The following is a 144179-nucleotide window of genomic DNA, read 5'->3' as shown; positions in this document are numbered from 1 at the left end:
GGCCAATGTTATGTATGTTTTCAAAGACAGTGACCTCTTGCATTCCAACAGCTTTTTCAAGGAACTTCTCCAGATTAACGGAGGTATTAGCATATGCACCTTACAGTCTGAATCTAAATTTAAATTACATTTTTTTAAAGATTTCGTATTGTATGTCTTGCACCAAAAACACCAAATACTGTAAATGAAAGTCTGATTCTCTCCAATTCTTTATTTGTTATTTTCTTTTGCAGTGATAGCTTCGACAACGGCGAGCACTTTGACAAGCACAACTACTTCAAAACCGTAAGTCCAATGAGTCAAATTAAGCCAGTTGTTTTCATTTTCTATGTTTACATTTCTAATTATTTATCATCTCTTTTTTTTTTTAAGTATTAATCGCGTGCTTATTAAGATCAGCCTTGTGTTTGTCACAATTGGCCCAAGACCAAGTGAAAGTAGCGTTCTGGCGGTAGTTAAATCTCTGCTGGCATCAAATCTCACAACTAAACAAACCACCAGAGCAGCAGTAATCCGAAGTGACCCTGTGACCATAGCGGATGTCACCTATTCAAGTGAGTTTTTCGAGTGAGAATATAGCTTTTGAATGTACATGATGTAGATGGGTAGTAAGCTTGTATGGCTTCCTTTGAAGGAAAATAATCAATAATTATGGATAATGATGAATGAGAGTGGATAATGAAATACATGAAATGTTGTTTATGTCTTTAAGGTATTAATGCAACTGCCTACGCTCTCAACTTTCTATTTGAAATCAAAGAATTATCTGTGAATGTGGCACAAAGGGATCAAGCCTATATAGAAATAAAAAACAAGATAGAATTTTTGGTGAGTTGGAGAGGCATGGATATTGTGGTCTTTCACAAAACCCCTGAAATTAAAATTGCCCTATTTTAATCACATTAACTGCTATTCTCTATATGTATCATTGCACTCTTCAGGTGAAGCAGATCCTAAAGACAGACTCACTTGTTCTTCCACTGATTAACAGCACTTTCACGTGAGTCCTGATACTATGTTTAATTTGTTGAGCAGAAATGTCTAAACGATTTTAAAAAATCTTCTTTTGCCAGTGGGATGTTTTTGATGCATGGATGACAAGATAATGTTTAATTATTTCCTTTTCTTTCTAATTTTATGTTTTAATCTTCCCACAGTGAATCTGAGAATTCCTCCGTGATTGAGGCCAATTTTAGCTATGCTTTCTCAGAACGTAACGGTGATTTTGCAGCTTTTGGTCGCTTGGTCGAAGTACTCTTCAACACTTTTACCACACCAGCTCCAACCATTAGCACTACAATCTCTACAACCAATGGTACAAGTGCAGCATGGGTTGTGGCTATCATTGTCCCTGTGGCTATTGTCCTCATGCTTATACCTTGCTGGATTCTCCTTTGCGTAAGTATTATGACTGAATGTCAAATATGTGCATTGGTAGTGATTCATGATAGCAGTTATCCTTTTAGTACAAATGGACAAGATCTGCCTTTTCTATACAAACGATTAAAAGTTCAATCCTTCCAGGATGTTAACTCTTACTTTGTCTATTTTGTGTCTTTAGTGTTTGCTCTGTGGATGCTGTGCAGCAATCAGAAGACGTTGGCACAGAAGACAGTCGTACAACGTACAGTACACCACTCGAAACAGTCTCTTCTAGAGATATCCAAGAACAAGATATTGATGATTAAAATATATGCTATTTTTCCTGTATTGCTGGGCATACAGGACCTCTGCAATTTTAAATCTGTTATTTAAGAAATGATTTTATTTATTTGAAAATTCTGTAATATAAAGCAATGATGATCTTGTTTCCCAAATAAACAATTTGTTTGGTACTTTAGTAAAACATTTTTGGTAATTTAGTTACATTTATTTATTATACATTTAATGTTAAGGGACAAATATAGAATGTGTTGATCACGTTTTTATTTACACTTCATGTACTTTATCTTCAACTAATATAATATATTACACCCTACTGAAAAGTTTCCTCAAATCCACTGTGAATGTTTTAAATTGTCTAGTTAAAAAAATTAAAATAAAAACAATTGTTCAATATAAAAATGTTATTGTATGATTATACAATGCAAAGCTTCACATGGAATGTTAAAAAATTCTGTTGAACCACCATTCATTGCTGCCTGATGAACACTCCAAAGACAGACAGGTTATGATGATTAATAAAGCATTTTCATCACTGACACTAATCACACTTCATTTCCTAAATTAATTATAATAACAATACTTATGGCACTCAGACAGGAATGTTCTATGCAACTGAGGTGACGAGCTACATAAAATGCATTTGGTTTTCGACCACTGAACTTTACCAGTTTACTCATGGAGCCGCATTAAAGGGTTAGTTCACCCAAAAACAAAAAAATAGCTGATGATTTACTAAGGCCCTGTCCACACGAACACGGGTATTTTCAAAACCGCAGCTGTTTCTACGCGGTTTGACTGTTCGTCCACACGCAAACGCAGTATCCGGTTACTGAAACCGGACTTTTTTGAAAACTCCGGCCAGGGTGAAGTTTTTTAGAAACTCCGGTTACAGCGTTGTCGTGTAGACGGTGAAACCGGAGATTTTGGCTTGTTAAGTCGAAATGTGCGCCGTTATCGCTTTTGTTTATACATGAGTGGAGTCTATGCAATGGCGGACGTAACTTTTAATAACTCTGCTAACAGTGCTTATTACATATATACAGATACATGCGCAGTTATCTCATTGTATTGCAGAACAGAGGCGCCAGAATACAATAATACAACATAGTAAGGCAAGTGTGTGAAGCTTCAGTCCACTTGAGCCCTGCCCCTGTGTATATACAGTTACCTGTCACTGAGTCCAAAGTAAACTTGTAGAAGGGTTTCACTGAGCCCATGGCATCCCTCAGTGCATCGGTGCCGTGGATGGGACCCATGTGGAAATCAAACAGCCAATCATAGCGCGGTTTTGCGTTTTCATGTGGACAGAGATTTTTTTAAAACCGTGCTTGTGTGGACGCGATTGTTTTTTAAAACGGAGGAGGAAAAACTCTGGTTATAAAAATACCCGTGTACGTGTGGACTAGGCTTAAGTCTTCCCAGGTGTGACATTCTTCTTCCAGACGAATAAAATCAGAGTTCGCTTAAGGCCTACATTGCAGGGTTACTCTTTTGATGTAAGTCGACTTGCATACGGCTGTCCGCCGGCAGCTAATTATTTTAGTTCATAAAGTTTTAAATATGGATATTTTTCTTACACAAACGCATCACTTTGCTTTAGAAGGCCCTCAGTATTGACATACTGACAAAAACAGCCATTCACTGCTATTATAAAACTTGGAAGAGCCAGGACATTTTTTTTAATAAAACTGACTGTATTCATCTGAAAGAAGGATGTCATATACACCTAGGATGTCTTGAGGGTGAGTAAATCACGGGCTAATTTTCATTTTTGGATGAACTATCCCTTTAAGATCTCCATGTCTCTGGGACTGAACCATTGAGGGCCTTAAAAATGGAGATATCAAAAGAAAAGTTTAAGAATCAGAATCTAAAAGGATATTAAGATATCTTTAATAATCCTTGAGTTACAGCCATTCAAACTTGAAACACAATAACTGCTTTTTCCCCATTTTTGAACGGTTACCATTGGCATATGATGAAACAAAGGCATAGTGGCATATAATGCAAGAATGCAATACAAATGATCTTTCTAAAGTCATTTTTACCCCCCTGTAATTTGGCTCAAAATATCAGGTGGAAATTGTCATTTTTACCTTCCTCTACAAAATAGTGGATTACTCTGTAAATATACATCTGTGACATTTCATATTTTGGTTTTCATCACTATTTATGTGTGTTTTTCTACAGAAAAAAAAAAATATGAGCAGGGGATCTCTGGTTAAGTTGACACGAAATGACCCTGTTGTAATTGCCATTCGTATATTTGTTGTGGTTTCCACTATTGAAGTTTATCCAACTACAACTTCCTCTTCTGAAAACCCTGGAAACGTAATTATGCCAAGCATCCCAGGGATGTTGATTGATTGATTTTTTTTTTGGAGGCTCGGGCAGTTCAGGGAGCCATGGCATTTTGGGATGCCAGGGCGGTGCACACCATTCAGGAGGCCAGGGTTGCGCACACTGTTCAGTAGGTGGCGGAACCTCAGGAGACCATGGAGGCGCCAGAAGCTTAGAAGACAATGGAGGTGCTGACAGTTTAGGTATGGCCTCCGTCGACTTGTAGACCTACCCTCCTGGACTCAGGTCACGGGCTGGAGCTCTCTCTGGACACGGGTCATGGGCTGGAGCCTTCTCTGGACATGGGTCACGGGCTGGAGCCTTCTCTGGACATGGGTCACGGGCTGGATCCCTCTCTGGACTCAGGTCACGGGCTGGAGCCCTCTCTGGACTCAGGTCACGGGCTGGAGCTCTCTCTGGACACGGGTCACGGGCTGGAGCCCGCTCTGGACACGGGTCACGGGCTGGAGCCCGCTCTGGACACGGGTCACGGGCTGGAGCCCTCTCTGGACACGGCTCATGGGCTGGAGCCTTCTCTGGACATGGGTCACGGGCTGGAGCCCGCTCTGGATATGGGTCACGGGCTGGAGCCCTCTCTGGACACGGCTCATGGGCTGGAGCCCTCTCTGGACTCAGGTCACGGGCTGGAGCCCTCTCTGGACATGGGTAATGGGCTGGAGCCCTTTCTGGACTCAGGTCACGGGCTGGAGCCCTCTCTGGACTCAGGTCACGGGCTGGAGCTCTCTCTGGACATGGGTCACGGGCTGGATCCCTCTCTGGACTCAGGTCACGGGCTGGAGCCCTCTCTGGACTCAGGTCATGGGCTGGAGCTCTCTCTGGACACGGGTCACGGGCTGGAGCCCGCTCTGGACACGGGTCATGGGCTGGAGCCCTCTCTGGACACGGGTCACGGGCTGGAGCCCTCTCTGGACACGGGTCATGGGCTGGAGCCTTCTCTGGACATGGGTCACGGGCTGGAGCCCGCTCTGGACACGGCTCATGGGCTGGAGCCCTCTCTGGACTCAGGTCACGGGCTGGAGCCCTCTCTGGACACAGGTCATGGGCTGGAGCCCTCTCTGGACATGGGTAATGGGCTGGAGCCCTCTCTGGACTCAGGTCACAGGCTGGAGCTCTCTCTGGACACGGGTCACGGGCTGGAGCCCTCTCTGGACACGGGTCATGGGCTGGAGCCCTCTCTGGACACGGGTCACGGGCTGGAGCCCTCTCTGGACACGGGTCACGGGCTGGAGCCCTCTCTGGACATGGGTCATATCCCTCTCTGGACTCGGGTCACCGGCTGGAGCCCTCTCTGGACACGGGTCACGGGCTGGAGCCCTCTCTGGACATGGGTAATGGGCTGGAGCCCTCTCTGGACATGGGTAATGGGCTGGAGCCCTCTCTGGACACGGGTCATGGGCTGGAGCCCTCTCTGGACACAGGTCATGGGCTGGAGCCCTCTCTGGACATGGGTCATGGGCTGGAGCCCTCTCTGGATGGGAACAGGAGACGTCACTGGAGATGTCATGGGACTCTGGATGGGCTCGGATTGTTCTCTGTATCAGGGAATGAAGCTCTCCAGACATCTACTGATGGCCTCTCTCCAGTCCAGTCCTGAGATGTCTGGGAGCTCCCTAGGATGAACAACATTTACCCCGATACGGTACAACGACTTGATTATCTCGTCGTTCAAGGAGCAAGTGACGACGAGACGACAGAATCTTGCCTTGAATTCAAATAGATCTGGGCTCTCTTGAGCCACCGCCACGATCCGTCCCGCGAGTTCCCAACTCATTTTCTTTTTTGTGGTCCGGTCATCTGTCACGGGTGTGTGCAGGCAGGAACAAATGGAGGAATGAGAAGATTCAAAATCAAACAAACTTTAATCTTCACTTCACAGGAACATGCAGACAGGCAACAGAAACACACACATAGGCTGCGTCCCAATTCGCCTACTTATACTACGTCCTAAAAGTATGGACTCTTTTTGTGAAGAAAAAGTACATACTTTTGAGTGTGTAGCAGAAGAGTATGCAAGCTTTGGGACATACTACTTCGTCATCTTTAACGGACTCTGTTAGGTGCGTCCCGTCACCCTTTAAACTGTCAATCATCGTCACAGTTAAAATCCCCCACTTTAAATTTAATTTCCTACCGTATCGGAGAGAAATGTAGTCGCTCGTTGATCTGCCTCTCGTGGGTCTTTAATGCAGAGACTCCTCTCATGTGTTTGCAAAGTTAATGGCCAAACGTATCATTACAAAAGTTCTCAATGCTGCTGCAGGTGAAATATAATGTGAATAATATTGAATAAATATCTTTTCGTCAGGTTAAATACTGAGAATTGTTCACTCAAACCACTTTATCTAATCCTCTCCACTTAACCGTCAGACTCGCGTAACCGTCATGTTTGTAGTTTTTTAACACTTTTTATCTGCGTTTGTAGTTCTAATCGAATCCTCGTCCATCTCGCAATGGGTTGTGGGCAATATCAGCCGTTAGAGTGCGCATCGATCTGCACTTCAGATTCTGACCGGAAATAGTAGACCATCCGGGAATCTTTGGAATACTCTTTTCAACATACTACGATTTGGGACATACTAATTCTTTTTTCGAATACTATTTAGTACGGATAGTATGCGAATTGGGACGCAGCAATAGAATAACAGTGACCGGACAAAGACTGAGTGAACAAGAGGAACTTAAATAGCAGACAGAAACGAGATAATTAACTAAACACAGCTGAACAGAACTTTACTAACGAGGGCAACCAAGGAAACAGACAAGTGGCGGGAACATGACAGACAAAGGAAGACAAAGGAACATGTGACAGAATCAAAACACAACAGAAAGACCAAACAGACATGTGACACACTGTTAATGTATGTATAAGTGTTTATGTGTCATGTTCAGGTTTGCTATTAATAAATAACTAAGAATTAAAAATAATTAATTATATTACACTCCTTGTACAAGTCATCTTCCCATGTACTTGATATGATTGATTATATGATATATGATATGATATGATATGATATGATATGATATGATATGATATGATATGATATGATATGATATGATATGATATGATATGATTGATATGATATGATATGATATGATATGATATGATATGATATGATATAATATATAATATAATATAATATAATTAATATAATATAAATTATATGATATAATTTATATAATTTATAAGGGACAGATCACCAAAAACAAGTATTGTCACTTGAAAATGGGAGTGGATGTTCAGCTTATTTGCAACATTTTGTTTTGTACCTTGTATCAGTGTAGTCAAGCAATTATTTATCTAGCACTTATACAATACAGATTGTTTCAAAGCAGCTTTACAGTGATAAACAGGAAAATTATGCATTTTGGCTGTGGTTCAGCTGAAGTTCAGTGTTGATTGAGTTCCGTTGTAAAGATCATCAAGTATTAAATTAGTTCATTTGATCTATAAAGCAGTTCTGTAAAAAATGGTCATTGTCCAGCTCAATTCAGTTCTCATTCAACAGCACAATATGGTAGTAAAGGAGGAGTAAGGAGGTATATGAGTAAGGAGGTACAGCCACTAGAAGATAGTTCTCTTTCGATTGACTCATTTGACCTCTCACAATGCAAACGCCTTTCCTACTTAACCTGTTGCACAGGATCAGGCTGTGATTCTAACAAAGTGAGATCTCGCAATTGCTCATCTGTGAGCAGAGAGATTTCCTAACAGGAGCAGGAATGCTTATTTAGAACAGCCAGAAAGTGATTTAAAGGGATAGTTCACCCAAAAAAGAAAATTCTGTCATCATTTACTCACCGTCATCGTTCATCTTCAGAACACAAATTAAGATATTTTTTTAATTCAATCTGAGAGCCTTCTGTCCCTCCATTGACAGTTTACACAACTACCACTTTGATGCTTCAAAAAATTCATAAAGAGATCGTAAAACAAATCCATATGAATTGAGCGGTTTAGGCTTTTATTTACATGTGGCTTCAGTGACGTGTTCAGAGGGGGGGCAGCAGGGGCCCCTTTTGCTGCTGAACTAAAGTCCTTTTGAAACAAAGTCTTTATCGTGAATAAAGGTAGGCTTGACTACAGTAAACAACAGCTGAGAGTTTCAATATATGAGCCAAAGAGCCTGAATATGTAACAAAATCACTTTGTTCCTCTGAAACAGAGCAGAACTCTGCACTTTGACCTTTCACCTAGGTATCATGTTTACTGTATTCTAGTGGTGTTATCAGTACACTAAAAAAAAAATCATATGTTTGATTTACTTAACTTTTTTCTGTCAACAGGTTCCACGTTGAATTGAATTAACATTGTTTATTTCAGTAAACTTAAGTTTTTTTTTACATAAGGTTAATTCAATGCCATTTAGTTGAATCAGGTTAACATTCTTAATTTTGTCCAAAACGATTAAGTTCAATTATTCTAACATTAATATCAAACGAAAAACTAAAACAAGTAATCCATTTTAATTGATTATTTTTATTTATTGAAATACAATTTTACAACATTTAGAAATGTTATCTAATAAGAAAACCTTTTACAAAATCGTATTGGCTAGCCAGAAGATGGTTTTGTTACATTCATGGCATGCCCAAAGTATGTAGCATGTTTTTTTTTTAAATAAAACAATGTTAATTGTTATTAGCAGGTCCTCACCCCAAGCACATTGCTCTACACTTCAACACAATGGTAACCTCCAAAAACACTAGCATACCAGAATCTCTTTTAAATATAAAAATAAAAGAACATGAAACATTAACATTAAGTCTCCCAATTTTTTTCATCTTGGTGAAAAAAATGCATACAATAACATTTTATTTCAACATTTATTCTCCGTATCCAGTCCTGTGCAAAGCATGATGGGAAGGGGAAATCCTGTCCCTGGATTCATTTATGTAACTCAAATGGATTAAGTAAAGTGTTTGAAAAGAATTGTGTTGGATTAACTTAATTCACTTAAGCAAATTGAACAATCATAAAAAATTATTTTCGGCTTACTTAACTGAAACGTTCTTTCTAAATGAAAATATTGAGTTGAGCTAAACTGTTTCAAGTCAGTTTATCACAATGCAATTTTGTTTGAATGAGCAACCTAACAATGGTGTTAAATGAAAGTTATTTTTTTTAATAAACTGAACTGTTTCGAAAAAAAACATTTTTTGAGTGTAAGATTAATTATATTTTAACTGTTGAAACAGGGGCAATCAATCTGACTGAATTATCTGAATTACAATTACAGGTTGTGAATTTTTCTTTATTTAAAACAACACAAAAGCTTGGCTTGTTTTTATTTGTAAAAAAATAAAAAATAAATCTCCTGGCAAGCCAAAAATGAATGTTATTGATAGCTGTTTTTTTTCTCACACAATGACTCACATGTAAGGCATTTGAAGTAGGTTGGGCCAACAAGCCATACTGGTTCTGCAGTCTGTGAAGGTACAGCAACAGATCTGTGCAACTACAAAACAGACAACAGATCAAAATTTGACTGTTTATCGATAAACTGATTTTCATCATATTTATCCATCACAAAACTTGTAAATACCACATTTCATCCTGTGCAATATGTGACAGCTTGTTCACATCCTACAAATAATTTCTATCATATTTATCACTAATATTAGGGATATTGACTATATGAATTACTATGTTTTGGATACATGCATAACACTAAAGATAGTGAAAGAGTCTGCCAGTAAAGGAGCTATCTCCTTTTATCTCTTTGTCTCTGTGATCCCTCTCACAGACCATATGGACCATTACGTGTATTCATTTTATAATAATCTCCTTTGTCCTAATTGATCTGTTACACGCATACCTGTTACTGCAGCTGGGTATTGTTTGGATCATGGTGAAAGAGATAAAGGGAAAGAAATGGGATACGGACAGTGTGGTTGCTATTGAAAGAGGTAGAGAAGATGTCGCAAGAGGTGTGTGTAGAAAAAAAACAGGCAGAAGAGTGGAAGAGAACCATGAGATGAGATCCACTTCAACGGAACATGTTTTTTTATATATAAATATACACATATATACTGATAAATTATAACTTTCATGACAACGCAATTCTGCAACATCGCGTGAATGTAACCATATTACAGACGAATCGACAATAAAGCAAAATGAAAGAAAATGAGCTCTGACAAAATTCAACATTTGAATGCTAATGCAGGAGCAGTCTGAAAATCCTGTTTTTTTCTTTCTTTCTACTGCAATCACATATTTTGAATAGAGTTGTGTAGTTGTTGTTTTTTTTCCCGCAAACTGTATTTGTTTTTTTTAAATAAAGAACTCTTGCAGAGAAGATTAAGATTCTTAAAATTCCTTAGATACAAAGCTTGAGAAAGCATTTTTTTTGTGAGAGGGAATTCTCAGGCCAGACAGAAAAAGCTTTGATGAAAAGAGCTTTAATGAATAAATTCAGTGCTTACAATACAATCATTTTGTGGTCTTTTTAAAGTCTCCCAGTAGTGAACAATCAAAAATCCAATAGTAACTTAGTATCTTAACAACAACCAAGACAACCTCTATAGACATACCTCTATAGTTGTCATATATGATTAAAATGGGTCAATGAATCAGCTAAATATAACTCAGTTGTACATATATCAAATTGCTTTATTTTATATATAATTATACAGTATAATAAGGCTTTTTTGGAGGTCAAATTCATTTTTTAAGACTGATGAAAGCAGCCCCACCTGGAATTATAATAGTACGTTATGTTGCATCATTTTCAAATAACTCTGTGCTCTGTCTTCATAAAAGGAATCTTGGTCCACCTCATTCTTTACACATTAAGCTGTTATTTAAATTCTATATTTGTAAAGCCAACACCCTCTTGGCATCCCGCCCATTAAACAGATCTTGTTTCTTTATTTCAGATTAATCTCCCACGTAACACATTTAGGTGAAAAAAAAAGATAATTGTGTTCCTAATTAAGTTGGCTTGAAAGAGCCAACTTACTGATATTGTACTTAAACTTATTTTCTTCTTAGACTAAAAAACTAATTGCTACTCCTCCTAGACTGTTCAAGCTACATCTACCAAACTCAAGACCTTCAAACTGTTCTGACTCGGGTTACCTTATCTTTTCAGACTGATCCGATTTACGGTTTTCCTAAAAATGCTGATTAAAACTCGGAAAAATCCCATAGACTTTCATTGACGGAATGTTCAGATGAGCCAAGACAAAATTCAAATTTTGACAGTTGGAGAGGCTCATTAGTAACTCATAGTAACCACCCAGAACACTGTGGCAACCGCCCAGAATACCCTAGCAACTGCGTAGTAACCACCCAGAACACCATAGCTACCACCAAAGTGTCCTAGCAACCACCCTAGCAACCACCTGAGTACCCTAGTAACCACGTGGCAATACCTTAGTTACCACCCCGAGTACCCTAGCAACCACATAGAAAGACCCTAGCAACCACACGGAGTACCCTAGCAACCGCATAGCAACCACCCCAAGTACCTTAGCAACCACCCTAGCACCCTAGCAACCACATAGCAAGACCTTAGCAACCACCCGAGTACCCTAGCAACCGCATAGCAACCACTCTAGCAACCACCTGAGTACCCTAGCAACCACCCTAGCAACCACATAGCAACCACCTGAGTACCCTAGAAACAGGATAGCAACACCCTAGCGAGTATCTCTATCATCTGACTATTTCTATCTATCTATCTATCTATCTATCTATCTATCTATCTATCTATCTATCTATCTATCTATCTATCTATCTATCTATCTATCTATCTATCTATCTATCTATCTATCTATCTATCTATCCATCTATCTATCATCTGACTATTTCTATCCATCTCATAGCAACCACCCAAAACACCGTGGCAACCGCCCAGAATACCCTAGCAACCACAGAACATCCTAGCAACTGCGTAGCAACCACCCAGAACACCATAGCTACCACCCAAGTGTCCTAGCAACCACATTGCAACCACCCGAGCAACCACCTGAGTACCCTAGCAACCACATAACAAGACCCTAGCAACCACACAGAGTACCCTAGCAACCGCATAGCAACCACCCTAGCAACCACCCCAAGTACCTTAGCAACCACATAGCAACCACCTGAGTACCCTAGCAACCACATAGCAAGACCTTAGCAACCACCCTGAGTACCCTAGCAACCGCATAGCAACCACTCTAGCAACCAGCTAAGTACCCTAGCAACACCCTAGCAACCACACCAAGTACCTTAGCAACCACCCCAAGTACCTTAGCAACGCATAGCAACCACCCTAGCAACCACCTGAGTACCCTAGCAACCACATAGCAAGACCTTAGCAACCACCCCGAGTACCCTAGCAACCGCATAGCAACCACTCTAGGCACCACCTGAGTACCCTAGCAACTCCCTAGCAACCACACCAAGTACCCTAGCAATTGCATAGCAACCACTCTAGCAACCACCTGAGTACCCTAGCAACCGCATAGCAGTTCTAAACTCAACTAAACTAAAACTCAAACTATTTCAAACTTTAAACTTTTCAAACTATTTCAAACTTTAAACTTCAAACTATTTCAAACTTTTCAAATTATTTCAAACTTTCTGGCTATACTTTTTCAAGCCAACTTAAAGTTTGTCTCAACAAACTTTTTAATTTAGTTTTTTATTGTAATTGGAAATTTTTTTTTTTTTTTTTTTTTTTTTTTAATTTTTTTTTTTCCATTTAGTGCATATCTGAATGCATTGTTCATTTGGCATGTAGTGCTTAAGTGGTGTCCCCAAAGCTTATAGTAAAAATAAAATAAAAAAAGGTAGAAAAAGATGCATGAAGGAGACAACCCGCATTGTCCATCAACAAAAGAGTAACAATCTAAGAAGACATTATAGAGTTACGTTGCTAAATGTACTCTGATATAGCACTGTCTGGTTCATCTGTGCCTCCTGAAAAATATATGGCAGAGGGATTGTGATGAGATGATCAGTATGGAGGTAATAAAATAGACACTAGAAATCTTATGTAAAGGGACTAATGTTAAAATAATGTATTCAGCTAAACTAGAAAGTTAGCAATATTATAGGCTTGGCCACGGACCACATGGACATCCCTGTGCCCTTCTCCGGACCGAGAGAGACGGACTTGATAATGGAAGAGAGCAGGTAAAATCATCACAGACTCCACTCCCCCTGGACACCATCTGTTTGAACTGTTACCGTCAGGACGGCAACTCAGATCACTGGCCACTAGAACATCTAGACATAGGAACTGTTTCTTCCCACAGGCCATTTCCCTCTTGAACAGTTCCCCCAAGGCATATGCCTGTAAGTGCAATATCTTCTTAACTCAGGAGATTATTTATATTTATTCATACTACTCAAATACTGTAAATATGTTCATAATCTGTAAATGTTTATTTTGACTAAACGTAATTGTGACCTTATATTTTTTATACTATTTTTCATATTATTATTCTTAGAATTTGTATTACTATGTTCTTGTTGTATTTGTATTGTATATGTGCACTGGAAGCTTCAGCAGCAAGAAAACTTCCTTGAGTGTGCAAGCACACTTGGCAATAAAGCTCTTTCTGATTTCTGACATAGACCCACATCCGCATACATGCAATGACTGACAGTGATAAATATTTATGTATATAGCCATTGGAATCAGGCTCATAAAAATGTCAGGAAAACACAATTCCTGGCTGCATGTCAATATCCATGGATCACCGGGTCTTTGGTAGGCTAAGTTGTAAAGAACATTATCGAGTCCAACCAGTCTAAACTGATAACCGTTTGTTTTACTCGTGCTTTTCCAGTCATGCAGCAGCTCCGGCTGAGGTGGCGTGTTCCGACAGGAAAGTGGTGTCGATGCATCCCCTTTATGGTCTGCAGAACGCAGATTTCGGTGACACTCAAATCCAAACATGCTTTTGTGCACTGGCTGGCGCAGAGCCAAAGACAGATGAGCTCAGCACTTGTCACAAATCACAACTAGGCTATTCAGTGTTTTCAACCACATACTGTTTATTTTAGATTTCAGACATAAGTAATAATAATAATAATAATAATAAATTTTATTTGTACTGCACTTTACATTTGGAACAAATCTCAAAGTGCTACAGTTAAGATCATTTAAGAAGGATAAAATACTAATAGATTGAATGGTTAAAAGTCATAAGTTCTCCTAAAAAGAAATGTTTTAGTCCTTTTTTAAAAGTCTCAGTAGTTTGAGGTGCCCTCAGATGGTCGGGGAGGGCATTCCAAATCCGAGGAGCGGCAGAACAGAGAGCCCGATCACCCATAGTGCTGAGCTTTGTCTTGGGGAGGAGGCGGTTTGAGTTTGTTGATCGAGTTGTAGTTGAAGGTGTGAGTAGTTCTTTCAGATAGGGGGGGGGGGCATTTCCATAGATGCACTGGTGGGTTAGAAGGGAGACCTTATAGTCAATCCTGGCGGTAATAGGAAGCCAGTGAAGTGAATGGAGAATGGGTGTGATGTGATCGTATTTTCGAACTCTCATCAGGATCCTAGCAGCACTATTCTGAACGTACTGCAGTCTCTGCAAGCTTTTGTTAGGGATCCCGATGAGAAGTGCGTTACAGTAATCCAGTCTGGAGGAGACAAAGGCGTGGACCAGTTTTTCAGCATCTGCTAAGGATAGCATTGGACGGAGTTTTGCAATGTTTTTGAGATGGTAGAAAGATGTTTTGCAGAGGTTTTTGATATGGGCTTCAAAGCTGAGTTGTGGATCAAATTTTACACCAAGATTGGTGACAGTTGTGGAGAGGGGAACGTCATGACCAGAGAGTGTTATACCAGTTATGGAGGAAGACTGGGTTTGATGTGGAGTGCCAACAAGAATTGCCTCAGTTTTAGAGCTGTTTAACTGGAGGAAGTTGTGCTTCATCCACATCCTTATCTCCTCCAGACAGACGGTGAGTGTTGAAGACGGAGATGATGTTGTTGAAATGGAGTTGTGTGTTTCTGATTTCATGTACAGTTGTGTGTCATCAGCATAGCAGTGAAATGAGACTCCATAGCGGCTAATGACATGGCCGAGGGGGATGATGTAAATGATGAAGAGAATGGGGCCAAGGACTGACCCCTGAGGAACCCCGCAGGTAACTGTGTGTTGCCAGGACCTTGCACTTCCAAGTGAAATGTACTCTGTTCTGCTAGTGAGGTATGATTTAAACCAGTTAAGAGCAGTGCCAGTGAGTCCAGTGGTTTGATGCAACCGGTTAAGGAGTATACCATGATCCACTGTATCGAATGCAGCAGACAGATCGAGGAGAATGAGGAGGGATGGTGAACCTGCATCAGCTGTCATCCGTAGGTCATTTGTGACTCTAACCAGGGCCGTTTCCGTACTGTGTGCAGAGCGGAAGCCAGACTGAAATTTTTCGAAAAGATTGTTGTATTTGAGATGATCCTGGAGGTGGGAAGCTACAACTTTTTCCAGTACTTTGGAGAGGAATGGGAGATTGGAAATGGGCCTATAATTTGCAAGCACATCTGGGTCAAGGGTGGGTTTTTTGAGAAGTGGCTTATGGATTATGGCAGTTTTTAGGGCAGATGGAACATTGCCAGACTGGAGGGAGTTGTTTATTATTGTGGTAATCAGAGGACTTAGGGCAGAGGTGTTTACTTTCACTAGAGCTGAAGGAAAAGGGTCGAGGGCACAGGTGGTAGGTTTCATCTTTTTAATTATCGTCTCAACCTCTTGCTGTGAGATTTCTGGAAAGCGATGTAGGGGCTCCGAAATTACAGGCTGTGAGTGCATAGTCAGGGTGGATAGTGGTGAGGATCAAGGAAAGGTAGAGTGAATTGAGTCTATTTTTGTTTTGAAAAAGTCCAGGAAATTATTACAGTGCTCTTCTGTAGTTTCTGTAAGTGAGGGGGTTTGTGGTTTGAGTAGATGGTTTATGGTGGAGAACAGCTGTTTGAATATTATTCTATTTCTGATGACGTTTGAGTAGTAAGTTGACCGTGCCTCCATAAGTGACTTTGAATAGTCCTTTCGGTGTTCCCGAAAAGCAAGCTTGTGCACAGTGAGACCTGTGGTTTTGAATCTCCTCTCAATGGCACGCCCAGCTGTCTTCATTTTTCGTAGTTCACCGGTAAACCAGGGTGCTGATCGGGTGAAAGTGACTGTTCTGGTTTTTACCGGGGCATGAAGATCCAGAATGCTTCTGAGGGTGTTATTGTAATAGTCCACTGAATCCATGGGTGGTAGACAGTTTACAGAAAGGAGATGCTGGAGATCGGATGCCATAGTCTCTAGGTTGATGTTTTTCAGATTTCTGAAGCAGATTTGGCATTTGGGCTTGATGAGGCTGGATAGTGAAGACATCTTCATGGAGATGGCCTTATGATCAGAAACTCCCAGATCATACACCAGAAGATTGCTGAGAGAAACAGAGTTTGTAATGACTAGATCGAGAGTGTGACCCCTGGTATGAGTGGGGGCATCGACAAGTCAGATTAAAACAGTCGAGTAATTGGAGAAATTCTGCTGCAAAACGGCAGGTTGAAGAGTTGACGTGAATATTCATATCTCCAAGTATGATGATATTAGCAGACATTATACAGAAAGTTGAAAGAAGATTGGACATCTCTGGGATGAATGATGGGTTTGGTTTTGGTGGCCGGTAAATAAGAAGTATCGTAGTGGAAAGAGGGTGCTTACATTTAAATGCAAGGCATTCAAACGAAGACAGCTCAGGCAGGGTTATAGGGGACCAGATCACTTCGGTGGATGACAGCCAGACCACCACCACGCCCTGTGCTGCGGGCTTTCTGTAAATAGCAGTAACCAGGGGGACAGGTCTCATTTAAAACAGAATAAACATCTGGTTGATGCCAGGTTTCTGTAAGGCACATCATATCTAAACACTTTTCTAGAATATGATCATGTATGAGGCAAGATTTGTTTGTGATGGATTGTGCATTAAAAAGTTCAATCTTGATATTCGTTGCAACAGTGTGTCTCTGTATTAGCCGAAGTAAACTGAGATCCACTCCATGTTTTCTCCGGTTTCCATCCAAGTCAGTGCGTAGCGTTGTCACGGAAACTCCAGCGCTACTAGTCCTAGGAGTGACGGCGCCCTGATGACGTGTTCGAGAAGCGACGGTGCGCACGCCGGACCAGATGGATGAGATGTTGTGATCAGACCGGGAGAAAACAAACTTTCGACGGCAACTTCTGTGAATGTAACGGGGCCGGCGAAGGAGTCCAAGTTGTTTAATGACTGATGTACACGATGGAGTGGTATAGTTGTTGAATTTCTGAAGTTGAATGGCTGAGTAGTTCAGCATTATGCCAGTCGTGGAGAGTGGTCTGCTAGCCGCAAGCCACGCCCGTGATGCACATAGGAAAGCCAACAGACACAGCAAGCAAACAACCGTGACCATGGGTGAACACCTCACGATCATCGGCAGCGACCCTAGGCGAAAGCCCCACGGCAACGGGTAAAATACATATAGACGGATGTCTATGGAAGCGAAAATAACAAATCTTTTCAATTATGCCACTGCTCTACAGAGTTTAGTTCCAATCCTAATCAAACACGCCTGAACCAGCTAATCAATGCCTTCCGGATCATAATATGGGTAGCAATTAATTATGGACATGTAAATGAAGAATTATTTACAATTAAGGAAAATATATACAATTAATTATATACAATTAAAAAAAATAACATTTAAATAATCGTTTCGCTACAGTTTTTAGCTTGAACTGTTAAACACATCTAATCATTTCTGTAATACATTTTAATTTAAATTTTGCAACTTATAAATCATTCAAATATATGTTTGAATTATTTGTTAAAGCTACACTATGTAACTTTTCCGTCCACTAGAGGTCACCTGTTCAAAACAAAGGCGTAGTTTGATGACGCCACGTTTGAGTGCAGAATCTTGGGACATGTGGTCTTCACCTCACAGCCGGTGGGAAACAGTCAGGATAGGACTCGGGCAGAAATCATGTTCATGGATGCGATTATTAACATTACTGTAGTCTGAAGCAGAGCAGGGCCGAGTGTTGTGGAGCGGAGCAAGGCCGCAGGAGCGATTGAAGAGCGGGACTGTTATTATGGCATAGTCGCCGGCGGGACTTTTATTATGACACGGTTGCCGGCGCCACTTCCTCTTTTCCAGTCATGAGTATGATGTAACGCAACTCTGTTTATCGTATTAGATATATCTGAGTGTGTTGAAAAGGAAGTTATGACGTTTGCTCGGCGGCTGCTATGACACTTGTTCACACTGCAGTGAGAGTAAAGTGTTTCACTGAATAAAACCGGAGACCGAGGGTGACGCAGATATGACGCAATCGACAGGCGACTCCCTCACACGCATAGCTCACACGTCCCGGTTCCTTGGTTAAAATAGCAATTTCTCACGATTTACAAATAGTTGGAAACATTTGGGATATTCTAAGTATTCAACTGAACAAAATATATAACACTGGCCTAGTGGTTTTTGGATATTTTACTGCAAAAATCCTACATAGTTCACCTTTAAAACTAGTGTAGGACATAGTAAATGTAAACTATATTATTCACTTTGAATTATCATTTTTCTCCAAATGTTGCACACATGGTATGGAAAATGTACATGTAAATTTGAAATGCATTGCCATTTTACATATTCCATTGCCATTTTGCATATTGCATTGCAAATTGAGTATTTCTATCCATATGCTTCCATACTAGAAAGCCACAGGCAGGTGAGTTTTATCAAGGTTGGAGCTAAACTCTGCAGGGCAGGGCAGGGCAGTGGCCCTCCAGGACAGAGTTTGCCCATCCCTGCCCTAAAGGGACGTGGTGGAGGAAAAGATTTAGGGTGGGAGGAAAAACACTTTTTCAAATCTTTTGTGGAACGCAAATAATGTCCCGCTGGCAGTGTTTCAAACAGCTAATAGGCCTACGTTAACAATGGGGTGGTTCATTGAGTTTTATTTTGAACTTGGACTGAAATACAGTCATTGCTTAGTTCAATGAGTAAAGTTAAGTTCATTAAAGTTGTCAATATATTCACAGATTCACACTTCCCGGATTTAATAACTCGTGAGCTAAACGTTGTTAAAACACAAATGACATATCTTTAACGTAGAAAACGAGCTACAGCCTAGTTTCCTCAAAACTTTTTTTTTCTTCCTTATAATATGCATAGATCTCTGTAAGCAGGCGGCTGAGAGACATGTGTGATGTGTGAACTGAATTTGGTGACAGTACAGTGCATTTCAGTGAAGTTAGCTCAATATTTTTCATAAAAAAATTCATAACAATTATGCAAAAGCTAATTTTATCAAATTAAGTGTTGTAGTATGACGCATCCAGGCTTCCACCCACGCCTTTTTCTCCCATGTAGACCGGCCCCAAAAAAAATGACTGTCGCCGTGCACCTGACAGACTTCGCCCTAATGGCAACCAAGCGCTCCACAAATAGCCGCGCTATAGGCTTTATGGTAGTCCTCCACAGGCACTTTTGGCTAACCCTAGCTGACTTGAAGAAGACCGTAAGACCCTCCTCAACGCTCCTATTACTCCCTCCACCCTCTTTGGTGACGCGGTGGAGTTGGTGGTCTAGCGTTTCGCTGAGGCGCAAAAGCGTGCAAAAGCCATGAGCCACGTCATGCCCCGTCGCCCATTCCAGACCCAGCCTGGATCTCGCTCTTCAAAATGTGTTAACTGTTTGTGTGGGTTCCACTATAAAAATGCATTCCCTTCACAAGAGTTTTCCTCCTCATCCTCGTTACACTGCATCCCTCGTCCTGCCTCAAAGCAGTGCGAGCCACGGCATATATTGACGAGAGCCTCCCATCATCACGGGGGAGCCTGCGACATCATTCACGACCAGCGCGCCCGTGACGTCATTCACGACCAGCTGGAACGGCCAGTGCGCCCTCCACGAGCCGTGTCCCGTCCAGCGCTATCAGTCTCGTCGGGGTTAGACCTAGCGTTCGCTACACCGCCGCCGCCGGCAGCAACTGTCAAGGACAGAATACAGAGAAAAAAAGCCAAAAAAACGTCTCTTTTCTCGACCCGTGGAGAGACATTTTGGGCATATCATGCTGGATTCTAAATATAGTCCAACATGGATATTATCTTCAGTTCAGACGGTTCAACGGTGTGGTGCCATCACTAACGTTACCCCCCCCCCCCCCCCCCCAAAAAAAAAACAAAAAAAACACCCTGATTCTAAGACAGGAAGAGCACAGCCTGCTCGTTAAAGGATCAATAGAACACGTCCCTCTGAGTGAGCGGGAAAGCAGATTTTACTGCCGCTATTTTGTTGTGCCGTAGAAAGACAGAGGCCTCCGTCCGATTCTCAATCGATACAGACCTATAAACCGAGCCCTTCACAAGCGCTTATTTAGGATTACAACGTTGAAGCAGACCCTGGCGCAAATCCGCCCCGGGGACTGGTTTGCATCAGTGGTCTTAAAGGACGCTTACTTCACATTTAGATAGCATCGCGTCACGGGCGCTTCCTGGGGTTCGCAATCGAAGGAGAAGCGTACCTTACACAGTTCTCCCATTCGGCTTTGCTTTGGCCTCCGCACGTTCTACAAAGTGTGTGGATGCAGCGTTATCCCCTCTCAGAGAGAGCGGTATACGTATCTTAAACTATCTTGATGACTGGTCGATTTCAGCCCATTCACGGGATGTGCTGATTGGTCATACAAACACGTTGATGCATCATCTGGAAGCCTGGGTCAACCTGTGAATATGCAGAAAAGTACGCTCACCCCATGTCAGTCGATAACGATCTGGGAGTTTGCTTCGACTCGATAACTATGAGGGCCAGTCTTTCTCATCAATGTATGGAGACCATTATTTCTGCCCTGCGGAGTGTCTAACCAGGCAGGTCTGTGCCACTGAAGGAATTCCAGAGGCTTCTGGGGTTGATGGCGTCCGCCTCTTCACAAGAGCTTTCCTTCTCATCCTCGTTACACTGCGTCCCTCGCCCTACCTCAGAGCAGTGCAGAGCCGCAGCATATATTGACAAGAGCCTCCCATCATCACGGGGGTGCCCGTATGCACGCCACGTCATTCACGACCAGCTGGCAGCCAGCGTGCATGCAACGTCATTTACAACCAGCTGGCGGCCAGCGCACCCTCCACGAGCTGTGTTCCGTCCAGCACTCTCAGTCTCGCAGGGGTTAGACCTAGCTTCGCTACGCCGCAGCCAGCAGCAACTGTCAAGGACAGTATACAGCCAAATAAACTCTTTTTCTCGACACATGGAGAGCCATTTGGGGCATATCGCGCTGGATTCTAAATATGGTCCTATACGGATATTCTCTTCAGTTCAGACGCAGACCACCTCGTTTCAATGGTGTGGGCCCGTCACTAACATTAACCAAGAACACCCTGATCTTAGACTGGAAGTTCACAACCTGCTCGCTAAAGGAGGGAAAGAACACGTCCCTCTGAGTGAGTTTGGAACTGTGCCCGGTCTCTCTAGCCCTGGAAGCTTTCCTGCCTCAGCTGGAGCAGTAGCATGTTCTGATTCACATGGACAACATGTCTGTGGTTTTGTACATAAATCGCCAGGGCGGCATATGATCCAGAACCCTTTTGAAGCAGGCTGCACACCTCCTTTTGTGGGTGGACTGACACTTTCTCTCCATCAGGGCGGATTACATCCCCGGCCGTCTAAACCGCAGAGTGGATTTGCTTTTGAGGAACGAGATTCCTCAGGGAGAGTGGAGACTTCACCCCGGAGTGGTGAGGGAAATATGGGCCCGATTTGGGAGGGTGGAAGTGGATCTATTTGTGACGAACGAGAACGCACATTGCCCGCTGTTTTTTTTTCTTCTCGCTGTCCCTCTGTCTGAGGATGCTCTACATCGAGCTGGCTGAGAGCCAAACTTTATGCGTTCCCTCCGGTGAAGATTTTGCCTCTGATGCTATGCAAAATCAGGGAGGAGAGAGCATCTGTGATTCTCGTCGCTCCCAACTGGCCCAACCAGACATGGTTTCCGGATCTCAATGAAATGCTGACAGCCTTTTCATGACAAATTCCTCTCAGAAGGGACCTGCTATCGCAAGCGAACGGCATGATATGGCACCCCAGCCTGGAGCTGTGGAAGCTTCACGTGTGAATGCTTCAGGGGCGTTAGAGGGTTTAAGCGCTTTGCTTTCGGATGTCCCCACCACGCTCACAGAGTCCCGCGTGCCAGCCACCAGGTGCCTTATGCTCTAAAATGGGGAGTGTTTGAGACATGGTGCTGTGATCATCGACCCGTTTAGCTGCCCCATTTCAGACGTTCTACGTTTTCTACAACATAGACTGGATAATGGCAGTCTGCCCTCCAAAATAAAGTTTATGTAGCTGCTATTGCCTCGTTCCCCCCCCCCCGGTATCCAGGCAGTCGATCGGCAAGCATGATTTGGTGGTCAGATTCCTCAAGGCGGGTGGACACCTAGGAGGTGACATCCTCCACGGCCGCCTTCTGTGCCACTGTGGGACCTTGTTTTTTATTCTGAAAGCCCTCTCTCTACCTCCGTTCGAGCCGTTGGGATCTATTGAAGTAAAAGAGCTTTCTCTTAAAACCACTCTCCTCCTGGCCCTCGCTTCTGCGAACGCATTGGGGATTTACACGCATTCTCTGTAAATGGTGATTGTATGTGTTTCGGTCCTGGCGACTGTAACGTCACTCTCTGGCCGAGACCAAAATCGCTGTCCACGCCCTTTAAAGTGCAGGTCGTTTCTCTGTTTGAACCGGCAACCTCGCGGGACACTGAGGCTCTGCCTCCGAGTGCTGTTTGCCCAGTTAGAGCGTTCTGAGTATCCTGAGAGTACAGAGGAACACGCCGAACAACGCATGCAGGGCAGAATTAGGCCAATACCCTCTACTAATACACACTGAGAAACGAGCCATCAAATTTTGGAAACATCTAAAAATGAGTGACCCCAACTCTTATCATTTTAAAGCCCTTAAAAACCATGAAGTGAACTCTGATAAGAGTCCCCTGATCTAGCTGATCCTGAGGCTGCAAACACACACTAACACCACTAACACCAGCCAGCCTCAGGACACACACACACTCATCCACACAATTCGGCCCAATCAAATTATTAAAGCACAAAGAGAAAATTACTTGACCTATTGGACTGAAACAACACAAAAACAAAGTAAACTGGAATGTTATTTGGCCCTAAACAGAAGCTACACAACAGCAGAATACCTGAGCACAGTGAAAAACTGTGAGTTCAGAAGAAGAATGACGAGGTACAGACTGAGCAACCACACACTGACCGTAGAGACGGGCAGATACAGACAGAGCTGGCTGCCCAGAGAGAGCCGCATCTGCCCGTACTGCACCACTGGAGAAGTGGAGACAGAGACACACTTCCTCACCAGCTGCCCAAACAATCAACAAATCAGAAACACTTTTTATCCAGAATTCGAAATACTTTGCCCCGACTTCGTAAAATTAAACTATAAAATAAAACTTCAATATTTATTAAGAGAAAAAAGAGATTGTATCCCACTAGCAGCAAGATATATTAATGCCTGCCACAAAAAGAGGGAGGAGTCGACCAATCAGTGATGCGCTCACACACACACTCACACACACTCGCACCAACACACACACACACACACCGAATTCTAAACTGTTCCTAGAATTCTAAATGTTTGATTGTTTTTACTTTAAAAAAAAAAAATAATAATCTATGTATGTGTATATGTTTATATATATGTATATATGTATATGTATATATATATTATATATCTATATATGTTTATTATTATTATTTATTATTATATTTATCTAATGTATGTACATATGTTGATTCTCTGTAAGAATTAGAAATGCTTTGGCAATACATTGCAACAATTGTCATGCCAATAAAGCACAATTGAATTGAATTGAATTGCGTTCAAGGTAAACGTTAATAGAACGACCGACAGTCAGACCAGCTCTTTGTGTGCTATGGGGGCTGTTCTAAAGCACTGGCTGGATTGTGGATGCTATTGCATTTGTGTATGCTAGGCTGGGCCAGGACTGCCCCTTCCACATCAGGACACATTCTAAGAGAGCCATTGCATCTTCACGGGCTTGGTCTAAAGTATGTCCATTCAAGAAATATGCTTGGCTGCCTGCTGGTCTTCTCCGAACACCTTCGCCAGATTTTACAAGGTGGACGTGCCATCTGTAGCTGCACAAGTGCTCTTAGTCAGTTAAGTCACTATTCAAGTGTTTTACGCCACACAGTTATTACCGTTTTGATGTTGATGCTGTGTACGCTCGTTGTTGTCACTTATACTGCCCTTATCAGAGCAGCTTTCACTTCTTGTTTTTTTCACTATTACAAGAATTTGTTTTGCATCACAGTTTGTTACCACTGTTGACGCTGTGTTCGTTCGTACCTTCCAGTTATTTCATGTTATTGTGTTAGTTCTGCCCTTATCAGTGCAGTCTGCGCTTTCTCTGTCTCATATGTAAATTTGGATAGGCTTTAGCTCATCTCTCATTGGCCTGACTTCGCCTATCATAAGAGCGTCTGGCAGCACCGCCCCTCGGCGGCTTGTTTCTGCGATTGGTGCAACTTATTGGGTTCTACCTTGCAGCTCTCACGACGGGATTGTATTTGGTTCCCGCAGCATTTAAACGCAGTGCTGAAGTCCCCTCGAAAGGGAATGTCTCCGGCTACTATCATAACCTCGGTTCCCTGAGAGGCGGGAATGAGACACAGAGTTAGTTGCCCTGCTCGCGGCTCACTCAGTTTCGCGTTCAGTCGTGATTCTGAGGTAATTGCCCGCTCCCCACCTTTTTTACTGCCAGGGTACCCCTAAAGTATTAGCATGCGATTTGCATATCGCGTGGCAATTGGCCAGTATTTCTAACTGCTGTTAGCCTATAAGATTTCAGGAATTATAAGAAAAGATATTTCCGGCAGCGTTTTAAAGCAGTGTCTCGTTCCCGCCTCTCAGGGAACCTAGGTTATGATAGTAACTGGAGACGTTTTGGCCTACCTCAGGAAACCTGTTGTTTATGGTTTTGAGGTTGCTTTTCTTTTGTACAGGATGGTGAGTTTTGTTTGTTTAGTTATATTAGATTAGAGGGAAAGCATAGGTAAGTAAGCTGACCCGGAAGATTATTTTGTGCATATTCTTTTGTGTTTCTGAGGAGTTAGGAAAGCATTAACTCTTAGTTGGAGTTTAATTTAATAAATTTTGTTTAATAAATGTAATATTAGTATTGCCCTGGCCTTTGCGATTTTTGTTTTGCTACCTTCCTGAATGGCTATTTATGTTACGACCCAAAATAGGGACCAACATAAAGAGCCATTCAGGAAGGAAGCAAAAAAAAATAAAATTTAAATAAAAAAAAAACAAAAATCACAAAGGCCAGGGCCATAAAAATATCAATTTATTGGCAACAGAAAGTAACAAACAAAGATTCACCGTTGGAAAAATTAATGTGTATTTAAATTGGGTCATTTATGTAGTAGAAATGTGAAATTATTTTAGAAGTTGGTGCCTTCTAGACTGAGAAAAGCCAGAAAATTTATTTTTGGCTCATATGGATGAAAGGCAACAACTCCCAGAATGCACTTGCTTCGCTGCCCTACGAGGCCACTCCCAAGCCACGCCTACCGGTTACATCTCTTGCTCACCACGGCACCACTCCACCGTCGTTTAGATTTTTATAGTAATAAAATAATTTAGTTCAGTCAGTGTCTGCTCAATACTGCACGAGCTGATTGAGTGTCACAGCACAAACACAGCAGGACAGGAGTCAAATTTCATTAATCAGAGGGTGAGGAGCTGACAGACCAGATGATCGCGGAAGATTTGGTTTCAAAGCAAAACTATTTAAGTAAGTTTGTCATTGTATCGTTTTGTTGTTGTGTTTTCATGAACCCACAATTCAAGCAACCTGCCCCCGATTTGGCGCTAATTCAAAACCGAGACTAAAATGAGCACGGCCGCCCGGCATTCATTCATTCTTACATTATGTGAGTGAGATCCCACCCCTGTGGGTGGGTTGAAAACATGCAGATAGCTCCTAAATATAATTGCACTGATATAATTTAAGATACAGTGTGTCAGTGCAAGTTTCTTTCAGTTAAAACCGCTCAAACATGCATTTTATTCTGGAACTAGCTTATACCTTGTTTGTGAAACCAGTGCTGCGTTCCAGTTAAATTTTTATTATTCCCTTCACTCGTTAACTTCCCTCCATCTTGTTCACTCGGATGTGCGTCATTGCTTACGTTGCATGAGTGCCCACTACTGGAGGAACATTTGCAATGGACTGAACTGGAACATCCTAAGCCCTTGATCACTTCGAATCCACTATGGAGTTGATTTTTTTTTTTTTTTTACAAAATTGTTTAATGCAGCATTCTATATGTATATAGGTGTATTTGGGTTGTTTTAAATGTTTTTAAAATTTTAAATAAAAATATCATAGAGTTGTTTGTGGTGGGGTAAATTAAACGCGAAATGCGGTGATTTTCTATTATTTGATAATGTTTCCTGAGGTGTACTTATATTGTTAGTATGATATTTACATCAAAAAATGTAGAAATAAAAGTTTTTGTTCTATACTGTTATTACCCCTCTGGCTGAATGCCTTGTTTCAAGGGGCGTGTCTGCTGTGAGACTTCAGTGAAAACGCCCACTGTTGTGATTGGCTGACATCTTTGCATTTGAAATGAGTGTTAGATAATAGGTGTGTTCGACATCGGCTGCGGCTGGATGCAACTGATCGGTGAGAGTAGCCGCGTGCAGGCGGGGAGGAGCTGCAAACACAGACGTGAAGTCGGACACTTTCTGCTTCCCGCAGTGACGCTCGCGCTGTGTTTGCATACTTTATCAGCTGAAGTGAAATAAATGCAATATTTGGCAATACACAGATGTTTCAGAGACATTATTGTCATGTTATACTTTATGCACTGCTTAACCCTCAGAGCCCGACGGCATCGCCCACGACGTCACACGGCACCTCCGATAAATATCTATATTATTTCATGAAACTTTTATCGATTTTCTTACCGTTTTTTCCAGCAGAAAGCTAACGAGCTAGCCATCACGGGGGTGTCTTTGGTGTCTTTGTAGCCTTTACAGAAGGTTTTCTATCCAGCCTGGAACATGTGCATCTTTTTGGAGTTGTTCAGCAATAAATCAAAACGCTTACATCCAAGATATATCCACTTGATGTCCATAATTTATAAATTTTCCGTCATTTTTGCCGCTAGCGCGATGCTAGCTGCCATTTTGGATGAGGGTTTGACCAATGACAGGCTGATCCGTCATCCACGTTGGTGTGCGTCATTACGCATTACCACAGCTCTGTTATTGTGGAGAGAGAGAGGCGCATGGCTAGTGTTGAGGAGAGAGAGAGAGAGAGGCGCTGCAGTTTTGTGGAGAAAGTTTGAGGAAAAAGTTTGAGGAGAAAGTTTGAGGAGAAGTTCCTGATAGGAACTGTTTTGAGGCTTGGCACCAGTAAATATCCAAAATCCAAAGAGGCCAAAAGCGCCTGGACTTTTTTTGGAAAAATGTAAATAGTTTTGGTTCTGTATAAGTTATCATGTTTATTCCTGAGTTCCAGGACTCCAAAGACTTGAACAAACTGTTTTCCAGAGGAAATATGCTTAGCTTTTATTTATTTGTGTGTGTTTTCAATAAATATTTGAGTGATTCAATTTCCGTTTTATGTTTTCATTTGTCTTTATGGTCCCATAACTTATTTTACATTCAGGTGACATCAATGCAACACAAAAATACTGACAGTGCAGCTTGTCTTGAAAAAAAAGAGGTGTGTCAATTGTCTGTGCACAACAGGGTTGATGTTTTACAAGCTTTTTTAGTAAATAACACCAGGCGGAAAATTAATTGTAAAAATACCCTTAGGTCTTAAAGGGTTAATACAGCGTGTGTTTGTACAAGAATAAAGTTCAACATATAAGCCTACACTATCAATGAAGTGGGGTCTGTTTTTAATCAGTTATATTTTGATAAACATGACAATATAACATCGCGACTACATGAAAGGAGGTTTTATTGTTATAAAAAACAGATTTGTGCGCATTAGTGGAGCTGAAGGTTTTAGAATAAACACGAAACACACGTGATCGCTGTCATGCAGTGAATCTGGCCAATCGTGGAACGGCTGTGTCGTCATCAGAGCCCCTGCAGCCTCGAGCAGCTGCTTTGGAGAAACTGCACCGGCTGTATTCGCCGGCTGCTCTCGAATCGCTCTCGCGGCACTTTGTTGACATACATCACTGTCACGGGGCATCGGCGCTGCCTCAAGTCGGACAAAATTTCTAACCGGCATGCAATGCTTCAAGTCAGCCGCCGATCGGTCTGGGTGAAGTCGAACAAGCCTTATGTTACGGAGGGGGCGTGGTTTAGCGAGGCACTGCACGCACTGCATGCATGAGAGAGAGAGACTGACTGGGCACTCGTGAACCACGGAGAGCTGGAGGAAGTTTTATTGTACTGAGTTGTTGAGAGCGCTGTGCTGTTAGCGCGAGCTTATTTGTAGTTGAGAGTTCTGAATAAACTTTGTAACACATGTAATGTACCATAACAGCCGTCGAGAAAGTGTGGATTATAGCATTATTTTATGATCTATTCCTATCACATTAAAGGCTGCAGTGATGAGCATTGAGTAGACAGACAGTCTGTTGATCGCGTGAATGCAGTGTTCTTGTCATCACAACGCGTTTTCTCTCACAAAATGCTTTCACCACAACAGCAAAACAACAGCACAACAGCAAACAACAGCATTTGCTTTCACCAAATGTCTCAAACAGACATCGACAGGAATACAGTAAGAACTTTGTGCAGCATAACAGCATCATTCATTATAACGGCAGTTTGGGCAAGTGTGCAGATACACTCGCAACGTGTGATTGACAGCTCCGGACATTATAAAGAGTGTTCTTTGATCGCTCTCTGTAGTTTAATCACTTAAATAACTGTTTTGTTTCATGCTACTAACAGAAACGATCATTTTAGTCACTGGCTTGATTCACTGATGCATTACGCTTAGGGCATCAAGACGGTGATCATTAAACGATCTAGAAAGAAAGTCTGAGTGAACTGGAATGATTAGCTACACATCAGAAATCACTGATCACAGATCAGGCATTAATGAACACTGTTACTCACTGTTTGTCGTGGTGCTGTCGAATCCATATCGTAAAGTTTGTTTGCAAAGCCTGTGCTGACATTGCGACTGATAAACGGAATCCATTTTCTCCACATTCTCTGGGCGGGCAAAGCAGACGAAGGGGACCTTCCTGGTATGACGTCATAACAGGAAAATTCAAGATCAGCTTGTCTGAACTGTCATTTTCTCAAAGGCAGAGAAAGACAGCCAGAATTCAGTTTACACCCATCAACATTTCTTGCCACTTGGGGACCATATACAGGCTAGGGGAAATCATATTAATGTTAAAAAACACTACCACAGTTCCCTGTTCGGGACTTGAAGCTTTCCAAGGATTGAAGCTACTCTTCTGATGCCAAAAGGATGTCCTTACTGATTAAATGTTTACTCTGATGAACTCAGGGGTTTCCACCACAAGCAATGCCCCAAAGCAGTTAAGGGGCATAATGGAGCCATTTTTGCAGTAACAGCTAATACAAACTTTGAGGCCTCCTTTTTCACAGCCATCACTTGTTGTAAGGCATCTAAAGAATACAAAAACAAACAGGAAGTTCAAACAAACATCCGCACTTTCATGACGTAACACCACTTTGACTGTCGGGAAGAAGTCCACTGCGGAACCCGCACCAGTGCGGGCTTGGCAGAAGTGCGCATTGAGGGCGCATATCGACAGCAAAGGGGGCGCTCACGAGCACCCTTCTGAGACCTGAAATGACAAATGGGACACCCATACGGTCTCGTGGACTTAACGGACACGCGCACATGCATGCAACAGCCATTGTAAGTCCACAAGGCCGAAAGTGAATATGAAGTGTGCCATTTGGGACAGGGCCAGAGTGACTTCAGATGGGCCTAACTTCAACATCTGTAGGCATTTTAGTTAATGAATCTGGGGCGCTGTCCTACGTAATTACAAGAAAGACAGGTAGGGGGCGCTACATATAGTTATAGTAATACAGTTTTTTACAATTGTTATGACCATTTTTTCAATACCTTTAGCAAATTTTCTAAACTCTTAACGCAGTTAGCACAACATCTGTCTGTGTAGACTACAATTAACACATTTATTGTTGCTTTTACACAAAATGCATATAGTTAACACAAATTTAAAATGCTTGAACTTATTTTACACACAAGCTCAACCAAGACCAAAACAATGGATTTTTACAGCCAAATTTACCAAAGCTTTAACACTGTTTGTCAGAACAGATAACACCTTGTTCTAAACCTAACCTTATAGGCTAAAGTCAAGGTAAACAGCTGTTTATATTATGCATTGAAACACAAATATATTCCCTGCATTTTATTCCATTGTTACAACAGCTGATTGAAGTTATGAAGTTATGCAAATATATAAATCACAGCTGATTCCCATCTAGGAATTGTTCAGGTGTTGATGTTCTTTCAATCATATGGCCATATGGTATACAGTAAAAGAGGACATCTTTGGGCTTATCTTGTGTGAAAAAGGAACAATATAGAGCAACACAAAGAAAATGCGTGCACAAGGGAGAGGAAGATGAGTACCAGGACAAGGGAAAGGATTGGGACAAGGGCAAGGGCAAGGGCAAGGGAGAGATTGAGGAGTTAGAATGCATGGTGGCGCTCAAAGAAGGACCAGAGTTAATTGATGATATAAGAGCTACTATCATTGACCATGTCATAAACCACAGGCTATCATACAGAGAGGCTGGTGAACAAGTACAGCCAAATCTCAGCCGGGACACAGTGGCATCCATTATCCAGATTTTTCAAGAAACCAACAGGTAGGATATTGTATAAGGGCTTCTCCTACTGCAAAGTGTAAATAATTTTACCATGTATTACAGTGACTGTATGCCTCTGGTCCCTAACTGTATTTTGTCTATCTAAGGATTCAACGTCTACCTCTCTCAGGGGGCAGAGGAAAGCTCCTAAATGAAGAACAGAAACTTGCTATTGTCAACATGATTGCTGATAATGAAATAAAACTGAAGGGCATTCTACAAAGCTACTCTGAGATGGGTCATTCATTTTTTGTATTGAATTTCTGCAGCAAAAGAAACAAAATGCATGCATTTACTATACCTAACAAAACAAAAATGTGGAGAGGCTTCAAAAGACACACAATCTATGATCAATAAAATATACTGTATTGTCTATTGAATAAAGGCAGACCTGACACACAAAATAATGCAGTTTCTGTAATTCCATCTAGTGTTAGTGTTTTTATGACATTGTGCTATGATGGAATAAATGTTCCTGTTGGAAGAGTGTTAGGGTTTTGGTAGACAGTGTATTGTGTTAGTGAATTATTGTATTTTGAAAATTAGTTTTGGAGTTTAGTTTATAATGTGTGATTTTTAGCATGACATTAACCGTTTTGGCAATTGTGTGATGTAGGTGTGTTGGTGTGTTAAGAGTTTAGGAAATTTGTTAAAAGTATTGAAAAAATTGTCATAGCGATTGTAAAAAACTGTAATATATACTATAGTATAGTTAGTTAGTTTTTTACTGTGTAGCTAGAGGGTTGGAGACGTTTTCCATGAATAATATACTACTACTAATGTGAATAAAGTGTCGAATGAGGGGACAGATGCATATTGACATGTGGAGAAAATAAAGCTGACCAAAAATCAGCTGCGTCTCATTTCGAAGGCTGCGTCCTCCAGAGATTACATTTGAAGGCTGCATACATAATCAAGGATGTCTTATTAAGAAAAGTAACCGTAATAAAACTGACTGTTATTCCTTGTGAGGTGTAAAATACTGTAATTTTTTTCTTATTTTGCAATCTAATGGTTACTTTTCTTAAATGAGACCACCTCGATGACGTATGCGACCTCCTGAGGACGCAGCCTTCGAAATGAGACGCAGCTACTGATTCAATGTTAGTCTTTTTCAACTCTGAAAAGCATTGAAATATCAACATTGATCCACTATTATTATGAATTTTCAACCTCAACCAAAATGATGATTCTGATGGAATTTCAACATTGAATCAATGTCACCGTGCTATCTGCTACCAATGGAGGTACAGCACCCATCGCCATTAAAGGTTTTAAATCACAAAACACATTCACTTACACATCTTTGATATTCATGACATAGTTAACAAGTTTGTGAATATTTTCAATAAAAAGGAAAAACTAAACAAAAGCGACGGGCTACATCTATCATACAGCACTATTGTGGCTGGGGTCACATAAGCATGACGCGTTGCCATGGAATGAAAGAATTAGTTCACTTCAAAATGAAAATTTTCTGATAATTTACTCACCCCCATCTCATCCAAGATGTTCATGTCTTTCTTTCTTCAGTCGAAAATAAATTGCGTTTTTAGAGGAAAACATTCCAGGATTTTTCTCCACACAATGGACTTCAATGGCAACCAACGGTTGAAAGTCCAAATCAAAGCAGTTTCAAATGCCTGCGAATGGCTTCAGAGGGCTCTGCACGATCCCAGCTGAGGAATAGGGTCTTCCCTAGTGAAACCATAGTGAAACCAGCCATCTTTTTGGTAATTTTCCCAAAAAATTTAAATGTATATACATTTTAGCCACAAATGTGCGACTTCTGTGTTCTGCTTCTTAACGACTTCATCACGTTGGAAAGGTCACGCCTGTGACGTAGGTGGAAGTACCGACCCGGTGCCAACAAACTCCATCTCATGTTCTCCTCTGACTTTAAATTAGTTTGACATAGTTTTTTTACCTTTATTTTTGTAAAGGACATTTGATTTAATCTTTGCACATTCGTTTTAACACTGGGACGTACCACGTACGTCCCAAGCGTGACCTTTCCGACGTGATGACGTCATATGTCATGCAAAAGCAGATGGTTTCACTAGATAAGACCCTATTCCTGTGAAATAAATTCTATAGAAATATGGTCATATTTCCTCAAAATAATTGCTGAAACTTGAAGCTGGTTTGTAGCATACCAAGAATACAACCACGTTGTTGTTATTAGTACTCTAACTCTTATTTAGAGTTAAATGATTGTAGTTGGGTTAGGTGGCTTAGGTTTTATTGTGCATTTGTTATGTTAATGTGTTGTGTTTTGTATTTATTTATATTTAAATATTTAAGTATAACTTAATAAATTGTTCAATTTAAATATACATTTTTTATTATTCAATTATTCAATAAAAACCCATTCTTTATTGTCATCAACCTGTAACAGTATTCCACTGACAGCAAGTTGAAGAACCCAAGTGCAATTTTATTCCAAAATATAAACATAAATCTTAACATAAATCAAACCATAAAACAAGGACTTGGCATTAACTATAACGAAACTCACCAACAGCGGGTTACAACATTCAATAACAGACAAGGACACACGGCAAACATGAGGGCTTAAATACACTGAGACTAATGACAAGACAAGTGACACCTGTGAATCGTGATTAAACAATGAACCAATGACAGAACACAACAAGATCACATGAGGGCATGGGAATCACGTGACAAAACCAGGAAGCAAGACAGTGAACATGATCAACTTAAAACATGAACAAGGAACAATGAACATGAACCAACACCAAAACACCCTGTGACACGACCATTGTTTTGTAGCTCTTTTTATTTTATTTTAATTTTTTTAAGTATTGGTTCAGGCACCATTTAGGCACCGGTCCCATTAAAAGTATTGAGAAGCATTGTAAAAAAAAAAAAAAAAACATACCCAAACCTAAATAACAGCTGTATTTTGTCTCTTTATAGTATCAGTTAATCTATTCCACACTGTAAGGCCGCATAAATTACTCAGCAAGTGCAGAGCACTGATGAGATTAAAATTGACTGACTTGAGATTCTAAAAAACAAAACAAAGGGAACACCAGGTTTGATGTCTCAGTCATTAAAAATGTCATTAGCCAAACTGTGAATGTAAAGGGTGGAGCTTTAGTAGACATCCAAATAAAAAGCTTAAAGACGAGGTATCATCAAAACAGCCAGTTAAATAGATGTTGGTTGACAGTCTAATTATTGGCTGTCATAATGATTAATTTAGTTTCAGTGATTCTGAGTCACTTTGGACCTACTAGCTTTCTACCAGAAGTTTCATGTATAAATCATACAAGTTTTTATTAATGGCTGACAGATCGAATCTTAACCTTTGTGTGGTGTTCATATTTTTGTTATTCAGCCAGTGTTCGTGGGTCTGGTGGACCAGCTGCATTTTTAGGTTTTTAATTCAACACAATCAAATATTTTATGTTAAAATACTCAACAGATGTTTACTTCATCCCAATTACAAGCAATATAAACAGCATATATGGTTAATATTTTCTCTTTACCTTTGTTAGATCACATTTAAGAATTGCAACCTCGTGTGGGAACGGCAGGGGTAGAAACAAAACTCACTCTTGCACTCTCTCACACTTACACACAATCTCTCTCTCACACGCACACACACACATGTTTGTTTTTGTGACATGTGAGGACATTCCATAGGCGTAATGGTTTTAAAACCGTACAAACCGTATTTTCTATCCCCTTACACTGCCCCTGCCCCTAAACCTACCCATCACAGGAGACTGTGCAGTTTACTTTCTGTGAAAAAAACCTTGTTCTGTATGATTTATAAGCATTTTGAAAAGTGAGGACATGGGGAACGTGCTCATATTTGACCCTCTTTTTGTAATACCTATGCCATACCCTTGTCATTATACACATTTGTGTCCTGATATTTCACAAAACATGCCCCCCCACAGAAAATGAGCCAAGGCCAAAGAGTCTCAGTTTGAAAAAATAATTAATCGTATAATTTTTCTTTTGATAAAAAATGAAAACGGGTCCAACAGACCCGAACACCATACAAGGGTTAAGTCAATGTTTGTCATCTTGCACCAATAAATAACACAATTAAGGACATCTTACTTTCTCTAAGGCACATGAAATTGGCGAGGTATAATATATTGTAGATTTTTAATTCTATTATAATATTATTTTTTCTTGCTTTGCTGACATTCAAAATGCATGTCAGATATATGCTATCAAGTTCACTTTAGTTTAGCTTGTATTTACAAAACAGATTACATCTGTTTTGACATGGTAAAGTATCAGGGTTTATGTATTTTTAGGTTCATGAGGAAATGATCCAAATAAAATACATCTGTCGGGATGTACCTGTGTATTGTTTGATAGATAATGATGAAGGTGTGTCTGTATGTACGTCTATTAATGCGACAGAGATGTTGTTGTGATAAGAAATTGTGCGTGTTTGTGCATGTTTGTAAAATTCCACACCCCAAGAGGAAAACAATTCAATACAATATGATTGTGAAAGAGGGACTGTTTGTGCACTTGATGTCCTGTTTATTTGTGTGCGTAAGCACAAGTTCTGAATGTGCTCACACCCTAAAACAAACTGAAAGAATGAGAGAGAAAAGAAAATACTTTTTAATCCAAAATAAGAATCTGCACAACAATTTGCACTTTTAAAGAAACACTCTCATGATTGTATGATTGGTAACATTATTTGTGTCAAACATTTCCTGCCTTTAGGCCACCAGGAATTAAATTTTACAAATTTTACATGAACACATCAAATATTATGTGTCATCTGTGTTATACCTTAATTGTAGCCAACTTTTTCCTTATTACAAATATATAAGTTTAGGTGTGCCAACTGTGACGTGACTTGAGAATGTGCCATTAAGAATGACTATTTGTCACTTTGAATTTCCTCCTTAATTTCAAAAGGGTTACGGGAACTACAGTGACCATGGTAAATGCTAACATAACATGAACTGTTAATGAAACATATGGACACTTATCCTGATGTATAGAATGAACATCATACCTGTATGCAAATCCCAGCTAACAAAACTAGTACTAGTTTTGTAGTATTGTAGTACAAAGTTACATAATTTATTGGTAATTTCATGACTTTATTATGGAAATGATAGCCGTGCTGTTATCTATAAGCTAGTGTGCTTCAAAACAATGACAAAATTCACATTTAGAAGAAGTTTGACGATAAAGTTTGGTTACACGTTAGCGTCATGCAAACAGCCACAGGCCGGTTCGAAGACATGATAGCACAGAGCAGATCATATGCGCCGGTCAGAGCATACCAGAAAACATATCGGACCCATTTGAACTCTACACAGAATGCTATATTGTAAAGCAGTATGGAGGAGATTAGGAGGAAACTGCGGCTTTACTGAGCTCAACTGCTGGACTAGCTGTGAAGTAAACAATATGCTACTGGCTATTTAAAAAAAGGGGAGCAGGTGTTCGATATGTCCCACCTAAGCCTGTAGCACTCCTCTCAGAAACGGAAGCCTCCGCGCCTCGATCGCCCCCAGGTGGTTGTTCCCAGTATAGCTCATAACCCCCGCCCCTATGTGTTTTCTAATGGACAGGAGACAAACTAAACAATTAAATTACACTTCAAATAATTTTTTCCCAAAGTTGGTTTCTGTCATTGTAGGCAGATTTTATCACGATGATTTCATTTCAAGCGTTCGTTTTTTTTTGTTTGTTAGATATTTGATGCTATAAAAATGACGTCATGATTGACAGCTGTGATTTACGGCTTCTCTGAATGAAGTTGTCACTGAGGCACTATTTTACGGGATTTTTGGGAGGAGATTGGAGCTTTAGCTTTAATTGCTACATTTCCATAACTCCCTATATATAACCTCCGGAGGCTTCAATTACTTCAGCGGAAGCCAATGAAGTCGCCTTGTCCATATTTTTTTACAGTCTATAGTCCCACCCTGTCTTCCTGTTTCAGTAGAAAATGGCGTCAACACATTAAATAATGCTAAATAATTTAAGGAACTTCATTGGGACTTTAATAATTGACAACATCATAAATTATTTTGCTCTTTATGAAATTAAGTGATATACAGCGCATGCCTCCACATTTACACGTGCAATTGAAGTGTCCGCGCTACGAGCAGAGAAAACTAGACCGTCTTTATTTACAGTTGTGGTCAGAATTATTGGCACCCCTGGTAAATATGATCAAAGATGGCTGTAAAAATAAATCTGCATCGTTTATCCTTTTTATGTTTTATTCCAAAAATTCACAAAAATCCAACCTTTATTGAAGTAAAATCATTGAAAGTGGGGGTAAATCAAAACACATTGGCCATAGTTATTGGCACCCTTTTATTAAATACTTTTTGCAACCTCCTTTTGCCAAGATAACAGGTCTGAGTCTTCTCCTATAATGCCTGATGAGTTTGGAGAACACCTGACAAGAGATCAGAGACCCTTCCTCCATACAGAATCTCTCCAGATACTTCATATTCCCAGCTCTTCTCTTCAGTTCAGCCACTCATTTTCTATAGGGTTCAGGTCAGGGAACTGGGACGGTCATCCCAGCTAGCAGGGAACGTTCTCAGAACTTTGGCTAACATTCCCTACAAGTTTGGTTAATGTTCTGAAGAAAACATTTGAATGTAATGTTTAACGAATATTTTAAGAATGTTTTCTCATTTAAAAAAATGTTCCTATAGCGTTAAATGTAAACCAAGATATAATATTTTAACTGCAACATTCAAAGGATGTTTTAGGAATGTTTCTGAGGTAACAAGTTGTACAATGATCTCAATAAAACATTGTCCCAATGTTTCATAATAACAAAGGAAGAACATTCTCTCTGCCACATTAGGAAACTGTTTTGAGGATATCATTGAGAGATGAGATGTTGAATGTTCTTTATAAAACGTTCTTCTAATGTGACGAGTTAACAAAATTAGAACATTTTACTTGCAACATTTTGAGTATATTTTTAGAATGTTTTCAAAAGAATGTTATCCTAACTTTTAAAAGAACATTCTGGGAACAAAAATAAAACTACCCGCTGAAAACATTTATAGAACAATGCATGGTAATGTTCTCAGAACATTCTTATAACAAAAAAATTCCAGCTGCATGGGTAAACATTGCAGCTTTATTTTTACAGCCATCTTTGATCATATTTACCAGGGGTGCCAATAATTCTGACCACAACTGTATAATCTAATAGGAGAACTCATGAAAGAATGCAAACAACATAAATCATATAAGAGAACCGACAAGGGACCCAACATAACAGGGAGTTTAAGTACAAGACGAACACAATGGTCTCAATCAGCTCCCTATAGTTTAGTAGTCAGGGCACTGATCAGGACATAAGTCTGACTCCCAAAGGAAGTCAGATAAGTCAGATAAGAAGTCAGATAAGTCCATAAGTCTGACTCCCCCTTATGTCCTGACTAAGATCAGGACATAAGGCTGACTCCCTATATCAGTGCCCTGACTACTGAACTATAGGGAGCTGATTGAGACGCGCCCAATGACAGACAGGTGGAAATCAAAGAAACAAACGAGGAGCTAATCAGTATCCAAGGAAACTGGAACTAAACAGAGCAGGACAACCTGAAATAAGGGAACAGAACAGAATATCAAAATACAAGACCATAATCGTCACACCATGATACATGTGGTTGCATAAAGTGTAAGTATATTAAATGAATATTTTCTATTTTTGAGTGGCTTGTTTACTTTGGGTCTGTCTCTTTTCTTTCTTTCTACATTACAAACAAGGTTTGAGGTACCAAGATCAAAGAGCCACGAACACGAAGAACAATAACGATAACTATATAAGCATGTTGGAAAGTCATTCCAACATTATAATTTCTCTGTGCCGTTATCGCTATAGTTGTGCTGTGGCTCTTTTATATATATATATATTTTTTTTTTATAGCTATACCATTATCTCCTCTGAAAATTGATTTGTCTTCTAAGACCTACATTTTCCCACAGTTGTAATGCATAATTTTCAGCAGATTCTCTTATCTTCTTGTTGCCGAAAAAAGGGAGACATTGCCATATATACTGCTCCAAATGGAGGAGAGGAAGGGGAAAAGAGATGGGGCTTCTTTACATTTACATTTATGCATTTAGCAGATGCTTTTATCCAACAGCTTCTCCTTCAACATGGTCTTCATCTTATTGTAGCTCTCAAAAAGTACTGCACACATTTGATTTCTGTTAAGATCTGTAAATTTGATTACGTTGTCCCAGCTCAGGAAGTCTTGATTTTTGTTGGACTTTGCAAGCCCTTTGAGAGCCTATAGGACAAAAGTTGAATGTTTGTTTTGTAATAGAAACACAATAATCAACTGTGCCAAAGGCTTTAGTGTGGTCTAAAATATGACTTAAACAGCTCCACCTCTGTCTAGTGCACTTTAAGTATTTTTTTTGTCTAAAGCCAAATTGCTTGGGGTGTTATCTAAAAGGGTGCTAAGTTGTTCTGTCACATGCCTTTTAATGACCTGTGGCATAACTGGTTGTATACTTTTGGGCCTGCAATTGTGAACCTCTAAAAAATATCATGCTTTAAAAATAGGTGTTATCATTGCTGTATTCCATGCCTTTGGGAAATCACTAAATTGATAGACTTTTTAATGAAATATTAAATTGGACCAGACAAACACACTAAATATTTTTGGAATTAAAGGAATTAAAAAAAATAAAGGATTAAAATAATTAAAATCCCTTAAAGATTTAAGGGAATAATGGTAAAAGAAGTTCTAGGTCTAAAGTTATAAAGTAATCAATTTAAACAGTTTGTAAATCACATTTTATTTTAATATGTGCACTAATTCAATTAGGCTATTCGTATGTTAATATGTCAAAAATGTTTCTTGTCTTGTCGTCATATTCGTTTGTATATTACATGAATACTTCTTTCCACAAATTATCCCTGAGTTGTGACAGTAAGACCCGCGTTCTTTGATTTGATTGGCCATCTCGGTCATTTTGACATGTTGACAAGCGCTGTAAGACCACTGTGGCGCAGAGCAGCCTAAAAATGTAAACAGCTTTTAAAACTTTTTTTTCCATCCCAACAACAAACAGCTTTACTCATTGTATACTAAAATGATAAGATAAGACAAAAAAAGAAAGAGAGAAAGAAAATATGTTATATTATTATTATTATTATTAATATTATATATTTTTATTCTTTTTACATGTATTTGCTCAGAAAAACTAATTGAATCCCCCACCCCAAACTCTGCCTATTTGTATATAGTTGTAGCATTAGATTGAAATAATAATAGTGAAAAAAAAGATATATAGGCCTATATATAAAATAAATTAATAACCGAATTATAGTTTGAAGAAAGTATTTTAGTTTTGTCCCTTTATTTATTTATTTGTGAAGTGATTGGCTATACCTATTGAAATTCCATACAAATCCACGAGACACATTTGTGTAATTTGAACTTTGTAGTTCACAACTTAAAACGTTCACAAAATGTAACTTAATCCAGTCTACCTGTTCTTTCATTAAATGGCCTTAAATCAGCCTTCTTGATCTAATTTGTTTCCACCTTTGTCAATTGCAAAATTTAATGGTAGGCTATCTAAAATAGTCTGGGTCGCGACGTAAAGAATTGTGCGTAAAGAATTGCCAGTTGTGCTTGCTACACCCTTTATTGTGGAAACAGAAATGTGATGCTATTACGCACTGCCGAGATTCATCACCTATAATTGTTAGCCTACCACACCTTAGACGTCAACACACCTGCCTCAAATACTCTGCCTCAAATTTTTTCTAGTCAGTCTTTAAACTTTGAACTGAAACGCATCGCATAGAGCACCGCAAAGGACTATCGAAAGGAATATTGTTCATTTTTTATGGTTATGACTTTGAAGAACGGGAGAAGGTAGGGCACTGATTGAATGAATAATTCATTTAAAAAATACTGATAAATGAACATTTCAATAAATGTATTTTATCTGCGTTCCATTAAGGGTTTTTTGTATGGCATTTAAACTCATCCCTGTTCGCAGACTGATTTGTCACTTTATTAATTAGCCTACATTTAATGGTATAATATACGTTTTATGTGCTTTAATTTATATTCGTTAGAGAGAAAGAAAAAATACAACTTTTTACAGGCTATATATATATATATATATATATATATATATATATATATATATATATATATATATATATATATATATATATATATATATATATATATATATATATATATATATATAACCTTTTTATCATTAGTTTATTTTCATTAATATTAGTATATTAGTATGTTTATTTTATTAATATCAGTATTATTAATATTATTTTTTTATATACTATTACTATTGTTTTTACCTCTCTATCTGCATGGTCTTATAATATCTTGTGGTCTCTATTTGGGTTTTACATAAAACCCAGCATGTTAATTAGGTTAAAGTCAATTAGGTACTTTTTTTTTGACATGACAAATTGACAATGACAGTGCTCTGACAACAGTTCTTAACTATATACACAAACAACAACTTAAATATCTTCACATTCCTTTATGATGTCTTTATGACCATCTTCATGTGTATTTTGTGTTTTGTGTGCATTATGTGAGTGACAGTTTATCTCTGTAGCTGATGAGATCTTTTTTAGAGTGTACCCAATATGGTAAAAAACTGGCAGCTGCGGTTACTGGAAATGTACCGTAAAAAATATGGTTGCAACATTTTAGGTTTTACAGATTTAAGTTAAATGTACTGTAAAAAAAGAAAAAAAAACCTTTTTAATTTACTGAAATAATGTTAAATTACCAACCTATTGAAAAACTAATATCTGATATGTACGTTTGATACTGACAACCATCAAACACAGTAGTGATTAGAGTCAAAGGATGAATCAAAGCTCATCACAAACAGCTTTTAGGAGGACAATGCAAAAATAAAATTAAAAAAATGCAATAAACATTAATTTAACAACATTAGATGTAACATAAAACCCTAATGTACATAACTGATTAGAATAAGAAAAAAATACGAAGAAACATAGTTATTTCAACGAAAATTCATCCAATGTGAAGTGTCACACAGGGAATTCTGGGAATGCCAATTAACAGTTTTTCACTTTGAATTACACAATGACTTGTTCTTTTTCACTTCCAAAAACTGTAAATTTAACGGTTATTTACTGTAAAAGTACAGGTTAGATCTAATACAGTTATTCACCACATAGTATGGAAACTTTCCGTTAACAAATTTATTGTTTTTTTCTTACCGTAGCATTTTTACAGTCTTTTACTGTTAAAATCACAATAATTTTTTACAGTGTACTAATATCTGAATTAGCTGTCCCCATTTTGCGTGGCGGTGTGTTATTGTAAAGTTACCGCAAAGGTGACTGATAAGCAGTGTTGGGGGTAACGCATTACATGTAACTTGAGTTAAATAATCAGATTACTTTTTCAAGTAACTAGTAAAGTAACAAAATATCTGAGTTACTTTTTCAAATAACTAACGCAAGTTATTTTATTTTCCCATTTATTGACTGACCGCTCTCTTGTCCCAATGTTGAGAAAAATCGTAAGTACAGAGGCATTGTGTTTTAACATGATGTTATTGTAGTTTTAGAATAAATGTGAGCAAGCATTTACTCATCTCACTTGCAACAAAAAGATTCATTATTCCTCAAAAAGATCAGATCAGAATACTATGCAAAACTAAATATAAAATTTTGTTATATAAAAAAACAAAAAAAACAAGCCCAGCCCACTTGAGAAAAAGCAATGCAAAAATAACGTAACATGTTACTTTCCTTAAAAAGTAACTAAGTAACGCAATTAGTTACTTTTTAAGGAAGTAACGCAATATTGTAAGGCATAACTTTTAAAAGTAACTTTCCCCAACACTGCTGATAAGATTGCTAATTCGCATTTTGTTATAAGGTCTCCTTAAAGCATGCCTCAAGTTAATTACACTGGACATCACTTAAGGAGAGTCACAGTTATATTAATACAGGATACATGAAAAGTATATTATTGATAAAATTTACAAAGCACAAATTTACATTTGACCACACAGTAGTTTTTGAATTAGCACATTATAGCATAATATACACAAATATTTTAATATTCAAATATTTACAATTTTCCACTGTGTAGCCTACTTACCAAAATTGTTATGGTCAATGTATGCTGTTCAAATCTCCTCCAGTCTATAGTTAGTCACAAATAGCTATTGCACAGTGCTCAGACTGAAAAGTGGTAGGGGTGTGTCGAGGGGATGCAATAAGGGTCAGATGGGGGCCTAGCGATTTATAATATGTCTTTGTGCTTAATGTGATTATATTTTAATAGTGGATGGAACCAAATATGTTATGTAGCCTGCTTTAGAATATTGGCACTTTTGATTTTTGATTGAAAACAAGAGAAAACTAAATTAAAATCACTGTCCTTGGCTCACATGCTTTAACTGCATGCTCTTTTCTGTCCTGATCAGAAAGAATACTCATTTGTAGATAGTCCAGTTTGTAATGTGGAGTAAGGTTTTTCTTGGTAGAATAATTAAAATAACCGATTATCTTTTTTTCTTTTAGCATTTTTTTTCTTTCCAAGCAGGATGGCACTAGGAACTTTTTATTCACCCTATGTAAGTATTTAAAATGTTATATCTGTATAATTTATGCTGTGTGTTCTACAGATTGTTCTGGAATTGTTCTGTTTCTGGCTAGATATACAGAAAAATAAAGAAAAATGATACAGCACTGTGTTTCTCTTTACAGTGTGTTTGTGGTGTGCTATTCATTCTACAAATGCTCAGTAAGTAGAATTATAATTAATTGTTTGTATTCTCAATCATGTATAATTTTTTTTTATCTAATACAAAAATGTTTTATACAAGGTAATTCAACTACTGTATATTATATATGAAATATGTAAGGAATAATTGACAACGGGCCTTTGAATTATTAGAAAAATAATGCACACCTGAAATGGCCGCTCCGCAAATATTTTTCAATTATTCAATGGCCTGGAGTCAATTATTCTGCTTATACTACAGTTACCGCAGCTCAAAACATTGTTCATATAATGTATTTCAAGACATATGCCAGGTTTTTGTCCTTAAAACGCTCTTGTAGGACTAATTTCTCATGCATCTAATCCCAAGCCTCCGTTGCTAATTCCAAAACGGCATTTTAGAGCTAGTAACAGAGGCTTGAGCCATTGATTTATTTTTTCAGTTATTTATATATTCAGTTATTATTGCAGTTATTAGAGAGAGAGAGAGAGAGAGAGAGAGAGAGAGAGAGAGAGAGAGAGAGAGAGAGAGAGAGAGGCCACTTTGATAGCCACTTTAATTACTAAAAATTTAAACCATCATTCATGAATTTGCATGAACAGAAATAATAATAAATAATTAAAAAACAGATCTAAATTAGAGTTTAAAAAGCTTATTTTAATCTTGAATTTATTAAACCCTTTAAAATTAGCACAGCATCAATTTACCCCACACCACAGAGTTTTCTTTTTCGTGACAACCATATCGCCATTTTGGCTTGCCCAAAAAAAAAAATATTAAAACATGAACTTGTTTTCTATTCCAACTATATTTAGGTCCATAAATAAAGACATTTCAGAAAATACTTCCCCCATAGTCTGACACCATTCCTCCATTTGAACAAACAATGGTTGTAGTCTCATACATTGACAGAATAAATGAAAAACTGTTTCAGTTTCTCCACGAAAAGGACAGAGAGAGAGAGAGAGAGAGAGAGAGAGAGAGAGATGAGATTTTCAAAACCCCTTTTATTACAATTTACATAACATGAATAAATAGCGCAAACTCCTAAAACCCATCATTAAAGGTCCCATGGCATGAAATTTTCATTTTATGAGGTTTTTCAACATTAATATGAGTTCCCCTAGCCTGAATATTGTCCCCAAGTGGATAGAAATGTTGATCGGTGTAAAACCGAGTTCTGGCTGTCTTTCTCTGCCTTTGAGAAAATGACAGCCCAGACGAGCCAATCCTGAAGTCTCCTGGTTTGACGTCCAAGCAGGAACGGTTACCTCCCTTTCCTCCGCCCAGAGAATCTGGCACGCCCAGTGAACCAGTGAATGCTGGCAGTTTCTCAGTGTTTGGATGTACAAATGAAAACAGAAGTCTTTTTTCAGTTCCTTCTGATCTGTGATCAGTGATTTCTGATGTGTAGCTAATTATTTATTATTCGTGCACACGCTGCGGCTTCTCTCTCTCCAGACAAAACGGTGTTTTCTATCTTGTGAGTCAGTGTTTTTGTACGTCCTCGTCGCGTCTATCGGTTCTAAAATGTGCATACAGTCATGAGTTTCTGCTTAAAATCGGCAGAATCAGATCTTTAGAGATAAACCTAACACACGCCGAAGCTCTGGCTGCACTGGCCGGTGGCCTTCAACATCCCCGACCCCCAGTGCTGCATCTGGCCCACAGCGGAGGCACCAAACGCGGCGCGAGATTAAGCAGAAGGGGGTAAGCGTGAGCATATCCGGGCTAGCCAGCCTAGCCCCACAATAAACTGGATTACATTCGATTACTGCTGTTGTGTCTTTGTTTGCGCTGTGTACTCAAGGCGCGTCACTGACATTTTTATTTTATTTTAAAAATAATGCTATTATCAACACTTACTTTTAACTCGTTCATCTCGACAGCTGTAATGGTACTTTGCATGTGTTACAAAGTTGGTAATAATGATGAAGACGGACTCGGTGTGACTGGGACTCGTGTTTATTCAGAACTCTCAGATACAAACACAATAAACTCGCGCTGACTGACAGCGCTCTCATAACTCAGTAGTTACTATAAATAATTTTGTTAGCAATCGCTCCGTCTCTGGTACATTAGTGATGTCCGGTTCGCGAACGATCTATCTTTTGAACCAGTTCTTTTTAGTGAACCGAATCAGTTCACCAAATCGGACTGAATCGTTCTAAACGGTTCGCGTCTCCAGTCAGCGCTGATCCATAATTTACTAAAGTTACTAACTTTCTGACATGAGTGAAAGCCCCAACGACTAGAAATAGACTAATAACCTGAAGTATATGCTGTAACTACAACAGTTCAGACATGCTGAGAACTGATGTGAAGTGAACTCAGGTCCATCCGTCTCTCTGGCAGCAGCTCGTGCCTGCTCATGCCTCGTAGACCTCGTTAAACCACGCCCCCTCCGCTCATATCAAATGCAAAGATGTCAGCCAATCACAACAGTGGGCGTTTTTACTGAAGTCTCACAGCAGACACGCCTCTTGAAACAGGGCAGTCAGCCACAGGGCAAACAGCAGTATAGACAAAATGCCTTTTATTTCTAAATTATGACATTTTATGATGTAAAAGTCATACTAACAATATAAGTACACCTCAGGAAAAATTATAAAATAATAGAAAAATGCCATGCTATGGGACCTTTAATATAAAAACGATAAAAATATTTTTTTTTCTAAAAAAAAAAAAAAAACAGCTCTTCTTCAACAATATCACAAAGAATCACATTTAAACACCAAATTACCTTAAATTATGAAAGGTCATGAATGAATCTATAATAATGATAATCAATCACAATCCTAGATTTGACTAAATAATAATAAAAAAGCTTTCAAACTGTTGCAAACATTTTGCAAATTTTTTCTTCTTTTCTTGTGGTATAAATCACCAGTTTTGCTTGGCCCGACAAGAAATTCAACAATTGGGACTTATTGCAATGTTTTTTCACATATTTAAACCCACAAATAAACACTTTCATTGAAAAAAACACATCAAAGGAGGCAAAAAACTTCAAAACTCAAATAAAGGTTTTAACCTCTCACAGTATATAAATGCATGAAAAATATTCTCTTTTTGTAAACAAAAAGGACACCCTTCAGTAACATCAGAATTGATTAAAGAGACAAACGCATTAACTGAAATAGCACCATGTAACACCACTGTAAATCTGCATTTTTTTTATGACTAATGGTGACTTATACAATGCTCTCCATTCTGGTTTTTCATTAACTTCAAGATTAAGCACATTTCTCCATGGTGTATCACACTTATTATTCAACAATTTCTTATTAGAAGCTTTTACAGCGAGAGAGAGATGCTAAAACCCTCATGTTGTGTTCAGGGATTTCTTGTACCCTAAAATGTTAGTTAATGTCATTGCATTGGATTGAAATTTACTGACTTTACGCAACCAGAGCCTAACAACTTCCCAAAAAATGTTTTCCACATTGTCACACTTGTGGTGTTACTGGTCAAAAATCACAGGCCTGGAAAAAATTGCTAATAAATCTCTCATTATGCTACATCATCACCAAATATTGGATTCAATCTTTTGTCAAATTGTTTTCTTTCAATTAGTACAGGTTTTATATTCCTTTTTAGAATTGATCGATCATAGGCCTTATTTATCTGAGCTTATGTACCTCAGTTTTTGAGTGAAAAAAGCGTTATTTGTAATTTTGTCAATTTTACATAAAATATGGAAATTATTTGCACTATTTATCACACTAGTGTGCTTTAATGTTTAACCATGAAATTAGTTTTTAAATGGTTTTATTTTGTACAAATTTGCATCATGTCATACTTGTGGTGTTCCCGTTCAAAAATGACTGGCCTACAAAAAAATATTTTATAAATCACTGTAAAAATATGCTATTTTATTACCAAATATTGGATTCAATCTTTTTGTCAACTTGTTTTTTTAAATTAGGTTTTAATAAAAAAGGTTTTTTTAAACTGATTGATCGTAGGTCTCGTTGATCTGAGCTTATTCTGGTCAAAATTTACGTCCCATTGAAAATGAATGGTGGAGTCGAAAATCAGAGAAACAATTCATGTTCAGGAGCATGTTCATCATGTTCATGTTCACATATGTTCTTGTGTGCTTGCTAAAATTAAGGCCTCGGACCTGTGCATGTGTGGATACATGCATACTCCTGCATCCGTGCGCATACACACACATTCATGTACACAAACAAACAATTTTGAGTATTACAGGCTTTCTTTTACACAGAGATTAACTGTATCCTCAAATCAGTGAGGCTCAGATCAATGAGGCCTACAATCAATCGGTTTAAAAAATAAATACAAATCCTGTCTTAACTGAGAGAAAACCAGTTGACAAAAAGTTTGAATCCAATATTTGGTGTTAAAATAACATAAGTGATTTAAAAGTTTTAATTTGTCAATTTTGTAAAAAATTTTGTTTTGCAAAATTTTTTGCCTGGAACTACTTTAGTTGTACGTTTTCCTGAAAAACATTGTTAACCTTAGAACGTTCAGATTCAGGCATTCAACAACCCCGTAGTATAAATATATATAATTATGTATGTATATATTTTTTTAATCAGGGCTTCAACAACTGAGCCTACAACTCACTATACAGCTGCAGAGACCACGACTACAAATTCAACAACCACAACGTCCTTGCCCACTACTACACCATCAGCTCCAACTTCTTCAGAAACAACAACAATTGCTTTGACAACAATGCCTACAACTTCAGAAACAACAACTGCAACTGAAACAACAAATACAGCATCCACGACCCCAACTGTTGTTTCAACCATTCCAGAAACTTCAACTGCACCTCCGACAACCACGACTACAGCTGAACCCACAACACTTCCCCTCACAACAAATCAAGCTCCCACAATCACAGTTGTGACAGAAACAACCTCTCTTACTACAACAGTGGTGCCTACAACTCCAGAAAGTACAACAGCAGAAACTACAGCGACAGCTTCAACAACAGCAAACACAGTTATAGCTTCAGAAGCTACAACACTTGCCTCATCAACAATTTCTACCACTCCAGAAACTTCAACTGCACCTCCAACAACCACGGCTACAGCTGAACCCACAACATCACTTGACGTCCCAACAACTCAAGCTCCCACAACCACAGTTGTGAGTACAGAAACAACCCTTCTTACTTCAACATCGCTGCCTACAACTTCAGGAAGTACAGCACCAGAAACCACAGCTACAGCTTCAACAACTGCAACAACAGTTATAACTTCAGAAACTACAACACTTGCCTCAACAACAATGCCTACAACTTCAGAAACAACAACCGCAACTGAAACAACAAATACAGCATCCACAACCCCAACTGTTGTTTCAACAACAATTTCTACCACTCCAGAAACTTCAACTGCACCTCCAACAACCACGACTACAGCTGAACCCACAACCGCAGTTGTGAGTACAGAAACAACCCCTCTTACTACAACAGTGGTGCCAACAACTTCAGGGAGTACAACAGCAGAAACTACAACGACAGCTTCAACAACAGCAAACACAGTTATAACTTCAGAAGCTACAACACTTGCCTCAACAACAATTTCTACCACTCCAGAAACTTCAACTGCACCTCCAACAACCACGGCTACAGCTGAACCCACAACATCACTTGACGTCCCAACAACTCAAACTCCCACAACCACAGTTGTGAGTACAGAACAAACAACCCTTCTTACTTCAACATCGCTGCCTACAACTTCAGGAAGTACAGCACCAGAAACCACAGCTACAGCTTCAACAACTGCGACAACAGTTATAACTTCAGAAACTACAACACTTGCACCAACAACAATGCCTACAACTTCAGAAACAACAACTGCAACTGAAACAACAAATACAGAATCAACAACCCCAACTATTGTTTCATCAACAATTTCTACCACTCCAGAAACTTCAACTGCACCTCCAACAACCACGACTACAGCTGAACCCACAACCACAGTTGTGAGTACAGAAACAACCCCTCTTACTACTACAGTGGTGCCTACAACTCCAGAAAGTACAACAGCAGAAACTACAGCGACAGCTTCAACAACAGCAAACACAGTTATAACTTCAGAAGCTACAACACTTGCCTCAACAACAATTTCTACCACTCCAGAAACTTCAACTGCACCTCCAACAACCACGGCTACAGCTAAACCCACAACATCACTTGACGTCCCAACAACTCAAACTCCCACAACCACAGTTGTGAGTACAGAAACAACCCTTCTTACTTCAACATCGCTGCCTACAACTTCAGGAAGTACAACACCAGAAACCACAGCTACAGCTTCAACAACTGCAACAACAGTTATAACTTCAGAAACTACAACACTTGCCTCAACAACAATGCCTACAACTTCAGAAACAACAACCGCAACTGAAACAACAAATACAGCATCCACAACCCCAACTGTTGTTTCAACAACAATTTCTACCACTCCAGAAACTTCAACTGCACCTCCAACAACCACGACTACAGCTGAACCCACAACCACAGTTGTGAGTACAGAAACAACCCTTCTTACTACAACAGTGGTGCCAACAACTTCAGGGAGTACAACAGCAGAAACTACAGCGACAGCTTCAACAACAGCAAACACAGTTATAACTTCAGAAGCTACAACACTTGCCTCAACAACAATTTCTACCACTCCAGAAACTTCAACTGCACCTCCAACAACCACGGCTACAGCTGAACCCACAACATCACTTGACGTCCCAACAACTCAAACTCCCACAACCACAGTTGTGAGTACAGAACAAACAACCCTTCTTACTTCAACATCGCTGCCTACAACTTCAGGAAGTACAGCACCAGAAACCACAGCTACAGCTTCAACAACTGCAACAACAGTTATAACTTCAGAAACTACAACACTTGCATTGACAACAATGCCTACAACTTCAGAAACAACAACTGCAACTGAAACAACAAATACAGAATCAACAACCCCAACTATTGTTTCATCAACAATTTCTACCACTCCAGAAACTTCAACTGCACCTCCAACAACCACGACTACAGCTGAACCCACAACCACAGTTGTGAGTACAGAAACAACCCCTCTTACTACAACAGTGGTGCCTACAACTCCAGAAAGTACAACAGCAGAAACTACAGCGACAGCTTCAACAACAGCAAACACAGTTATAACTTCAGAAGCTACAACACTTGCCTCAACAACAATTTCTACCACTCCAGAAACTTCAACTGCACCTCCAACAACCACGGCTACAGCTGAACCCACAACATCACTTGACGTCCCAACAACTCAAACTCCCACAACCACAGTTGTGAGTACAGAAACAACCCTTCTTACTTCAACATCGCTGCCTACAACTTCAGGAAGTACAACACCAGAAACCACAGCTACAGCTTCAACAACTGCAACAACAGTTATAGCTTCAGAAACTACAACACTTGCCTCAACAACAATGCCTACAACTTCAGAAACAACAACCGCAACTGAAACAACAAATACAGCATCCACAACCCCAACTGTTGTTTCAACAACAATTTCTACCACTCCAGAAACTTCAACTGCACCTCCAACAACCACGACTACAGCTGAACCCACAACCACAGTTGTGAGTACAGAAACAACCCTTCTTACTACAACAGTGGTGCCAACAACTTCAGGGAGTACAACAGCAGAAACTACAGCGACAGCTTCAACAACAGCAAACACAGTTATAACTTCAGAAGCTACAACACTTGCCTCAACAACAATTTCTACCACTCCAGAAACTTCAACTGCACCTCCAACAACCACGGCTACAGCTGAACCCACAACATCACTTGACGTCCCAACAACTCAAACTCCCACAACCACAGTTGTGAGTACAGAACAAACAACCCTTCTTACTTCAACATCGCTGCCTACAACTTCAGGAAGTACAGCACCAGAAACCACAGCTACAGCTTCAACAACTGCAACAACAGTTATAACTTCAGAAACTACAACACTTGCACCAACAACAATGCCTACAACTTCAGAAACTTCAACTGCAACTGAAACAACAAATACAGAATCAACAACCCCAACTATTGTTTCATCAACAATTTCTACCACTCCAGAAACTTCAACTGCACCTCCAACAACCACGACTACAGCTGAACCCACAACCACAGTTGTGAGTACAGAAACAACCCCTCTTACTACAACAGTGGTGCCTACAACTCCAGAAAGTACAACAGCAGAAACTACAGCGACAGCTTCAACAACAGCAAACACAGTTATAACTTCAGAAGCTACAACACTTGCCTCAACAACAATTTCTACCACTCCAGAAACTTCAACTGCACCTCCAACAACCACGGCTACAGCTGAACCCACAACATCACTTGACGTCCCAACAACTCAAACTCCCACAACCACAGTTGTGAGTACAGAAACAACCCTTCTTACTTCAACATCGCTGCCTACAACTTCAGGAAGTACAACACCAGAAACCACAGCTACAGCTTCAACAACTGCAACAACAGTTATAACTTCAGAAACTACAACACTTGCCTCAACAACAATGCCTACAACTTCAGAAACAACAACCGCAACTGAAACAACAAATACAGCATCCACAACCCCAACTGTTGTTTCAACAACAATTTCTACCACTCCAGAAACTTCAACTGCACCTCCAACAACCACGACTACAGCTGAACCCACAACCACAGTTGTGAGTACAGAAACAACCCTTCTTACTACAACAGTGGTGCCAACAACTTCAGGGAGTACAACAGCAGAAACTACAGCGACAGCTTCAACAACAGCAAACACAGTTATAACTTCAGAAGCTACAACACTTGCCTCAACAACAATTTCTACCACTCCAGAAACTTCAACTGCACCTCCAACAACCACGGCTACAGCTGAACCCACAACATCACTTGACGTCCCAACAACTCAAACTCCCACAACCACAGTTGTGAGTACAGAACAAACAACCCTTCTTACTTCAACATCACTGCCTACAACTTCAGGAAGTACAGCACCAGAAACCACAGCTACAGCTTCAACAACTGCGACAACAGTTATAACTTCAGAAACTACAACACTTGCATTGACAACAATGCCTACAACTTCAGAAACTTCAACTGCAACTGAAACAACAAATACAGCATCCACAACCCCACCTGTTGATTCAACAACAATTTCTACCACTCCAGAAACTTCAAATGCACAACCAACAACCCCAACTACAGCTGAACCCACAATACTTACCCCCACAACAAATCAAGCTCCCACAACCACAGTTGTGAGTACAGAAACAACCCTTCTTACCTCAACATCGCTTTCTACAACTTCAGGAAGTACAACACCAGAAACCACAGCTACAGCTTCAACAACTGCAACAACAGTTATAACTTCAGAAACTACAACACTTGCCTCAACAACAATGCCTACAACTTCAGAAACAACAACCGCAACTGAAACAACAAATACAGCATCCACAACCCCAACTGTTGTTTCAACAACAATTTCTACCACTCCAGAAACTTCAACTGCACCTCCAACAACCACGACTACAGCTGAACCCACAACAACAGTTGTGAGTACAGAAACAACCCCTCTTACTACAACAGTGGTGCCAACAACTTCAGGGAGTACAACAGCAGAAACTACAGCGACAGCTTCAACAACAGCAAACACAGTTATAACTTCAGAAGCTACAATACTTGCCTCAACAACAATTTCTACCACTCCAGAAACTTCAACTGCACCTCCAACAACCACGGCTACAGCTGAACCCACAACATCACTTGACGTCCCAACAACTCAAACTCCCACAACCACAGTTGTGAGTACAGAACAAACAACCCTTCTTACTTCAACATCGCTGCCTACAACTTCAGGAAGTACAGCACCAGAAACCACAGCTACAGCTTCAACAACTGCGACAACAGTTATAACTTCAGAAACTACAACACTTGCATTGACAACAATGCCTACAACTTCAGAAACTTCAACTGCAACTGAAACAACAAATACAGCATCCACAACCCCAACTATTGTTTCATCAACAATTTCTACCACTCCAGAAACTTCAACTGCACCTCCAACAACCACGACTACAGCTGAACCCACAACCACAGTTGTGAGTACAGAAACAACCCCTCTTACTACAACAGTGGTGCCAACAACTTCAGGGAGTACAACAGCAGAAACTACAGCGACAGCTTCAACAACAGCAAACACAGTTATAACTTCAGAAGCTACAACACTTGCCTCAACAACAATTTCTACCACTCCAGAAACTTCAACTGCACCTCCAACAACCACGGCTACAGCTGAACCCACAATACTTACCCCCACAACAAATCAAGCTCCCGCAACCACAGTTGTGAGTACAGAAACAACCCTTCTTACCTCAACATCGCTTTCTACAACTTCAGGAAGTACAACACCAGAAACCACAGCTACAGCTTCAACAACTGCAACAACAGTTATAACTTCAGAAACTACAACACTTGCCTCAACAACAATGCCTACAACTTCAGAAACAACAACCGCAACTGAAACAACAAATACAGCATCCACAACCCCAACTGTTGTTTCAACAACAATTTCTACCACTCCAGAAACTTCAACTGCACCTCCAACAACCACGACTACAGCTGAACCCACAACCACAGTTGTGAGTACAGAAACAACCCCTCTTACTACAACAGTGGTGCCAACAACTTCAGGGAGTACAACAGCAGAAACTACAGCGACAGCTTCAACAACAGCAAACACAGTTATAACTTCAGAAGCTACAACACTTGCCTCAACAACAATTTCTACCACTCCAGAAACTTCAACTGCACCTCCAACAACCACGGCTACAGCTGAACCCACAACATCACTTGACGTCCCAACAACTCAAACTCCCACAACCACAGTTGTGAGTACAGAACAAACAACCCTTCTTACTTCAACATCGCTGCCTACAACTTCAGGAAGTACAGCACCAGAAACCACAGCTACAGCTTCAACAACTGCGACAACAGTTATAACTTCAGAAACTACAACACTTGCATTGACAACAATGCCTACAACTTCAGAAACTTCAACTGCAACTGAAACAACAAATACAGCATCCACAACCCCAACTATTGTTTCATCAACAATTTCTACCACTCCAGAAACTTCAACTGCACCTCCAACAACCACGACTACAGCTGAACCCACAACCACAGTTGTGAGTACAGAAACAACCCCTCTTACTACAACAGTGGTGCCAACAACTTCAGGGAGTACAACAGCAGAAACTACAGCGACAGCTTCAACAACAGCAAACACAGTTATAACTTCAGAAGCTACAACACTTGCCTCAACAACAATTTCTACCACTCCAGAAACTTCAACTGCACCTCCAACAACCACGGCTACAGCTGAACCCACAACATCACTTGACGTCCCAACAACTCAAACTACCACAACCACAGTTGTGAGTACAGAACAAACAACCCTTCTTACTTCAACATCGCTGCCTACAACTTCAGGAAGTACAGCACCAGAAACCACAGCTACAGCTTCAACAACTGCAACAACAGTTAAAACTTCAGAAACTACAACACTTGCATTGACAACAATGCCTACAACTTCAGAAACTTCAACTGCAACTGAAACAACAAATACAGCATCCACAACCCCAACTATTGTTTCATCAACAATTTCTACCACTCCAGAAACTTCAACTGCACCTCCAACAACCACGGCTACAGCTGAACCCACAACCACAGTTGTGAGTACAGAAACAACCCCTCTTACTACAACAGTGGTGCCTACAACTCCAGAAAGTACAACAGCAGAAACCACAGCTACAGCTTCAACAACTGCAACAACAGTTATAACTTCAGAAACTACAACACTTGCCTCAACAACAATGCCTACAACTTCAGAAACAACAACCGCAACTGAAACAACAAATACAGCATCCACAACCCCAACTGTTGTTTCAACAACAATTTCTACCACTCCAGAAACTTCAACTGCACCTCCAACAACCACGACTACAGCTGAACCCACAACCACAGTTGTGAGTACAGAAACAACCCTTCTTACTACAACAGTGGTGCCAACAACTTCAGGGAGTACAACAGCAGAAACTACAGCGACAGCTTCAACAACAGCAAACACAGTTATAACTTCAGAAGCTACAACACTTGCCTCAACAACAATTTCTACCACTCCAGAAACTTCAACTGCACCTCCAACAACCACGGCTACAGCTGAACCCACAACATCACTTGACGTCCCAACAACTCAAACTCCCACAACCACAGTTGTGAGTACAGAACAAACAACCCTTCTTACTTCAACATCGCTGCCTACAACTTCAGGAAGTACAGCACCAGAAACCACAGCTACAGCTTCAACAACTGCGACAACAGTTATAACTTCAGAAACTACAACACTTGCATTGACAACAATGCCTACAACTTCAGAAACAACAACCGCAACTGAAACAACAAATACAGCATCCACAACCCCAACTGTTGTTTCAACAACAATTTCTACCACTCCAGAAACTTCAACTGCACCTCCAACAACCACGACTACAGCTGAACCCACAACCACAGTTGTGAGTACAGAAACAAGCCCTCTTACTACAACAGTGGTGCCAACAACTTCAGGGAGTACAACAGCAGAAACTACAGCGACAGCTTCAACAACAGCAAACACAGTTATAACTTCAGAAGCTACAATACTTGCCTCAACAACAATTTCTACCACTCCAGAAACTTCAACTGCACCTCCAACAACCACGGCTACAGCTGAACCCACAACATCACTTGACGTCCCAACAACTCAAACTCCCACAACCACAGTTGTGAGTACAGAACAAACAACCCTTCTTACTTCAACATCACTGCCTACAACTTCAGGAAGTACAGCACCAGAAACCACAGCTACAGCTTCAACAACTGCGACAACAGTTATAACTTCAGAAACTACAACACTTGCATTGACAACAATGCCTACAACTTCAGAAACTTCAACTGCAACTGAAACAACAAATACAGCATCCACAACCCCACCTGTTGATTCAACAACAATTTCTACCACTCCAGAAACTTCAAATGCACAACCAACAACCCCAACTACAGCTGAACCCACAATACTTACCCCCACAACAAATCAAGCTCCCACAACCACAGTTGTGAGTACAGAAACAACCCTTCTTACCTCAACATCGCTTTCTACAACTTCAGGAAGTACAACACCAGAAACCACAGCTACAGCTTCAACAACTGCAACAACAGTTATAACTTCAGAAACTACAACACTTGCCTCAACAACAATGCCTACAACTTCAGAAACAACAACCGCAACTGAAACAACAAATACAGCATCCACAACCCCAACTGTTGTTTCAACAACAATTTCTACCACTCCAGAAACTTCAACTGCACCTCCAACAACCACGACTACAGCTGAACCCACAACCGCAGTTGTGAGTACAGAAACAACCCCTCTTACTACAACAGTGGTGCCAACAACTTCAGGGAGTACAACAGCAGAAACTACAGCGACAGCTTCAACAACAGCAAACACAGTTATAACTTCAGAAGCTACAACACTTGCCTCAACAACAATTTCTACCACTCCAGAAACTTCAACTGCACCTCCAACAACCACGGCTACAGCTGAACCCACAACATCACTTGACGTCCCAACAACTCAAACTCCCACAACCACAGTTGTGAGTACAGAACAAACAACCCTTCTTACTTCAACATCGCTGCCTACAACTTCAGGAAGTACAGCACCAGAAACCACAGCTACAGCTTCAACAACTGCGACAACAGTTATAACTTCAGAAACTACAACACTTGCATTGACAACAATGCCTACAACTTCAGAAACTTCAACTGCAACTGAAACAACAAATACAGCATCCACAACCCCACCTGTTGATTCAACAACAATTTCTACCTCTCCAGAAACTTCAAATGCACAACCAACAACCCCAACTACAGCTGAACCCACAACACTTACCCCCACAACAAATCAAGCTCCCACAACCACAGTTGTGAGTACAGAAACAACCCTTCTTACCTCAACATCGCTGCCTACAACTTCAGGAAGTACAACACCAGAAACCACAGCTACAGCTTCAACAACTGCAACAACAGTTATAACTTCAGAAACTACAACACTTGCCTCAACAACAATGCCTACAACTTCAGAAACAAAAACCGCAACTGAAACAACAAATACAGCATCCACAACCCCAACTGTTGTTTCAACAACAATTTCTACCCCTCCAGAAACTTCAACTGCACCTCCAACAACCACGGCTACAGCTGAACCCACAACTTCACTTGACCTCACAACAACTCAAGCTCCCACAACCACATTTGTGACAGAAAAGACCCCTCTTACTTCAATGTCGCTGCCAACAACTTCAGAAAGTACAACTGCAGCAACCACAGCTACAGCTTCAACAACTGCAACAACAGTTATAACTCCAGAATCTACAACACTTTCCTTGACAACAATACCTACAACTTCAAAAACAACAACTACAACTGAAACAACAAATACAGCATCTGCAACCACGCCTGAACCTTCCACTTCTACATTAGCTCCAATATCCTCTGAAGCTCAAAGGACAACCACAGCACAAACCACAATGCCACTTGTAACCACATTAACTGAAGCTGTCACAACCACAAATGTTGCTCCAAAAACCACAACTGTTGTTTCAACAACAATTTCTACCACTTCAGAAACTTCAACTGCTCCTCTTGCGACCACAACTACAGCTGAATCCATAACAACTCGATATCCCACAACCAAAGTAGTGAGCACAGAAACAACACCTCTTACTTCAACATTGCCGCCAACTTCAGAAAGTACAACAGCAGAAACTACAGCTACAGCTTCAACCACTGGAACAGCAGTTATAACTTCAAAAACTACAACACCTGCTTCGACAACAATGCCTACAACTTCAGAAACAACAATTGCATCCACAACCCTAAATGATGCTTCAACAACAATTTCTACAACTTCAACTCTTGCATCAGCAGCAATGCTTAAAACATCTGCTTCTGTTCTTCCCACTACTAATTCAGCTGCAACATCATTTGCATCTGCAAGTACAACAGTGGATCAAACTACAATGGCTCTTACAACCGCAAGAACTGAACCTTTCACAACCACAGTTGTGACCACAGAAATCACAACTTTTACTTCACCAACTATGTCTATAACATCAGAAAGTAGAACTGCACCTACAACCACAACCACAACTGCAGCTTCCACAACAACAATTCAGCCTGCCACTACCACATCAGCTGCAACCTCACCTGAATCTCCAAAAACAAATAACAATCCCACAACTGAAATTCCATCTCAAACTTCAGCTTCTGCTCAAAGCACAAACACAATTACAGCAGCAACAACAACTGCATTCCAAATAACAACTGCACCTCTATCAAGCACAACTATTGCTTTCACTAATACAGCTCCAGCTCTAAGCCAAACAACACTTACCACAACTGCACCTCCAATAATCACAACTGTTTCTCCAGAAAACATAACTATTGCTGTAACAATTATGCCTATCTCCAAAACGCATGTAACTATATCCCCAACTTCAACTCCAACAAAAACAACTGAACCTCCAAGTTCAACTGCATCCATGACAACCATGACTGCTCCTCCCACCACTACAATTCCAGCTGATACCTCAACTATGTTTCCAAGTACAACAGCTACTCAAACAACAATTGCATTTCAAAAAACTACAGGAGATCTGTTAAGCACAACTGTAGCTTTTACCAGCACATCTCCTGCTCTATCAACACTGCCGCTTTCAACAACTTCAGGCCCAACAACCAAAACTGTGTCTTGGGCAAACTTGAATTCAGAAACTACAACTGCATCAACAACTACAACTGGAATTATTACAGGTCTCACAAATACAGAATTTCCATTAGTGGTTCCAGTGACAGTACCAAGTCTAGAAATCCAGAATCCAGCATCCACAATTTCAAGTCAAACATCAATCAAAACAACACCATCTTCTTCGTCAACTAATGTGACCAGTACAGCAATAGTCAAGACCAAACTGGTATTCTCATCCTTGTCATCCATGCCGACTGAGGCTCTTGTCCTTGATGCTATCAACACTCTTGTGAAATCCAGACAGTTAAAGCTCAATGAATCACTGAAGGTGGTGAATGTCACCTATGAGAGTAAGTTTCATCGTCTTGAATTAAAAAGTATTTAAAATCTAAACGTTAAAATGTGATTAATATTCAACTTTGACTGAATAAATATTTGTGATTTTTTTTTTTATTGCCAACAGAAATTTCAGAAACCTCCTATGCCGTCACCATTACGTTTAATCTGAGTAACATCAGCATGCCTGAAGTCCCTGAGCTCAGAAACAACACCTACACGCAAGTGCAGGATGTTGTCAATAAAGCGGTAAACAGTCATCATTAAGAAGAACAGCAGTCTTCATGCGATATAAAGCTTCTTCAGAATTTAATAAATGATTTGATTTTCATCTGCAGCTGAACACTCTTCTGAATGAACCAGTCAGTCCAACTTTACAACCCAAATCATCCAACTTCACGTAAGATGCCAACTGACTTTGCAATTTTTACTTTGTCCTTACACATTTTAGCTATTTAAAGCAATCCAATATGTATACATACATTTTACATGCAATTTTCATGAATTGTTTTGCAATATAGATTGAAGTCTTAAATAATGTCTGATCTCCTCACAGGAGCTCTTCAAACCAGATTGATGGCAGGATGGGATACACCTTCCAGGATGGAGATGATATAAAACCAGTCAGCTTCCTAGAAAAGCTTAGTTTACAAACGGGTCAGTTGAAAATTATGATCTACAGTTTTAAGAATTTACAAAGAATAAAAATACTATTTTTTTTCTATAAATTACTAATATTCTGTCTTTATATGTGCCTTTGTAGTATTGACCACTACAACAGTGTTTCCAGATTCAACAACCGGTTCCACCATGACTTCTCCAAAGCTCATGTAAGCGTTGATTTTCAATTTTGAGGCATGGAGTAATTTTATTGTAAAAATTTGAAATATATTAAACAAGTGCTGTGCTCTTTACAGATTTGGTTCAGCAGTGGTCACAAGCACACTGGTGTTCAACTCCTCATCTCCAGTCCCCAGTGAAGCTCTGGTCCTCAGTGCCATCAACACTCTCCGGCAAAGCAGGGAATCACAGCTCAATGATTCAGTGAAGGTGGTGAATGTCACATATCAGAGTAAGTTGCATCATCTTTAAAAAAATATATATTTTATTTATAAAGGTTTCGATCAGTGATTAATGCCAAGCTTTAACTAAAAAATTGGCATTTCTTTGTCAACAGAAATCTCGGAAACCTCCTATGCCGTCGTCATTAAGTTTAGTCTGAGTAACATCAGCATGCCTGAAGTCCCTGAGCTTAGAAACAAGACCAACACGCAAGTGACGGATATTGTCAATAATGCGGTAAATATTCAGAATTAACAGAATAAAACAGTTGGATTTCAATATAATATATATATTCTCTAGAGTTTGATGAATGATTTGATTTTCTTCTGCAGCTGAACACTCTTCTGAATGAACCTGGCAGTCCAACTTTACAACCAAAATCCAACTTCACGTAAGATGCCAACTGACTTTGCAAACTTCACTTTGTCTCAGCACGTTTTAGCTTATTAAAGCAATCCAATATGAATAAATAATTTTTCCATGCAATTTTCATGAATTGTTTTGCAATATAGATTGAAGTCTTAAACAATGTCCTCTGATTTTGATGCAAACTGACTTACTCTATAGCATATGTTCTCACATTTTAGCTTATTAAAGCAATATATGAAAATAGGTAAATTTTCTTGAATCAATGCACAAATTCACCTAACAGATATATTCCGTTTGTCCCACTGCAGCTCTTCAAACCAGATTGATGGCAGTATGGGATACACCTTCCAGGATGGAGATGTCATAAAACCAGTCAGCTTCCTGAATGAGCTTCGTTCACCGACAGGTTTGTCAAAACTGATAATGAATTGCTCCACAGACGCCAAACACCGCAAGCATCCTCCACTAATCATTGCTTTATTTTACAGTCTTAACAACAGCCAGCACTCTGACAGCAACGCCAACTCCTCCACGGACTTTGTAAGAGCAATGATTCCAATCTGATCTTTAAATTTACATTTTCATTTCCTATATTAATGTGTATTATTTATCTTCTTTGTAGGCTTGGCAGAGTGATTATATTTATTAAGCTTGTGTTTGTCGTACGTGGTACCCTACCAAATGAAAAGGACATTATTCAGGTGGTCAACACTCTACTTTACACACGTCTCGCAACTAAACTAGCCACCAGAACAGAAAGCCTGAGAGATCCTGTGAGCTTTGTGAATATCACATACACAAGTGAGTTTTTCTTTTCCTTGTTTGGCTTCTTTTTGTTGTGAATATGTCATTTTTGAATGCTAATGGTGCACAACATTTAGATCTGTATTAAGCTAATATCACTGATTTTGAAGGAAAATAGTAAATTCTGTAATTTAATAACCTTAAATTAAAGGTGAAATTGTATACTATCAACATATACTACTACATAACTAATTATTTTCATGATGTATTTTTAAGAAATTAATGAGACCGCCTATGCTCTCAACTTTGGATATGAAATCAGCAATGTATCCATGTCTGAGAAACTTGAATTCAGGAATGAAACCTACCTGGTAATACAAGACTCTATAAATAACTTGGTGAGTTGGAGACATTTCAATACAGTGGTCTTTTATCAAAAGTTATCATTTTAACCACATTAATCTCAAAAGTACTAATTTTTAATCTGCACTTTTCAGCTGAACAAGATCATAACTGATTCCTCAGCTCCTATAATTAATTTCAACCCAAGCGATTTCACCGATTTCGGGTGAGTTCAGAATTTTGAGCAAATATGTTCTAATGATTAAAAAAAAAAACTTCTTCTTACTTTTCAGTTATTGACTTTCATTTCTAATTGTATATTTTATTTTCCCAACAGGGGCAATTCCACCACAATTCAGGCCAATGTTACGTATGTTTTCTCAGAGAGTAACCTCTTGCAACCCAACAGCTTTATCAAGGAACTTCTCCAGATTAACGGAGGTATTAGCATATCCACCTCACAGTCTGAATCTAAATTTAAATTAAATTTTTTTAAAGATTTTGTATTGTATGTCTTGCACCAAAAACACCAAATACTTTAATTAAAAGTCTGATTCTCCTCCTTTATTTGTTATTTTCTTTTGCAGTGAGCGCTTTGACAACGGCGAGCACTTTGACAAGCACAACTACTTCAAAACCGTAAGTCAAACGAGTCAAATTAAGTCAGTTTATTGTAAAAATGAGAAATATATTAAACAAATGCTGTGCTCTTTACAGATCTGGTTCAGCAGTGGTCACAAGCACACTGGTGTTCAACTCCTCATCTCCAGTCCCCAGTGAAGCTCTGGTCCTCAGTGCCATCAGCACTCTCAGGCAAAGCAGGGAATCACAGCTCAATGATTCAGTGAAGGTGGTGAATGTCACATATCAGAGTAAGTTTCATCATTTTGACTTGAAAAACTTTTGAAATTAATATAAGCGAAACAGTCAAGACTGGCAAGCTTTGGACACATAAAAACAAACCTTCATTTCCAAACAGAAATCTCAGAAACCTCCTATGCCGTCATCTTCAGTTTTAATCTGAGTAACATCAGCATGCCAGAGAACCCTGAGCTCAGAAACAACACTTACATGCAAGTGCAGAATGTCATCAATAATGCGGTAAGTAATCAAAAAATAAATTAATAAATGTTTATTGGACAAATACTAAGCTTTTTCAGAGTTTAATGAATGATTTGATTTTCTTCTGCAGCTGAACACTCTTCTGAATGAACCTGGCAGTCCAACTTTACAACCCAAATCATCCAACTTCACGTAAGATGCCAGCTGACTTTGCAATCTTTACTTTGTCCTTACACATTTTTGCTATTTAAAGCAATCCAATATGAATACATACATTTTCAATGTAATTTTCATGAATTGTTTTGCAATATAGATTGAAGTCTTAAACAATGTCTTCTGATTTTCCCACAGGAGCTCTTCAAACCAGATTGATGGCAGGATGGGATACACCTTCCAGGATGGAGATGATATAAAACCAGTCAGCTTCCTAGAAAAGCTTCGTTTACAAACGGGTCAGTTGAATATTATGATCTACAGTTTTAAGAATTCACAAACAATAAAAATACTATTTATTTTTCTATAAATTACTAATGTTTTGCCTTTATATGTGCCTTTGTAGTATTAAACACTACAACAGTGTTTCCAGATTCAACAACCAGTTCCACCATGACTCCTCCAAAGCTAATGTAAGCGTTGATTTTCAATTTTGAGGCATGGAGTAATTGTATTGTAAAAATTTGAAATATATTAAACAAATGCTGTGCTCTTTACAGATCTGGTTCAGCAGTGGTCACAAGCACACTGGTGTTCAACTCCTCATCTCCAGTCCCCAGTGAAGCTCTGGTCCTCAGTGCCATCAACACTCTCCGGCAAAGCAGGGAATCACAGCTCAATGATTCAGTGAAGGTGGTGAATGTCACATATCAGAGTAAGTTTCATCATATTGACTTGAAAAACTTTTGAAATTAATATAAGTGAAACAGTCAAGACTGGCAAGCTTTGGACATATAAAAACATACCTTTTTTTCCAAACAGAAATCTCAGAAACCTCCTATGCCGTCATCTTCAGCTTTAATCTGAGTAACATCAGCATGCCAGAGAACCCTGAGCTCAGAAACAACACTTACATGCAAGTGCAGAATGTCATCAATAATGCGGTAAGTAATCAAAAAATAAATTAATAAATGTTTATTGGACAAATACTAAGCTTTTTCAGAGTTTAATGAATGATTTGATTTTCTTCTGCAGCTGAACACTCTTCTGAATGAACCTGGCAGTCCAACTTTACAACCCAAATCATCCAACTTCACGTAAGATGCCTGCTGACTTTGCAAACTTTACTTTGTCTCAGCACATTTTAGCTTATTAAAGCAATCCAATATGAATAAAAACATTTTCAATATAATTTCCATGAATTGTTTTGCAATATAGATTGAAGTCTTAAACAATGTCTTCTGATTTTCCCACAGGAGCTCTTCAAACCAGATTGATGGCAGGATGGGATACACCTTCGAGGATGGAGATGATATAAAACCAGTCAGCTTCCTAGAAAAGCTTCGTTTACAAACGGGTCTGTTGAAAATTATGATCTACAGTTTTAAGAATTCACAAAAAATAAAACATTTTTAAAAATTCTATAAATTACTAATGTTTTGCCTTTATATGTGCCTTTGTAGTATTGAACACTACAACAGTGTTTCCAGATTCAACAACCGGTTCCACCATGACTCTTCCAAAGCTCATGTAAGTGTTGATTTTCAATTTTGAGGCATGGAGTAATTTTATTGTAAAAATTAGAAATAAATTAAACAAATGCTGTGCTCTTTACAGATCTGGTTCAGCAGTGGTCACAAGCACACTGGTGTTCAACTCCTCATCTCCAGTCCCCAGTGAAGCTCTGGTCCTCAGTGCCATCAACACTCTCCGGCAAAGCAGGGAATCACAGCTCAATGATTCAGTGAAGGTGGTGAATGTCACATATCAGAGTAAGTTTCATCATTTTGACTTGAAAAGTCTTTCAATTACAAATTTTCAAGCTTTGACTGAAAAAAAATGTGTTATTATTTACCAACAGAAATTTCTGAAACCTCCTATGCCGTCACCATTACGTTTAATCTGAGTAACATCAGCATGCCTGAAGTCCCTGAGCTCAGAAACAACACCTACACGCAAGTGCAGGATGTTGTCAATAAAGCGGTAAACATTCATTATTAAGAATAACAGCAGTCTTCATGCGATATAAAGCTTCTTCAGAGTTTAATAAATTATTTGATTTTCTTCTGCAGCTGAACACTCTTCTGAATGAACCTGTCAGTCCAACTTTACAACCCAAATCATCCAACTTCACGTAAGATGCCAACTGACTTTGCAATCTTTGCTTTGTCCTTACACATTTTTGCCATTTAAAGCAATCCAATATGAATACATACATTTTCCATGTAATTTTCATGAATTGTTTTGCAATATAGATTGAAGTCTTAAATAATGTCTGATTTCCTCACAGGAGCTCTTCAAACCAGATTGATGGCAGGATGGGATACACCTTCCAGGATGGAGATGATATAAAACCAGTCAGCTTCCTAGAAAAGCTTCATTTACAAACGGGTCAGTTGAATATTATGATCTACAGTTTTAAGAATTCACAAACAATAAAAATACTACTTATTTTTCTATAAATTACTAATGTTTTGCCTTTATATGTGCCTTTGTAGTATTGAACACTACAACAGTGTTTCCAGATTCAACAACCGGTTCCACCATGACTCCTCCAAAGCTCATGTAAGTGTTGATTTTCAATTTTGAGGCATGGAGTAATTGTATTGTAAAAATTTGAAATATATTAAACAAATGCTGTGCTCTTTACAGATCTGGTTCAGCAGTGGTCACAAGCACGCTGGTGTTCAACTCCTCATCTCCAGTCCCCAGTGAAGCTCTGGTCCTCAGTGCCATCAACACTCTCCGGCAAAGCAGGGAATCACAGCTCAATGATTCAGTGAAGGTGGTGAATGTCACATATCAGAGTAAGTTTCATAATTTTGACTTGAAAACTTTTGAAATTAATATAAGTGAAACAGTCAAGACTGGCAAGTTTTGGACATATAAAAACAAACCTTCATTTCCAAACAGAAATCTCAGAAACCTCTTATGCCGTCATCTTCAGTTTTAATCTGAGTAACATCAGCATGCCAGAGAACCCTGAGCTCAGAAACAACACTTACATGCAAGTGCAGAATGTCATCAATAATGCGGTAAGTAATCAAAAAATAAATTAATAAATGTTTATTGGACAAATACTAAGCTTTTTCAGAGTTTAATGAATGATTTGATTTTCTTCTGCAGCTGAACACTCTTCTGAATGAACCTGGCAGTCCAACTTTACAACCCAAATCATCCAACTTCACGTAAGATGCCAACTGACTTTGCAATCTTTACTTTGTCCTTACACATTTTTGCTATTTAAAGCAATCCAATATGAATACATACATTTTCAATGTAATTTTCATGAATTGTTTTGCAATATAGATTGAAGTCTTAAACAATGTCCTCTGATTTTGATGCAAACTGACTTACTCTATAGCATATGTTCTCACATTTTAGCTTATTAAAGCAATATATGAAAATAGGTAAATTTTCTTGAATCAATGCACAAATTCACCTAACAGATATATTCCGTTTGTCCCACTGCAGCTCTTCAAACCAGATTGATGGCAGTATGGGATACACCTTCCAGGATGGAGATGTCATAAAACCAGTCAGCTTCCTGAATGAGCTTCGTTCACCGACAGGTTTGTCAAAACTGATAATGAATTGCTCCACAGACGCCAAACACCGCAAGCATCCTCCACTAATCATTGCTTTATTTTACAGTCTTAACAACAGCCAGCACTCTGACAGCAACGCCAACTCCTCCACGGACTTTGTAAGAGCAATGATTCCAATCTGATCTTTAAATTTACATTTTCATTTCCTATATTAATGTGTATTATTTATCTTCTTTGTAGGCTTGGCAGAGTGATTATATTTATTAAGCTTGTGTTTGTCGTACGTGGTACCCTACCAAATGAAAAGGACATTATTCAGGTGGTCAACACTCTACTTTACACACGTCTCGCAACTAAACTAGCCACCAGAACAGAAAGCCTGAGAGATCCTGTGAGCTTTGTGAATATCACATACACAAGTGAGTTTTTCTTTTCCTTGTTTGGCTTCTTTTTGTTGTGAATATGTCATTTTTGAATGCTAATGGTGCACAACATTTAGATCTGTATTAAGCTAATATCACTGATTTTGAAGGAAAATAGTAAATTCTGTAATTTAATAACCTTAAATTAAAGGTGAAATTGTATACTATCAACATATACTACTACATAACTAATTATTTTCATGATGTATTTTTAAGAAATTAATGAGACCGCCTATGCTCTCAACTTTGGATATGAAATCAGCAATGTATCCATGTCTGAGAAACTTGAATTCAGGAATGAAACCTACCTGGTAATACAAGACTCTATAAATAACTTGGTGAGTTGGAGACATTTCAATACAGTGGTCTTTTATCAAAAGTTATCATTTTAACCACATTAATCTCAAAAGTACTAATTTTTAATCTGCACTTTTCAGCTGAACAAGATCATAACTGATTCCTCAGCTCCTATAATTAATTTCAACCCAAGCGATTTCACCGATTTCGGGTGAGTTCAGAATTTTGAGCAAATATGTTCTAATGATTAAAAAAAAAAACTTCTTCTTACTTTTCAGTTATTGACTTTCATTTCTAATTGTATATTTTATTTTCCCAACAGGGGCAATTCCACCACAATTCAGGCCAATGTTACGTATGTTTTCTCAGAGAGTAACCTCTTGCAACCCAACAGCTTTATCAAGGAACTTCTCCAGATTAACGGAGGTATTAGCATATCCACCTCACAGTCTGAATCTAAATTTAAATTAAATTTTTTTAAAGATTTTGTATTGTATGTCTTGCACCAAAAACACCAAATACTTTAATTAAAAGTCTGATTCTCCTCCTTTATTTGTTATTTTCTTTTGCAGTGAGCGCTTTGACAACGGCGAGCACTTTGACAAGCACAACTACTTCAAAACCGTAAGTCAAACGAGTCAAATTAAGTCAGTTTATTGTAAAAATGAGAAATATATTAAACAAATGCTGTGCTCTTTACAGATCTGGTTCAGCAGTGGTCACAAGCACACTGGTGTTCAACTCCTCATCTCCAGTCCCCAGTGAAGCTCTGGTCCTCAGTGCCATCAGCACTCTCAGGCAAAGCAGGGAATCACAGCTCAATGATTCAGTGAAGGTGGTGAATGTCACATATCAGAGTAAGTTTCATCATTTTGACTTGAAAAACTTTTGAAATTAATATAAGCGAAACAGTCAAGACTGGCAAGCTTTGGACACATAAAAACAAACCTTCATTTCCAAACAGAAATCTCAGAAACCTCCTATGCCGTCATCTTCAGTTTTAATCTGAGTAACATCAGCATGCCAGAGAACCCTGAGCTCAGAAACAACACTTACATGCAAGTGCAGAATGTCATCAATAATGCGGTAAGTAATCAAAAAATAAATTAATAAATGTTTATTGGACAAATACTAAGCTTTTTCAGAGTTTAATGAATGATTTGATTTTCTTCTGCAGCTGAACACTCTTCTGAATGAACCTGGCAGTCCAACTTTACAACCCAAATCATCCAACTTCACGTAAGATGCCAGCTGACTTTGCAATCTTTACTTTGTCCTTACACATTTTTGCTATTTAAAGCAATCCAATATGAATACATACATTTTCAATGTAATTTTCATGAATTGTTTTGCAATATAGATTGAAGTCTTAAACAATGTCTTCTGATTTTCCCACAGGAGCTCTTCAAACCAGATTGATGGCAGGATGGGATACACCTTCCAGGATGGAGATGATATAAAACCAGTCAGCTTCCTAGAAAAGCTTCGTTTACAAACGGGTCAGTTGAATATTATGATCTACAGTTTTAAGAATTCACAAACAATAAAAATACTATTTATTTTTCTATAAATTACTAATGTTTTGCCTTTATATGTGCCTTTGTAGTATTAAACACTACAACAGTGTTTCCAGATTCAACAACCAGTTCCACCATGACTCCTCCAAAGCTAATGTAAGCGTTGATTTTCAATTTTGAGGCATGGAGTAATTGTATTGTAAAAATTTGAAATATATTAAACAAATGCTGTGCTCTTTACAGATCTGGTTCAGCAGTGGTCACAAGCACACTGGTGTTCAACTCTTCATCTCCAGTCCCCAGTGAAGCTCTGGTCCTCAGTGCCATCAACACTCTCCGGCAAAGCAGGGAATCACAGCTCAATGATTCAGTGAAGGTGGTGAATGTCACATATCAGAGTAAGTTTCATCATATTGACTTGAAAAACTTTTGAAATTAATATAAGTGAAACAGTCAAGACTGGCAAGCTTTGGACATATAAAAACATACCTTTTTTTCCAAACAGAAATCTCAGAAACCTCCTATGCCGTCATCTTCAGCTTTAATCTGAGTAACATCAGCATGCCAGAGAACCCTGAGCTCAGAAACAACACTTACATGCAAGTGCAGAATGTCATCAATAATGCGGTAAGTAATCAAAAAATAAATTAATAAATGTTTATTGGACAAATACTAAGCTTTTTCAGAGTTTAATGAATGATTTGATTTTCTTCTGCAGCTGAACACTCTTCTGAATGAACCTGGCAGTCCAACTTTACAACCCAAATCATCCAACTTCACGTAAGATGCCTGCTGACTTTGCAAACTTTACTTTGTCTCAGCACATTTTAGCTTATTAAAGCAATCCAATATGAATAAAAACATTTTCAATATAATTTCCATGAATTGTTTTGCAATATAGATTGAAGTCTTAAACAATGTCTTCTGATTTTCCCACAGGAGCTCTTCAAACCAGATTGATGGCAGGATGGGATACACCTTCGAGGATGGAGATGATATAAAACCAGTCAGCTTCCTAGAAAAGCTTCGTTTACAAACGGGTCTGTTGAAAATTATGATCTACAGTTTTAAGAATTCACAAAAAATAAAACATTTTTAAAAATTCTATAAATTACTAATGTTTTGCCTTTATATGTGCCTTTGTAGTATTGAACACTACAACAGTGTTTCCAGATTCAACAACCGGTTCCACCATGACTCTTCCAAAGCTCATGTAAGTGTTGATTTTCAATTTTGAGGCATGGAGTAATTTTATTGTAAAAATTAGAAATAAATTAAACAAATGCTGTGCTCTTTACAGATCTGGTTCAGCAGTGGTCACAAGCACACTGGTGTTCAACTCCTCATCTCCAGTCCCCAGTGAAGCTCTGGTCCTCAGTGCCATCAACACTCTCCGGCAAAGCAGGGAATCACAGCTCAATGATTCAGTGAAGGTGGTGAATGTCACATATCAGAGTAAGTTTCATCATTTTGACTTGAAAAGTCTTTCAATTACAAATTTTCAAGCTTTGACTGAAAAAAAATGTGTTATTATTTACCAACAGAAATTTCTGAAACCTCCTATGCCGTCACCATTACGTTTAATCTGAGTAACATCAGCATGCCTGAAGTCCCTGAGCTCAGAAACAACACCTACACGCAAGTGCAGGATGTTGTCAATAAAGCGGTAAACATTCATTATTAAGAATAACAGCAGTCTTCATGCGATATAAAGCTTCTTCAGAGTTTAATAAATTATTTGATTTTCTTCTGCAGCTGAACACTCTTCTGAATGAACCTGTCAGTCCAACTTTACAACCCAAATCATCCAACTTCACGTAAGATGCCAACTGACTTTGCAATCTTTGCTTTGTCCTTACACATTTTTGCCATTTAAAGCAATCCAATATGAATACATAAATTTTCCATGTAATTTTCATGAATTGTTTTGCAATATAGATTGAAGTCTTAAATAATGTCTGATTTCCTCACAGGAGCTCTTCAAACCAGATTGATGGCAGGATGGGATACACCTTCCAGGATGGAGATGATATAAAACCAGTCAGCTTCCTAGAAAAGCTTCATTTACAAACGGGTCAGTTGAATATTATGATCTACAGTTTTAAGAATTCACAAACAATAAAAATACTACTTATTTTTCTATAAATTACTAATGTTTTGCCTTTATATGTGCCTTTGTAGTATTGAACACTACAACAGTGTTTCCAGATTCAACAACCGGTTCCACCATGACTCCTCCAAAGCTCATGTAAGTGTTGATTTTCAATTTTGAGGCATGGAGTAATTGTATTGTAAAAATTTGAAATATATTAAACAAATGCTGTGCTCTTTACAGATCTGGTTCAGCAGTGGTCACAAGCACGCTGGTGTTCAACTCCTCATCTCCAGTCCCCAGTGAAGCTCTGGTCCTCAGTGCCATCAACACTCTCCGGCAAAGCAGGGAATCACAGCTAAATGATTCAGTGAAGGTGGTGAATGTCACATATCAGAGTAAGTTTCATAATTTTGACTTGAAAACTTTTGAAATTAATATAAGTGAAACAGTCAAGACTGGCAAGTTTTGGACATATAAAAACAAACCTTCATTTCCAAACAGAAATCTCAGAAACCTCTTATGCCGTCATCTTCAGTTTTAATCTGAGTAACATCAGCATGCCAGAGAACCCTGAGCTCAGAAACAACACTTACATGCAAGTGCAGAATGTCATCAATAATGCGGTAAGTAATCAAAAAATAAATTAATAAATGTTTATTGGACAAATACTAAGCTTTTTCAGAGTTTAATGAATGATTTGATTTTCTTCTGCAGCTGAACACTCTTCTGAATGAACCTGGCAGTCCAACTTTACAACCCAAATCATCCAACTTCACGTAAGATGCCAACTGACTTTGCAATCTTTACTTTGTCCTTACACATTTTTGCTATTTAAAGCAATCCAATATGAATACATACATTTTCAATGTAATTTTCATGAATTGTTTTGCAATATAGATTGAAGTCTTAAACAATGTCTTCTGATTTTCCCACAGGAGCTCTTCAAACCAGATTGATGGCAGGATGGGATACACCTTCCAGGATGGAGATGATATAAAACCAGTCAGCTTCCTAGAAAAGCTTCGTTTACAAACGGGTCTGTTGAAAATTATGATCTACAGTTTTAAGAATTCACAAACAATAAAACATTTTTAAAAATTCTATAAATTACTAATGTTTTGCCTTTATATGTGCCTTTGTAGTAATGACCACTACAACAGTGTTTCCAGATTCAACAACCGGTTCCACCATGACTCTTCCAAAGCTCATGTAAGTGTTGATTTTCAATTTTGAGGCATGGAGTAATTTTATTGTAAAAATTAGAAATATATTAAACAAATGCTGTGCTCTTTACAGATCTGGTTCAGCAGTGGTCACAAGCACACTGGTGTTCAACTCCTCATCTCCAGTCCCCAGTGAAGCTCTGGTCCTCAGTGCCATCAGCACTCTCCGGCAAAGCAGGGAATCAAAGCTCAATGATTCAGTGAAGGTGGTGAATGTCACATATCAGAGTAAGTTTCATCATTTTTAATCGAAAAGTCTTTCAACTACAAATAGTCAAGCTTTGACTAAAAAAAATTGTCTTATTATTTACCAACAGAAATTTCAGAAACCTCCTATGCCGTCACCATTACGTTTAATCTGAGTAACATCAGCATGCCTGAAGTCCCTGAGCTCAGAAACAACACCTACACGCAAGTGCAGGATGTTGTCAATAAAGCGGTAAACATTCATCATTAAGAAGAACAGCAGTCTTCATGCGATATAAAGCTTCTTCAGAATTTAATAAATGATTTGATTTTCTTCTGCAGCTGAACACTCTTCTGAATGAACCAGTCAGTCCAACTTTACAACCAAAATCCAACTTCACGTAAGATGCCAGCTGACTTTGCAATCTTTACTTTGTCCTTACACATTTTAGCTATTTAAAGCAATCCAATATGAATACATACATTTTACATGCAATTTTCATGAATTGTTTTGCAATATAGATTGAAGTCTTAAATAATGTCTGATTTCCTCACAGGAGCTCTTCAAACCAGATTGATGGCATGATGGGATACACCTTCCAGGATGGAGATGATATAAAACCAGTCAGCTTCCTTGAAAAGCTTCGTTTACAAACGGGTCAGTTGAAAATTATGATCTACAGTTTTAAGAATTCACAAAGAATAAAAATACTATTTTTTTTCTATAAATTACTAATATTCTGCCTTTATATGTGCCTTTGTAGTATTGACCACTACAACAGTGTTTCCAGATTCAACAACCGGTTCCACCATGACTCCTCCAAAGCTCATGTAAGCGTTGATTTTCAATTTTGAGGCATGGAGTAATTTTATTGTAAAAATTTGAAATATATTAAACAAATGCTGTGCTCTTTACAGATCTGGTTCAGCAGTGGTCACAAGCACGCTGGTGTTCAACTCCTCATCTCCAGTCCCCAGTGAAGCTCTGGTCCTCAGTGCCATCAGCACTCTCCGGCAAAGCAGGGAATCAAAGCTCAATGATTCAGTGAAGGTGGTGAATGTCACATATCAGAGTAAGTTGCATCATCTTTAAAAAAAAAAATATTTTATTTATAAAGGTTTCGATCAGTGATTAATGCCAAGCTTTAACTAAAAAATTGGCATTTCTTTGTCAACAGAAATCTCGGAAACCTCCTATGCCGTCGTCATTAAGTTTAGTCTGAGTAACATCAGCATGCCTGAAGACCCTGAGCTTAGAAACAAGACCAACACGCAAGTGACGGATATTGTCAATAATGCGGTAAATATTCAGAATTAACAGAATAAAACAGTTGGATTTCAATATAATATATATATTCTCTAGAGTTTGATGAATGATTTGATTTTCTTCTGCAGCTGAACACTCTTCTGAATGAACCTGGCAGTCCAACTTTACAACCAAAATCCAACTTCACGTAAGATGCCAGCTGACTTTGCAAACTTCACTTTGTCTCAGCACGTTTTAGCTTATTAAAGCAATCCAATATGAATAAATAATTTTTCCATGCAATTTTCATGAATTGTTTTGCAATATAGATTGAAGTCTTAAACAATGTCCTCTGATTTTGATGCAAACTGACTTACTCTATAGCATATGTTCTCACATTTTAGCTTATTAAAGCAATATATGAAAATAGGTAAATTTTCTTGAATCAATGCACAAATTCACCTAACAGATATATTCCGTTTGTCCCACTGCAGCTCTTCAAACCAGATTGATGGCAGTATGGGATACACCTTCCAGGATGGAGATGTCATAAAACCAGTCAGCTTCCTGAATGAGCTTCGTTCACCGACAGGTTTGTCAAAACTGATAATGAATTGCTCCACAGACGCCAAACACCGCAAGCATCCTCCACTAATCATTGCTTTATTTTACAGTCTTAACAACAGCCAGCACTCTGACAGCAACGCCAACTCCTCCACGGACTTTGTAAGAGCAATGATTCCAATCTGATCTTTAAATGTACATTTTCATTTCCTATTTTAATGTGTATTATTTATCTTCTTTGTAGGCTTGGCAGAGTGATTATATTTATTAAGCTTGTGTTTGTCGTACGTGGTACCCTACCAAATGAAAAGGACATTATTCAGCTGGTCAACACTCTGCTTAACACACGTCTCGCAACTAATCTAGCCACCAGAACAGAAAGCCTGAGGGATCCTGTGAGCATTGTGAATATCACATATACACGTGAGTTTTTCTTTTCCTTGTTTGGCTTCTTTTTGTTGTGAATATGTCATTTTTCAATGCTAATGGCGCACATCATTTAGATCTGTAGTAAGCTAATATCGCTGATTTTTAAGGAAAATAGTAAATTCTATAATTTAATAACCTTAAATTAAAGGTGACATTTTATACTATCAACATATACTACTACATAACTAATTATTTTCATGATGTATTTTTAAGAAATTAATGAGACCGCCTATGCTCTCAACTTTGGATTTGAAATCAGCAATGTATCCATGTCTGAGAATCTTGAATTCAGGAATGAAACCTACCTGGTAGTACAAGACTCTATAAATAACTTGGTGAGTTGGAGACATTTCAATACAGTGGTCTTTTATCAAAAGTTATCATTTTAACCACATTAATCTCAAAAGTAATAATTTTTAATCTGCACTTTTCAGCTGAACAAGATCATAACTGATTCCTCAGCTCCTATAATTAATTTCAAACCAAGCGATTTCACCAATTTCACGTAAGTTCAGAATTTTTAACAAATATGTTCTATTGATTAAAAAAAAAACCTTTTCAGTTATTGACTTTCATTTCTAATTGTACATTTTCTTTTCCCAACAGGGGCAATTCCTCCATAATTCAGGCCAATGTTACGTATGTTTTCAAAGACAGTGACCTCTTGCATTCCAACAGCTTTTTCAAGGAACTTCTCCAGATTAACGGAGGTATTAGCATATCCACCTTACAGTCTGGATCAAAATTTAAATTAAACATTTTTAAAGATTTCGTATTGTATGTCTTGCACCAAAAACACCAAATACTGTAAATGAAAGTCTGATTCTCTCCAATTCTTTATTTGTTATTTTCTTTTGCAGTGATAGCTTCGACAACGGCGAGCACTTTGACAAGCACAACTACTTCAAAACCGTAAGTCCAATGAGTCAAATTAAGCCAGTCGTTTTTATTTTCTATGTTTACATTTCTAATTATTTGTCATCTCTTTTTTTTTAAGTATTAATAGCGTGGTTATTAAGATCCGCCTTGTGTTTGTCACAATGGGCCCAAGACCAAGTGAAAGTAGCGTTCTGGCGGTAGTTAAATCTCTGCTGGCATCAAATCTCACAAGTAAACAAAACACCAGAGCAGCAGTAATCCCAAGTGACCCTGTGACCATAGCGGATGTCACCTATTCAAGTGAGTTTTTCGAGTGAGAATATAACATTTGAATGTACATGATGTAGACAGGTAGTAAGCTTGTATGGCTTCCTTTGAAGGAAAATAATCAATAATCAATAATTATGGATAATGATGAATGAGAATAGATAATGAAATACATAAAATGTTGTTTATGTCTTTAAGGTATTAATGAAACTGCCTACGCTCTCAACTTTGAATTTGCAATCAACAAATTATCTGTGAATCAGGCACAAAAGAATGAAGCCTATGACGAAATACAAAAGAAGATATATTTTTTGGTGAGTTGGAGAGGCATGGATATTGTGGCCTTTCACAAAACCCCTGAAATTAAAATTGCCTTCCTTTAATCACATTAACTGCTATTCTCTATATATATTGTTGCACTCTTCAGGTGAAGCAGATCCTAAAGACCAACTCAACTCTCATTGAACTGAATAAAGCCAATTTCACGTGAGTCCTGGTACTATGTTTAATTTGTTGAGCAGAAATGTCTAAATGATTTTAAGAAATCTTCTTTTGCCAGTGGGATGTTTTTGATGCATGGATGACAAGATAATGTTTCATTATTTCCTTTTTCTTTCTAATTTTATGTTTTAATCTCCCCACAGTGAATCTCCGAGTTCCTCCGAGATTGTGGCCAATGTTAGCTATGTTTTCTCAGAACGTAACGGTGATTTCGCAGCTTTTGGTCGCTTGGTCGAAGTACTCTTCAACACTTTTACCACACCAGCTCCAACCATTAGCACTACAATCTCTACAACCAATGCAACAAGTGTAGCATGGATTGTGGCTATCATTGTCCCTGTGGCCATTGTCCTCATGCTTATACCTTGCTGGATTCTCCTCTGCGTAAGTATTATGACTGAATGTCAAATATGTATATTGGTAGTGATTCAGGATAACAGTTATCCTTTAAGTACAAATGGACAAGATCTGCCTTTTTCTTTAAAACTGATTAAAAGTTGTATTTTTAAAAAAAAGTTTATTAAATTCCTTTCCAGGATGTGAACTCTCACTTTGTCTGTTTTGTGTCTTTAGTGTTTGCTCTGTGGATGCTGTGCAGCAATCAGAAGACGTTGGCACAGAAGACAGTCGTACAACATACAGTACACCACTCGAAACAGCCTCTTCTAGAGATATTTAGAGAGCAAAAACAGGACTGAACACCAATGAAAACATAATTTAAGCTTTGGGTTTTGGATATTCAATGGGCAATTCAATACTGCCTCCTTTGTAGTCATGAATGTATACTGTATTAATGATTCTTTTATTTGATAAATTATTTATTTTAGTATGCCTGTATTGCTAGAAAAACAGGACCTCCATAAAATGTTGCTAAATGTGATTTATTTTCTTCATGCTTTCTCTTTGTATAATGCAATTGTATTGTTTTTATTTATTTGTATTTATTTATAATGTTCAGTTTACAGGTAATTAATAATCTTGTGCAAATCGTCTTTACATTACATATTTAATTTAAAGGGACAAAGGTAGAGCGTATGAAATTACAGTTTATGAATTCATACACTGTGCACTTTATAAATGTAAAGCAAATGAAGGTTCTGCAAGTCATTTTAAACTGCAAAAACTAATAAAAATACTAGATGTATCAATACAAAAGTTTGTTTTTCTCTTTGTAATGTATTGGTGTTAGTGTTGTACATCAGTTTAAACTGTAGATAATATTATCCAAACTTCTCAGTTGTTCAAAATAGGTGAAAAGAAATGTATCTTACAACATGTTCAAGCTCTATTTAACTAAAATGTTCTATTGAAAGTCTTCTGAGCAACTGTTGCTTTGAGAATTGTTGAGGTTATGCTTAACATCATTGTTCAAATCATGTTTTATGTCAGATGTGCAACAACATATTAGTCAGTATAGGCCGCTGTGGTCTGTTTTGTGATATTGAGTGGGAAGCAAAATCATCAAGCAACCTCTATTGGACCACTTCAGATAGACTGACACTACATAAATTGCACATAAGACTGTATGAATCACTATTTTGCCAGCATTGACTGTCAACACATCACTGTTTGCAATGGTCCATGTACCATTTTTTTTGTTGCATTTATAATATATGCATTTTGTGAGTGGTTAATGTTTTTTTTAAGGCAAGACACCCCCCCCCCCCCCAAAAAAAAAAAAACCTATATACAGTATATACCAATATTTGCACAGATGATTGATTCCCATTAATGCAAACATTTTTTTTAATATTACAAGTTTTCTGAAATGTTAAGTTTACATATGCAAATAATGCATTATCTACATATGCAAGAAAAAAAGAAAAGAAAAAAAAAACTACTGTAGCTTACCTATCACATTAGCATAAACGTCCAGAACAGAAATCTGAAAATTGGATGAAGCCATGGGTTCAAAAATCTTGTTTAATTTTGTTGACATATTAGAGTTTTTACAGAGGGGATTTTGGATATCTCTTTTTATCACTCCATAAATAAGAAAATGTCAACAGTCAGATAAGAAAACATTTCACCATCCTTTTAAGAATACCATTTTTTTTTAAATCAGGCAAATGACCCAACAAACCCCTCTGCAAAACCTTCAGAATATAAATAGGAATAAGTGCATTTGAAAAAACTCATTTTGAGAAAACAGCCTTTAAAGTGCAATACAATAAACACTTAGGCCTATCTCAATATTGACTAGTGTATAAAACCAATAATGTTTTTGTCTGTAGTTTATAGCATTAAAGGCATAGTTCATGTAAAATAGAAAATTATGTCATCATTTGATCACCTAGATGCTCCAAACCTGTAGTTCTTCTACTGAACACAAAAGAAGATATCTTGAAGAAAGTTGGTAACCAAACAGTTGATAGACCCTATTGACTTCCATAGTATTTCCATAGTAAACCTCTTCTCTTTTTTTGTTGTTGAATGTATGCATGTTAAATTATTTTGGATTCATGTGGATTATTTATTTAATATTTTAAGTGGAATTAAAATTAACAGAGAAAAGACATGCTATTTTTAGTATGACAAAGAGATATAGACAGGGTCATGTTTTTATATAAAATCTTATAATATTAATTGGTAAGTTCTACATACACAAATGTAAATGGTCTAAAAGGACCAAAAATCACCAATTTCAAGGCTGACGTGAAGATTCATTTTCATAAATACTTTTACGGACATTCAAACCACAAAAGCAATAAGAACAATGGACATTTACAAATAATTCAATTCCTCTTCTTTATTTTGATTATACATGTATACCCTTTTCTGTTGTTTTTTTCTTCTGTTATTTTTTCTTCGTTTTTAGTGTAGGAGTATTTTTCTTTAATAGCCTATCGTTGATATTAAATAGGCTACTATCCTTAACGTTCATCATACGATACTCCTAATGTTAAAATATTATTAATGTTTTATGATGCTATGGAATTCTTTAAATCATTATATGTGAAACATTTGTATCTTCTGAAATGTTACATGTATATTGTTGGAAATAAATAAAAAAGGACGAGGGCTTTTATTTTGAAAAATCCCAAGCGGATGTTGCATTCTCCTTGGCCAGCTTCGCGAGAGAGAGCCCCAGACCAGCACACACAAACTCATTTGAACTGGCTCACTAATGTTAGAGAAGCTTCATCAAAATAAGTTTCAACGCAATGGCAAATATGTTAACGTTTCAAACGCAAATCGCTTCAGTTATGGAAGTATTAGCAAACGCCGCTGTGGCAGAAATCTGCAAACTTGTTGAGGACAGCTATGCTGAAATACAGCTTGAAATATCACAAACAAAAAGGGAGAATAACCTCCTTAAAAATAAATTAAAATCGATAGAAATCCGGGATTCATTTTATCGAAGAGCGCATAAACTAATGAACAAATCAACTGCTATGACCAGAACCAGTGTTCACGAAAAAGTATCAGGTAAGGGTGATTGAAATGATTATTCAGTTTGTCAATGCTGTCGGACTAGCTCCATATTAAACGCCACCATTGTAACTTCATTGTTCACGGTACCAACTTATGTTTATTTCCAGGGCGAATCAGCGTGAAAGTCGCTTCGCTGTGTAATAACGATGATAGTGGTGAAGAGGAATCCGTTCACCATGGCAACTCGCTTCTTCATCGAGAAAGACTTGACCAGGTCTGCATACATATCATTGCCTTAATATTATCAAGAGACATTGTAATCATTTTTTTGTCCTTGTATTTTTCACACTTCCTGATAATCGTCAGCAGTTAAAGGATTAGTTCACCCAAAAATGAAAATTACCCCATAATTTACAGTGTTGGGCAAGCTACTCTGAAACTGTAGCTTTACAAGCTACTTGTAAGTTAAAGTAGTTAAGTTACATTCAATCTACCCTTTTGAAATAGTAGTTAGCTACACTACAAGTTACTATCAAAAAGTAGCTAGCTAAATTGAAACTACTTTTCTTTTCTTTCTTTTTTTACAATGACATTGTTACAAGTAGCTGATTAATTGTTAATGATGTATAATATTTGGTGTTTCAAGCAACATAATGCAATGTATATATATGATTTCAAAGAGTATAGGGTGAATTCAGATTGATTGGGACACTTTTTCCCCAGTCATTTCAAAGGCAAAAACTGTCAGAATCATTTGATTTTGTAAACTATCCGATATACACAATACTCAAATATAGCCTAGATCTCAAACTGGCTGTCAAAGTGCAAAATGGCTACAAATTTAACATCAGTGCAAGAACAAAATGTATGCAACTTAAATGAAATACTCAGGAGTCAGGATTAGTCTAAAAATGCAGGTTAAACTCACAGCACATGCAGTGATGGAGCGTGCAGCATTCTGAACAGAAAAGCTCTGAGTAGTCATGAGCTGCTCGTGTGAACAGTGCGCTTTGCTTGACTATTTCTTTTAGTTTCTAATTATTTTGTTTAAAAGTGGATATTTCAAGCTTTCTATACACATATTTCACATGTCTGTGAGGCAAGTAGCCTGCTGAGCTTTGGTTTATTTATGAGACGCGCTTAGGGCTGGGCAATTTTTTTCCCCCTAAAAAAATCAGCAATTTTTTTATAAAAAACTCGATTTACGAGTCGATTCGATTTTTTTATCCCCGCCCCCCATTTAAAACAAAATAATTGCAAACTGTACATATACAGGGAGTGCAGAATTATTAGGCACGTTGATTTTCTGATCATATTTTTTTTCCAGGCACATTTGACCAATTCCAAACCACAGTAATCCTAATAACTACTATTGATTTAGTATTTAATAATGTATAAGTGATATATAATTGTTCATGAAGGCTGGAAATGAAAATCACCTTATATGCAGGTGTGCAGAATTATTAGGCATGTTTTCTTTTACAGATAAATTGAGCCAAAAAAGAGATTTAACTCAGACTGAAAAGTGAAAAAGTATTAAATGCCCATGAGAAGGATGCAATACTAATGCAATACTAGACATTGCAGTTAAGGCATGACCATTGGACAGTGAAATGCTCGTTGGGTCAGCAGGATCTGACAAAAACATGTGGCGGAGAAAAGACACCTGTTAACTGCAAAAGAATTAAGAATTAAGGTGAAGAATTAAGGGTGAAACCATCAGGAACCCTTTAGTCTCCAGCGCCACCATTTTCCAAAGCTGCAACCTACTTGGAATCTCCAGAAGTGCAAGGTGTCAGGATCTCAGAGACTTCAGTTAGGTAAAGAATCCTAAAAAATGACCCCCACTAGATAAGAATCACAAGCTGAAGTGTTGTAAAATACATGAAGAAGGTTTTTTTATAGGCTTTATGGACAGATAGGTTGAGAGTGACTCTTGAAGGACCAGCACCACATCCTCTAGTACCACTGTTTGAAGAATTCATCTTCCAGAATCTGGCAGTACGTTTTGGGAGTTCATTTTTAGTCCATCTCTGCAAAACGGACTTCAGGATGGACTAAAATGAACTCCCAAAACGTACTGCCAGATTCTGGAAGATGAATTCTTCAAACAGTGGTACTAGAGGATGTGGTGCTGGTCCTTCAAGAGTCATTCTCAACCTATAAAACCTATAAAGCCTATAAAAAAGCAGGCTTCATGTATTTTACAACACTTCAGCTTATGATTCTTATCTAGTGGGGGTAATTTTTTAGGATTCTTTACCTAACTGAAGTCTCTGAGATCCTGACACCTTGCACTTCTGGAGACTCCAGGTAGGTTGCAGCTCTGGAAAATGGTGGCGCTGGAGACTAAAGGGTTCCTGATGGTTTCACCCTTAATTCTTCACCTTAATTCTTAATTCTTTTGCGTTTAATAGGTGTCTTTTCTCCGCCACATGTTTTTGTCTGACCCTGCTGACCCAACAAGCATTTCACTGTCCAGTGGTTACGCCTTAACTGCAATGTCTAGTATTGCATTAGTATTGCATCCTTCTCATGGGCATTTAATACTTTTTGACTTTTCAGTCTGAGTTAAATCTCTTTTTTGGCTCAATTTATCTGTAAAAGAAAACATGCCTAATAATTCTGCACACCTGAATATAAGGTGTTTTTCATTTCCAGCCTTCATGAACAATTATATATCACTTATACATTATTAAATACTAAATCAATAGTAGTTATTAGGATTACTGTGGTTTGGAATTGGTCAAATGTGCCTGGAAAAAAAATATGATCAGAAAATCGACGTGCCTAATAATTCTGCACTCCCTGTATTTGAAAAATATATATGTATTATATTTAATTAAAGTGCATCAACATAAAATTGCAAAGGCAAACCCTTTATCTAACTGAAAAGTCACTGTGCAGAGTGTGCAACAAAGATTGTTAAACATCCAAATTATTTATACTGTATTTGGATTGAGCTAATAAACAACAAAAAATCCTGAGGTAACTCTTAGTTGAATTGAACATTTAAACAGTAACACCATTCGCCATAGAAAATGTAATTGCATTTTAAACATTCTTTGCAAGGAAAATGAGCATATCAACAACAGCAGGCTTGAGGCAAGCTCGGTTGTTGAAGAGTTGTTTGCTTTGCAAATGGGGGGGGGGGGGGGGGGGGGGTTGCGCTAACGCCACTAGAGTGGTTTTCTTTTCGAAGAAGGCAACACTTTTCCCACTCAGCCGCATGTCTTCGCTTTAAATGCTGAAACAGATTTGTCGTACTGCTGCCAGCAACAACAACAGCCTTAAGACATAGTTTGCATCGAGGTGTTGTCTGTTCCTCATCAGATGCCGTAAATCTAAACCAACTCCACACGACTGAAGTCGAAGAGCATTTTTTTGGAAGGAGCTGCTCTCTTTCGCCGGCTGTTTCTGCCATGTTGTTTGTGTATGCATGCGCTGCCCTTGGGAGAGGGGAGGGGCAGAGGGCTGCGCCGCCCGTTGAGCGTGCTACGGAAACCCTGAAGGAAGATTTGGCGAATGCAAAATGTATGTATTGCGCTATACTGCAGAGGGGGAGAAAAAAAATCTAAAAAATCGATTTTTTGAAAATATGAATCGATTTGACCTACCAACTCGATTTTTTTCCCAGCCCTAGGCGCGCTCCAGGTCATATGCGATGAAAGTGATCGTTCCGGCGCCTCCATGTCACGATTATTGTCTGCTATAGTCTATTTGCTTCTTATTTATTAAATCCAGGCAATTGGCTGATGAAACATTGATTAAAATTAAGATACAATTTAGGGATGCACCGAAATGAACATTTTGGCCTATACGATAATTCTTTATATTTGAAAGCCGATAACCGATATAATGGCCGATAAATCTAAATACAAATTTTAATAAACTTTGAGAACCTGATTACAAAAACAAAAGGCTCACCATTAAAAGCCATGTCCCAAACACTTCAACATAATTCAAACCTATCAGTACAGTAGCCTATTTGAACCAGTGTAAGATTCCTTACCTTTTCAAATGAATTTTACACTCCTATGGCCAACTTACTTTATAAAAAAAAAATGGTAACGCTTTACAATAAGGTTGAATTTGTTAGCATTAGTTAACCAACAATGAATGAACAATACTTTAACAGGATTTATAAATCTTAGTGCATGTTAATCTCAACATTTTCATATCCAAAGTTGTGTCTGTTAACATTAGGTAATGCACTCTGAATGGACTGTTAATAAACACAAACATTTTATTACTAACATTAACAAAGGCTATTGTTCTCTGTTTGTTTGTGTTAGTTAATGCATTAACAAATGAGATCTTATTTGTAAAATGTTACCAAAAAGTCTATTGCCTAAAAAAATAGAAATAATATACCTAAATAATGCAAACAAGTTATTGGACAGCATTACTTAGGCATTACTTGCATGAAATAGCCTCCGCACGGACAATAACGAAACGGTTTTAATCAAACCGTATTGTTGATGGAAATGATACGAGAACAATAAAAGTGCTAGTTATTAAAAATAACGCTTCTGTGTTTTTGCAAAAAATATGTTTAATATTACAGTAATAGTAAACCTCTTTAATATTAGTCTAGTCTATTAAATAATGTTGCTGTTTGAGAGCGCGCGTTGAAACGGAAGATGATCACCGGTACAATGAAGCACTGCGGGTTATTGACTTAACGAAATGCATTCTATATGACATTAATCAGATGTTTATACTACAAAAACTTAATATTGCGACTTACATATGCTTAAAATGACGCGAATGCACAAGCGAACGTGACGTTGTTGGTCAGAATGCGTTGTGGACACTTCCCACAACAGCGCGCTGAAACATAACAACTAAACCCAGCGAATTCATAACGTTTTATAACAAAAATATTCTCATTACAGTGTTATGTATAGGACAGTCCCAGTAGTTATAAATGCTGTGCATTTCTGTTTGAAATGCGCGCGCCTAAGCTAAAGACCCGTACAATGAAGTGCTTTACAGCATCGTTAATTAACTCAACCAAACGCATCCTATATGAGATTATATACACGGAATAATAAATATAATATTACAACTTACAATGGTTGTAATGGGGTTCTACTGGTTATGGAAATTAGTCACCAATATGGGGTGTCTAGTCAGGACACGGAAGGCAGGGATATTCATTGAAGGGTTTAATATATATCATTTAAAATACAGATGCACAGGCACTATTCTCTTTGGTGCTTTACAGTGTAAGTATGGTTCTAAAGGAAAGGAATAAACATAGATATTAACTATCATAAGCACAATTGAGGCTAATAACTCTCCCTAGCTACTTAAATAAACAGTGCTAAACATGTCCTGAAATGTAAACTACAATAAGAATAGCATACAAGCTACACATACAGTACAACAGAGATAAAGGCTGTCACTGACTGTAAAACTCAACCATAAATTACTTATATTAACTTATCTATATATGTGATATAATTACAACTTGCTTGTGGTCACTGACGCACACGAACACAACCTGAAGCTTAACTTATAAAGTGAAACTAAACTGACGGCCGTTCTCTGCAAGCCAGGACAGTTCGCAACATGTTTGAAAGGGGGCGTGGTCTGAGCGAACACTCGCTGTACATGCTCCGTACCGATTCACATCACTTGAGCCTTTTGCACAGCCGCCCATAATTCACGATGTGAATTATCTTCTAGAAAGGCTCAACTAACCACAGGAACTGTTGTCGAGGCATCATCCGGGATGGCCGGCAGCTCAATGAGCTTGGCCACTGGTCTGGTGTAGGTCCTCTTGTCCACCTGCACCTCAGCAGTCCTAACTTTACCATCAACACTCCTAATGGTCTTTGTGACCCGTCCCACGGGCACGGGTAACCTTTGGTCAATTACCATCACCACTGTACCAACAGTGAGGTTCTCTGTATCCTTTACCCATTTCTGCCTTGACTGCAAGAAAGGTAAGTAGTTCCGTATGAAATGGGTCCAAAACTGGTCAGCTAACACCTGACTGTGCTGCCATGAAGAGTCGGGCCGCCCCATGAGGAGGTAGTTAGGGGTTACGGGATCCACATCGGCTACATCTGTTGACACATAGCCCAGTGGCTTGGAGTTGAGGATTCCCTCTACCTCAATCAGAACTGTCTGCAAGACTTCTTCGGTCACTGTCTGTGCTCCAAGAGTAACGTAGAGTGCAGCCTTAATGGATCTGACTTCCCGCTCCCAGGCTCCACCAAAGTGAGGTGCATTTGGTGGGTTGAACTGGAAACGGATCTGGTGCTTAGACAACTTGGTCTGCAGCTCTTTGCACATGACCTCAAAACTTGCTTTGAGCTCACGCTCCCCTCCACGGAAGTTGGTCCCACAGTCAGAGAGAAGCTTGAAGGGAGTTCCCCGTCTACCCATGAACCTTCTGAGTGACATAAGGAACGAGTCGGTATCCATGTTGGGCAGCACTTCCAAGTGAATGCACCTGGTGGTGATACACTTAGAAACTATTCCCCATCTCTTTTCGGTACTCCGACCTCGCTTGACCTGGAACGGGCCAAAGCAATCTACTCCTGTTGAATAAAATGGAGGCTTCAGTAGGCGGAGACGACAAGGTGGCAGATCTGCCATCTTGGGAATAACAGGCTTTGCTCTCCATTTCTGGCACTCCGGGCAGGATCTCTGATGACAACGTACAGCTTCGCGGCCTTGGAGGATCCAAAACTTGCGTCTGAGCTCTGCCAAGACCCTTTCAGATCCAGAATGGAGTAACTTGTTGTCATACTGTCGTATGATAAGTTTGGTAATATGTTGCTTAGGTTCTAGCACAATTGGGTGTACAACATCTTCTTCCAGACTGGTAGAACGGCGCAACCTACCACCTACTCGTATAAGGCCCCTAGAGGCGTCGAACTCTGGAGTAAGTGACAAGAGCCGACTGCTGGATGGAAGTGCTTTCCCTGTTTTTAAGCACTTGACTTCGTCTGGAAAGCTATCATACGGTGCTCTCTGAAGGATTCGGAGTTCTGCTTCTGCATAGTCATCTGCACTGAGGGCGCTTGACTTGGAGGCCGCCCCATGCAGTGACCTACTCGTTGCCTCAAGGAGATCTTCAAAGGTAGAGTGGTCTTCAGCGGCTGGGATCTCTGAAGCAGTAATGACTAACATAATGCCACAGAACGCAGACCTCTTCATTTCTGTCTCATCTTGGACCTCCACGAAAGAAGTTGTGGCTGGCCAACTCTCACGTGGTAGCCGAAGGAAGGCAGGACCTTGGCTGAATTGGTTTGGCTTGGCTAGGTTGGAGAGTGTCATCCCTCTGGTGATGGCGTCAGGGTTATTCTGTGTGTCCACATACCTCCATGACCGGTGATCCGTCAGCTCCTGAATCTCAGATACACGAGTCCCTACAAACACCTTGTATCTGCAGGACTCTGACTGTATCCAGGTAAGTACTGTGGTGGAGTCAGACCACAACACTTTGTCTCTCAACTGAAGGGTGAGCTCTCTCTGGATCATCTGGGCAAGCTGAGCTCCGGTAAGGGCAGCACAGAGCTCAAGGCGTGGTATTGACTGTTGTTTCTTCGGTGCCACTCTTGAGCGTGCCAGCACAAAGGCTACTTGGACTTGGCCATGAGGATCCTCACCTCGTAGGTAAGCAACTGACCCATAACCAGACTCTGATGCATCACAAAAGACGTGAAGCTCGAGGGTGATGGCACTTACATCCACGGCCTGTGGGAAGTAACTCCGGGAGAGACTTAACATTGGGAGCCGAGGTAGCTTTTCTTCCCATGTAGTCCAAGCTTGCAGGAGGTCGACCGGTAAGTTTGGGTCATCCCAGTCGCGGTCTTTGGTCCACAGTGTCTGGACCAAAACTTTGGCTCTTGTGGTGAAGGGCAGGATATGACCTAGGGGATCATACTGGCTCGCTAATATCTTATAGATATTTCGCATGGTCGTCTTGCTTGGGGCAACCGGGCGATGCCTGTAATGGAGTGTGTCCTGCATGAAGTGCCAACTGAGTCCTAGAGTCATCTCTTGAGATTCACCATGCGTCTGAGAAACCCATCTTTCACTGCTGTCAGACTTGGCCTCGTTAGGAAGGTTGCGAATCACCTCTGGCTGGTTACTGGCCCACTGACGAATATCGAAGCCACCTGCAGCTAGAAGGGTTCTAAGTCTTGTCACAAGGTTCCTGGCTTCTACTATGGTGGGTAGACTCTGCAGGCATTTATCGACATAGAAACACTGTTCTACACTGTGGTGGACATTTTCCCCTGGTTGACTCGTCTCATTGACGTGTTTCTGAAGAGCAAAGATCGCGCAGCGGGGACTGCACGTCGTCCCGAATGGCAGGACCTCCCACTGGTAAACTGATGGTTGTTTGTCCGTCTTTAGATCTCTCCAAAGGAACCTCAACAAGGGCTTGTCTCTATCCAGCAGGCGGACCTGGTGAAACATCCCTTTAATGTCTCCACTTACTGCGACTCGATGCTCTCTGAAGCGCAGGAGGACTCAAAGGAGTGAGGGACTTAAGGCTGGACCAGGAAGTAGGCAATCATTCAGACTTTGTCTGCCAAGCTGGAAGCTGCAGTTGAAAACAATCCGTTCCTTCCCATTGTGTCTGACCATGTGGTGGGGCAGAAACCACGACTCCTCTGATAAGTCCGCCTCGCAGGAGTCAATCTTGGTGGCGTACCCAGCAATCTCCAGCTTCTTGATCTCCTCTTGGTAGGTAGATGCACGCAGTGGGTCTTGTACTAACCTCTGCTCTGTGTTTCGCAGGTTCTTCATCACAACTTCCTTTGAAACTTGCAGCTTGGGCATGTTTGGGACTCGTAGAAGGGGTGTAGCATAACGATGCACTCCGTTTACCTCGACACGGATGGTCTCAGACTCTAAAAGGTCCACTGAGTACTTGTCCTGTCTGGATCTAGTCACCAATCTCTCACTTTTGAAAGGCAGTGTATCTAACTGCCACAACCGTTCAACTTGAATGAACAGCTCAACAGAAGGGGAGGAAATAGTGGTGAACAAGCACCGTGTGGAGGGAAGCTGTTGCTGTAGGTATTTTGCTGGACCCTGAAGTGTCCATCCAAGCTTAGTCTTGACTGCTGCAGGACCACCAGGGGGACCGAGATGCACTGGCTCAATCGGAACGATCAGATCAGCATTATCCGATCCAATCAGGAGGGTTGGTTGAGCTCCATCGATAGCTGGGATTGCCAGAGCTCGTAGATATCGATATCTTCTCTGGAGCTGGGTAACTGGGTAGCTGTACTGTGAGAGGCCTAGGTGTTCACCTGTGAATGCGCCTTGAATGGAGAACCTCTTTGTTGGTTGGGAAGCTGGAGTGATCGTAAAGGACACACGTGAGCCTGACAGTATCTTGATGTCTTGTCGGATAGTACGGAGTGTGAGGTCTTCTGCTTGACCCTGTACTCCCAGGCTGCGTGCTGCAGACAAAAGCAGGATGGTTCTCTCAGAGCCATCGTCCAGCACTGCATACGTGTCGAGCACTTTATCCTGGTATTGCAAATTGACTCTTACAATCTTTAACAGCACATGGCTATCTCTATTTGGCTGATCCAGGTAGTGAGTCTCTGCTGTCGATGTGATGGTGGGCTCGTTCTCACTCCTCTGGTTGACCTTGTGAAGAATGGAAAGGTGTTTCGACTTAAAAAGGTGACACGGCTTCTTGAGGTCACAGGCAGAGTGCTAAGTGAGATCGTCCGCATCTCCAGCACCTTCTCTTGACTTTAATCCAGTCCACCATTTCTGCTTTAGTAAGCTTAGCGAAACTCTCACATTGGCTGAGATAGTGTTCTGCCTCGCAGTAAGGGCAGTATATCTTACCCTTCCCTTGGATTCGGTTAGAATGAGCTGCTTGGGAGGGTGTGTCGAATGGATGGTTACTGGAACTACCTTTCCCATGCATAACAGTAGTAATCTTAACTTTGGATTTCTGCTGCTTGAATTCTCTCTTATCCTTCTCACGGTGAGCTTGAAGTGAAGGCTCAATGTCCAGGCATCTGACCTCTGCCTTCAGCCACTCTGAAAAGTCAGTGAGCGTTAGCTTCAGTTTATCCGGGTCCTTCCTATACTGTTGACGACGAAATCTGTCTTGCTGGTGTTTGGGGAGCCTGCTTAGAAGGCGCTTCACGTTGGATCCGCAGTGGAGTTCCTCATGGCCTTCGCCTCTGAGAGCTTTCAGCATCCCAACAAGCGACTGCACTCTGATGGAGAACTCATCAAGAGCTCTATCATCACGGATGGGGGGTAGGCGTTCCATGTCCTCTATCTCCTTCAGCACAAACTGATATGGTCGTCCATAGCGTTCATCCAGTGATTTCAGAGCTTCAGAGTAGGGCATATTAGATTCTGCATGAGCTAGCACAAGGCGATGTGCAGGTGGCACCTTGACATGCTTCAGCAAGATGGCATACTTGTAATGCTCGGACTGAGAAGGATGAAGGAGTGTGCTAAGAGAAAGGCGTAGCTCCACGTATTGAGCTCTATCCTCCTTGAAGTCAGGAAATGTTGGGCCTTCTATATTAGGGGGTGCATGCTGATACCCGTAGGAGGGATAATGGGCCAACATGGCTGGGTTCCCTTGGTAGAAGGGTTGGGGTACATAAGGAGGCTGATGTATTGACTGGTGCACAGGTGAAGGCATAATCTGATCGAGAGCTGGATTTACATGTAGCGATCTGGGAGGGGCAACATGTGGAAGATAGATTTGAGGCTCAGGTGGCACCAGATGTGTATTTCCCAACTGAGATTCCCTAACTTTCTCATGTTGGCTGCCGAGTGTGGCTGCGTTGGGCTTACAATTACCTGATATGGGGTAGGATGAGGGTAGGTGAGCCATATGATGAGGCACCTGCTGACTGCTGTAGGCCCTGGGATGGCCCTTTGGGTGGTTCATGTTCAGTATCTTGCTTGATAGCTTGAACATCATAGCGTGGATCGAGCGTGTGCGGAGGGGGTTGAATGACTCTGCTGAGAGGTGGAGGAAGTGTCATTTGTTCTAGCTGGTGGGTTAACTCTGCAGCTACACTTGGTTGATCCTCAGTTCTGTGGTGGTGAGGAGGAGTAAGGACTGGGAAAGGCTGTGGTTCACCTCCTCTGTCTGTATAGAGTTGGCGTACAGGGGTCTGATGCCGTGATGACCTCCTTGACCACTGAGCTGAGGTCTGAGGGGAATGGTGCTGCAGGAAAAGCTCCAGAAGCTCTGTTTGTTTCTTGGCCGTTTGACTCTGTTGCCGCGCTGTCTCCAAAGCCTGATAAACAATGGCTTCATTTGCCTTCTGCATTGGTAGCATTGAGGATATGCTTTTAGCAGGACTGAGTAGCTCCCTCTCCTCTTCGTGCCTGTGCATCTGCGCTAAGCTATTCTGATCTGTATATTCAACTAAAAAATCATCCAGATATCTTGGGCGTTGCACGGAGCGTTTGGGGCGCACAGGTGAAACAGGTAGGCTGATTCCTTCCCATTTTGTTCCTCTATGGCGCCACATTTGCCGGTTTCGAGTCAGTTTGGGTAGCACACTGCCATCTAGCTGTGAACTTCGGAACAGCAGCATATACCGAGATGAGCAAAATCATGATATTGTACAGTTTCAAATATATATGTATATTTGATATACAGAGCATCCCTATTACACACATACTGATGTATTTCAAATGTTTATTTCTTTTAATTTTGATGATTATAACTGACAACTAAGGAGAATCCCAAATTCAGTATCTAGAAAATTAGAATATTGTGAAAAGGTTCAATATTGAAGACACCTGGTGCCACACTCTAATCAACTAATTAACTCAAAACACCTGCAGAGGCCTTTAAATGGTCTCAGTCTAGTTCTGTAGGCTACACAATCATGGGGAAGATGTCCAAAAGACGACCATTGACACCTTGCACAAGGAGGGCAAGACACAAAAGGTCAATGCAAAAGAGGCTGGCTGTTCACAGAGCTCTGTGTCCAAGCACATTAATAGAGAGGCGAAGGGAATGAATAGATGTGGTAGAAAAAAGTGTACAAGTAATAGGGATAACCGCACCCTGGAGAGGATTGTGAAACAAAACCCATTCAAAAATGTGGGGAAGATTCACAAAGAGTGGACTGCAGCTGGAGTCAGTGCTTCAAGAACCACTACGCATGGACGTATGCAAGACATGGGTTTCAGCTGTCGCATTCTTTGTGTCAAGCCACTCTTGAACAACAGACAGCGTCAGAAGCGTCTCGCCTGGGATAAAGACGAAAAGGACTGGACTGCTGCTGAGTGGTACAAAGTTATGTTCTCCGATGAAAGTCAATTTTGCATTTCCTTTGGAAATCAGGGTCCCAGAGTCTGGAGGAAGAGAGGAGAGACACACAATCCACGTTGCTTGAGGTCCAGTGTAAAGTTTCCACAGTCAGTGATGGTTTGGGGTGCCATGTCATCTGCTGGTGTTGGTCCACTGTGTTTTCTGAGGTCCAAGGTCAACGCAGCCGTATACCAGGAAGTTTTAGAGCACTTCATGCTTCCTGCTGCTGACCAACTTTATGGAGATGCAGATTTCATTTTCCAAAAGGACTTGGCACCTGCACACAGTGCCAAAGCAACCTGTACCTGGTTTAAGGACCATGGTATCCCTGTTCTTAATTGGCCAGCAAAATTCGCCTGACCATAGATTTTCTATGGGGTATTGTGAAGATGAAGATGTGATATGCCAGACCCAACAATGCAGAAGAGCTGCAGGCCACTATCAGAGCAACCTGGGCTCTCATAACACCTGAGCACTGCCACAGACTGATCGACTCCATGCCACGCCGCATTGCTGCAGTAATTCAGGCAAAAGGAGCCCCAGCTAAGTATTGAGTGCTGTACATGCTCATACTTTTAATGTTCATACTTTTCAGTTGGCCAAGATTTCTAAAAATCTTTTCTTTGTATTGGTCTTAAGTAATATTCTAGTTTTCTGAGATACTGAATTTGGGATTTTCCTTAGTTGTCAGTTATAATCATCAAAATTAAAATAAATAAACATTTGAAATATTTCAGTCTGTGTGTAATGAATGAATATAATATACAAGTTTCACTTTTTGAATGGAATTAGTGAAATAAATAAACTTTTTGATGATATTCTAATTATATGACCAGCACCTGTATTGTTCAAAAGTTTGGGGTCTGTAAGATTTTTAAATGTTTTAAAATGTAGTAAAATTGTCACAAGTATTATTACAATTTAAAATGTTTTCTATTTTAATATATTTTAAATTGTAATTAATTCCTGTGATTTCAGTGTCACATGATTCCTTAGAAATTATTCTAATATGCTGATTTGCAGCATGATATCCGTTTTACAATTTTTTTTCTCCCTTTGAATAATAGAAAGTTCCAAGCATTAATTTGAAATATAAATATTTTGTAATATTATAAATATCATTACTGTCACTTTTGATTATTATAATGCATCCTTGCTAAGTAAAAGTATAAATTAGAATTTTACGGAACCCAAACTTTTGAACACTAGTCTATAACCCATTGGCCCCCCATCACTAGATATCAAGACAGTATATCTAGTCCATATCAGTTGATAGTATCACCACTAATTCTGTTCAGATCAGATTTTCTTTGCCATACACATTTCTTCTCAGTAATCATGGCAATATTTTTATCAGTCTGTAGGGGGTGATGAGCCAGATGTTCTCATTATTAAAGATGAGAGACCTGACAACAACACAAGGTGTGAACAGACAGAAAGAGAAACAGAGACTACTGAGAATCGTGAGTACAGCGTCTTTCATGTATTTGTTTAATTGTTTTGTCCTTTGTAACTTATTGTAGGGGTTAAGTGGTCAGATCTGAGATCATGTCATTCAAGTTTGTAAGGAGAAATGATCAATCAAATAATAGTGTAATAAAATTCACAAATATATGAAAAGCTGCATTTTATTATGTATGAATATTGCCACGCACACGTGTCTGTGCGATATTCATATGGAATAAAACATAAGCTACAATTAAAAATATAACTTTTAAATATTTTCAAGATGGATAGATAGTCTTGCATAGCTGAAAGTTGTAATTAATTATTTTTTTCTTTTGGTAATATTTAATTTATTATATTTATAAAAGCACTGAAAGGTGTGTGCTCTCTCTCTAAGATAATACACTGCCTGGCCAAAAAAAAAGTGCTGTTTGGATTTAAATAGGCAAATGCTAAAGAGTCAATGATTGGATGATTATTGCAGTGATTTTTATGTTTCTAGCATGTTATATGTCTGGCAACAGTTCTTCTAACCCTAATTGATGGAGTGTGTAGCTTTTCATTTCTTAAACAACCCAAGATCATGTATTGACAATGCAAGCAGTCTCTTTCAATGAATTTAAGGTCTGGACTCCGAGGTGCCAATTCATGTGTGAAAATGATTCTTCATGTTCCCTCCCAACCATTCTTTCACAGTTTGAGCCTGATGAATCTTGACATTGTCATCCTGGAATATGGCCATGATGTGTCTTCCATAGTGGTTGTTTAAGAAATGTAAAGCTACACACTCCATCAATTAGGGTTAAAAGAACTATTGCCTTAAGCATTTGCCTGTTTAAATCCAAACAACAACTTTTTTTTGGCCGGGCAGTGTATTTTAATCTGAAAAGTTACTTTGTAAAACATCAAAATTGTAACCACAATATCAAAAGGAAAACTCATGGAAAGGAATTTAACACTGATCACACAGTGGGTTGTTTAAAAGTCTTTTAATCACGATTTCATTAGTGCCATGTGCTCTTGGCATTTATACTAGCAAGTGGAGTTTTGGCTAAAAAGTTAGTGTCAAACTCTGTTACAAAGGTAGAGTAACAGTGTTGACAAGTAACATAGTTGACAAACAATACTATAAAGATCTGTTTTATTTTTTTTGGTTTGTTTAAAAAACAAACAAAAAAAGGAAGTAACTTGTGTTTGGCAAGCACTTAATTATCAAAATTGAATTTATTCAATAAGTTACGGGAAAGAACTTCTGTTGGTGAACAGTTTTTTGCAAATGCAAAATGTATCTCGATTGCAGTTAAAGATGATACCCAGTACCAGAGTTCAGAAGTCTTTGTAACAGTCCACAGAGAAGGCAACATTGACCAGAACACGGTCCAGCACTGCCATCAAGAGGTAGGAAACTGCATGTCTCCATCAGTAAGCTCAGTTGACCACTAAAAATGTATCAGGAATCATGGTGGCATTGTGCTTTTTATCAGACTGTAGAGGATAATGAGCCAGATGTTCTCATTATTAAAGTGGAGAGACCTGACAACACAAGGTGTGAACAGCCAGGGGGAGAAACAAAGACTGACGAAAATCGTGAGTATGGTGCGTTTTTTGTAATTTGTAACTTATTTAAGAGATAAAGTGTATAACCCAGTGAGTAATTACACTCATGTATGGTGGAATAGATTCATAAAAGGTCAATGATGCAAAGAAATGTTACTATTAATAGTGTTATTTTATCTACTGTGTATTGTATTTTTTAGTACGACAATTAAAATGCATCAAATTTTTAAATGGATATTGAGATTTAAAATGAAAATCTGTCTTGGTTTACCCTGAATTATTATTACCTTTTGCTTTGCTGGTAAGATGACACCCAGTACAGGAGTGCAGGAAGCTTTGTAGCAGTTCATAGAGAGAACTTCATAGACCAGGACACAGTCCAGCACTGCCATCAAGAGGTTAGTAACTGTTAATACCTGTCTTTGTTTACAAATCAGGCTCATGACACCACAACTGCTTTTCCACAGCTTTGACGATTTCCATGCTGCTGCCCTCTTTTTTTGTTTTCTTCATTTTTGTCCGTGCTTATCAAGTCGTGATGAATGGAATACTATTTCCGGGTCCAAGCCTCCATTGCGTTTCAACTGAGAATCTCAACAGTCATTTATAAGTGCACAATTTAAGTATAGCACACATTTAAGCTACAGTCGATAAAGAGTTATAGAGCGTTTTCACCCGGGAACAGTGGCACATGACGATAGACTTAACAAGTGAATATGATTAACATTTTTCAATTTCATAGTAAACTTGTTTCTTTTAGTCTAGTATATTCAGATTAAAATATAAAGAAATTGGTAACACTTTACAATAAGGTTTAATTTATTAACATAAGGTAACTATGTTAGTTAACATGAACTAACAATGAAAAATACTCTAAAAGACTTAATTTCAACATGTACTTATAACTTGTTCAAATCAAAAGTTGTATCTGTTAATATTGTTTAATAGATATGAGCTAGCATTAACTAACAATGCAGTATTTTATTAACTACTGTTAACAAAGATTAAAAAAATGCTGTAAAAAATGTATTGCTCCTTGTTAAGCCCTATTTAGCGTTAGTTAATACACTACAACTTAAGGCTGATTTATACTTCTGTGTCGGACCTGTGCCATAGCCTCTACGGCTTGGGCTACGTGTCAATTTTCATTTATATTTCTGCGTCGTTGTCCGCATCGACATGCAGTTACACATGCAGAGGGAGCATGTGTACCCCTGAGGGAGGGCTTCTGGCAGCCCATTCACAGCGCTTGTGGTCCGAGTAGGATTGATGAGTTGTTACTTTTTTGGGAGGTGCACGTCTGGTTACACCATAGGCTACACGTGCCACACACCCTACGACAAAGTTACGACGTAAACACAACGCAGAAGTATAAATCAGCCTTAAGTTGTAGTGCATTAAAGGGGTCATGAACTGGCTTTTTAAAAAAAAAATCTATACTGTTGTCTGAGGTCAACTTATTGCGTTCATGTGGTTTTTACATTAAAAAACATCATAATAAATAACCAATAGGCTATTTTCTGACCTGGTTTTGACGCTCAGTTTTGATGGGCGTGCCGCACTGAAGATTTGGAAGTAAATACCCACGGCTAGGATTGGATAAGATTTGCATATTTAATGAGCTTCTGCTCCCCCTGTCAGTGAAAGCGTGTGGCAAATGGCAACTGGAATAAATTGTCCAGCCCGCTGCCAGGGCTCGCAAAATGTCTTTATGAAACAAACACAATGATTCATCTCTCATTCACCCTCGATTGATTGGAATTATATTTTTTTATTAACGTTACTTGGCCCGCCCAATCGATGAATATAACCGCGAACCGTACACATGCGCCCTTCAAATATCGAATCAAGAGAGTGAACAACGCACATCAAGACAGTAATGAACCAAGAACACCACAAATAAAGTATTCTCCAGCCTGTGACAGCGTGCTAAGGTATGTTCTGTTAGACATGTACACATAATCCTTATATATCAAACAATCTGTAACAATGCAATACTATCACATGTGAGAGAAACTTTTTTACCCACATTAGTGTGTTGCTTAATTCGTTCATGTAATCTCATCCTGTCTGCAAATCCTCTCTTGTCTCTTGTTTACAAACGACTCCGTGGTTAAATGAACATGCGTGCAATGTCTTCCCCACGTGAGCTGGATATTCATTAAAAATAAAGTTCACCCAAGCATTCATAATATTGGAATCCGAATGCTTAAAAATCCGAATCTGAAAAGCTTATGTGGTATATTTACTGCTTTGAAATTCTGATGCTGTTTAGCTCCGTGCTGCTCTTAGCTGTCATGTTAGTGGCACGAGTCATTGGGCGGGGCTACAAAATCATGGCTTGTTCTTCTTCTGTTGAGGTGGCGCTTCACTACACTCTCACGTCATAGCTGGACACAAAAAATTATAAGGGCTGGGCAAATTAACGCGTTTACGCGGGCGATTCATTTTTTCAGCTTAACGCATTAAAAATATTTAACGCAATTAACGCAGCGTCCGTTTTTATATCCATTTTTGCCTAGCGTTTTACATGATCACACTCTTATTCATGTAAATGCTTCCAAGCGCGACAAGACACAAGAGAACGCGCTGTATGTCAATGTCCTGTCTGTGGCTGCGTCTCATGTCAGCTAATCGAGGGACACTCTGACACACACACACTCGATGCACAGACTTGCGTCAGTCTCCTGCTCACATCGAGTTCTCTTTTGCTCTTGAACAAACAATAACAACAACACAGAGAATTTTGAGTATTCTCATATTAGGAGTCTTAAATGAGTTAAATAACGTCTTAAATGAACTTAAAGAGTTGTGAGGAAATGAGATGCGCAGGACAGTGCGTCAGATCCGTGTCATGTTCGTCAGCGGCCGCTCTTAAAGTGACAGGAGCACTGATGATGCCTGTCATTAATGTTCATCAAAGAACAACGGGAACAGAGAAAATTGTAGCTTTAATGATGTTTAATCTATATTTCATTTATTATTTATGCAGTTAAGAAAGGTGTTTGATAACTATTACATTTCTGTATATGTATAACAGGGAAGGCCATGGGTAAATATAACATTTATTATTTTGGGTTTATGTAAAGATTGTTTTAAGTTCACTTTAATTAAAAGTTTGTTTTTTTAAAGCCTAATAAATGTTGAAATTGGGAGCTTTCAGTTATACTGTAATGTAACGTCATTAGTGTCAGTGATATTGGCCGTCATTCATAAAAAGATGCCATTACAACACATATTTAAAATATGCTGTCTTTAAATTGTTTCTACATTAATTTGGAGAGTAACTGAAATTATTACAATATCAAAATATTAAACTTATTCGCGATTAATTACAGATTTTTTTATTTTATTAATTAGTTAATTTTTTTTTATCGATTCCCAGCACTAAAAATTATACTTATTTGTTTCCTAAAATTGCTTTCAAAATTCAAAATAACAATTCGCTGACAATAATTTGTTCCTCTGGCAGTCCAATGGAATGCAACCTGATCTTCTGGAGGATGAAAACCCTGAAATGTATGATGGCGGTGAAGGTACACATTTACTCAATGGTAATTAGAAAATAATTTTTATTCAGTGGCTTATTTCAGAGATCACCTGATGTGAAGTGTCTGTTTTTACAAATTAACACTCTTGTTGTCAGCCTATATTTAAAGGGTTAGTTCACCTTAAAAAGGAAAATTCTGACAAATGAAGATATTTTTGATGAAATCCAAGAGCTGATCCCTCCATAGACGGAAATATTATTAACACTTTCAAGGCCCAGAAAGGTAGTAAAAACATTAAAATAGTCCATATGAGTCCAGTGGTTCAACCTTGTTATGAAGCAACGAAAATACTTTTTGTGCACAAAAACGAACAAAATAACGACTTTATTCAACAATTTCTTCTAATCTGAGTTAGACTCTTACGCTGTTGACGTAGTGTAAACAGAGCAGTGCTTCCAGAACACCGGCTTACCATCTGTTCATGTGAGCACCACAACACATTTGCGGGAGTAGTTCTGCCGTAGAACTAGGAAGCACTGCATTATTTATGTTACGTCAACAGCGTAGGAGTCTGACACAAGCTAGAAGAAATAGTTGAATTGTTTGTTTTTTGTGCACAAAAAATATTCTCGTTGCTTCATAAAATTAAGTTTGAACCACTGGAGTCACATGGACTATTTTAACGAGGACTTTCCTACCTTTCTGGGCCGTGAAAGTGGTAATTAAATTGCGGTTTATGGAGGGATCAGAGAGCTCTTGAATTTCATCAAAAATATCTTCATTTGTGTTCCGAAGATGAACGAAGGTCTTACGGGTTTGGAACGGCATGAGGGTGAGTAATTAATGACAGAATTTTTATTTTTGGGTGAACTAACCCTTTAAGGGACATAATTACTAGAAATTTACTCACTTTTTTATGTAATTTCCATTTAATCATGTTGTATTTCACAATAGGTGAAACTCAGATGGAGAAACGTTGTGATGGAGAAGCAGAGACTAACCCGCAGCCTGTCCTTTCCTATGCCTCATGGGTTTCCAGAAGATTTGACACAACCACAAACCATCCATCCTACTCTGAATCTGAATGCAACGGAGGGCCTTCTGTGAATCAGTACTTGATGTATAGAGGGAGCGCAGATCCTATGTGTTCCTACGCAACTCCGATAGACTCTAATGGCTTGTCTGTGCCTAATATGGAAGGCCATTTAACACAGAGCAATGGCGGTAACATTTCTCAATCTGAGCGATCCCCTTTCAACCCGTGCTTTTCTTTCAAACAGTCAAATTCTCCTCAGATGCAAAGGAAAGACAAGTTTATGTGTAAGCATTGTGGAAAAGCGTTCTCTCAACCCAGCACTCTCCTCTTGCATCAAAAACTTCATACCAGGGAGAGGCTCCACAGCTGCACACTCTGCGGTAAAAGATTCAGTCAGGCGTCTAGTCTCAAAAGACACCACAGCATCCATAGAGGTGAAAAACCATTCCGATGCCTGCACTGTGGCAAGCAGTTCTCAGATCAAAGTAACCTCAAAAAGCATGTGACTGTTCACACTGGTGAAAAGCCTTATGGTTGTAACCTTTGTGGAAAAATGTTCAACCAGTCTTCAAACCTCAAAACGCATATGAAGATCCACACACGTGAGAAGCCTTTCAGTTGCGATCGATGTGGGCGGATGTTTGCACACAAGTACATTCTGGTGAAACACCAACAGAGAATCTGTGTGTCTAGTGGACAAATGTAGACAAGTCGGAAGACCTTATTTTTCGATGCGGAAGTAAACCATTTTCTTTCTGAGACTTCCGACTCATTTGCAGCTATAAGGAAATAACGAGAAGAATAATGGTACAAAATGGTACAATAATTTCCAATTTACAATAATTTATAATTATGGTTTCACTTTATTTTGATGGTCCCTTTAACACATTCTGTTGACTGTAAGACACGACTATAAGTCGCACCTACATGTCAACTAACTCTCATTAGACTAGTAGGGTTAGGATTACAGTTGACATGTACTTACAAAGTTACTTATAGTCAGTAGAATTTTTGGGGATTTCCGCCTGGATTTGGCCTACCCAAATTGAAAAGATTTCCATACCCACATACAGTGGTATTGGTTATAAATTCATTTTTTAAAGTGTATAACTCTTGGTGGTTGGGTTAATACAGCTCAGACAAAATATACTTAAATGTTTATCCCTTTTAGCAGTGTTTCATGTAACTTCAAATGGTTTCCTGTAAAATGACACCAAGTGTTTGTATTTAGACCACTGTATGTGGGTATGGGAAGCTTTTCAATTTGGGTAGGCCAAATCCAGGCGGAAATGGTCCCAGAGTAATTTAGTGTAAATACGTTACTTTGTGGAAAACAAATGCCAAAAAAACAAAAAAAAAACAAAAGTGATGCATATATCCAGAAAGAAGACATTCAAATGGTACAACATGAGGTCAGAGCTCCTCCACAGACATTTAAAATATAAAGTATATACCAAATTATTTCATTCTGATCAGGGTCCTTGGAGTTTAGGCGGTTAAGCAGACAGTCTTCTAATACTTTAATGAGAGTTAGTTGACATGTAGTTGAAAAGTTACTTATAGTCAACAGAATGTTCAAATGGGACCATCAAAATAAAGTGTTACCATAATTATTATAATAAATTAAAACATTATGGTAAGAAATACCCCTTTTCAGTATCAAGCAGCATAAAAAACACTGTTTTGTACTGCTAAATTAACTGGAAGCGCATCGCACCGAAAGCCAGACGCAGTCAATTTACAAATGGCCGCACTTACTCTTACTTGAAAAATAAGGTGGATAGAATATATCATCTCTCTAACAATAGATACATTTTTGTTGGCTGCATCCGAAATCGCATACTTCCCTAGAATAGTAGGCGGAAAACAGTATGTGACAAAAAAGTATGTCCGAATTCACATTACTCATAAAAGAGTAGGCAAAATGCAAAATGACCTACTTCTTCCAGTGAGATTCTGAAGTGTGCATATTATGGAACTTTACTATCCCATGAGGCCACGGGAGAGGATTTGTGAACGCACACTGACGCTGGTATAGATGGTTGTCTCCTGGCGCTGGTAGGTCACATGACAATGACAATGACAACATGGCAAATGTAGTGTCTGGACTACATTCATACAACACACATTCATACTGTATAGAACGCTTTTTTTTTAGCGGTTGTGAAGTAATTGTTCAAAGTAATGAATGATTTTTGGAAACTTTCTGAAACCCTTTCCTTTTTGCTAGTTAACAACACCACCTGGCTACATTCTAATACTGCCACTTTTGACAATCCAAACAATTCCTGAAGGATAAAATCAAGTCTCTATTTATTGAATATCCTTTTTCATGATTTTTTAAGTAAACTCGGTTACAATCAGAGTTTCATGTTGACTTCATGTAGCTATATATCAAGTGATGCAGTGTGTAGTAGATTACCCTTGCAAGGAATTTTGAAATATTGTCTCTACATTAATTGAAAGAAATGTGAAAAGATTATTGCATACACGTCAGCAACTTTAATGGTAATAAATTCATGCACCTTCAAGCAATGGATCTCTCATCATTGCATAGAAAATATCTCATGGTTCTCAAATCATTCTAGTGCAGGTAACTTGGTCTGCCTTAACTGTGGCGTCATTTCTAATTTAAAGTTGTCCGTTTATGGTAAATAATGGTCTTAGAATTCCAAAATATTACAGATACTGTGATTGGTTAAGGCCGGTTATAGGATAAGTTCAAGTATATATTCAACCCAAATGTCAGTGTGATTTTAATGAGAAAGGTTGTCTCCATTAGTAACAGTATTATTTAGCATTAGTAGTTACATTGAATTTTTTTTTTTTTCACCAAACCAAAACTGCACATTAGATATTGTATATTTACTATAATTGCCATACATGGTAAAGTTTATAAACAGACAAATAGATACATCTATAAATCTAAAATTTCCTATATTGATTTGTATAGTTGATTATAAAACAACCATTTTTTTAAATAATTTTTCAAGTTTGTATCACTTCATTGTCCATATTTATGATCCAATATTTCGTCAGTCTAATATGTAATACCAATACCATTATTAAATCAGTTAAAGTCTGATCTATAATTACAATTATCTTGGCTATAGAACTATTCATAAAATGTAATTAATCAATAGGCAAAGTAAAACCACATAGTGTTGATCATTTCAAAAATGTTTGACTGGTGATGGATGAAAAGACAGTAACACAAGCCAATGCAAAAGGGTTTGCTGGAATGTTAGCATAAGGCCAAAGCTAAGTAGAAAAAGATTAGATGTGTAACACATGGAATAGCAAAATGGCTCCCACACTAAACCAGGAGAAAGGGAGAGAGGGAGAGAAAGTTGCTGTAGCTGTATTTGTTGTTGCTGTTATCATTGCTGTTGTCATTGTTGCGGTTGTCATTGTTGCTGTTGCCATTGTTGCTGTTGCCATTGTTGCTGTTGCCATGCTGTTTGTTAAGGTGTTTGGTGTGCTGGAAGTGGTGCTAACAGAATATGTTATTGATCTTGAGCATATCCCAACATTACCAGCTCTGTCTACAGCAACCAGTTCCATTACTTCAGAACAACAAGAGGAGCTGTAGAATGCAAGAGTGACGTTCACACCTCCGTCCCCGACTGTGGTGCTTGTGTTGAGGGTTCCAAGGCCCTGACGCAGAGTCACAGACACAATACCCGTCCCATTTCCATCAGTAAGGTTGGCTGAAAGCTCCCATGAGGACAGGCTACAGTTGCTTGAGCAGTTAGCATTTACGCTGATAATCTCACAGACTGGAGAGGTGACATCTGTAATCTTATGGGGGAAATCATTTCAGTTACTATTATTCATTAAAATTAACTGCAATAACAATACTTTTTTATTGATTTTGAACAAAGTTCTGTATGCTCTTCAATGATGCTTTTAATTGATCAGATATGCTGTACAAATGGGAATATTTTGAAATATTACCATTTAAAATATCTGTTTTCTATTTTGATATATTATGTTGTTCATTCCTCTGAATGGCATCTGGTCTTCAGTGTTACATGAACCTTTGATCATTTGGTGTTCAAAGAGCATTTGTTATCAATGCTGAACACAGTTGTGCTGCGTAATATTTTTGTGAAATTTAATTTCTTTGATTAAATGGAAATTTGGAAACCCCAAACATTCATGGACAAATATCACATTTAAATCTTGGATTCATTGTCTTATTATTTTTATGTTTTCACTCCCTTTTTTTATTTTATTTTCTTAATTTGAGCCATATATAAAAAAAAGTAAGATAGTTACCGGAGAGACAACTATAAGCTTCAGCACAGCGTAGTTGAAATCACTTTTCCCTGATGTTTCGGCCTCAATGGTGAGAGTCACTACAGTGCCTGAAGGAGTGTTTGATGGTGCAGTGAGATTAACTGTGCTATTTCCACTGCTCCCACCTCCAACGGACATAGTGCTGGGAAATACTGTGGCAAACCCACGGTCATTCCTGGCATTAATGTTGAAGAGTGTGACAGAGCTGTTGTACACCACTGTGAAAGGAATGCTCAGTGACTTCCCAGGCTCCCATATCTCATTGGTTTGAGCCTAAGTGTATAAATTGAGAATGAATAGTGAATACATGCAGTTAATGTTTGTAAGTAGTGGTAAATGTTCATTTAAAAGCCTGAACTTACAATAATAACCACACTGGAAGCTCTATTTTGAGTGACAGACTGTCTCTGAAAGAGACTATTTGATGAACGTGAAGAAGAATTACTCTGCCCCATCACACGGACAACAAATTCTCCTGTTGGGACAGTGTTCATTGTGACTAAGAAATCCCTATCTGCAACCTTTTGTAGGGTTCCAATAATAGTCTGGGATCCTGATGATTCCACAAGGGACACCTCTGTGGGGGTGACAGAGCCTGCACCCATGACGGTAAGCAATAGTGTGATGTTACTGTCTGTAGAAAGAGCAATACAGAGAGTTTAAATACTAGTTGTTGCACAAGTTGCTTATCGGTCATATAGGGTATATGATCACTCACTTGCTGGGGGTCTGCCACTTAATACACTGTAGCCTGAATGACCACCTTCACTTAGCTCCACAAAGTTGAATAGGAAGTCAATGTGACTTTGGCCTGGCAATTCAATCAGTAGATAGTGCTTAAAGAGATAGTTCATACAAAAATAATAATTTACGATAATAATGTCTTTAGGCCCCACTTTATATCAGTTGGCCTTCAGTACTATGTACTTACATCAAAAAATAAGTACAATGTACTTACTGTGTTCAAATTGTATTGCAAAACACTTTTGCTGATATTGAGGTGGGATACGGGTAGGGTTAGAGACAGGTTTGGTGGTATGGGTAAATTTAAGGGTAGGGTTAGGTGTAAGGGAAGTGTCAACTGTAATTTCAAATGTATCTATAGAGATTAATTACAGATGTAATTACATACAGGTATTTTTAAAAATGTAAGTACAATGTAAAAACATAGATGTACACAATAAGTGCATTGTATCAAATGATTAATTAAAATGTTAGTACATAGTAGTTAAGGCCACCTAATATAAAGTGGGTCCTGTCTTTATTTATTCACCCTCATGTAAATTTGAACCTTAAAGGCCAACATAAGCTTGTTGGAAAAAAGTGCCTCTTAGCATATTTCTTTGCACCTGGTACAGAATTGCACTTGCGATTGGAAACACTGGCTCAGGCATGAGTCCCATGAAACAGTCACAAGAGCTCAAAGACTTGTAGAAGCAAGCTAAAATGGAATGAATAATTAAACAAATGTATTTTTATCACACGTTTGCTTTTGTGATTACTATTGTCTGGGTTTAGGACAGTGTTTAGTTTTGGTAAGTTATTTTCCAATGCGATAGAGCATTAACCTTTTATCACCACTTAGACATCTAATTTCCAAACTGCCACGATACAGCAACAGATGTAATGATGATCTATTGTGATAATGATCTGTTTTGGATAAAACTGAAAGCGCTTTTACCACCACTCGCAGAACATTTCACTTTGAAAGTGAAATGTGAAATGAAACACGCAAGAAGAAACATAACATTTGGTGATATCATTGCCACAGGTATGTTTTTCCCCATAAGCCTGGCTTACAAATGTAGGGTCCGGTGTGGTTTTGGTAGTTCATACAAAAATAATGTTGGCTTTCATTGTATGCACAAAAAAAGCTGACATTCTTTTGTAGTCTGCCGAAGAAAACGAGTCATACAGATTTGGAATGACACAAGGGTGTGTAAATGATAATCATTTTTGGGTGAACTACCTCTAGTGCCTTGAGTACATTTGCAAATGTAAGAGAGAGAAAAAGTTACCAAGGACTTTGATGGTGTAGGCCTGTAATGAGCTAATGTTAATCTTCCAAAGGCCAACTTGATCAAGTATAGTCAAACGCACTGTGTAAAAGTTGCCCACATGCTCAACCAAGCCCAGTTTTCCACTTAATTCTTCATTGGTCTGAGAATCACCTATGGAGGTAAATAATGCCATCAGAGATATCTGATCATTGATAATAAATATGATAATTTATATGCAATACCCAGCTCAGATTTTGTCTACATACCCGATGGGCTTGTGATGTTGAACACTAGAGAACGGCCTGTAATATAGATTGTCATATTTTTCAATGAGGAGTCCACAATAAAAGTGAAGGATTCTGCTTTTCCTGGGTTCCTTACAATTTGGAAAACAGTTACCTGAAGATACAGAGATAATGTTGTATATATTTACTGTTTTTGGAATGAAACGAACATGAAACATTTATAAAAACATATTCTTCACTGTTGTGAATGGTGAGGATTCTTGTCCAGCCATGTGACTCAGAAATACATACAGTAATACAACTACTTTACTGTGTGAAAGTTTGAGATATTGTTTTTATTACTAGAGCAGATGAGGAGGCATCCATTATAATGCTGGTGGCTTGATTAAGTGTTGCTTTGGTAACTTCAATCGCCTGCCCTCCAGAGGCCAGAGCTAAATCCTCATAGACCTGATTTAATGGATTGGAGATCCTGGTGGAGTAATGCTGACTCTGCCCTTGATTCGGATCCTCACTCCGTCTCCGCCGAGCAGCAAGACCATTAGTCAGCATGAAGTTCACCTATAAAAAGTGGAAGCACTATTTTTTACTCCACATGCATATATCATTGACAGGTGATGCTGTCAGGTAAGTACTCTTTTGAGATGCAAGCATTCAGCTTGTTTAAGTGGCAACATTTCTATATCTGTCTATTGACATAACAATAATATTAAAATAAACTTGTAATACATACCACAGACTTTGTTCTTTCTATTAATGCCAACACAGTGCTTTTTAACTCTTGGTCCTTTGCATCGGCATCCGTGAAAACAAATATCTTAGTCTGAGGAGGTGAGCCAGTCAGAGCCAGCTGGAAAAAAAGAAGTCTGTTGTGTAGGAATCAGAAATAATCCAGAAGATGTTCATTTACTTATATGATATTCTGTCTAAATACCCCCTCACACATGTGCCATAAAATATCATTCAAATGAATAGTGCAAACAAATGCTTCTGAAATAGAATTTTAGACCATTTATATTGGTGTTTCCATACCCGGAGTCCTGAGAGGCAAAGCTCTGGTGTGTCTCCTCCACCAGATGCTTGAAGGGCATTAATTTTTAATTTGAATTCATCAGGATCTGTTGTTCTTATTAGTGGTCCAAAGTCTTTGGGAGTGTAAAAGGGTCAGTTAATCAGATAATGAGATCATGTTTCCAGACTTTGCACACATAATTACTAGTTGAGATGTGTATAATTTCTTCAGAGGTACATTTATTTTCTCTGTGATATTAAGAAAGGGGTAGTACAAAAAAATTCTAACCAGGGTCATTGAACGGCACCAGAATGTACTCCGCTACAGTGCCTCTCATACTGTCTGTGATGGTAGAAGTAACTCGTCGTACTTCATTAATGTCATCTCCCATGCTGCCTGTGGTATCAATTGCAAAGCACAGTACTGTACTCTGAGAGAATCCCATCAGTCTAAGAGAGAGTGGCCCGAAAAGAGAAGGAATTTTTAGTGGGACAAAGATAAGATCAGCTATCTGGAAACAGAAGCTACAGGCATAAGTGGACAGATGTAAATGTGCCGTGTTCTGATTGATTGATGATCTGCTTCATCAGATCACAGTCATAGCATTTTAATGGTACATGGACAAGTGAACGTATCGTGTCAACTGCTCCCCAATTGTACTGTAAGCTTGAACGGCCCCAATGGGCCGATTATGGCATTTGATTAAATAATAGATGTAGGGATTCATTCAAATACAGCATGGTATGAAAAAAACCCTCATAGTAGTACTACCTCAAAAATGTTGAGTCTCCCAAGAAACCTCTAATGTCTTCCAGTAGTTGTCTGGTCGCAGCAATGGCCACTTGTGCAGCGTCGTCATGAAGGTTACCATGGCTGGACGATCGTGTATCTTTATTGATTCCACCTTTAGGTTCAATCCTACTTGAATAGTCAAATATACCCCCGTGGCTACATTTTCCTGCAATATTCAATATGGATTCATTAGTGTAAACTGATTTTTTGCATTTGTATTTGTTTTCTTTTAATTTTTAGGATATTAGTGATAAAATGTATTCATTACCAGGTTTCTTGGAAAATCCAAAGTACCCTGATGTCAGTTTTCTCTCGTCTATGATATCTTTCAAGATGTTGCCTTTACATATATCTTCATCACAGCTTCTACAAGTGGGTCTATCATCTCCTTTAAATATATAAACCCAATAAGAGTTTAAATTAATTATCTAACTATTTGTATATAGACAAATTAAACACAAATGCACAGGTATAATTTTTTTAACAGATCTGGTTGTCCTTTTGTCTGTCTACAGAACTTTTTAAACATATTAATTGCTGCAACACACAGAAATTACAGTGTGGGGCTGTTTTTTTGCTTGTTTTATTTTGCTAAGAATCTGGATGAGGGACATGTTGAAGATTGAGCTTAATACCAAAAATATTATATATAGTATAGTATAGTATAGTATATAATATATATATATATATATATATATATATATATATATATATATATATATATATATATATATATATATATATGTATATATATATATATATATTAGTGGTGGGCCATTATCAGCGTTAACGTGCAAATAAAACAAATAAAACAAATATCGCCGTTAAAGCTGCAGTTGGTAACTTTTGTAAAAATGTATTTTTTACATATTTGTTAAACCTGTCATTATGTCCTGACAGTGATTATGAGACAGATACTCTGTGAAAAAATCAAGCTCCTCTGGCTCCTCCCAGTGGTCCTTTTGCCATTTGCAGAAATACACCGCTCCCGGTAAGAAACAACCAATCAGAGCCAGGAGTGTCTTAGCAGTGTCAATCAAGCTCGTGTGTGCGCTGATCATACCCCTCTCATGCACAGCGCGAGCGCGTACAGGCGTTTAAAATCAAATCCAAGACTACCGGTGTAGCGCAGCTTTGCTTATGGCGGACAAACAATACCTCGAGTGGCACCTGCTCATAAAATAAAGACGGGTAAACGGAAAGAGACAGATGATGATGATAAAAAAGAAAGAGAAGATAGAGCCCGAAATAAAACGAGGGTATATCGGAGCGGCTTTTCCGAGGTGGAGGGAGCTAGGCTACGTGTCCTGAAAGGATTAAAAACCGATGCAGAGTTAGCCACATTTCTGCTTGACAAGTAAGTATCCCGGCTTCCTCTTCTCCCCGCCCGTTGACTCCTCGAAGTCGCTGTGGGTGTGAATTCCTCGTCTGAGCTCATTGACTCAGTGTCAAAACTCTAGCCTCATAACATACAGATAAAATGTCACGCACTGTGCAAAGCAACTATTGGAACCTACTAATTCATTGGCTTGTCATGTTGCTGAAATAATGTACTAGCAAACCTTATTTAGCATTACATATCGATAGAATAATTACTTGCATACTATAACGTTAGTTACCATATATTATCTTGCTAGCTATTTATTACTTATAGAAATAGTGCAACGTCATATAGTTACATTACATGTATTACAAAATACGTAATGTTTTGAGGACCAAGTCTGTAGTCAAAGTATGGGCAGGCCATAGTCAATGTAAATCATATTGTTGATGTTTCGTCTGTACCAGTGAATGTGCCATAACGTTTATCCGCCGTCATCGGTTGCCCTTCTAGGTTCTACTAGCCTAGTTACTAGCCTGTGCGTTCACGGCAGGCTCCGTTGTGATGGGGGAGGAGCTGTAGCGCAGCAGAGAGCAAGGGGGAGTGACCTGTGAGTTGTGCTTGTTCAAATTTTCAGGCTAAGTCAACGTTTTCTAAAAACTCCTTACTGCAGCTTTAATCTATTCTCAAAGTTGGGTTGGGAGCTGGGTCTATACTACGCAAGCTATGATGACTTTCACCTTGATAGTTTAACGCGGATGTATACCTAGCCGAGTTGCACTGTAGGGGGCGAGATTTTCTACAGTGTCGATATCAGCTGCGCTCTCCTCTCCTCTCCGACCGACAGCGAGTTGACACGCTCCTGCCTCATTCAGTCCGGTTAACCCTCTGAACATGGCGAACGGGTGTTCATTTTTCCTCATGACAGCGTGTTAGTATTGGTGTGACCGGTCTGAATTTTGCGCGGGGTTGCACATAACGTTAATAGGGCTTGGGCGCCGTGACGTCATTACTTGGCGTGGCGGCCATGTTGATGGCCTCCTTTACTGCTACTCGGACTACTACGCACTGTTTATAGACGTAACGTTACTCCCTCTCAGTCGTGTGTCTTAATTTGGCGTCGAAAATGGATGAACTTTCCACCGCTTTCCTGCTTGGAGGCGCAACCACGGAGACCAAGTATCCGAGGTAACAAAGAGTTGTCGGCTTTCACAAAAGGACGCTGTCAGCTGGATGCAAGAGATGATGTGGAGAGCACAAGAAAAAATGCCCACCTCCGATTTCACGTGGAAAGGGTGATTGGAACCGTCCGCAACAAGTACACTATTTTGTCAGATAAAGTACCGATTCACATGGCGTTGCCAAGCAAGGACGAAGACATTACATTCCTCGATAAGATTGTGTCTGTATGTTGTGCTCTGACAAACATGAGCCCTAGTGTTGTGCTGAAATAAATGTGCATTAAATACAGCCATAAGTGTCTGTTGCATCCATACCCACAATCTTCACAACAAATATACTTAAATTAAATGCATGTGTCTTATAAACAAGACGCAATAACAGTATAGTGTGCAAAAGCAAGAAGTGCCACACAATCAGATGTTTAGAAGTTCAGTGTTTATTTGCAAGTAGTGCAACCTGAGAACACATAACGGTGCAGTTGGAATGCTTCAAGGTAAAAGGTTAACGTTACATAGGCTTCATGATCTGCAGCTCCTGAACCCATCCATTTGTGAACTGCACATTTCATATGGAACCAAACCGTTAGTAGTTCCGCTTTTGTCCATATACCGGTCCCTGGCTTCCCTATTTAACGTATCCCGGTAAATTCCACATCCTTTTCGCGATTTTAACATAGTTTTTCTTTCTCCCAACTCGGCTTCTCCTCGTTCGATTTGCTGTACGTTTACATTCGCAAGGCCATCAACATGGCCGCCACGTCCCAGAATGCAACGCGGCGCCCAAGCCCTATTCTACTAATTCCCGCAGATTTCGCGCTCGCATCTGAAGTGCACACACACATACCGTAATAAAGCCGCCTCTGACATACAAAAAGTGCAAAATTGAGCTCCGTTTCCCAGCTTATTAATGGTCAAATACACTCAAAAATGTCTCAATGCCCATCATGGTGAGTTTTAACGTAAACACAGTCGTAACCAGCTCAAAGGAACAGTGTTTGGGATCCATGCGTGCGTCAGGTCTTAAAGGGACAGAAGTTATTTATTATTCAAACTACAAAAAGACAAACGATCACTTACGAGAACACATATTCTGGATGCCTTCGGCAGTATTCAAATGTATATATATATATATATATATATATATATATATATATATATATATATATATATATATATATATATATATATATATATATAGAGAGAGAGAGAGAGAGAGAGAGAGAGAGAGAGAGAGAGAGAGAGAGAGAGAGAGAGAGAGAGAGAGAGAGAGAGAGAGACTATACCTGCAATATTATCTATAGGGCGATCAGGTCTGATCAGGTTGGAGTATGGAAACATGTTCCCCAGTTCTATCCAGTTGCTGTGACTGTAGAAATCCTTTAAAGCCATTCAAAGAGGACAGTGACACAAAGGGTTTTGATTACACATTTATAGTAGGCTATATACCTGTGACGAGCAGTGATTTCTTTAACTAGGTATGCCGAGTTTTTTTGGTCAATGGAATCATTTCCTGGTTTTAGTGAACTCCGTCTGAGTTGTTAGAATTGATTCCTCGACTCCATTTATTAATAACAAGGACAGGTCAAAATGCAAGGCTCTATATCCATTAGGCATCTTTCTTTTTTTGTGGAATTGAAAATAAATTGGTTGCTAGTCCCCTCACCTCTACAGGTAATACGGGATTTCACTTGTAATAAAGAAGTGTCTTACATAAAGGAGTGGGGGCCAAACTACAAGCTGATTGGTTTCTGCATGCTGTGCACATACTAAAATACTATATAAATATACTATATGAAATATATACTTTCAACTTTAAGTACATAAAATATCACTTTAAAAGGTGCCCTAGAATGAGTTGAAACAACATTTTAAATTGTTCTCTGGTATCTACATAGAGGGAATATGGCTTATTTAAGGTCAATAATTGTCCAGACACGGTTTTACAGGTCCATTTACAACTCTAGAAATCTTCCCCAGGATGAAATGGTCTGTTTTTGTCTTATTTGGAGGGGTCATGAATATTAATGCAGAGTTCTACTCTGATTGGCTGTTTCACTGCGCGGCTCAATGATAGCAGGCACATACTGACCGTCATGACGATGGAGAGATTAGGCATTCAACCTTATTTGTTTGAGCCTGTTTCTGACGAAGATGCAGATTTTGAGGAACAACATGTTTTGAGATTGGAAATGAACGCTTCTGAATGGTAAGTTAAGTCTTTATTTTAATTAGGAACCTGCAAAATCATTATGTCCATACCAGAACTTCAGCCTAAACGATAACTAGCATATAGCATTAAATATACACATCAGCAGTCACAACATTTTAATTATTTTAATGTGTCCCTGTATGATTTTACAATGATAGCTTCTTCATTTTGAATCACAAACCGAACTGGGTAGCGCTAAAATATGTTGTTTGTACAGTAACGTTTGAGTTTGACAGTAGAGTACTGATTTAAAAGTCGATTTATTTAGCCAAACAAAGTATAAATAAATAAATATATATATATATATATATATATATATATATATATATATATATATATATATATATATATATATATACATAAATAAATTAACAAATTGACTAGAAGCCTTATCAAATTACTATTGTTTCAACTTAAATGGGGGAGAAGGTGACGTTAGCTAGAACTAAACTAGAAACTGTGAGATGGTGGTCCAGTGGGTTAAACCATGGAATTGATACACAGAAGGTTGCTGGTTCAATCCCAGCGGTCACCACCAGTGTGTCCTTGAGCAAGGCACTTTACTCCATGTTGCTCCAGGGGGATTGTCTCTGTAATAAGGGCACTGTAAGTTGCTTTGGATAAAAGCGTCTGCCAAATGCATAAACGTAAACTAGAACTAAACTAATGTAGTACGTTACGTATCTACAGTTGTATTTTGTAATTTTTGACAACACTGGCATGAAATGATATTAAAGGAACTGTATGTAAGAAATGTATTTCAATTAATCATAAAATGGCCCTGATATGTCACTAGACATTAAGAAATCATGTTAATTTCAAATACTTATATCACTGACAACAGTTGTCAGGCCAAGATATTGTCATTTTAAAAGTGAAGTTGCAGCCCACAAATGATGTTGATGTTGACATGTTGTGTTTTGGCCTGAAGCTCCACCCTCCACCTATCTACCAATCACGAAGTCAGTAGTGTTTCTTCATTCAGGTTGCCAGCTCTGCTCTAGTTACCACAGCTGCAGCTACAAACTTTTTGGATAAACAATGTCTAACTTTACGAAACCTAAACGGCCTCGTTATGAATCAGAAAAACGTTGTGACAGTGTCCGAGATAAAACAAGGATTTGTATAAGAGATGCCTTTGAAAGATGGAGACGGCTGAAAACGGAGAATAATTTGAAGACTGATGCCAACGTTGCTAATTTTCTCCTGGACAGGTAAGGTTCATCTATGTTTGGCTAACTTGTACTTAATGTAAATGGACATTTAAAATATTCATGACAGTCGAACAAAGTTATGCATGTTCGTGCAAAGTAACGTTAGGTTAGCGCAGATGGAGGAGGTGGGTCATTGAATTGAAAAGGTAACGTTAAGGAATTGTTTGGTAAATAAAAACGGCGAGTCGTCATTGCTAACATTAGTAATGCATTATCAGAGCCCTTTTCTCTGTCATTATGCTGGGACGCTGAGGAAAACAACATTAGCACGCCTATGGCAATGTGAAAACGTATTTGAGACTGTAGCCTAACGTTACCTCAGTAAAAATTATTCCTCATTCGTTCTTCGCATATATAGTGGACAAAACATGCTGCAAGTGGACCTGTATGACCATTGCTAATGTTATTTAGCTTTGCTGTAATTTTACTATAGTATTTTTTCATGTGGGAATGTACTGTCACATACGAGCGTTCATATTTACGATTATATTTGGCTAATCGCCATTAGTAAATTTTTGCGATTCAGAATTACTTCACAAAACATCGCTCTTCAAGCATAAACATAATTAACAGAAAGAAAAAAAACGTACTGTGTACGACACGTCACTTGCCATTGAAAGCTCCAGCCTACGTTCCTGCTGGATCCTGCAGCCTAGCTGGCAACCTCGAGTCAGGGGAGGGGGAGAGGGGATACACCGGTCTACAGTAATTTGAAAGTGATTGCAGTACCAGTTTTGGCCACAGTCCTACATACAGCTCCTTTAACCTTTGTCATTAGACATACTATTTAGTTATGTAAACTACTTGGATTATCCTATTGTTACTATACTAGCATATTGCGTTGGATCTAGACAACAACGGGGATATTATCATTAATGTTGTCTCTCTAAGAAACTTTCAATTTAATCAGAAATTGTTTAGACAGTCAAGAAGTGGATAAAATCACTTACTGCTTGCAGGTATATGGTTGGAATTGCCCCTTTCTCCAGTGTCGGACGCTGAGCAAAGCCTGCTTGATATTGTCCCAGGTTTGAAAAACTGTCTGTGGTGAAATGGGCCGAGCAAACTAACAACTTTGAATTAAATTGTTGCGGTATCCGATTATAAATAAACATTAACCTTGCCTGTTGACATGTTTTATCTGTGGGAAGAGTATGAAAGAGTATGAAACGTATGAAACGTCTTCACATCCCCTGCACAGCCTGGAACATAACATTTGTTTCCATAATCTGCCATGTTCGCTATCCTCGTGTGACGCTTGTTTACCTGCAGAGATGATATGGCTGCGCCGTTTCGCCTGACAGTGAACATGTGCTTGCATATGCAAATGTTGGGGGCGTACATATTAATGATCCCGACGATTGCATCATTCTCGGTGTTACGTTGAGATTTGCCTATTTTTCCGTGGTGTTTTTCACAAACGAGAGTTACATATGAAGGAGGAGGCAATGGTGTTTGAGACTCACTGTATGTGATTTACATTTACTGAACTCCTGTTCCCTTTCGTTCAGTCACTACGACGTACGTTAGTGACTAACGAATGGGGGTTTCGCTTAGAAGCCAATCATCTTCATCGTATTCAACAGCGCCCAATGGCAGTGCCAATGCCATGGGCATGCGGAATTTGCATGCGTAACTCCGCCCCACCTCGTGGGTATATAAGGAAGTACGCTGCGAACATCGCATTATGTTTCTGCTTTGGAGCCAAGAGGATCTCTTCACTCCTACAAGCCTGAATTCTGAAGTCTTCTCTTCAGTCTTCGAGAGACCAGCGGTTCTCCAGGGTGTTGGTGTTACGGCGCGTTCCAGCGATCTCATGCTGCCTGCCTGCTGATCTGTGCAGTGATCTGCAACAGCTGTGTGTGTGTTTCCCTGGGCGCTTCGGCACTCTGCAGAGCTTTCCTCTCACAAAAAGAGCTTGCGCGTGGCACGTCTTTTTCAAGACGGTTCGCCCGTGCACTTCCGGGTGCGATCGATCTCCGTTGCTGTCTATGGGCACATTCACTGCTCGATGTGTTTGGGCTTCAGCACGTTCGGGCAGTGTTTGTGGATGCGTCATGTTCCCACTGCGGGAACGTGACCATCGCGATGTTGCGGTCGAGACTCAGTGATCTCCGTGAGGAGAGAGAGTCCCCTCTGCCACACCCCAATCTACCGTCTCCGAGTGAGGCGGTACTTTGGCTGGTGGCCAGGGTGACCTGAGTGCGGTGCCGTGGTATTAAGAACCCCGACGATCATTCCTCGGGCCACGCCCCCTCTTGCACATTGCTTAAACCCGCGAGTGTTGGACTGAAACAGCGGCCCGTCTCTGACGCCTCGTTCGTTTCGTTCACGCTCCAGATAGCAGTGAGATGTCGATCGCCGCATCATAAGGTGGGCTGGAGTCCTTTGGGGATGACGATTAGGAGTTGTGCTCCGCCTCCGGGTGTGTCAGCGCTGCCTGATCCGACCTAAGGTTGACAGCCATGTTATCTCGGGCAGCCGCGAGTCTCGCGCTGGTGTGGAACTCCGCCCAGTCGCGAGTGCTCGTGGTTGCGCGATTGGTTTTTGGGGACGGCACCCGACAGCTGTTGGGCCCCGCCCCCAATGCCTTTCGCTCCCGAGGTGCATGAGGAGATCACGCGGTCCTGGAAGTCCCCGTGCTTCCCGCGATCGTTTGGTGGCCTCCTCCACCTTCTCTGCCCTTGATGGGGCCGCGGCCTAGGGTACACTGGGGCCCCCTCACCCCCACTGTTGAACTCTCTGTTGCGCACTACGGTGTCCACAGAGGGCTTGACGTGGCGTGGTGTGGCTGTCCTAAGCACCCTCCCAAAGCCTGTGGGCTCGTCTACTTCGGTGGCGTGGTCCTGCAGAGCTACGGGCAGGCCGCCGCCCCGTTGCACATGCACAAGGGTGGAGCCGACCCAGGGCTCTTCATTGAGCTGCGTGCCGCGACTGATCCCGCCCCCGGGCGGTGAAGGTGGCCACACGCTCCCTGGGTCGGGAGATGTCCACAGCTGTGGTCCGGGAGAACACCTGGCCTTACCTGGTGATTTGGAGGACGTTGAGTGGGCCCGCCCCCTCAACTCACCCATATCCCAGGCTGGCCTCTTCGGCGGCGCGGCTGGGAACTGCGCCCAACAGTTCTCGGCCGCCCCAGAGCAGACTGAGGCTGTAACACGTACTGCACCGGCGGCCAGCTGCTGCACCAGCCGCCGGCTCAGTCGCCTCAGTCCGCTCGCCGCCGAGGGCGCCCTCCCTCCTCCCGCCCGGCCCCAGCAGCAGCCTTCACCCGGGCCGCGCCGTGGAGGTGGTTGAGGATGACGCCCAGTCCGCTCCCCAGCCTGGTTAAACGCCACGCTGGAAGTGGACAACTCAGAGATGGGTTCCAGTTCTTCCCAGGGGATGGTAGCAGGGCCTCTCCTTCCCCCGGTGGAGGGCCGGGGGAAAATCCTTCCGCTGCTGGCCCCCGGGCTAGCAGCGCTTGGGAAGAACTCATGTTCCTGTCTCTGAGAACCCAGAGACCGGTGATGACAGTGCGCGCCACCCACGGGTCCCGCCACTCGCATCCCTCTCTGTCGCCAGCCTCCTGGCAGAGCAGACCCCAGTGGAACGCGCGTCCTTCCCTGGTCTCCTCTGTCAGGACGCAGCCGTTAACCGCACCCCCACACCGGGACGCCCAACAGCCTCCCTTGTCCGGGTCGGTAACGCTGCATCGCTGCCCCACTCCGGGTACACCTGTAGTCCGATTGACCCCGCTGGTGCAGTTCCTGGGAGCCTGGCTTCAGATTCCAGGGCTGTCCCGCTGGGTCGCGAAGACAGTCAGGTGCGGCTACGCGATTCAGTTCGCGCAGGTTCCTCCCCGCTTTCGGGGAGTCCGTTCCACTATGATCGGGGCTAATGCCCCCGTCATGCGAGCGGAGGTTGCCACCCTACTGGCGAAGGGTGCGATCGAACCTGTCCCTCCAGCCGAGGTGAATTCCGGGTGTTACAGCCCGTACTTCATTGTACCCATAAAGACCGGTGGGCTTGACCGATCCTGGACCTGCGCGTCTTGAACCGTTACCTCCACCGGTTTCCGTTCAAGATGTTGACAGCGAAACGCCTTTTCGAAAGCGTTCGTCCAGTCGATTGGTTGCAGCGATTGACCTGAAGGACGCCTACTTCCATGTCTCCATTCTACCTCGACACAGACCGTTCCTACGGTTTGCTTTCGAGGGGCAGGCATATCAGTACGCAGTTCTACCATTCGGGCTATCTCTGTCCCCTCGCGTCTTTACGAAGATTGCCGAGGCAGCCCTTGCGCCCCTTCGGCAGCACGGGGTTCGCATCCTGAATTACCTCGACGACTGGCTTACTGGGTCACTCTCGAGAGCAGGTTTGCGGACACAGAGATTTGGTGCTCCATCACCTAGCCCGTCTGGGCCTTCGGGTCAACTGGGAGAAGAGCAAACTTTGCCCCGCGCAGAGGATCTCTTTTCTCGGTATGGATCGACTCGGTCGCCATGTGCGCGCTGCTTTCCAGCGAGCGCGCGCAGTCTCTGCTGACTTCCCTTCGACAAGTCGAGGGCAAGAGTGCGGTTCCACTGAAACTGTTTCAGAGGCTCCTGGGGCATATGGCATCTGCAGCCGCGGTAACGCCGCTCGGATTGCTTCATATGAGACCGCTTCAGCACGGGCTACGCGATCGAGTCCCGAGATGGGCATGGCGGTCTGGCACGCTCCGGGTACAAGTGACTCGGGCCTGCTTACAGACTCTCTCCCCGTGGTCGAACCTCAGTTTTCTACGGACCGGAGTGTCCTTAGAACGAGTTTCCAGGCATCTTGTTGTATCAACAGATGCATCATCCACGGGCTGGGGTGCCATGTGCAATGGACAAGCAGCCACGGGCTCCTGGATAGGACCCCAGCGCCTTCTGCATGTCAATTGCCTCGAGTTGCTGGCAGTACGGTTCGCCCTGCACCGCTTCCGAGCGTTGCTGAAGGGTCAACATATACTAGTCAGGACAGACGACACGGCCGGGCGGTCTACGCTCCCGCCGTATGTCTCAACTCGCCCGCCATCTCTTTTTTTTGGAGTCAGAAGCATCTGAGGTCCCTTCATGCTGTCCACATCCCGGGAGTCCTGAACCGTGCAGCCTACGAGCTCACGGCTTCAGCCACTTCCTGGAGAATGGAGACTCCATCCCCAGACGGTCCAGCTGATTGGGAACGGTTCGGCGACGCACAGGTAGTCCTGTTGCCTCCCAGGACTCTTCCCATTGCTCCCTGTATTATTCCCTGACCTATGGTCGGCACGGATGCACTGGCGCACAGCTGGTCGTCGGGGCTACGCAATTATGCGTTTCCCCCAGTGAGCCTTCTCGCACAGGTACTGTGCAAGATCAGGGAAGACAAGGAGCAGGTCATTTTGGTCGCCCTGTTGGCACGGCCGGACCTGGTTCTCAGAACTGCTACTCCTTGCGACAGCCCCTCCCTGGCCTATTCCTCTGAGACTACTCACTCAGAGACGGGGCACCTTTTGGCACCCGCGTCCAGCGTTCTGGAAGCTCCACGTGTGGCTTCTGGACGGGACGCGGCTGGTTTGAGTAGCCCTCCACCTGCGGTGGTCGCTACCATCACTTCCGCTAGGGCAGAGTCTACACGACACCTCTATGCGTTGAAGTGGGACCTCTTCGTCACATGGTGCTCTTCCCGCCAGGAAGACCCCTGGAAATGCCCGATCGGGTCTGTGCTTCGTTTCTCCAGGAGGGGGTGGGACGAAGGCTGTCTCCTTCCACCCTTAAGTGTACGTGGCCGCAATATCTGCCTACCACGATCTCCTGGGAGACAAAAAGGTAAGTAGCAGCACGACCTGATCATCAGGTTCCTGAGGGGGGCGAGGAGACTGAATCCTCCTCGCTCTCCTCTCGTTCCCTCTTGGGACCTCTCAGTAGTCTTAAGTGCTCTGCAGAGGCCTCCCTTTGAGCCTTTGCGGTCGGCTGAGATTAAGTTCTTGTCTATGAAGACGGCTCTGCTGACCGCATTGGCCTCGCTTAGAGGGTCGGGGACCTGCAAGCATTTTCGGTTGACGAAGCGTGCCTTGAGTTCGGGCCGGCTAACTCTCATGTGATCCTGAGACCCCGGCCCGGATATGTGCCCAAGGTTCCCACCACTCCGTTCCGAGATCAGGTGGTGAACCTGCAAGCGCTGCCTTTGGAGGAGGCAGACCCAGCCTTGGCATTGCTCTGTCCAGTACGCGCTCTCCGCACCTACGTAGACATGACGCAGTGTTTCAGGACCTCAGACCAGCTCTTTGTCTGTTATGGTGGAGAGCGGAAGGGAAGTGCTCTCTCAAAGCAGAGGTTGTCTCACTGGATAGTGGACACCATTGTTTTGGCTTACCAGCAGCAAGGCCGACCATGTCCCCTTGGTGTGAGGGCACACTCCACCCGGAGTGTGGCCTCCTCTTGGGCTCTAGCGCATGACGCCTCGCTAACAGACATCTGCAGAGCTGCAGGCTGGGCGACACCCAACACATTCGCCAGATTCTACAATCTCCGAGTGGAGCCAGTGTCCGACTATGTACTCGCCCCTACGGGTGGCCGGTAATGGACCAGGCTCAGGTGTCTTCGCTTGCTCGCCATTCCACTCCCAGGACTGGATACGTGCGATATTTTCCTCAGGTGAGCTCCCCGAGAGCCCTGAGCTCCTCCAGCACTGCTTACGCCGACATCAGTTCAGTCTGCCCTTTCGAGCCCAGACCCTCATGTCCGGCCAGGTGCTCCGTGTGCATGGTTCCCCTCCGGCGACCCCCACACGAGTATTTCCACCGTAAGCCTCCTCAGCGAGCAGGTGTCTTTCCCTTGGCAAGTCCCTGCCGCCCCTAGGGTTAAAAATCCACCTTCGGCTGGTACCCTAGAGATCTTCCATATGCAGCCCTTAGCGGGTCATATGTGTATTCTCTAAGTCCTCCCCACGGGTAGGCATCTTGGCATTCCCTCACTGGGATATGCTTCCCAGTGTACCTTGGTAATCCTGTGATAAGTGGGAGTCCTTCGTCTGTACTAGTCTTACGACAGGGTACTCACACTTACGCAGGGCACTGGATGACAGCTGAGTGGCGTTGTTGTATAGGATCCCCCATTCGTTAGTCACTAACGTACGTCGTAGTGACTGAACGAAAGGGAACGTCTCGGTTACGTATGTAACCCTCGTTCCCTGAGGAGGGAACGGAGACGTACGTTTCCTTGCCACGTCAGCTGTGCTGCCTGGAACGCGGAGTTCAGTCTTGGCTCCTGCAGCAGTAACATAATGCGATGTTCGCAGCGTACTTCCTTATATACCCACGAGGTGGGGCGGAGTTACGCATGCAAATTCCGCATGCCCATGGCATTGGCACTGCCATTGGGCGCTGTTGAATACGATGAAGATGATTGGCTTCTAAGCGAAACCCCCATTCGTTAGTCACTAACGTACGTCTCCGTTCCCTCCTCAGGGAACGAGGGTTACATACGTAACCGAGACGTTATTTAACTATGGCAAGGTTAATTCAATTTTTCATTCTAGGGCACCTTTAAAATTATTTCACATTTCGCTTTATTATCTCATTATTTCACGATTCTGGATAACCCTTGCATTGAAATTCTGAATAGACATTTAAGATATTTTGACCTGCAGGATTAAAATATGTGAATAATAATAACAACAACAACAACAATGAATCAGATTATTGCATCAGTTCTGTGAGAATTATGTATTGATGTTCCGTCTACAAAATTATACAATGTTCTTTCTAACAACACACCTGTAGAGGATGCAGAGCCTCACCCAACCGCTCTCTTGCTGTGTCATAGTTATTCTCTTTTGCAGCAGCTTTAACATCTTTGACATTGCTTTGGATGAGGTTCCAGGCCTTCAAAAAACTCTCGTCATCAAAGTGGTATTCTGCATCCCACATGTGTTTTTTATCAACATCGGCATTACTATCGCAAACTGTTTTAATGGCTTGTTGGAAACCTTTGGCTGATTCAGGAGATGAGCAAGCTTCTGTCAGAGACTCAACTGTCCATTCTGCTGACTGAAACAGAAAAGACATGCAATTAATCTATATGTACACTGTATATATCAGTAGACTTTTGCATAAAGTAATGGATGGTGTGGCTTTTGTATGACAAAGTGCAATAAAGTTTATAACAGAAAATTCGGTAACATGCAACTAGAATACTGTTCCATCATTAAAAACACAAGAACGAATGAGTAACGCAATATTAACACTCTAGTAACTACTATTAACAAACTCTGATTAACTAATTATAGTGCTTAATTGAATGTGGTAGTTATTAGCTAATCAGTAACTGTTATTTTTTCATACCTCCCAGAGGACTAATAAGAATTACTATGCAGGTGTTACATGCACGCCAGGCTCCACCCCCTCACTACCACAACGATCCCTGTCACCTGAGTACTGAGCACACACACCTGCACATCATCATCACTGCAATCACCACCTGCACTTAAGCACCACACTCACACTCAGTCACTGTCCGGTATCGTTTGCACATGACCCTACATGCTTGCTTCCTCGGACTCACCTGACTACTTACCTGATCCCCAACGAACCCTGAGTGTCTCCTCGTCTCGTCCTGTCTCCTGGTCCTCGTCTCCTTCGATCCATTGTTCCTGTGTTCAAGATCCCAAGACATATTGTATTACCAACCATTCCAGCATTACCAGATACACTCACTCAGACTCTCACCGCACCTGCTCACTTCCTGGTTACGAAATAAACTCTGCTTTCACCTGCCTCTGTTATCCGTGTCTACTCGGTTTGTAACAGAATACCGGACCAACACAGCACACCAGGATGAGCACCCCGGATCCATTCCAAGAGCTCGTCGACGCCGTTCGGCGAGCTCTTCCCACCAGCGCACTTGCACCTTCACCGGCGAGCACTTCCGGGATCCACACAACCACTTCTTCGCCCCACGAGTACGCCAGTCCCATGGCCAGACCGGCGCCCTTCTCTGGTTCGGCGGAGGATTGCAACGGATTCCTTCTGCAATGTTCGCTGGTCCTGGAGATGCAGCCGCGCCTGTACCCCAACGATCGCGCTAAGGTAGAGTTCATCACATCTCAACTCTCCGGTAAAGCGCTCCGTTGGGCGGAATCCATGTGGTCCACAGACAGTCCAGTGATCCAGACCCTGTCGGGGTTCCTGTCTCACTTTAAGGAGGTCTTTGGTTAACCATCATGGGATTCGTCGATCGGAGAACAGTTATACCATCTGAAACAAGGTACCTCCACAGTTAATGTGTATGCTCTACAGTTTCGAACCCTCGCTGCTGCTAGTGGATGGAACGAGCAGTCCTTGCTTACAACCTACCGACAGGGTCTGGATCCTCGGGTGCGGCTGCATCTCGCTGCATACGAGGATACCATCGGGCTAGAACGCTTCATCCAACTCTCCATCCGCTTCGCCTCTCGTATGCAGTCGTGCACCAGGGCCAACCAGGTGATGTCAGCACTCCAGAACCCAACCCCGAGCCCATGCAACTGGAGAACTCCCGACTGACGTCAGCTGAACGGCAGAGACGGCTGACCCAGAATCTCTGTCTCTACTGCGGTCTACCTGGGCATTACATCTCAGAATGCCCAGTCCGTCCTCCTCGACCCATGGTGAGTGCAATCATTCCTTCACTCTCTAAAATGAAGCCACTCACCACAACTGTGAACCTTACTGCTGCTGGAATCTCCCTTTTAGTTACTGCCCTCCTTGATTCTGGGTCAGCCGGGAACTTCATCTTGGAAACCCTCTGCCATCAGCTCAAGCTCCCACGTCTGCAACTTCGACGATCTACCAGGTCCAGTCGGTAACGGGCAGACCACTCAGTCGGAGGCAGGTTAGTCGCTCCGTGGGCCCCATCGGAGTGCAAGTCGGAATCCTCCACATGGAGCGACTACACCTGCTGGTTCTGGAGGAATCCACCGCTGACATCATCCTAGGGCGCCCGTGGTTAGAGCAGCACAACCCCGTCATCTCCTGGAAGACAGGAGAGGTCCTGAAGTGGGGCGACAGCTGCTTCCCGGACTGCTTCCCATCTCCACCGATTCGTCCCTCTCCGCGTCCCCAAGATCTCTCCGTCTGTGCAACGTCCATCGAGAGTCCGGTAAAGATGATCGGTGGATGTCCCCTCCTGTTATGCCCCCTTCAGAGACGTCTTCTGTCCCCAACGGGCCTCCAAGCTGCCTCCCCATCGGCCATGGGACTGCGCCATCGATCTGCTGCCAGGTGAACCCGTGCCCAGGGGGAAAATCTATCCCCTCTCTCTCCCGGAGGAGAAGGCCATGGAGGAGTACATCAAGGAGGCGCTGGAGCAAGGCTACATCCGTCCATCTACCTCCCCTGCTGCTTCGAGCTTCTTCTTCGTGGCAAAGATGGACAGAGGCTTGCGGCCTTGTATCGACTACCGGTCATTAAATAACATCACCGTCAAGTTCCGTTACCCCCTTCCTCTCGTCCCAGCTGCCCTGGAACATCTCCGTGGTGCCACTGTGTTCACGAAGTTGGACCTCCGCAGCGCTTAAAACCTCATCCGGATACGTGAGGGGGACGAGTGGAAGACCGCCTTTGTCACGCCCACTGGTCACTACGAGTATTTAGTGATGCCCTATGGACTCGCCAATGCCCCCTCCGTATTCCAGGACTTCATCCACGAGGTGCTCCGGGAGTGTCTCCACAGGTTCGTGCTGGTATATATAGATGACATATTGATCTACTCCTGGAGCATGGCCGACCTTCGCTGTCACGTTGCGGAGGTCCTACAATGCCTGAGGAACTACCAGCTCTACCTCAAGGCCGAGAAGTGCTCATTCCACCAGCCCACTGTGCAGTTCCTCGGGTACAACATAGATCACAGTGGCATCCGGATGGATGAGAGGAAGGTGGAAGCCATCCGGTCTTGGCCAACTCCCACCTCCGTGAAGGAACTACAACGCTTCCTGGGTTTCGCACATTTCTATCGACGCTTCATACAAAACTACAGCTCCATCGCCAGTCCCCTCACCAGCCTGCTCCGCAACAAGCCCAAGTCTCTGTCCTGGACCCCATCCGCCACCCAAGCCTTCCAGACCCTAAAGGAATGGGTGGGGTCCTTTCTCAGCAGCAGGGGAACCCCAGCCATCTCCATCCATGTGCCTTCTTCTCCCGCAAGCTCAGCCCGGCGGAGGTTAACTATGACATCGGCAACCGAGAGCTCCTTGCCATCAAGCTCGCACTGGAGGAGTGGAGGCACTGGCTAGAGGGCTCCAAACACTGACTGACCATAAGAACCTGGGGTATCTCCGAGAGGCAAGACGACTCAACCCCCGACAGGCTCGCTGGGCACTCTTCTTCAGGAGGTTCGACTTCCACATTTTCTACCGGCCAGGGGCCAAGAACATCAAGGCAGATGCCCTTTCCCGCATCCACGGCCCAGAGGAACGTTCCGAGGAAGAAGAGGAACCCATTCTCCCCACGAAGCTCTTCCTCAGTCCCATCACATGGTCAGAAGAGACCCTATCCTCTACCAATGCCTCCACCAACGTGCCGCCGGGCTGTCCTCCGGGCTTGCAATACATCACTTGAGCACAACGCATCCCTCTGATTCACTCCTCACATACATCACTGGGCACTGGTCACCCTGGGGTCAATGAAACCCTCTCGCTGCTACGCCAGCGCTTCTGGTGGCCACACATGCCAGCTGATGTCAGAAGGTACGTGAGGGGATGCCGGGAATGCGCCATGGCCAAAAGCCCTCGACACCTGCCAGCTGGGAAACTCCTGCCTCTGCCCGTTCCCAACCGTCCGTGGTCACACCTAGGGGTGGATTTCATCACAGACCTGCCCAATTCAGAGAACTGTACCTGTATCCTCGTAGTGGTTGATCGCTTCTCGAAGTCCTGCCGGCTGCTCCCACTACGAGGACTTCCCACAGCCCTAGAGCCATGTTTAGCCACGTCTTCCGGTATTATGGCATTCCCGAAGATATCGTATCTGACAGAGGTCCGCAATTAATTTCTAAGGTATGGAAGGCCTTCTTTGCACTCCTAGGTGTGACCGTCAGCTTCACGTCCGGATACCATCCTCACACGAACGGGCAGACGGAAAGAAAGATCCAGGAGATTGGCCGTTTCCTCCGTACCTTCAGTCACGGCCACCAGGACTCCTGGAACCAGTTCCTAGGATGGGCCGAGTACGCACAGAACTCACTTCGACAATCCACCACTGGCCTGACACCTTTCCAGTGCGTACTCGGCTATCAACCGCCCCTCTTCCCCTGGTCTGGGGAACCCTCCGACGTTCCTGCGGTTGACTACTGGTTCCGGGATAGTGAGAGGGTCTGGGACTCAGCCCATCACCAACTTCAACGGGCACTCTGCAGACGCAAGTTGACAGCCGACCTTCACTGCTCCGACGCTCCGACATTCCAGGTGGGGCAGAAGGTCTGGCTGTCCACCCGGGACATCAGACTGCGTCTGCAGTGCAAGAAGTTGATCATTGGCCTCTTCGAGATCCTGCAGCAGATCAATCCGGTGACGTATAGACTCCAACTACCACCTCAGTACCGGATTCACCCCACTTTCCACGTGTCTCTCCTGAAACCTCACTACCCCACTGTTTCTGTTTCCCCAGAGCCTGGCGTTACTCCGGAGCCTCCCCCTCCACTTCTAGTTGATGACGGCGCAGCATATCAGGTCCAGGACTCCCGGCGTCGTGGTGGTCATCTACAGTACCTGGTAGACTGGGAGGGGTACGGCCCTGAAGAAAGATCGTGGGTACCCAGGCATGACATCCTTGATCCGAATCTACTAGAGACATTCCACGCTACCCGCCCTGATCGACCGGCACCGCGGGGTAGAGGTCGACCACCATGGCGTCGGGGTCCTCGGCCCTCAGGAGATGGCCGTGGAGGGGGGGGTAATGTTACATGCACGCCAGGCTCCACCCCCTCACTACCACAACGATCCCTGTCACCTGAGTACTGAGCACACACACCTGCACGTCATCATCACTGCAATCACCACCTGCACTTAAGCACCACACTCACACTCAGTCACTGTCCGGTATCGTTTGCACATGACCCTACATGCTTGCTTCCTCGGACTCACCTGACTACTTACCTGATCCCCAACGAACCCTGAGTGTCTCCTCGTCTCGTCCTGTCTCCTGGTCCTCGTCTCCTTCGATCCATTGTTCCTGTGTTCAAGATCCCAAGACGTATTGTATTACCAACCATTCCAGCATTACCAGATACTCTCACTCAGACTCTCACCGCACCTGCTCACTTCCTGGTTACGAAATAAACTCTGCTTTCACCTGCCTCTGTTATCCGTGTCTACTCTGTTTGTAACAGCAGGTGCATAATTAACATGAATAATGCATAATGTATAATAAGGTAATTGTAGCCCACTAGTAATGACTCTCAAGTATTACCAAATTCTTCAGAAGGAATAACACAATATTTTAAAGTGAAAAGCATGCTAACTCTCTAGTAATGACTGAAATCATTGTAAGCTTTTGAGGTTTTTGTAAGGTTTTGAATAATAATTCATTCTGATGGTTGGAATGATCCAAATGGACAGTAATTCCTTTAGAAGGATGTAGTAACACTTGAGTCATTACTATCCAAAACCTTACAAAAACCTCAATTGTCATTTACCTAGCTGCGAATAGCACCAAATTAATAAACAACTGTCATGAGTTGGGTTTGGTCTCTCTCTCTCTCTCTCTCTCTCTCTCTCGACAGCTCAGTTGTTTTTGTTTCGTGATGCTGGAAAGAAAGCCATTTATACTCTGTGTTAAAACATGGTACTTGAAAACACTAGAGAGTGTTAAAGAATCCAAACGGCTGGAGATGTTCGGGCTAGGCGCTTCCCCTAAAGGTAGCTGGAGGTCCTTGTACAAACCACCGCTTGAGAAAAGGTCAGAAGACCTTCAGTGGAGAATTGTACATGGGATTATAGCTACAAACAGATACAGAGCACACCTTGATCCACAGGTTGGGAGGGGTTGCCCTTTATGTGGAGAACAGGAAAACGTTTTTCATTTGTTTTTGGAGTGTGAAAGGCTTCAGCCACTTTTTCTTCAGTTGGAAGAGTGGTGTCATACTCTGGGGGAAGTTTTTACACCAGTTTTATTAATCTATGGCCCAAAATATAGTCTGTTTAATGTCAAACAACAAAAGACAAGGACATTACTCACTGCTCTTGATTGAATAGCTTTTGTAAGTTTAATAGGATTAATCTTTAATTTATGCACTCAAATATGCAATGTTATTTTACATTTGATACATTTCTGTACCTGAAAACTAATGTTAGACGTACCTGAAAAACCTGAAAAGCATATCTAGCAGAACCATATTGTTGATCTTATTTATTTGTGGTTATCATTTTTACTTGAATACTTTTATACTTTGATTTGAATATATGTTATATTATTTATTTTAATAGTTCAAAAAGTACAACAAATGTTACAATTTCAATTGAATTGTTAAAAGGTGTCTTTTTAATAAATGCAACACATTCACAAAGTCATGTGAAATAATCGTGTTACATAATCGTGATTTCAATATTGACCAAAATAATCGTGATTATGATTTTTTCCATAATCGAGCAGCCCTACAACGGAGCGACGTATAGTTGTCAAAAGAACTCAACTGCACGCACGCTGGAAGAAGTAGAAGAAGAAGATGAGTGTAAACAATCTTTGCTGGTGTTGTAAAAAAAAATTAAGGATTCACAGAGTACTTACAAACACGATCATCATTTTTGAGAGAAATAGTAAAGGTGAATGCATAAACGAACAAGTTCTCCTTTTAGGATTAGAACGAATTCAACCCAAGCGCTCTTTGGTGATGTGCATGAATATGTTACTGTTGATCATCTGTCCATCATCGTATAAAGCCCGCTCTGACAATTTGATTGGTCCGAACAGCTCTGGTTCGAGCATAGTTGCTCCTCAACGGATCAAGTCCAGACCGAACTTCCCGACCTCAAATGTTGTGGTTCGAACTGGCATCCAGGCTATGCCAACCCCAACCCCCAGACCCCTCTCCATTTCCACCCCTGCTTACACACGAAACCACTGAAACCAACTCAAAACGATGTAGTATACATGACAGGCCAGTATGTGGTGCAGTAATTCTGCCACAGAGCTACACTAAAAATGGAAAAGAAGAGTTGTGGCTAGAAGGGGTACAGCAATGGTAGGAAGTGAGGCAAAATCGCACGATAAAATAACAATAAATAAATTAGATAATTACCAATTTATTGATGCCTACACCTAGTCCAACCCTAAACCTACCCTTACAATAATGCAGTGACTAAATGACGCAATACTGATGTGCGCATGCCCAGTGACCGTAGTAGGGGGCAATTTCGGATTCAGCCCATATCTTTAAAATGCAAATCCAAATTACAGCGAAGCGCAACCGTAGACCTAGCTACTACGGTGCACTGCAGTGGTCAAAAAGGATATCATTTCATATAAACAGTGAATTTTTAAGTGATATATTCTTGAAAACTCAGAGATGTGGATTCTGATGGCAATTAAATTACCACACAAATTTATGTTTGTCAAAAAACAGTATAATTCGGCCGGGGATTTTTATCCGGGTGGTGGGAGAAACACACTGGCATTCTGGATACGGACGGCAATAAAATCACTGACCCTGCCCTGTCAATATAGTTGAAAATACCTTATGACCCCACGAGAAACAATTACCATCCAAATAGGGCTCATGACAGTCTTCAAACACATATGTTTAAAAGCTTAAAATGTTTTTAATATATCCTATTTTTGTGTATTTCTAATGTGGAAATGTATTTATGCCCTCAAACAGATAAAATATCAGTTTTGGAAATAAACAAATCTATATATCCCAGCCACACCAAAAACAATGATTTCTTTCTTTGCTCACCTGCACAAAATTTCGTCCTTGTTGAAGTGCCTGAGCCCTACAGACTTCTGCTGTTGTTTGTAAAATTGCTATTTGCGTTATTTCTTGGTGAGTAATGGAACTAGTTAGCATAAACTTGAAAGCCAGGGTCATTTCTTTACTGTGCAGATTGACTAATAGGATGATAATCACATAGGCCCTCATTTATCAATCTTGCGTACACCAATTTTCCAGCGTACACCTGGCGTACACCCAAAACCACGGTGACTTTGAGATTTATCAATATGGACGTTGGCGTACCGCACGCTCAAATCCTACACCAGCTCAGGAGGTGGTGTACGCACGTTTTGAGTTAGTGCGAAAATGCACAGAAAAACAATTCCTAACACCACAAAACGCACTGACAAAGATATGCTATATTATGACCCACTGTAACAACAACAACAACAACAACAAATAAAGCCCTATTCGCACGGGATAAGTATTATCTGGGGACCTCGTGTGATTTATTTAGAAATTACTCCCCCACATCTGAATTTTGCGTGGCGCATTCGCACGAGATAAATTTTACTCGAATTTACTGACTTATCTCCCGGATATGATGTTACTTGAAAATGTTTTTTCGTTATATAGCTGTATGAAATTATAAACAGTCGTATCGATATCATTTTGATTGTTTTAGTAATACAAATAATTTCGTATAATAACAATATACGACGGAAGATTCAGTTTCAAAGCTAATGTAAAAGTGCCCATTTAAGCGAGTTGTCATTGTACTGTTCTGTTTTTGTGTTTTTCATTAAGAATAATATTAAACACACCATTCAAGCAATTAGGCTACTCCCAAATTGTGCTCATTCTAAAGTGAAAGTAGTAGTCTATAATCCGCGCGGCCGCACGGGAAGTCATAACGGTGCGCATTATATGCAGCCTAGCTCCATTCTTCGTGAAAGATAAAGATAGAAATGCGCACAGGACACAAAAACCTTGCAAAAATTATATACGATCCGCCTAATCCCGGCCAAATAGATGCCGATTCGCACAGGACTAATATTAGGCCTATCACAGGACCTCGGTGTTCGGCGAAATATGGTAGGTCATTTGCGGGGGAATTTTTACTTTCCATATTACAGACATGGCCGATTTGCACGGGATTAAGATCACAGACATTCTCTGCAATTATTACAAATCACCAGAGCTCCCCACATCCCGTGCGAATAGGGAAGTAATTATAAACTTAAGTGTTTATTTTTGTGCAACATGGACTTCAATGTTTAATTTGTGTGACTTTACCAAAGCATTTGATATGTATTCCTCCAGTTGCGAGCCTGTGCGCTTTACCTGACGTTGGTTAGGCCCGGTTAGCTGCGCACGGACTGGAACTGAACATAATTCAGACTGACAAAATAATAAAAATGACATTCTTCTTCTTTTAAATAATAATAAAATAAATAATAATAATAACGAAATTCTTCTTCTAAATAACAATAAGCGTCATTAATAGGCTAATACAAATCATAATAATAATAAGAATCTAACAAATTGTCATGCAATTATATTAATGTGAATGAATGGTACTCCACATCACATCATCATCACTATTGTACACCCGAATACATGTGATGTGATACGAAATTAAATGCATATTATTTCAAAACACGTGCTGTAAAATAATTAATTGTGATAGGTAATTTCTCATCCAAAAAGCTATTTAAACTGGATTTCCACCGTACACCTTTTTGTGGGCGCCTTTAATCCCACTCTTTAAACTCCCAAATAAAAAAAAAAATGTTTTCCTCTTCCCTGGTGATGGTCTCGATCTCCACGTCAGAGAAGTTTCGCTTCATTGCCGTCTTCCGAGTGTCCATGGCGTAAAATGAGGGCGTGGGGGAGGCATGAGACTTGAATATATAGGGGCGTGTTATTCTAATGACGATCGTTTTCAGCACGGCATTTATCAAGGGCAGGTTTTGCGTACGCCTGGATTTCAGAGGTGCGCACAGCTTCATAAATCAGGCGGTGAGAGGAGTGTAAGCATAATCTTACGCCAACATATACGCCCGTTTCTACGCAAGATTGATAAATGAGGGCCATAGAGTGGACTTTGAATCATTATGACTTAATCTGAAAAAAAAAAAAAAAACATACAAGATAAGCATCATCACTAACTTTAAGGCAAATCTGGTCAATATTATGAAATTGCTATTTTACCTCAATCCTTGAAGTTGGATAACAATGCAAAACGTATTCTCTGCTGTTTGTCCAAGCTAATGGCTTCAGGGATCATTTATACTTACATATCTCAGTCTAGAAGGCAGTCCTTCAGGGAAGGAATGTGCAATGAACAGGTTTCATTCTTTATTTATTTTTGTTTATTTTTTTTTATTTATTTTGTTTATTTATGTTTTGTTTATTTCTCCTTGCCTGAGAAGTCTTAGGTAACTTTCAGCAGAAAGATTTGTGCAATCATTATACCAATCTTTGCATGATTCTGTCACATACACTTTTAATTAAAGGTACTTTATTGGCCTTTATTGAACCTTTACATTGCACAAAAGGGTGTGTACTTTCACTTTGTAAAGCACAAAAGACATTTTTCTTGCATTGTTTTTTTGCAATGTAGTTTGTAAATTTAAGCTGGTTTTGAAGCCCTAGTTCCTGTCTGACCTGATTTGTTTTGTCACATTATGTTATGTAACATTTTGTGGTAACACTTTACAAAAAGGTTGTATCAGTCAACACAGTCTCACTCTCACTCGTCACATATTGACGCTTGGTCAGGACCCCTCGTCGTCACTTTTTTACGTACAGGGTACCCCTTGAAAGGCATTTTTCGACGTTAAGGGTACTGCAGTGATTCCAATGAGACACCTTTGGCGTCATACACAGACGTGTTGGGCATGTGAATGTTATCATGATGTAACTATTTATTGGGTTATAATTTTTCCATTATGACATGTTGGAGTATGATTCTCAATTTAATCAGCCAGCATTATTTTATTTACATTTATTGATTTGTATTTACGCTATTCAGACACGTTTGAAAGTAGCCCAACCCCGCCCCTTAACCTACCCATTTGCGTTATATGATATAAAACACAGAATATAACAGACAACATGCACACTTTATTGAAAAATGTGAAGTATTCCAACTGTTCCGAGGCCAAACGATTGATTTGTGTGAAGAAAAGACCCAAAAGCGATCTGCGTTTCCCTCCGCACCCCGGCGTCATATTGAAGACGCCACAGGTACGGCCATACCCCTCGGCGTCAGTCTATAGACGAACTGGGAACTCCATTGCTTTCAATGGGAAACCTTTGCCGGTATTCTATCGGTATGAAATCTCGCTGAAGAAGTCTCATTCAGAATACATCGCGATGTTTGGCATCAGTGCACGTGGGCCACATGTTGGTGAGTAGCCATGAATATGTGATATAAAGTATTTTCTGTCGTTATTGATCAGATTATGTTCAGTCACTGCATTATATCTTTCATTTCCACTCAGGCTTCGCTTTTCTTTGCTTTCTAAATCAACACACCTTGCTAATAGGGCGATTAAACACTGTCACGTGACGTGCTATAGACCTTTTAAACAGTTATTCATATTTAATAATAACAACTAGTGTAGTTTCAACGTGGCATTTGTAGTAGAAGCACAATAAAAACAACCTTAGTTGTAATGTGATTGTTGTAAATAGACAGTATCCACAACACTTACCATGCTTTTTAATGCCTTTTAATGTAAAATCCAAATATTGTGATGTAAATAGTACTTTGTCCTGTATATAATGTATCTGTTATATATTATGACTTTTTCTCTTTTTTTTTTTAACCTGAAACGACCAAAAGGGCCTTTCGGACTCAGTCAGCCCATTCTTGTTCATGGAAAAGTAATGGAGAAGACCGAAAGCAGCAACAGCAAATATTTGCAATGGTAAGTATGTGTTGGTTTGAACTCTTTATCAAGCATTTGTTATTTCTTAAACATATTCTTACAAACCCCATGGCTCAATCAGTGAGAACATGTTCTCAAAGTCTTAATAATTCACAAGATTTAACAAACTGTCAAATTCATATGATACTCGTACATATTTGTACAAATACTCATACATAATCCTGCAGCTTTTACTCCGACTCCTGCCATTGGCTACAGCCTCAATTCCTGTACATATTTATCATGATTTTTGTAAATCAGTTGCCCCCCTTCTTGGAAAGCAGTCCCAGAAAGAAAAGTTTATATAAGGTCCAATGTATTCTTTAAAATGATTACAAATTGGGCCATTGGGGAGGTCTCTTCACACCTCATGACCTACCTCTGTTTGCAAGAGCGGAAATGCTCACATAACATCAGATATTCAATTATTTTGTCATCAGTTGCACTGCTGATAACGTCCTGTTTGCATGTAAATAATTTACGTGATCAAAAGATTAAGTGAATAATCAACATTTTTAAACAAATTCATGTGCTATTAAAAATATACTTTTAATAATGGAAATGCACACCTATCAGTGAACTTGTTACATAAATGTATTTAACATTTAATTATGCAACACTTTTTACAGAAGGAAATCCTACAGTTATGTAAAGGGACAACAACAACATCATCATCATGTCCTGTCCTGGGCACACTGGGCAACATGTGTCCTCCAACATATTCGATCTATGGCCACGTTCTTCACATCTTCTCATGGAACACCTGCATTCTTCAGGTCTTCACGAAACATCTGTCTCATGTCTTCCTTGGTCTTCCCTGTCTCCTGCGTCTTCCTGGTGGTGTCCACTTCATAATTGTTTTGGGGTGTTGTTGTTTGGGCATGCGTAGGATATGTCCAGTGAGGTGCACCCTTTGCTATGTCACAGTTTCTCAAAGTCTTCACGTGGAGTACCACTCCTCCTCATGATCTCTTCGATATATGCAGAACCAATATTCATAAACTGTACTTGATGTCTGCTTATGCCTTTATCAAAAAAGCATCAGTGCTCATCAGGAGTTTTAGTAAAGGACATATTTATTGCCATCGACTTCATGATGCTATATTCCAATGTATATATCTGCATTTGTATATTTGCATATATATGCATTTGTATAACAGTGTTTGTTTGAACAAATGAAGATAGTGAGAGTGAACACCTTTTGAAATCAATATGTATTCATTAAACCTTTTATTACAGTGGGATAGTATTCACTATAGTAAATGTCCACCATAACTAAATATACCGGTATGGTATCATTATATCACTACCTTGCTAATGTAAATGTAACATGAATGTATTTTATTAAAGCATTTTCTTACTGAAAATGGTTAACATTTATAATAATCATTAACTATTTGAATTGGCCTTTCATTTAGTTACAATAGAAGTGAACAATAATCACAAGGATATAGTTTATATAGTTTTAAAGTTGAGAATGTAAAATGTTCTTAATGTTTTTGCCTTAAAGGCAAGAAACCAATATATTTTCAGATAAAGTTTAACCTCATTTCTTTTATTTGTACCGCAGCATGGTTATTTTATACTGTTGTGCAGTAGTTTGGCCGCTACATTTGTATTTAAACTGTTTGACATTAAATATTGGAATATGCTTACAAAATTGTGTGCATTCATTATGCTTTTGTTACATTTATTTTAATTCCAAGAGTTCAGATGGTGAACGATGGCATAAAGTGATCTAATATATATATATATATATATATATATATATATATATATATATATATATATATATATATATATATATATATATATAAATATATACAGATATATATATATATACATATATATATATATATATATATATATATATATATATATATATATATATATATATATATATATATATATATATATATATAAATACACACACACACACACACCCCATATATATATATATATATATATATATACACACACACATATATATATATATATATATATATATATATATATATATATAGAGAGAGAGAGAGAGAGAGAGAGAGAGAGAGAGAGAGAGAGAGATTTATGCATCAGTTTAACCACACAAAGGAGATTTTTGTTTTAAAATGTGAGTTGTATTAATTAATTAGAAGAAATAAATATTTAGCAGCCTAAATATTAAATATTTAAGGATATCCCTTCAGTTGGAACCGGATGAGATCTGTCATCATTTTCCATAAATGGACAAGTAAGTGTGACGCCTCTGTTCTGCTGCGTTGTCATTGGCTAGGACTTTATCGCAGAACTCGCTGTGATTGGACAATCTTTTAACCGATATAAAACGGCGATTCATGTTACAAAGTATGTTTTGGTGTTATTGTTACATTAGTAATACGTTAAGTTAACTATAAAGTGTCGCTATGTTGTGAGAAATTACTCCTTTACCGAGATCCCAACCCTAACCCTAAGCATTTCTGCACACTTCAATGAACTACAGCGCCATGTTTCCCATTGCATTGATACACTGACAAAGGTATATGGGTAATGTAGTTTAAAACGTTTAATAATGAGACAATAAATGTTAAGTAAATGACAACTTTAATGGACAACTGGATATCTAATTATGTTCATTGTGTAAACCTTTATGACATATATGAGGGGCAGGCTGAAATTTGATATTTTACTGTGAGCACTTTTAGAAAACCTTTATGCCAGCTTTCCATATCTGTCTGAAAACTGTGCCCAACATTATTTAGTAAACATAGCATAAGCAGTTGTCCTGCCAATTTTCTCTGTGATACGCTAACCAGACTTTGAGTAACAGCCATTTGAAATGTGCTTTTTTTTGCTCTTCCAGGGGCCTCCATTGGGTCCCTGAGGGCGGAAGGGCAGTACAACATACACAGATCTATTTTCCTCATCATGGACAACAAACTTTGAGTCACATTTAAATATCAGAGTATTTTCTCTTTTCTATTCTAACATCATGCTTGTATTAGGTTTTGATGGGTATTGTGAGACCATCTGATGAAATACAGAAATATTTGAAAGAAATGTAATATAATTATTAATATTTATTTTCTTTTATGGATAAACACCCATAAATATAATGGATGAACCCACAACAACTTGCCATTATCCAGTTTCCAGTGTAAACAAAAACTATTTAGATTTACACTTCACTATTATTATTAAATATAGGACAATGCACCATTAAGTAAAATAACAAAAGAGACATTGCCAAAATTGTATGTATTTTCACGTACCTGACATCGGTAATGTGCATGCTTTAATTTTTATTGCAGTAGTAGATGTACCGGATTTATCAACATGGATCATCGTCAGTTAAGCTTGAAGTGTTTGAAATCCTTCCCTTTATTTCACTGAAAACTGGCGTATTGTCACAGCATGCAAATGCAACTTTTTGGTGCATTGTTGTACCAAATATAATATAACCAGATGAAAAATATTTATGTTTCAAGTAAAATAATATTGTTAATTACTTTGATAACCTAAATCAACTCCTAAAATGTGTATTTACTTTAAAAACACCATACACAATATTCACCATACTTTATCACTCAACTCTTTATTGGAGGATACAGTATACAGTTGATAAAGTAGCATAAAGAAAAATTAGATTCAAGATAAATAAAAATGGGTCTTCAAAAATACATTAACATCATATTAATCCATTCACAGCTGCTGAAGCCACACAAATGAGTGCCACAGAATCCCATCCAGTCAACTATGATACAGAAAACAGATTTGATATTGTGTTGAAAAATAATGATACATTATCACAGCTAGACTGGTTTCTTGCTCTTCCCTCTATCATGTTCATGTTCTATCCTGTTCTTCTTCTTCTAAACAGTTTGCCCACTTGTACCCTACAGTGTATAACTGATAAACAGATGATGTGGTCACTGATGTGGTGTAGCCTTTTCTCAACCAGAGGAAGAAGTTGTAACATCCCATTGTCAGGCATTCTCCAGTCCTGGTCTAAAAGTAAAAGAAAAAACACAATTCAAATTAAGTTTAATGTAGTCAGGTTAGCATATGTTCTGCATGATTTAAGCAGTGGTTGGCTACTCTGGCCCTCAGTGTCCACTGTCCTGCAGATTTAGCTCCAACCTCAAACCCACCTGCCTATAATTATCTATAAGTAAACCTGAAGACTTTAGTTACAAATTCCAGGCATGCTCGATTAGTCTTGGAGGTAAACTCTCCATTTCAAAAGGCCCAGATTTGCCCATTCCTAATTTAAATTTACAAAGCCGCAGTCAGTACATTATATAATATACACATTGAAGCATTATGTATATAATATTGCAGCACATTATATTAGCCAAGTACTGACAAAAAATATTTTACCCATATCAACAGCAACCTTTTAAACAGCAGATCTTTAAAAATATATTTTAGAAAGGCATGGTCTCTTCTTAGCCTTTGCCAGTGATGCTAGATTTCTTTTAAGACAACATACTCTTCTGTCACTTGTTTCAAGAGCATCACTTGTGATAGCCTGCACAATGTAAAATTGTTAAAATAAGGCAATACAATAGGTACAGAGGCACAAGACTTACCATGCTTATGAAGCACCCATGGCCATGCATAGTTCTCAGAGACTGGAGTTTTTGCCTCTTGTATTCCTCCTTGGCTGCACATTAGTCTTTTCCTGTAGAATCTTCTGAAGTGTGTGCCTTCTCTTGCTATCCATCTTAAAACACAAATGCAATGTGTTTTAGTCTGTGGAGTATAAAGCCTTGTTTCAAGCCAAAAAACTAACCAGATATTTCACATAATTCAAAGAACATTTACTATTTGATTCCTAATATATGCCACAACTCATTATCTTCCAAAGCTACACAGAACCACCCATGGTCTACAAAACAATAGAGAAATACCTGGAGTTTATACCAACTAAATGCTTTTTTTAACCCTTCAATACATGTCTGCTTTTATCTAAGACAAACAGACGGTGCCATTTTTAAGAATTGAAGGCCAAAAGTGTTCCAGCCTTTAGGCTAAAAGGCAATCATTTTAATAAGAATTGTATCAAAAAGGGAAACAAATATTTACCATTTTAGATAAATCCAAGATACAGAACCTAATTTGCTCATTTTAGGAGTTATAAAAAGATTTAGACATGAATAATGGTGTGTATTTTATCAGAGTATAGAAAGAATGATCACAGCTGTCCTTTGAGAGATCAACATCAAATTCTGTACTACATATTAAAGCAAGACAATACATCAATACAAGACATACCAATGGACTTGCGCACTTTTCTGTCGTCTTTGGGCACAAGATGGCCATGTTCCTTCCTCACCCTAAACAAAGGACTTATTCGATTAGCTTGCTTCGATATAAGGGTCTGGTCTTTCTTCTCTGCTGTAAAACAAGAAAGTCACTTACTTTATGTGCAATTACTATTGTTTTTGAAACATATACATTAAGACAGTTACAATAAAATGAATTTACATACAATTCAGGGGAGCATTTCATGAGTAAATACTGATATACTAAAAATATTATTTACCTGATTACGGCAAGATTCACTACAACTAACTAGTAGCTCTTGTGAGGGTTGGCTCATAAAAGTAATCTGCAAGTAATCCTGCAAAACAGAAAGAAAGGAAATTTCATTACATTGCATGCAAGTTGTGATTTCATACATAACTGTTTCTTTCTTTAAAAAGTGTTGCATAATTAAATGTTAAATACATTTATGAAACAAGTTCACTGATAGGTGTGCATTTCCATTATTAAAAGCATATTTTTAGTAGCACATATGAATTTGTTTAAAAATGTTGATTATTTACTTGATCTTTTGATCACGTAAATTATTTACATGCACACAGGACGTTATCAGCAGTGCAACTGATGACAAAATAATTGAATATCTGATGTTATGTGAGCATTTCCGCTCTTGCAAACAGAGGTAGGTCATGAGGTGTGAAGAGACCTCCCCAATGGCCCAATTTGTAATCATTTTAAAGAATACATTGGACCTAATATAAACTTTTCTTTCTGGGACTGCTTTCCAAGAAGGGGCGCAACTGATTTACAAAAATCATGATAAATATGTACAGGAATTGAGGCTGTAGCCAATGGCAGGAGTCGGAGTAAAAGCTGCAGGATTATGTATGAGTATTTGTACAAATATGTACGAGTATCATATGAATTTGACAGTTTGTTAAATCTTGTGAATTATTAAGACTTTGAGAACATGTTCTCACTGATTGAGCCATGGGGTTTGTAAGAATATGTTTAAGAAACAACAAATGCTTGATAAAGAGTTCAAACCAACACATACTTACCATTGCAAATATTTGCTGTTGCTGCTTTCGGTCTTCTCCATTACTTTTCCATGAACAGGAATGGGCTGACTGAGTCCGAAAGGCCCTTTTGGTCGTTTCAGGTTAAAAAAAAAAAAAAGAGAAAAAGTCATAATATATCACAGATACATTATATACAGGACAAAGTACTATTTACATCACAATATTTGGATTTTACATTAAAAGGCATTAAAAAGCATGGTAAGTGTTGTGGATACTGTCTATTTACAACAATCATCACATTACAACTAAGGTTGTTTTTATTGTGCTTCTACTACAAATGCCACGTTGAAACTACACTAGTTGTTATTATTAAATATGAATAACTGTTTAAAAGGTCTATAGCACGTCACGTGACAGTGTTTAATCGCCCTATTAGCAAGGTGTGTTGATTTAGAAAGCAAAGAAAAGCGAAGCCTGAGTGGAAATGAAAGATATAATGCAGTGACTGAACATAATCTGATCAATAACGACAGAAAATACTTTATATCAAATATTCATATACTCACCAACATGTGGCCCACGTGCACTGATGCCAAACATCGCGATGTATTCTGAATGAGACTTCTTCAGCGAGATTTCATACCGATAGAATACCGGCAAAGGTTTCCCATTGAAAGCAATGGAGTTCCCAGTTCGTCTATAGACTGACGCCGAGGGGTATGGCCGTACCTGTGGCGTCTTCAATATGACGCCGGGGTGCGGAGGGAAACGCAGATCGCTTTTGGGTCTTTTCTTCACACAAATCAATCGTTTGGCCTCGGAACAGTTGGAATACTTGACATTTTTCAATAAAGTGTGCATGTTGTCTGTTATATTCTGTGTTTTATATCATATAACGCAAATGGGTAGGTTAAGGGGCGGGGTTGGGCTACTTTCAAACGTGTCTGAATAGCGTAAATACAAATCAATAAATGTAAATAAAATAATGCTGGCTGATTAAATTGAGAATCATACTCCAACATGTCATAATGGAAAAATTATAACCCAATAAATAGTTACATCATGATAACATTCACATGCCCAACACGTCTGTGTATGACGCCAAAGGTGTCTCATTGGAATCACTGCAGTACCCTTAACGTCGAAAAATGCCTTTCAAGGGGTACCCTGTACGTAAAAAAGTGACGACGAGGGGTCCTGACCAAGCGTCAATATGTGACGAGTGGGAGTGAGACTGTGTTGTATCAGTTAACATTAGTTAATGCATTAGTTAACATGAACTAACCATGAACAACACCTCTGTTCAGCATTAGTTAATCTTTGCTAATGTTAGGTAATACAAATACAGCTGTTCATGGTTTGTTCATGTTAGTTCACAGTGCATTAACTAATGTTAACAATATTTTAATAATGCATTAGTAAATGTTGAAATTAACATTAACAAAGATAAATAAATGCTTTATAAGTGCAGTTCATTATTAGTTAATGTTAACTAATGTAGTTAACTGATGTTAACTAATGAAACCTTATTGTAAAGTGTTTCCCATTTTGTAATAGCTCTATAACTTTTGGAGTCAAGTATTGTTTGAGAGAAAGGACCACAGGTGCTTAAAGGGTTACTTCAGCGATTTAGCATTAAGCTTTGTATCAGTAGAAACCCGGTAGTATATTGGAGTTATGGTACTTTCCCCTCTCATGTCTCCCTGAGACGAGAGAATCATGCATTTTATGTAAAAAATCCTACTACTGGCTGTAGTCTATAGCCTTTGGCCAAAAGATCCTCAGATGACACAAAATGACAATATTTTGACAGGATTATTTAGCCAGAGGCTATACACTCACCTAAAGGATTATTAGGAACACCATACTAATACTGTGTTTGACCCCCTCTCACCTTCAGAACTGCCTTAATTCTACGTGGCATTGATTCAACAAGGTGCTGAAAGCATTCTTTAGAAATGTTGGCCCATATTGATAGGATAGCATCTTGCAGTTGATGGAGATTTGTGGGATGCACATCCAGGGCACGAAGTTCCTGTTACACCAAATCCCAAAGATGCTCTATTGAGTTGAGATCTGGTGACTGTGGGGGCCATTTTAGTACAGTGAACTCATTGTCATGTTCAAGAAACCAATTTGAAATGATTCGAGCTTTGTGACATGGTGCATTATCCTGCTGGAAGTAGCCATCAGAGGATGGGTACATGGTGGTCATAAAGGGATGGACATGGTCAGAAACAATGCTCAGATAGGCCGTGACATTTAAACAATGCCCAATTGGCACTAAGGGGCCTAAAGTGTGCCAAGAAAACATCCCCCACACAATTACACCACCACCACCAGCCTGCACAGTGGTAACAAGGCATGATGGATTCATGTTATCATTGTGTTTACGCCAAATTCTGACTCTACCATCTGAATGTCTCAAGAGAAATCGAGACTCATCAGACCAGGCAACATTTTTGCAGTCTTCAACTGTCCAATTTTGGTGAGCTGGTGCAAATGGTACCCGGCGGGGTCTTCTGCTGTAGTAGCCCATCCGCCTCAAGGTTGTGCGTGTTGTGGCTTCACAAATGCTTTGCTGCATACCTCGGTTGTAACGAGTGGTTATTTCAGTCAAAGTTGCTCTTCTATCAGCTTGAATCAGTCGGCCCATTCTCCTCTGACCTCTAGTATCAACAAGGCATTTTCGCCCACAGGACTGCCGCATACTGGATGTTTTTCCCTTTTCACACCATTCTTTGTAAACCCTAGAAATGGTTGTGCATAAAAATCCCAGTAACTGAGCAGATTGTGAAATACTCAGACCGGCCCGTCTGGCACCAACAACCATGCCACACTCAAAATTACTTAAATCACATTTCTTTCCCATTCTGACATTCAGTTTGGAGTTCAGGAGATTGTCTTGACCAGGACCACACCCCTAAATGCATTGAAGCAATTGCCATGTGATTGGTTGATTAGATAATTGCATTAATGAGAAATTGAACAGGTGTTCCTAATAATCCTTTAGGTGAGTGTAGACTAAAGCCAGTAGTAGGAGCTAGTGCTGCATGTTTTCAACCCGCCCATAGGGGAGGGACCTCCCTCACAGAATGTAAATGCGCACGGCTGCTGGCGTTTGGCTCGGGCATTCATAACAGAGCGTTACGGAGCAAAGTGAGTGCTTCAACTTTTCAATGAATTCCTATGAAAGTTAAGCTTCCATAGGCATGATCTGATAACGCTCCAGACTGGACATACATCGTGATTGAATGCCGCACTTACCTCATCTCGTGATGAATGAAATCTGACTCCTGCTGCGTCTGTACCTGACTTTCATTCGGCTCACTCATTATTGAAAAGACACGTTCAGTTTTTAACTATAGTGTCTGTTCTCTAACTGAACGAAATTATTTTATTACTATGAATATCAAAATGACGGTGGGGCGGTGTCATGGTGGGCATGTGTAACCAGTAGCCATGGCTTTGGGAGTGGCATCGTAGGGTAGCGAAGCAAGTGCATTCTGGGAGTTGTTGTCTTTCATCCACATGAGGCAAAAATACATTTTCTGTCTTTTCTCGGTCTAGAAGAAACCAAATTCAAAAATTATTTCACATTTCTAGTACATAAGTGACCCAGTTTAAATACACATTCATCTTCCCAGCGCTGAAGTACCCCTTTAAGAGGCTATTGCTCTCACCCTGGGGCCAGACCCTTGGTTACCCTCTGTCAGAATGCAGAAAGGAGGCAAGGATCAGTTCAAATACTTTACTGAACGTTTCTTCAACAGCACAGACATATATTAGATTGCAGTGATGTCACAATTGTACCGTACATTGTAGTT

General features: G+C 40.0%; 2 protein-coding genes and 1 long non-coding RNA gene across 6 annotated transcripts; 1 reads left to right on the top strand and 2 right to left on the bottom strand.

The window, feature by feature from the left end:
- The first annotated feature begins 79826 nt into the window (after positions 1 to 79826).
- LOC307124438 (uncharacterized protein) lies at positions 79827 to 102509 on the top strand. Of its 4 annotated transcripts, none has more exons than XM_079813632.1 (8): positions 79827 to 80205; positions 80319 to 80425; positions 93804 to 93909; positions 95193 to 95290; positions 95377 to 95488; positions 95756 to 95847; positions 98922 to 99003; positions 99895 to 102509. In XM_079813632.1, exons 1-8 carry the CDS (start codon positions 79941 to 79943, stop codon positions 100680 to 100682), a joined length of 1650 nt encoding a protein of 549 aa, XP_079669758.1. In that variant the 5' UTR covers positions 79827 to 79940; the 3' UTR covers positions 100683 to 102509. The 4 variants fall into 4 exon arrangements, with proteins under 4 accessions (XP_079669758.1, XP_079669759.1, XP_079669760.1 ...); XM_079813633.1 differs by having other exon boundaries at positions 79841 to 80205; positions 95377 to 95479; XM_079813634.1 differs by having other exon boundaries at positions 79845 to 80205; positions 95377 to 95479; positions 98922 to 98985; positions 99895 to 102505.
- Positions 102274 to 132412, bottom strand: LOC307124437 (von Willebrand factor A domain-containing protein 7-like). The gene is made up of 17 exons (XM_079813630.1): positions 132360 to 132412; positions 130170 to 130360; positions 122018 to 122290; positions 112113 to 112206; positions 108596 to 108715; positions 108307 to 108493; positions 107824 to 107984; positions 107556 to 107668; positions 107257 to 107373; positions 106866 to 107084; positions 106545 to 106677; positions 106297 to 106449; positions 104997 to 105089; positions 104641 to 104912; positions 104258 to 104551; positions 103409 to 103777; positions 102274 to 103362 (listed from the first exon to the last, which is right to left on the bottom strand). The coding sequence occupies exons 2-17, from the start codon at positions 130350 to 130352 to the stop codon at positions 103357 to 103359; spliced, it is 2787 nt and encodes a 928-aa protein (XP_079669756.1). The 5' UTR covers positions 130353 to 130360; positions 132360 to 132412; the 3' UTR covers positions 102274 to 103356.
- A 5576-nt stretch (positions 132413 to 137988) lies between these two features.
- LOC307124469 lies at positions 137989 to 139686 on the bottom strand. The gene is made up of 4 exons (XR_013816269.1): positions 139611 to 139686; positions 139340 to 139462; positions 138655 to 138788; positions 137989 to 138070 (listed from the first exon to the last, which is right to left on the bottom strand). It is a non-coding gene; the product is annotated as an uncharacterized lncRNA (long non-coding RNA).
- Positions 139687 to 144179: the final 4493 nt, after the last annotated feature.

Source organism: Gobio gobio, assembly GCF_949357685.1.
Source record: "Gobio gobio genome assembly, chromosome: 3".
NCBI classification, from domain to species: domain Eukaryota; kingdom Metazoa; phylum Chordata; class Actinopteri; order Cypriniformes; family Gobionidae; genus Gobio; species Gobio gobio.
Note: the sequence above shows the minus strand (reverse complement) of the source record. Positions and strands in the feature narration are given on the sequence as shown.

Coding starts and splice junctions, on each gene's coding strand:
- LOC307124437 (XM_079813630.1), bottom strand. CDS start 130,352: ATGAGGGCCTATGTGATTATCATCCTATTAGTCAATCTGCACAGTAAA. Junction 107,085..107,256: donor TAGAAAGAACAAAGTCTGTG/GTATGTATTACA, acceptor CACTTTTTATAG/GTGAACTTCATGCTGACTAA. Junction 104,913..104,996: donor AAGTGGCAGACCCCCAGCAA/GTGAGTGATCAT, acceptor CTCTTTCTACAG/ACAGTAACATCACACTATTG.
- LOC307124438 (XM_079813632.1), top strand. CDS start 79,941: ATGGCAAATATGTTAACGTTTCAAACGCAAATCGCTTCAGTTATGGAA. Junction 80,426..93,803: donor ATCGAGAAAGACTTGACCAG/GTCTGCATACAT, acceptor TATTTTTATCAG/TCTGTAGGGGGTGATGAGCC. Junction 99,004..99,894: donor AGGTACACATTTACTCAATG/GTAATTAGAAAA, acceptor ATTTCACAATAG/GTGAAACTCAGATGGAGAAA.